A 144,179-nucleotide genomic window follows, 5' to 3' on the forward strand; every position below is an offset into this window, starting at 1 on the left:
ACGAACTTCTCTATTGCTAGTTGATTCTCCAAGCTTTAGATCCTTGTTTGGTCTTGTGTTTCATACTGACTCTTTGGTATGTTCCAAGCCTTTGATGCATTGGTTGTATATGTTGAATCAAGGTCAAAACACTATCAGAACCAACTAAGGTACACAATGAATCGATTTTCCTTCATTTCCAAGGTCGTAGAAGATTAATATTTGGAGGAATCATTACACTTGAATTTTATGGATTGGGGATAGGTTGTGGTTTTGGGTTAGTTTCCATTATCATTTCTAGAAGCTCATAAGAATCTTGGATAATTGTAATTTCAAACTTCCACAGAGTGTAGTTTATATAATCTAACTTGCCTTTGCTCAAGGTTGGTGGACAAATCCTCAAAGTTTGAAATGTGGGTGTAGCAATACCACTTCTTGATATGCTAGAACCACTTCCAAATGATGGCATTTCTCCTCTTTGTTGTTAAAGCCCTTGCCTCTTGCATACTCTTCACTCATCACTAGAGCCCACTAGGCTTTGATACCATGTTAAAATTACACAATGCAGCATACAAAATCTAAGCAGGGAATAAAGATTACAAAACAAATAATAGAAGAACAAAGACTTCTTTAATTCCAAACACATTGATACAAATATAGCTCTGTCCACTTGTGTACTTCCATTGTGAAGCTTAAATGGCAATCTAGATAGATGATGGGTGAAGAGGTTAAGGCTAGCTAGAAGAACTCTGATAGGGTGTAAGATAGATTGTTGATCACTTGGGAGAGGTCCCCCTCTTATATCTTGAGAAGGTGGTTTGGTTGGCCTGTTCGACCATATTATGAACCTTTCTTAGTTATTTAGGGAGTATTCTGTTTACCATCAGGATGAGGGTGCTACCGTTGAATCCCCATAAAAGGGGATGCTAGCCTCCTTGAGACCCCCTAGCCAAGCCGCTTCTATGGTCCTCGGACCCCAAAATAGGGGTTCTTGATAACTTTCACACATCTTGCAATTCGATGCAGTATGCCTCAAGTTGTTATCAACTTAACTACCCTATCTAACCCAAAGACTAGACCCACAAAGATCACATTTTTGCCATCTGGTCACATAAACCTCATCATCTAGATATGCAAGTCAAGATTACCAATATCCAAGCTCACACATGGCTTCTCCTCATACTAGGGTCTTTCAACTTTGAGCACCATGGATCATCATTAGTGATACCTTATGAGGGTGGGGCATTGATGAATATATCTGATAAAAACCTCTTGGACCTACAAATATCTCTTCCATGTAATCCCCTTGTAAAACAGAGTACAAGCGTCGGAAGATCCAAGAGAGCACAAGAATATTGGACGTTAAAAAGAGGATAACATCTCTCTTGTAAAACGTTGAAAAAGCACACAACACTTTCTTTGTATCCACATGAGTATCGAATACATTCTCCTTATCTCACAATCCGAAAGATTACAATGATTATGATCAACATACTCCCTTAACAAGTTATTGTCAAATCCACTAGATGCTCCCAATCCAGATCCTATGAATCATTTAATTGTGTTGTGACCTGAGCATACAAGTGCATTAGAGGTGATAGAGAGTTCGGGCTATTAGAGCACTACAAGGGATCATTAGTAGCATGCTTGTTGCATTTAACAACTTGCTGCAAATCAATGCACTATACCATTTCCTCCTCATCTTTAGAGTCAAGTTCCATGGCTACCAAATGGTTGGTCGATGAAGAACATATTAATCTCAAGCATACTCTCTCTCTCTCTCTCTCTCTCTCTCTCTCTCTCTTTGAGGGACTCTTTGTGTGTCCATCTATGATCACAATTGATACCTATATTATGATCTTAATGACAATTTAGACATTGAAAACGCACACACTCACTCACTCACTCACTCACTCACTCACTCTCTCTCTCTCTCTCTCTCTCTCTCTCTCTCTCTCTCTCTCTCTCTCTCTCTCTCTCTCTTTGAGGGACTCTTTGTGTGTCCATCTATGATCACAATTGATACCTATATTATGATCTTAATGACAATTTAGACATTGAAAACACACACACACACACACACACACACACACACACACACACACACACTCTCTCTCTCTCTCTCTCTCTCTCTCTCTCTCTCTCTCTCTCTCTCTCTCTCTCTCTCTCTCTCTCTCTCTCTCTCTCTCTCATTTTAGAATTTAGGCCAATGTTCATGAAATTTTTTTTTACTAACATATACAAAAACCTTTAAGTCAAAATTTTGGGTCATTTTTTGAATCAATTGTGAATGTAATTGCAGTTTTGATAGCTGTAAGTTTTTTTAAAGGTTAAGGTTTTAAATAAATTTTAAAAAGTTTTGAAGATTAAAAAAACAATAAAACTTAATTTTTTGTGGACCACACACGCACACACGCACACGCACGCACGCACGCGCACATGCGTACACGCGCACGCGCACGCGCGCGCACACACACACACACACACACACACACACACACACACACACACACACACACACACACACACACACACACACACACACACACACACACACACACACACACACACACACACACACACACACACATTTTAGAGTTTAGACCAATGTTCATGAAAAATATTTTTACTAGCATATACAGAAACCTTAAGTCAAAAATCTGGGTGATTTTTTGAATCAATTGTGCATGTAATTTTCATTTTGATACCTATAAATTTTTTATAAAGTTTAAGGTTTTAAATAATTTTAAGAAAGGTTTGAAGGTTTTTTAACTTTTCATATTTTTTAAAAATAATAAAACTCAATTTTTTGTGAACATTGGTCCAAACTCCATTTGCAATCAAGGTTTCCTAAGGGAGTACCAAAACTTGAAGGAAGTAAGAGGAAGATAAGGCATGTTTGCAATCACTCAAGGACACATGCAGAGAAGTTGAGCCTAAGCTACCAAGGACACGATGGAAGACATAGAAAAGTTTTGCCACCAATAGAATGATACTCTATTTTAGTATTAGCACATCTGCTTTGTTTTATTGTTGTGCTGGTATGCTAACTGCATCTTGTATGCTCTTAATGACTCTCCTCCATGCTTCTACTTCCAAGTCTTTATAGTAAGAAGATGATCAAATAGACATGTGTTCATGTATGGGTGTGACACATTTGAGAGACATGCACCAACCTAAAAGGAAAAACATGAATGTTTGTTATTGTCTAGGTAGGTATAGGTAACCATTTAAGAACTTATTCATCATCTTTGTAGTCTCAATTGTAGTAGCACACTAGACACTATTGCACCTTGAAAGTTGATATCATGCACATGAAGATTGGAAGGATCTTCCAAAAAGCTCTCACCTACAATACATTCCATTTCACCACCTTTGAAATTAGCCACTGGTACCTTTTAAGTAACTACAATATGGTTGAGTCTTCATCCACTAGCTTTGACAATACACCTTACAAATACCATATCAAATGCGTAGACCACATAATGAACATTCCAAAAAACTTATTTCCATGTGCATTTTATATAATACACGGGGCTACGACCAACATTATAGCTTATGATTAGCGATGATTTTAGATCCATTTACATTTTATGACGAGTTCTTGTGATAGCTAGGATCATATAATCTTAATTGCAATTTCTCCATCAAGAGGTGTACAAAAACAACTCAAGCATATTTGGATGATAAAGAAGCATTGGCTGTCGTGTTTCAAGCTCCATACAATGTGCATATCATTGCTCTTAGTGATTTCTTTGGTCCAAGGTGTTATAGTTTTCATGAACACTAATCTTGTATTGAAGATCATAATGTGGATTGGCATTCCGTTTTCTTTAGAAGGGTAAGTGTCTTTCCTAGGCAATCTCTTCTACATTTCTTTTCATTGAATTAGGCAATCACGTAAATTGGAAGTCTCTATTCCTTGTTATCTTAAAACTTGAAGCAAAGAACAAATAGAATTTTGCAACTTGTATTCTTCTTTCTCAAAATAGATTGCACTAAAGTCCTGATTTTGCAAATTGCATTCTTGCTCAATTGCTAGCGATGAGTTTTGCTCCACAATGCCTTTATTTTTTGAGGATTAGTAGTTTGCTAGCTATAAGCTCCACAATGTTTTTTTTCCCTACAATGCTTTTCGAGGATCAATCTTGGGTTGGTTTCCATCTTGCTATAGCTCAAGTTCTAGATCGTGATGAACAACATTTAAGCCAAGGAGATTTGTGAAAGAAGAGTAGAAAAGGAGGGTTTTTGGCTAGGGATAGTTTTTGAGAGAGAGAGAGAGAGAGAGAGAGAGAGAGAGAGAGAGAGAGAGCCCTTGACCTTAGGTTCAACATCATCCTCAATTCCTCTTGATTTAGTGAGTTTTGGCAAAGTGAGTAGCCTTGCTAGGCAACATGAGAGCTTAGCCACACATGCAAGTCGACTAAGGCATTGGGCATGTGCAAGTAAATGGACTTGTGGGTGCTACTTAGTCAAGTTAAAGTTTGTAAACATGTGCAATTGGTTTGGAGCCCAAGGTTAGTGAGGAGAGAGAAGCGAATAGGTGCGTTGAGAAGGAGAGAGAAGCCAACATTTGTGTTGGGAAGGAAGAAAGAAACCAAATGTTTTGGTTTCAACCAATATATACATGCCACATTGGAAAAACTTTAACTTGTAACGAGAGTGCCCTCATTTACCTCTCCTTTGTGTAGTACCAAAAAACTTGTTGATGGTGGGTCATTGACCTCCTGCAAGTATATGATGTTGCAAACATGCACATGTAACTTTGGCATTAAATGGTGGACCAAAGGCTTCATTCACATTCGTAAGCATAGTACTCTCATTTTTGAGGAGGGCACTATGTGAATTTGACAAAGTCCTATAGAGCACAAAGTTCAAGTTCACATATATCAAACACGTATTGAATAGTTCATCGAGCAAAGTCTACTTAGGTGTTGGCAAGTTCCACTAGACTAATGTCGGCCAATGTTCACAAAAACATTGTTGCTAGCAAATATGGACAGTTTTAACACAAAATTTAGGAGGGATTTTTGCATCAAGTTACACACACGTATTTGCCATCTTTATAACTAAAGATTTGTAAAGTCAATGCTTTAACCCTTCCCTCTAAATTTGAAGAGTTTTTAGAAAATTTTGCAATTCATTTTGGATGTGAAATGTTTTGTATTAATTGAATATTTGGGCTTACATTGATACTTGTAAACCAAGGGCAACCCAAGCCTCCCAACTCAATATGTGATCCGTTACAAACATCCATCTTAGTGACTAGTTAAGTGGAGCCATAATCACTTTTTACAACATCCAAGGTGCCTGCATAGCTGCTCTTGAGAATGAAACCCTTGACGTTGGGTTTAACACATCATCTTGCTACCGCTTGTTGACCTAGCAAATCTTGGCAAATTTTACAATTCATTTTACACTGAACTTTGGTTTTTCGTGATTAGTGTTGGTAATGCCACACTAAGCAGGAAGAGGTTCGAAGTAGGGGTTGCCATGCGTTGTGAGCCGCCAATGGCATGTTCCAATAGTTTGGTGCCACACGAAGCAGGGACTTGCGGGTGTCCACACACCACTAGCCTAATGCCACAACCAAACACCAGCAGGTTTTGAAGCACGGGGTTGCCACGTGTTGACATACCATTGGCAAAGTTCCACTAGCTCAATGCCACACCAAGCACCAAGCTGCTTTGAATTGGTGGCTGCCACGTGTCGATATACAAGTGGCAGGCTCTAGGGACCTAATGCCACATCAAGCACCAAGAGGCGTTGAAGGACGGGGTGCCACGTGTCGACATGCCACTGTGAGGGTGATGAGAAGAAGGAAAAGGCAAACTGGACTTGTGTCCGAATGAATACCTGCTGGTAACACAGGCTTGCTCGCTCTCAACCGAATTCGTGCCAGCAAGCTCTCTCTCTCTCTCTCTCTCTCTCGGGGTGGGGGTGTGTGTGTGTGTGTGTGTGGCTATGGTGATTATGCACCGATCATATTAGCTCCTGCCAAATTGGCCCTGGCCATGGCCGTCGCCTCCCTTTCTGCCTGGCCAGAGCCCGCCGTCCTCCTCAGTTTCTGCTGCACCTCCCTCCACCACCGTTCAAGCCGCCCCCCCTCGCCTCGCTATGGGCGCTTGTCTTTGAAGAGGAGCTTGATCGAATTGCTGAACCGGCCTCCAGCCTCAGGACGCTTCTCACGCAGAAAAATGATGGTGGCTAGCGGATTCAATTTTCAAGCCCAGACTCAGGTTTTGGTTGAATTAGGTCAAAGCTTGCTCAACTTGATTCAAAGTGGAGTCTCTCTGGTTTCTCAGCACGAGGCTATGAATAGTCAGAGCGAGAGCTTGCTGAGCAAGCTTTGGGGGCTGCCTTCGCTGCCCCTTGATGCTGCATTAGCTGCGATCGCAACCGGAGCGACCATATATGTGGCTAGGATATTACCTCAGAAAGAAACAAAGAGGCATTCTGGCCGGGAGGATCGGGACATGGCACGACCATATGACAAAGAGTGGCTTCTGATCATGAGCTCCAGCCCTTTCAATCGATTCGTGTTGATGAGGTGCCCCTCCATTGTCTTCAATGAGGCCGATGTGTATGAAGGCCTTGCACAGAAGCTTACAAAAGAAGGCCGCCATTTTGTGAGCTTGGAGAATGAGGATGAGGAATGGGGAGGTGCTTTGCTGAGTGTAGCTCCAGGGGCCACTGAGTTGTCCATAGAAGGTAATGGAAAGGAAGACGTTACAAGTTCTCCTGCTTATCAGCGCACATGCATTCACACTGCAGATGGGGGTGTTTTGGCCATAGATTGGCCTTCTCACTTGGACTTATCAGGAGAGCATGGATTGGACACTGTGTTTCTTCTCATTCCCGGCTCAGAAGAAGGCAGTGGTAAAAAAGAGGTGCGAAGTTTTGGTCGAAGGAGTCTCCGATGTGGCTATTTCCCTGTTGTGGTGAATCCGAGGGGCTGTGCCAGCTCCCCTTTGACGACTCCAAGGTCTCTTCTCAACTTTACACAGTAATCCTACTGTCTTATGTTGTCATCATCAACTCAGATAACTTGACCTTTGCTGCCTCTATGGCCCCCTGAGAAATTTTATGATTTTATTAGCTGCACACATCTCAATTACACATCATTTGTTCTTCTTTAACAGTGAAAGAAGAAGGGATGCAGAGAGGAACCAGATGTTGGCTGCTATAACTGTATGTGTTTGGGTCCTCAGCAATTTTTAACACCAGTTAGCTAAGCATAAAGCAGATTGTGGACTTCTGAACCAGGTTGTGATTATTGAGTGGAAAAGAGAAGGTAGAATGTCAGGAAGTGCGGAGTAATCACAATGTGCTTGATTGTTGGAAACAGATTTGCACACAATGAAACTAGAGTATGCTGACAGGTTCTATTGAAAGGATGTTTGCTAGGGTTGGCATAAATCACTTGTGTAGATTGCCTAAGAGCAGTGTCACTTTTTGATTGCAACAATGATAGTTTTGCAAGTGAAATTGCTTCACTGTAGCACCTTTTAGGCTAAATACTGACTCACTGAGGTACCTATCAGGCTAAATACATGGATTGGATTTTTTCATATCAGGTCATTTAGGGAAGCTGAGTTGATTAAGCATGCTTGAAGGTGACAATTTTCCCGTGTTTCCACTGCAGTTTTCCATCATTCCCACTGCCTGTGATGAAGCGTGGACTGAATAGAGACCTGAAAGAGAGCTTGTGAGGCAGCATAAATTTTTTGGAAATGCTTGTAGGATGCGAAGGGCTAGGTGGTAAGGAAAAGCACGGTGATGATTTACGCCACACTTGAATGTGCCTTGTAAGGGATCCTAGTGTTCTGAGGGTGTGAGTGAGATCTGCCCAAATGTGACACACTGTCCACCAAAGAGGTATGCTACTGGTCAATGGCTGCATTACATTGGGCTATCCAAAATCTCCTCCCTGTGAATCTGGCTGTAATTGGAAATAGAGATCCTGCAAGATTTGCATCTATGTATCTTGGTAACCTATGACAGTGTATGCATATGAATCTCTGTGGTGCCACTGTCTGCGAGCCATGCCAGAGCTTCCTAGGTTAGCACATGGGTCACTGTTTCTGTCAAGAAGAGAGACCATGGAAATCTGGAGCCAGACCTCCCAAGTCCGTTAGCAATTAGTACCAATGCATTTTTAAGAAAGTCCAATTCAGTGATAGCTATGGAATTTATATTTTTCTTCCAAGTGAGGTGCCAAGTGCAAAGCTATGATGTGCAACAAGACCAAAAAACATAAGAACTCGGTGGTGGTAAAAGCTATGCCAAAGAAGTTTCCAAAAGTCCTTCAAAAGATTGTAAAATAATATCTTTATGCCAGTTGTAGAGTGCCTTGGGTTATTGTGATATGAGGATACACGGGAGTCATGTCTATCTCATCTTGGGTCAGCAGACTGGTACTGCTTGATATAGGTGAATTAGAGATGTCCAGTTGTTGTGGGCAACAGAGTGGCTGCTGCGACGTCTTATAGAGAATCAAAGCTGGGGAATATATCTGCATAGGAGGACAGAGAAAAGGAAGTCAAAATCCTTTTTTTTTTCTGTGTTATTTCAGGTTTCTCTATACTTTTACACTGTACCCTTTGCTTGGAAGCTTATATATAAATAATTAAATCTGTTATTGTATTTGAGTAACTGTTGCGTGATGAGCAGTGAATTTTGAAAGTAAGAAAAGCATGAAGCCGTTAGCTATTGTCCGAAAAACTTGAAATTTTGGCCTGGCTTGTATTTCATCCATCAATAATTGTTTGATGTATTGGTCGTGACATAGTGCATTAAAAAATAGCCACCAAGTGTGAAGAACCTGGGGTGATTTCAGTCCTTTATCAATGTGGTTGTCTGAGGCAATTGAGAATACATCATGCCTTATTCCTGTCTTTGCAATTCGTTTTTGATTCTCTTAAGGTTTAGTACTATTTGCACAGAGACCAACAATAGATAGTGGGGAATTATCAGCTTCTGTCCTTCATGTTATTTTGAGTTTGGGAGAGGTCATTTTGAGATTGGGAGAGGTCTACCAGATCGTATGATCAGCTTTATAGCATCATGCCTTTCCTTTAAGGAAATACTGTTGAGAAACATGTACTCAGAGCAATGTTGTGGTTCAGACTAATTGTTGACTTACAATTGAAACTTGTGAAATTTTGCAGTGCATTCCTTTCAGAAGTTTGAGAAACAGTCATATGCATAGAATGTTTTCCATCACATGCACATGGTGTCTTCATACCGCTGTTAGCTAAGTGTTATGTTTTTATGGCTTAGGTTGTTTACTGCAGGAGATAGTGATGATATCCGCACTGCTGTTGATTTTGTGTCGAGGTCAAGGCCTTGGGCGTCTATAATGGCCATTGGATGGGGCTATGGTGCAAATATGCTTGTTAAATATCTTGGGGAAGAAGAAGCAAGCACACCTTTAACAGCAGCTGTTTGCATTGGCAATCCTTTTGATTTAGAGGAATCTACCAAATCTTCTGAGAGTATTATTAGTCCTTCATATGACGAAGGTATAAAAAATGGATTTCTGAAAATCTTGAAGTCAAATCAGGTATAATGCAAATAACCTCCTTAGATAAAGTTGCACATGTAGTTCTTAATACTTCTGGAAATCAGAAAAGTGTATTTGTCATCTTCAACTTTTCTCTATGAAACAAACATATGTTAGTTTCTAACTGCCCAAACAAATTTCCTACTTCTTGTTGCTTTCCCTTCTGCTCTATTGTAGGATTCTTTAAAGAATCAGATGTATACTTGGCCATAGGCCAGCATGTAATCATGCAGGGAATCCCATGTCAATACCACCTAGCCCTTCTAGTGTCTCTAACCACCTCTATCCATATCATTACCTTATCCTTGTCAACCACCCCTGCTGTCCCTATGCTGGAAAGCTGCCAAAAGGAGTTCTTGACTCCTTTATCCTTGTCAATCAACTCTGCTGGCCCTATGTGGAAAGGTTGCCAAAGGAGTAAGTCTCTTGAAACCTTGTGTAACAAGAAAAAGAACTAAAGTTATCACTAGAAAGACTTAAGAAGCTAGTAAAGCTGAGGAAACAAGGAATCCAGATGAAGAGGGGGTTAAAATCAAGCCTATGATCGATCAGAAACTCTATTTTGATGATGTAAATGTTGTATCACCACCCTATCTTAAAGAAGCTCTAGTCCTCAAGCTTGGGTAAGCTGCTTCCATGCTCTCAAATAACCCTTATGTCACAAAATTGTACTAACGGTGCTGCTTGTTGCTATTGATCTTCTCATCATGGATCAGGAGACTGAATCCTCGGAGAATCAACATTAAAGGCTTTTTGTGTCATCCCATGTCAAAGGCCCAACTGAGGGAAGAAGTGGAAAGGGGTGGATGCTTCCCTTCCAAAGTCGCTTGAGGCATCCTACCAAGGATCAAGAATGCTTAGTAAAAAGCCTGTCACCCTGTAGTGATGGCTGGCAGCCAAAGGGAAGACCTTTGATGCAGAGATGAGCTTGCTGTCTATTTTATCACCAGATCAGGTCTGTTATCATCCAACACAAGAGATGCCCACTTAGATTCTTGAGCATAGACGAAATAGAGCAGCAGCAGCACCATCCTATGATTGGCACAGTATACACTAGAGGGGTGGCTGTACACTAGATATGATGGATGCTCATAGATGACAAGCCCATGGTGTCAGAGTGCAGCGATGTGGAAGCGTAGGACAGAGACTGAGAGAGAGTGAACACAGAGAGAAGAGAGAGAGAGAAAAGGAGACGGTGTAAATGCAGAAAATCTGCAGTGTAGTATGCTGTATAAGAGTGCAGAGGAAATATCTGCGTGTGTCTCCGACTTGATGACCTCGATCTCCGTCAGCCCGAGCACAATCTGTCTCAGCCAACAGATCTCGAGATCAGAATCTGAATAATGAATAAGAGTGTGTGCCACCAACTGGCTATATATAGCCAAAAAATAGGAAATACCAGAACAGTCCGACTGTGCAGAACTGCTGTCCGACTGTACCAGTGCCACATGGCACCTGTCCACCCTGCTGACGTGGCATCCTGGTGTACTGCTGATGTGGCACCTGCTCTGTCCGTATGACTCTGCACACTGCTGTCCAGGAACTGACTCCTCTAACACATGGTTAGTACCTTTAGTTAGCTTCAGATCTAGATTAGACCAGATAGTTCATTTTGTTTAACTTTCTATTTGACATTTGTACTTTTCATTTGATATGCATCTCATCTTTTAAGCACATCATTATGAAATCTCATCTTTAAGTATACAAATCACTCAGGTCTCATAAGTCTTTACACCCTTTGTAGGTGCTAATATATCTTTCTTTCTTTCTTTCTTTATTTCTCTCTCCTCTCCACAAGAAAGAAAAATAGTCAGAGTATGGAATGGAAGAGTGCTTATTCAACAGTGATGGTCAACATGATGGTGGGTGGCCTGTGAGACTTTGGAAATGTCAGTATGGAACTGCAATGGATCCCTATTATTGAATGGCAGTATGGAATTGCAATGGTTCTGTACAGCTGAATGCAAGGTATTTTGAAGATACAATAAAAGGAAGGGACATTGCTATATATACAGAGGCGCATCAATATGCAGGGATATACAGAAAGGACGTTCGGGATGTAGCTGATTTGGTACATAAGTATATAGACACAAGTTACATGTGGATTAGTGTAAGCACTCATAGAGCTCATAATATATATGTTATGATTTACTATTTCTAGCTTGTATGCTCTAGATATGCCTTCCAAGGTGACTCACCACATATGCCATTGCACAAGGATCTTGAGACTCTTTGGTTTAGGAGATTTTCTACTATTGGGGGATTTTAGTGCTTGACATGTTGTAATTAGGCAACTCTATATGTTATTGATGAACTTATATGCAGGGAATTGGCTGTAAATGCAGTGAGTTTGCACACTCCTCACAACAGATGCAAGTGAGTATGGGAGTCACTTTCTTGCCTTGACCAGCACACATGGCCTATTAGTTTTCAATTCTCTATCTTGCTAGCCATCTTGAGATGCACTTGTTGGAACAATAGAGTAGGGGACAAAACAATAGACTACCTAATGGAGTCACCTACATTGATGCTGGATGTACGAGACTTCACTGTTTCAAGTAGACCTATGGTGTTAGCAATAGATATGCCTTCTTGGCTTCCACTATGGCTTGCAATTACACTAGGGGTGTTGTACTTGTTGAGTTGCTAGACCAAATACGAGGTTTTTAGTACTTCAGCTTTGGTCATTGTGGAAACCCTGATTTGTTGCTGTAAATTAGGGTTTCAGCAGCAATATCTTCAATTGCTCTTCCCCTAAAATTGAAAAAGACTGAGAACTGTTAAGGGAATGATTGGAGAGAGAGAAAGATGTTGATAGAGAAATTCAAGTTTTCTATCACCAAAAAGTGCTTGAACAAGTTGCTGCTTGATCTTTGACAATAGAAATTCTGTCACTTGCTGATCAGGGAGCCCTTAATGGGTATCTCCTACCCCAGAATGGAGTAACTTGCTGCTGGCCACACCCTGGGAGATGTTGCTTGCTATTTGGACCTCTTTGGCTGGCTGGAAATGCAGTGGCACTGCTGGTGCCTAGTGTAGCAGCACACACACACACTCTCTCTCTCTCTCTCTCAGCCTTGATAATCTTCTGAATGGCTGGAATGACACTTAGCCAGCCCCTAAATAGTCCTCCTGAAACCAGCCTTCCTTCTTAGAAAGGGTGGTAATTCCTTGATTAAGCACTTAACTACAACAATCAACAAATGACCATAACTTAAAATGCACAAATTACCTTAATAATCTCAGACGTTGGACACCTTGTATTGGTGCCCCTTTCGGTATTTCTTTAACTTGATCGCTAATGGAATGAGTATAAGTTGGGATTTACAATCTCCTTTGCTGTAGCAACAATTAGCAATCAATTCGAGCCAATTGCCCCTTGATTTTTCACCTAGGACTTGTATGAATGGAACTCCAACTGGCCAAATGCTACCCCAAATTACAATGAATGAGCTGGCATCTAAATTCCTTGACATTTACATAAATTTCAGTGCTGAATTTAGTATACTATGTCTTCACCAATTGGCATGGGTCCTGAGATGGCTGCTAAACCCTAATTTTTGTAGAAATTTAGGGTTTACAACAGAGATCTCTCAGGTGTCCATCAAATTTGACTGAGATCTGCGCAAAATGACTGAGAAATGCTTGAGATCTCCTGAGAATGGGTTGGAGAAGGTGAGAGAAAGCCAAGTTGAGAGAGAAATTTGATTTTCTTTGGGAGAAAACCCTAAATTCTGCCTGTTGCTTGCTCTAGCTTGCATTTAATACAGTCACCTACTATTGTGACTACTGCGAGACACCTCCAAATCCTGTCACCTAATCAGCAATGCTATCATCTACTATTGCGACTATTGTGAGATACCTCCAAATGCTGTCACCTAATCAACAATGCTGTTGCTAGTCCCTAGAAGGTGACTTCTTGCTGTCCTATGGTTGTTGAGGCCCCTAGATTGGTTGTCTTTTACAGCAATTGCTATTCTCTGGTTAAAAAATGGACCAACAGCTCTCTCTCTTTTTTTTTTCCGTAAAACAGCAGCTCGCTCTCTCTCTCTCTCTCTCTCTCTCTCTCTCCCCCCCCCAAGCTGTAAACTAACTGAATGACTGAGACCCAGTTTCCAAAAACGTTTTCTCAGTTTGCGGGGTATTTTTGCCAAGCGGCAGTCTTCTAAATCCATTTTTAAACATTACCCAGAAATTTAATTAATTAATTAAATAATCTTGAAAATTAATTTTAGTCCTTCTGACCTTGCCCAAAATTAAATGTGCCTATTCATAATTAAATTGGTTAGGCCATTTCCAACCAGAGTGATCCCCAACCTCTGTTGACCCTTAGACTAGCATTAATTAATTAATTAATGCTAGTCTCTAGTATCACCACCAATACTTATTGGGCAAATAACTGGCCTAGGGTTGAACCTAACACCAACTGACCCCCAAAGCCCAATCGGCATAACTTATCACAACTTTTATCTTTGACACCCATTACATCCTCGAGGTGCTTGGTTTGTTACCATGAAATAACTGCCATGTGTATCACATGTGCTAAATAACCTTACACATTTGATTAATAATTTAATCAAATGTTATCAGCAAGATCAAAGCATCTCAAAATTTCACGTCCCCATGATAGACCTTTCCCTTGAACTCGGGTCACCTGGGTGAAAGCCAAGTATCCTAACCAGACTAGACAAGAATGGAACCATGAAACCAACCTTCCTTCTTTGAAAGGGTTATAATTTCTTGATTAAGCACTTAATTACAATAATCAACAAATGAACATAACTTAAAATGCACAAATTACCTTAATAATCTCGAACATTAGACACCTTGTATTGGTACCCCTTTCGGTATTTCTTTAACTTGATTGCTAATGGAATGAGTACAAGTTGGGATTTATAATCTCCTTTGCTGTAGCAACAATTAGCAATCAATTTGGGCCAATTGCCTCTTGATTTTTCACCCTAGGACTTGTTTGAATGGAATCTTCAACCTGCCAAATGCTACCCCAAATTACAATGAATGGTCTGGCATTTGAATTCCTTGACATTTATACAAATTTCATGTATTGAATTCAATATACTATGCCTTCAGCAATTGGCACGGGTCCTTAGATGGCTACTAAACCCTAATTTCTATAGAAATTTAGGGCTTACAACAGAGATCTCTCTATTGTCCACCAAATTTGGTTGAGATTTACTCAAAATGACTGAGAAATGCTGAGATCTCCTAAGAATGGGTTGGAGAAGGTGAAAGAAAGCTAAGATGAGAGAGAAATTTGATTTTCTTCAAGAGAAAATCCTAAATTCTGTCTGTTGCCTGCTCTAGTCTGCATTTAATATAGTCATCTATTGCCAGACACCTCCAAATATTGTCACTTGATCAGCAATGCTGTTGCCAGTTCTTGGAAGGTGACTCCTTGCAGTCCTGTGCTTGTTGAGCCCCCTAAATGGCTGTCTTTTGCAACAAATTGTTGTTCTTTGATTCGAAAATGGACCAACATCTCTCTCTCTTTCTCTCTCTCCCAAGCTATAAACTAATTGAATGGCTTAGACCGAGCCCTTAAAAACGTTTTCTCAGTTTGCATAGGCATTTTTGCCACAAGTAGCAGCCTTTTAAACCCATTTTTCAATATTATCCAATCATTTAATTAATTTTTAGAATTAAATAATCTTGAAAATTAATATCAGTCCTTTTGACTCAGTCGAAAATTAATGTGCCTATCCATAATTAAATTGGCTAGGCCATTTGCAACTTGGAGTGGTCCCCAACCTCTCTTGACCCTTAGACTAGCATTAATTAATTAATGCTAGTCTCTAGTGTCACCACCAACACTTATTGGATTGGGCAAATAATTGTCCTAGGGTCGAAACTGACACTAACCAATCCCCAAAGCCCAGTTGGCATAACTTATCAAAACTTTTTGCCTTTGATACTCATTGCATCCTTGGGGTCCTTGGCATGTTACCATGAAATAACTGCCATGTGCATCACATGTGCTAAATAACCTTGCACATTTGATTAATAACTTAATCAAATATTATAAGCAAGATTAAAGCATCTCAAAATTTTACGTCCCCATGACACCTGTGTCACTTTGCATGGGTAAGTTTGACAAGTGGTAGCTGGTTTTGCCACTTGACAACCTTCTAATTGTAATTTTCAGAATTTAGTTTTTGAAAATTAATTGATGATTCCTTGTCCCTGGCTATGAACTGGCAAGTGTCCATTGACAATTAATGTGCTTCCTTGGGATATTTAATTGTCCCACATTAATTGGCCTTGGACTACACTCGCATTAATTCATTAATCAATGCCTAGTATCCTAATGTCACCATTGGATATTTTGATGGCCCAATCAATGACCTAGACCCAAACTAACACTAGGCACCCGCAAGTACATATTCAACATAAGTTTATATAACTTTTGCCAATGCCACCCATTGCTCACTTGGGTTACTTAGATCATCAATGTGACTTAACTGACTTGCACTTCACATGTGTACAACTTAATAATGCCAAACCTAAGCATTAAAAATAGATGTCCTCATGATAGGTTGCTTTCAAGAGGGGCTACAAGGACTTGGACCATGTGCTTACGCTTAGAGCCATCATAGAGGAGGATCAAGCATATGGGAAGAGGATTTATTGTTGTTGTTGAGAAACCAAGTCATTCAATACATTTCTTCCCCTTCATTCCTATTTTGGTTTCCATTTATAGCCCCCCAAAAAGGCTTTATTTGGATCATTAGTTAGTGTCTAGGTGCCACTTGAGAGAGCTAGGGCGCCACTTGAGAGACTTTAGTGGGTGCCACTCAAGAGGGTTGGGGTGCCACTCCAAACAGTTTGTGCCTAAAAATATGGCATAGACTTCACCCATTTGCTATGCTCCACATTCATTCCTTTTGGCACTCTGTCACTCTCTTCCATATCCTTCTCTCCTTTCCCCATCCTCTCCATTGCTGTTCATACCCCACAAGGAGGACATTATGGTTCATGGCTTCTACATATATCTTCACCTGGCATTTTGAGCCTACATCATTTGATGTTTAGCCTACATCATTTGGTGTTAGCCCTCCTCACCTAGTGTCATCATCAGGCTTGTGTTTGCAACATTCTTCCATTTGGCATCGGTCTCCTAGCATTTGGTGTCACCTACTTAGCTGTGTTTGGTAGTTTGGTGGCTCCTCCTTTATCTAGTGGCCTTCCTCTCCATCAGCTTGTTAGCTGTCTATTGGTTGTGTTTTGCCGTTCAGACACCTTCTCGACATCGACTCCGGTAGGTACCTGCTATCCCAGGAAGCCGCATTTTGCAGCTCCTGCTCCATTTGGGATTGGATTTCTTCATTTGGTAGGCTGTCCTGTCCTTGATCACCCTTTGGAGTACGCGTTAGTAGAGCTGGTTTCCTCAACTTTGTTAGCTTTAGAGGACTACGGTTTGCTCCCTTGATAGTTGTCCTCCATCTTCAACATTTACTTCGATATCCTATTGCTAGAGGACTATGTTTTGCTCCCTCTGCAATGCAGGTTTCCTTCAATTGTCGCCGCCTGATCAAATAGGATGGTGTAGTCATATTTAGAGCTTCGACTTTGGTGTATCAACTAGGTTCATTTAGCACGATTCAATGATTCATCATTCATCATCTTCTTCTTTTGTGTTTTCTCTGAGTTTCTTCCTCTCTCAATGTTTGCCATATACTCTATATTTCTCCCCGCAAACCCTATTGTCTATTTGATATGTTGTGAGTGTATGAGGACATGTATTTTTGAAACCTCACTTGACATGTGGATTAATTTTTAATCACATGATTAAGTAAATGTTGCATATGTGAGGTGCAACTGGGATTAAAGTAAATTTACGAGCTCGGGACTCGAAGAAATTACGAGATATTAAATGCAAAAGTTGCTTTAAGTTATGCCACACAGGTACTTGGTGGTATCTGGTGCTAGTTGTTGGCCTAGATCATCCATTTGGCCATAAGTGTCAGTTGTGGTGACACTAGAGAAGTGACGTTTAATGGTACCTAATGCCAATTTGATGGTCAAAGGTGGTGCAAAGACACTTGGGAATGGAAGTTGCCTAACCAATTTAATTATTGGCCAGTCAGATGATTTTTTAAGGTACCAAAATAATTATTAGATCAATTTTTAGTATTTAGAGACTGAAAATTAATATTTAATTATGAAAAATGTTGGAAAAACCAATTTGGAAGGTTGCCACTTGTCAAAAATGCCCATGTAAAACTGAAAAACGTCTTTAGAGGCTGGAGAGAGGCATTTTTATAAATTCAGTCTGCAAGAGAGAGGGAGGAGAGGTTGCTGATTTAATTTGCAGCCATTGGAGGATCTTCTGAGGTTGCCAAGGGCAGGAGAAGACCAATCAACAGCAGGAGACAGCATCTACAGGTTGTTGAGATAGGGCAACAACAGTAAATGACTGATTTTCTCCAGTTCTTTGCATCTACAAGCTGTTGTGGTAGGGCAACAGCTCCATTTGATAGGGCAGCAACTGTATTTGACTGATTTTCAGTCATTCTTCGCGACAAAACTCTAAATTTTCTCTCTCTACAGCTTTCCCTCTCATCTCCTAGCCATTTCACAGCTTTGCTCCGAAGATCTCAGCATTTCGACCCTTGGAGGCTGAGAAATTTTGGATTTCTCTGTTGTAAGCCCTAATTTGCAGCGCAGAAGTTAGGGTTTAGTAGCGGCCTCGGGAAGCGTGCCAAAAATTGGAAGCTCCAAGATTTGGATTCAATAGGATTGAAGCTGTTTTTAGCCTATTCAAGTGGAGGGACCAGCAAATAATTGAATTTGGGGCATTTTCCATCTCTATCAAAGCGAGTGAAGGCCAATTGATTGCCCAAATCAAGGGGCAAATCGGATTAAAGACTTGCTTGTGATTCATTATAGCAAGGGGAGTTGGAATACTGAAAGGGATTGGGAGAATCCCATTGTAAATCAACTTCTTCTTCAATAAAGCTAAAGAAATACAGAAAGGGGCGCTAATTTTGGGGCCAATCGGGTATGCATTGTCCAAGATTAGTAGGTAAATTTGTATTTTCAGATTTGCACTAATTGTTTGCTGCTGTAATTAAGTTGTAATTAGGGATGTACCACACATCCACGGAAGGAAGGCTGGTTTTAACATAGCATTCCGCCACACTATTTTGACATGGTATTAGAGCAAAGGTGCTCAGAGAGCTAAAAATCCTCTTCATTAGAGAAGGTAAGCAAAGGTTGCGAATTCATAATTAAATCTATCTTCTTTCCCCTATATTCCATTGTCTCTTTGGGAGACACTTTTATTTTCTTCTTTCTTCCACCTTCCCTTTACAGGTTTGCCACACTGGTGCTATGGCATACTATGGACAGGCCATTGGGTGCTCCTCCTCTGACATTAAAGGTCATACTACCAAAGATTGTTGACATTGACCTTTGGTTGCTATCTCACCGGAGTATATGTGTCTTTCCCCTAGTACTCCTTGTGCCACCTCACCTTTTTGGGCTATAGAGATTATTCTACATCGGCTATCATATTTTTATGCTTAAGGCAATACGATGCATTCGATGTGCACTAAGTCCTTTCGAGCCAAAGGAGTATCTAACATGTCATCAGGCCTATGATCTCTTGGAGACCACCGCGATGTGCTATGGAGGTTTCCCCTACCCATTTTCGGATGCAGTGGCTTTTCGAGCCATTGGTTTTGTAGTTTGCTCCATCGAGAGATAATGGCTATTGGGTATTGTCGGCGGTCCACTTTGTCGAGAGATAGTGGTGGTTTGACTCCTTGAACTTTGCACTCCGCTCCACTGAGAGATATTGGGTGTTGCTCACCCATGGCTCCTTAGGAGCTATTTATTACCTTATCTCCCTTGTATTGCTCCATGAACACCGCCTTTGATGCGGGCATCAAGGAGATTCTATGTGATACCCCTCCTTCCACTCCCTCCTCCACTCAAGTTCGAGAGCCCACCTTAGGGAGCTGCCTAGCTTTTGTTCCATTGGAGCCCCAGATACCTTCTTTGGCACTGCCATTGGCACTTCCTTTGTCATTAGACTCTCTCGAGGCTGTGATCCATGAATTTCTTGATTCTCTATCTCACACCAAAGGGGACTCAGAGGAGAACTCATATTTCTTCTACTTTAGAGGGGGATCCCATTCCTTTTGCTTCAGATGAGGTCCCTATTCATCTTGTGGTTCTTCACATGACAACCCTTTACCTTCTTGGGGTGGTTGACATCTCCATGCCTTCTCACCCATTGATTTTCCATCATAAGCAGGATCTATAGGTTCGTTCTACTTTAGGGTTTTGGATGTTTCGGCCATGGTTTGGTGGCTAGGCCTTCGTATACCTTCCAACATGGAGTAACGGAGCTTGTGGCTTCTCTCCCAAGGTTGAATTTCTGATACTATCAGCTCATCACATCTATTGTTCTTCACTACAGATCACCTTATGGGGCTGGAATTGAAACCAGCCTTCCTCCTCAGATAGGGTGGTAATAACCTGATTTGACAATAATTATAGCAAGCTTAAAATAAGTAACCTTTTCGTATTAAGAAGATTTTCTTGCTTATTGAGAAAAAGTCATATGTTTGATGATAGATATGTGTCGTTGCCATGTTTTTGCATGGTTGGGTTAACAGCATAAAAAGGAAATTTGATTCTTGGCCACCATAACTAAAAAGCGATTCTGATGAGTTTATGATCCTGTTCTTAGGCAATGCATGATGAGGAACAACAACTAAAAAATATTTTACAAGCATCGTACTTTTACAAACCATCATAAATATCACAAACATTGCTTGGAATAAAAGACAAAAAAGGAATAAGGGAAAGCAAGATGGAATTCACCACATTATTCCTTGGGGTGATCTAGTGGGCCTTTATAAAGTAGCCAACACTATTATATTAGCAATGCAAACTCCAATCAAAGGAAAAAAGAGATTGTCAAGGACTCTTGCCAATGGTTGAAACACCCAAGTGACTTTCAAGCCTGAGCAGAGGAATGGCTGACATGCCCAACTGACTTTCAAGAATTAAACAAAGGAATGACTTCCCTTAGAGCTGTAGAAGTGAAAGGATTGAAGTGCAATATGAAAAATAAATGAGTGTAAGCTTCACAGCCTGGCAATTAACAATGCTGATTATACTTTAGGACTTATCGTTATAGCAATGGGAGAGAGCAAGGCAACAAAGGATTGGGGGTCACCAATCAATCTTTTTGAATGTTCAAAAAGGTTAAGCTATCTATAGCTATGTGACTTGTAAGGTAGGGCATCTATGCCCACTGCGCTCCTTAGGGAGTGTGGCTTGTGTCTAGACTTCAAAATGGTGCTATTTGATAGTTGCTCACTGTGCCTTATTTTGAAATTTTCTATTGCAGATGGTGTTTGAAGGGAAGAGTAAGGGATTTGATGTTAAAAAAGGCTTATCCGCAAGATCAGTAAGGGAGTTTGATGAAGTGATATCCCGAGTAGCAAATGGTTTTGATTCATTAGAGGCATTCTACAAGAATTCTAGCAGTAAATTATGGCTTAACAAAGTCAGGATACCCTTGCTGTGTATTCAGGTAAGTAGTTAGTCTGTAGGAAATGAAATTATTTCAACACTTCTTTCTGACATTAGGATACGATCTTCTTGTTGACAACAGTTACTGACTGCATTTCTTTATGTATGTCCTTGCAACTGATAACTGGATGTTCCCTATTGGTATATCATCATATTTACATTCTCTTGATTACCTGCTAGTTAATACTTTTATTGATTCATTTTCATCTTTCCAGGATCATGACAGTACTGCAAAAAGTTTTTCTATACCACGTCATGTTTTTGAAGAAAGCCCATTCACTACATTAATTTTGTGTCTTGCTCCGGGAATACATAAACCAAACGATGATGCATCTTCTTCTTCCATAGAAGGTTACTATGAGCCATTAATTGTTGAGGTATACTAGAACTAATTTTAGGCTGCATCAAGATGCTTTGTTTTTTTTTCTCTTTTTTTTTTTTGTTTTGGATTTGCCATTTATTTATATTTCAGGCTTGCATAGTATTTGAAAAAGGTTTCACAAACAGTGGCTTGCAGGAGTAGAGCTGGCTTTCTTAAAGGGGCGCCATCCTTTGGTACAGAGTATTGACTTGACTTTCAAGCCTTCAAAAGAAAGGAGTCTTCCTAGCAAGCCAAATAGACCTCAAAATTGGGAGTCACAAGAGACAAAAGGAAATCCTTCAGTTGGAATCAGAAAGCATGACAAGTTTGGAGGACCTGAGACTGTGGACTGGGAGTTCCGGGACACTGGTCAATATAGTGGTCAGCAGATAAGGACAGGTGATAAGCATACATTCTACAAACCACTGGAAGACATCAACAGGGTTGAAAAAAGAAGTGTGCCAGCTCAAATTCAAGGGCCTGATCGGTCTGAAGTTTGTGATTCCAACATCAACAAGACAGTTTCTGACATTGAAAATAAGGAAAATTTAGATGAAAACCTTGGTGGAGATGATGAAGTAGAAAGAATTAAAGCACGCCAGGCAGCAGAAAGTGTGATGAACGTTCTAGATATTACCATGCCAGGAACTTTGCCAGATGATAAAAAAAAGGAGGTAACTCTTCTTTACATTTCTGCTGTAGCTTTTGAGGGTTAATGTAAGATTATGAAAACACGACTATAATGTTGTGACTCAATAGAGATGTGTTTGGACATATAAAACTTTTGTACACAGAATGGAATGATTATGATACTGCATTGTTTTATTGGTTTCATAATGTATCCCATGTTTTTGCTTCCTGCCTTCCACAATGCAATAATAGATTTCCCATCTTTGGCTTTCTAGTCTGGCATTTTGTTATGAATTTTGATCCTGGACTTACTGTATGCTGATGACGTTGTACTGATTCCAGAATCTCCTGAGGAACTACAGCATCATCTTGATGCAGGACCTCTCTATGAACCTAAGGAAGACCAAGGTCATGATGTTTAATACCTCTAATAGTTGGATTGTCGCTTCAGCGTCAGAGTCCATCTACTAGGGCAACATAGTGGAGTGAACATCATCCTATGGAAACCTTGTCAACCTTGGGCTCACTGTCTCAGAGTTCATCTACTAGTGCAATATAGTGGAGTGAGCATCACAGACTACAGTTCATCTACTAGGACAATGTAGTGGAGCGAGCATCATCCTATGTCAACCTTGGTGTCACCTTCTTGAGACCCCAATTCTCCAGAATGAGAGCTGCTGATGCTCAGCTTATATGAAGGCTTGTGGTCCTCTCTCCCCCTAGAGGGACAATGCACCCAAATCCAGAAGCTGATGATGAAGTTATGGCTTTTTAATATACTAGTCACCCTCTCCCTTATAAATGTAGCTGCTTTTGGGGATCTTGATCTCTACAGTGGGTGGTACAGGATGGAGAAGCCACTAATATATCATTCATCACCCAGCTTTCTGCCTCTTCATCAGCCCTCCATCAGGAACTCACGTGCAGGCAGCCCTCCTGCCCTCTCCAACTGTCATCACCATCATTCAGAGTGTCCAGCTGCCATTGCTAGCCTGTCACAGCATCATCCTTGCGCAATTTGGTGGAACTGCTGCTGTTTCGATTGCAACCTTGTCATCACCAGTAGATACAGTGCAGGTCATGCTGTCCAACATGGAACTGACCCTGCTGCTGCTGGTGACACCAGCTAGCATTGCTGGAGTGCTGCCACTGCTGCCTTTCCTGCACCACACCACCTCCCTGTCAGCAGTGACAGACTCCCTTCTGCCCCTGCCAGCCCCTACTTGGCCCTCCTCTCATCCCCCCCAGCTCCTTGAACACTCCTGCAAGCCCTCGCCTGCCTCCAGCTGCTCCACCCCTCCTTCTCCAGCTCCACCCTTCTTGCCAGTCGCTAGTTGCCCCCAACCCTCCGCCCTCCTAGTCCAGCTATGCCCAGCTGCTCCACCCCTCCTGCCCCAGCTCTGAATCCCTCCAGCCCCCACCTGTTTCCCCAGCTGCTCCGCCCTTCCTGCTCCAGCTGTGCCTTCCCCTCCAGCCCCCACCTGCCCCTCCTTTCATCCCCCTAATTGCTGGGGGAGTCATCTTTGGCATGCTGATCATGAGGCGACAAACCAGCAATTCACGCATTGAAAGACATGGCACAAGCAGCTTTCATATTCAGCCTTGTGAAGGTGACTGAAGTAACCCTGTTGGGGAAGGGGTGTTTTAGGGTCATCTTTAGCACATTAGAGAAATTTGCAACGGCACTTGCCACTAGCATGCTAGATGTTTGGAGGACACTAGACACAGGGATGTGAAATTTGAATGCTTTGCTTAGCATTTGATTAATTTAACAATCAAATGTGCAAATGTGAGATGCATGTGATGTGCAAGCAAGTTATTTCACGGTAGTGGGCCAAGGACCTCAAAATATAGGCTATGCCAAAGGCAGAAGTGTAACAAGTTATGTTTGTTAGATTCTAGGTGTTGCGACTTGGCAAAACTTGCCCATGCAAGTTTGGGAAAGCTGAATTGGGGCTGAAGGGAAAAGGAAATCTCAACTTTGTATTTTGGAGCTATTGGGAAGAGTTGTTGGATTGCTGCTACTTGCTTTTGGGGCCATTTCCTAGCCATTGGAAACCATTTTGGTGAAAATGACTGCGTATTCTTGACCAGGGGAAGTTGGCAATTATGGCTAATACGCCTTCTCCTGAAGATTATAGCCTCAGATGCTTCCTTTGCTGTCCATGGATCCATTTGGGGTTGGAAAACTGGGTCAACACCTTAATTTCACCAAATTCTTGTGAGGAATCTTTAAGCTCTCTCTCTACATCATTCTCTTTCTTTCTCTAGCTATTTCTCAGCTTTGCTCCAAGTTTTGCAGCAATCCAACCATGGGATATGGAGTTTTTGGTGAATCTATGTTGTAAACCCTAAATTACGACATAAATTCGGGTTTGACAGCCACCTTGGGACACGTGCCTGGATTTGAAGGCTTCGGACTTGAATTTGTAGAGTTGAAATCAGTGTATTTCAAGAGGATTCAAGAGTTTAACTAGCTAGTATTGGATTTGTATCTAATTTATTTCCCAAGGAGTACGGGCGAAGGCCAATACCCTAGCAATCAAGGGGCAAATTGAATTGAAGATTTGCTAGTCATTTATGACAGCAAGAGGCACTTAGATTAGTGGAGATTGAAGAATCTCAATTGTATTTCATCCATTTGCAATACAAGTTAAAGAAATAGCGCAAGGGGTGCCAATTTTTGGGGCAAATCAAATGTTATCTGTCCAAGATTAAGTAGTAAAGTATGTATTCCATTTTGTGTGAATTTGCTTCTTGTTATAATTAAGTGTTAATCAAGTCATTACCACTCTTTCGAAGAAGGAAGGTTGGTTTCAAGGTTCCATTTTTGGGATACCATCAAATCCTTTGAATTGGTGGGCTGCTCGAGGTATCTGATTAGAAGTTAAAAGCTTTGCTCAAGTGCTGAAATTGTTCTTAGCTAAGCATTTAAAGCAAGATGCTTTTATATAGTGAGATGGGATCAAGCAGTGATGATGCTTCTTAGTACTACCAGGAATCAAATCGATCCCATGATCTTCAAGCCTTTCAAGCAGTGGTGTAATGCGTTTGCTTATCGGCTATCTTGGCACGTTTTTAGCGGTTCATCGAGAGACGAATCTAAGTGATACTGCTCGGCACTTCCATGGAATGCTACGGGATTTGTTGCCTAGGGTTTTTTAAGTCCGTCTCGCAACGGAATGTTCGCGGCTGAACCCACTAGGATCGACCTGTAATTTGGGTTCCTAGTGGTCAAGGTCTCTTGATAGCATTCTAGCGTTGGGTCTTGGATATCCTACTTTACGCAAAGATACCCAAGCCGAAGTAGCTGAAGCAGATACATGCCGCATTTGGTTTAAAGAGAATGGAAAATGAGAGGGGTGCGTCGCTCAACCTCTCTACCCGTAGGGTATAGTCCCATTCCGAGCCCCTAAAACGGCATGAATTGGAGTTTTAACCTAACAATTTCTAAGGGTCGGGATGTCGGTAAAACCTTGTGAGAAGCCTCTCAGCTCTCTGGGACCACCCTGCCATAAGGCGGACTTGTCGGGGGTTCTGCCCACTCGCTTCTCTCAATAGGCATTCCTTAGTTATTTAATTAGGTCTTACCACAATTATGTGTGAATTTTAAAATCAGCTTCCTTAATTAAGCCTTTAAGGGAATAGGGTTTGTTTGCGTAATTTATAGCACAGACACGAATATAGAGCAAGCAATTTTTTTGACAAACAAGTTCAAACAGGTTTCTTAACTTATCTTCAAGTTAATCTCTGTCTCCTGTTCATACAGAAGAAATTATATATCCCTTCTGCCCAGGAGAAGTAACTGGTCCAAATCACATAGCACCACAATTTCCATCCTTTGTCTAGAATAGGATCTTCCAATGCCACAGACGTTGGGGCCACGGAGGTTCTCAACTCCATTCCAGACTTGGCAATGAATGTTCAGAGCTCCATCTGACTTGCAAGCTAGCTAGGAGTGAAACATTATTCCTGTGGTTGGCCTTTTTACTACTCGACCTTCGGCCCATAAATCGAGCAGTGCCCTTTTTTATCCATGATGCAAACTTGGAGGTGATCCACCCGTGCAAAAAACCTTTCATTAATTAATTCATTTACGAATCAAGCACGGTCAAGGTAGTCAGCCCTAGTATCATTTTCCAAGAAAACATTCCTTTATCCCCATGGCAATTTTTCATCATAGACCCTTGCTATGAATTTACCATCAATTACAAGCACTTAGAATAATTATCCAAACGACAATCTAACAATTAGTTGAATGTAAAAGCATTTAGGATGTTGTTTGATCAACCAACAAAACCAATTGTATTTTTCCAAACAATGCAAGAATAGACACGATAACGTTTTCATTCGCATATTCGCTCTCCCCCTTGGGATCTAAGAGCGATACTATGCAAAATTTTTCTTAACACTCCCTTCGGCTAAGGTATATGTTAAGGTCTCATACAACTATATACGATGTAAGTTCTATTGATCACTTATACTGAACCCAACCCTCTTCCCAACAAGTTTAAAAGTATTGGTCTTTCCTTTGACTTAGGGTTTCCTATTCCTTGAGCTCTCGATTTGCCTTTGAGGTGTGGAGTTGCTGTTTGTATCTAGCCTAACTCCGAATTGGATGGATGAAAGTAGTAGTTATCAGACGGCGGATCTCAAGGTGTAACTAGTCTTCCTTCCGTGGATGGGTGGTAAATGTCAGAGTGCAGCGATGCGGAAGCGTAGGACAAAGACTGAGAGAGTGTGAACACAGAGAGATGAGAGAGAGAAAAGGAGACAGTGTAAACACATAAAATCTGCGATGTAGTATGCTGTATAAGAGTGCAAAAATACACAAGGGGGCAAAGGAAATATTTGCGTATGTATCCGACTTAATGCCTCGATCTCTGTCAACCCTAGCACACTCTATCTCAGCCAACAGATCTCAAGATCAGAATCTGAAATAATGAATGCTGGAGTGTGCCACAAAACCGGCTATAAATAGTCGAAAAATAGAAAATAACTGCACTGTAGTAAAAAATTGTCCAACTGCAGGTACTGATGTGGCACCTGCTGACGTGGCAGTGACGTCCTCATTGTCCAGGAAATGACTGGCTAACACCCCCTCTTAGATTCTGACGGGTCAAAAGACTGAGGGATTTGGAATGCTGCCGAAGAAGAGCTTGGGGAAGCGCCTTCGTAAACAAAATCTATAGGATTATCCTCCGTCTTGCAATACTCCACATCAATGGTCCCATCCAAAAGCTTCTCCCGAATGAAGTGATACTGAATCTCAATGTGCTTCGTCCGAGCATGGAATACAGGATTTCGTACCAAGGCAATGCAACTCTCATTGTCGCATCGCAGAAGAGTAGGACGAGTCTGGGGGCAGCCAAGCTCCTCCGACAATCTCCGAAGCCACACAACCTTACATGTGGTGGAAGACGTAGCCCGATACTCCGCCTCAGTAGAAGAAAGGGCGACCGTGGACTGTTTCTTGCTACTCCAAGAGATAACACCTGTACCCAAGATAAAACAGTAGCCTGTAGTAGACCGTCGGTGGTTCACATCGCCAGCCCAATCTGAGTCGCTCCAACGTGCAAAAACCAAATCTGAAGCATCTGTACCTACGGGATAAGAAATCCCTAAATTAGAGGTCCCCCTCAAATACTGAAGAATCCGCAGGGCAGCTTGCCAATGCACCTGTTTGGGTTCCGTCATGAACCGTGCCAAAAGACCCACAGCAAACAAAGATCAACACGAGTGTTGAGAAGCCAAATCAAGGATCCAATCAACTGACGGTAGTGTGAAGTATCCATCACGGGAGAATCGGAGTGTGAAGTGGCCTTCCAATTCGGATCCATAGGAGTAGTAATGGGCCGACAAGTCTCCATCTCAAAAGTCACCAAGAGCTCCTGAATGTATCTCTACTGAGAGATGAAAATCCCCTTGTGAGACTGATAAATCTCTTGACCCAAGAAGAAATGAAGAAGCCCCAAATCCTGTCAGATGGGAGAGGATCGAGGTGCAGCTGAAGTGCAGTAGACAGTGTGAGAGTAAGAGACAGAGTTAAGCACGACACCCAATGCAATAGTACTGAATAGAGTGTTAGATGAAAGTACAAATGATAACCCTTATACCTTAGGGTTATAAGGGGCTGTTCACACCCGAACACAGTAAGTGCCCGTAAGTGTGCACCACAAGCACATACAAAATAGTACACATAATCTGGGGGAAAAAACCTCTCCTACCGAGAGTAAAAAGTGCCCCAGTGTCCTAGTGATCACCCGCACACTCCCATATGAGCGTAGGCGTAAGTAAGGCGTGTGAGATACCCAACAAACCCCCCTGGAGTGAAGAGTGATCAAGTGTACAAGGATCATCCGCCACCAAAGGGCGTCAAATTCAAAGCATCGCGAAATGCTTCAAATTTGTCTCGTGGAAGAGCTTTGGTGAAGATGTCTGCCACATTGCTGGTGGTAGGACAGTAGACAAGGCTGATATCACCTGCATGTAGCCTCTCTCTGACAAAGTGGTAGTGAATCTCTATGTGTTTCGTGCGAGCATGAAACACAGGGTTCCGTGCCACTGCAATGGCACTCTGACTGTCAGTATATAAAGGAGTAGGCTCCGTAACAGATACATCCAAATCAGCAAGTAAGCGTCTAAGCCATACGCACTCAACTGCAGTAGTGAAGGCTGCCTTGTACTCAGCTTCACATGACGACGTGGCAACAGTGGATTGTTTCTTGCTAAGCCAAGAAATGCATGACGAGCCAAGAAAGAAACAATTGCCACTAGTGGAGTGACGAGTATCAAAATCACCAGCCCAATCAGAGTCACTGTAAGCATGTAACTGCAGTGGTTTCCCCTTGGCATAAAGCAATCCAAGAGCTCTAGTACCCTGCAAGTAACGAAACACACGCTTCACAGCTTGCCAATGCGACATACGAGGCTGATGCATGTACCTGCTCAAAACTGAAACGGCAAACTGTATGTCTGGCCGAGTGTGGCATAGATAGATGAGACATCCCACTGCTGGAGCATAAGTATGGATATCAAACAAATCACTGTCATCATGTAATGACAGTTTGAGCCCAGGTTCCATGGGTGTACAAACTGGCTTGCAATCCTGTAAGCCAAACTTCTCAAGAAGTTGCCCAATGTACCTTGACTGACATAATCCAATGCCTCTAGCATCATGTACAAACTGGATGCCCAAGTAATAGTGCAAAATACCCAAGTTAGACATGTCAAAAGTTTGCTGTAAATTATTTTTGAATGCTGAAATCTGATCAGCACGTGTTCCAGTGAGCAAAAGGTCATCTACATATAGACACAAAATCAGCATGGATCCCCCTTCTTTATGTACATAAAGGGTAGACTCAGATGGGCTGTTTACAAACCCCTGACTAAGCAAGAAAGCATCTATCTTTGCGTACCAAGCTCGTGGAGCTTGTTTCAAACCATATAGAGCTTTTTTCAGCTTGCATACTAAATTTTCTGAGCCTTCAACTGCAAAACCAATGGGCTGCTGTACATACACTTCTTCCTGAAGTTCCCCATGTAAGAATGCAGTCTTTATATCCAGCTGATGCACTTTCCAACCAAAATGTGCAGCCAAGGCAATCATAGACCGAATGGTCGTCATACGGGAGGTAGGAGCAAAGGTCTCCTCATAGTCAATGCCCTTTTTCTGTGCGTAGCCTTTAGCTACCAGCCGTGCCTTGTACTTATCTATGGATCCATCTGCATTCCTTTTCAATTTGTAGACCCATTTCGTACCAATGGCACGCTTGCCAACTGGCAAAGACACCAAATCCCAAGTATGATTCTTATGAATAGAATCCAATTCAGCTTGCATGGCTGCCATCCAATGCACACTATGTCGTGCATCCTCAAAACATTCAGGCTCCTCATTATCATGAGTACATGTTGCCATAACAAACTCCATGGAATGTGCTGAATCATGCAGTCGAGTTTGCCTTCGAGTACGACCAGCCAAGGGTGTTTCCAAATGACTATCTCTCATAGTCTGCGTGTACCATCTAGGCACCTGTCTTGCTTCCTGACTGTGTACAAGTTCCTGCTGAATTTCAGTTTCAGCAATGTGCTGATTTACTGCATGTTCCATAGGAGCAGCTGGCTGAACATTAGGTTCATTTGCTGAAGTACCAGCTGAATCACCAAATGTGATGGGCAGCAGCCCTTCAAAGACATCACGGGCAGCCTGATATGTATCAAAACCAGCCAAGGATAATTCTGATTTTTCATCAAATACAACATCCCTGCTGACAAAAACCTTCTTGGTCACGGGATCATAGAGTCTGTAGCCTTTGCTTTCGCTGCTATATCCCATAAAGATGCATTTTACAGCCTTGTTGTCCAACTTCTTTCGAAGTACCTGTGGAATATGGGCATATGCAAGACACCCAAAAGTACGGAAGTGGCCAACAGAAGGTTTGCGGCTGTGCCAAGCCTCAAAAGGTGTGATGGTTTTCAAGGCCTTGGTAGGGCATCTGTTCAAAATGTGGCAAGCGCTCATGACGGCTTCCATCCAAAAACTATGAGGCAAACTCTTTGCCTTCAGCATACATCTGGCCATCTCCATGAGTGACCGATTTTTCCTCTCTGCTACCCCATTCTGCTGTGGAGTATATGCGGTAGTGTACTGATGGATAATGCCCTTCTGCTGCAAATAAGAATTCAGCATAGAGGACATGTATTCCCCCCCTCGGTCCGAACGGAGAGTCTTAATCTTGCAACCAGACTGAGTTTCCACAAGTGCACTGAAAGCCAAAAATGCATCATACACTTCTGACTTCTTTTTCAAGCAATAGACCCAGCACAAACGTATAAAGTCATCAATAAATGTTACAAAATAGTAACAACCACCCAATGACTGTGTCTGCATGGGCCCACAAACATCCGAATGCACAAGCTGCAATCTGGCTGTTGCTCTAAAAGCAACATCACGGGGAAAAGAGAAACGATGCATTTTCCCCAAAATGCAATCCTCGCATAAATGCTCAGGAGGTCTCTCCAAGAGAGGTAATCCATCCAACATCTGAGTACGCTGTAATAGCATCAAGCTGCCATAGTTTACATGCCCCAAACGAGCATGCCATAACTCTGCTTCTAACATAGCAGGAGTAAGAGTGGATGTCAAATATGCAGACTGATCTACCGAAAGAGCATCCAACTCATATAACCCATGACACAGAGAACCTGTCAAGACCAATGTCATGTGTTCCTTGTCACGGACCATGCAACGGTCATCATCAAAGGTTACCTGCAAACCACAACGTGCCATAGAAGAAATGGAAAGCAGATTCTTCTTAATGCCAGGCACATACAAAGCATCCTGTAGGCGGAGAATAGAGCCATCAATGGCTGTAAGCTGAATCTCCCCAATACCACGAACAGGGTATGATGCATTATTAGCACACTGAACAGACTTCCCAACGGGAGGTGCACCAAGAGAAGCAAACAAATCTCTACGAGATGTGATATGCCGTGAAGCACCACTGTCAAAGAACCAAGTGTCAGCATCCTCTGTAGAGCTAAATGCTCTATCAGCCCAAGAGACATCATAACTGCAAGTGTAAAAACAATAGTCCCTGTCTGCAACAAAGGACGCGGACTCACTAGCAGTGGAAGGAGCTGCAGAAACAGACATCCCTGACTCCTTCTTCTTCTCTTTGGCGATGCGCTTCCTGCACTCAGTGATGTAGTGGCCAGGCTTCTTGCAGTAATGGCATTTTCCTTTCTTGGCTTGCGTGCCCCCCTGTTTCTGACTTGTCTGTGAAGTGTTACTACTACCAGAACTCTGCAAAGCATTTTTCCCTTGGCTGTTTTTACCCTTCTGCCTTGACATAAAAGCCTGCTCAGAGGCTATACCATCCACACCACTGTTCCGTCTAGTTTGTTCCTCCTCTAGAAGCAAACTGACAAGCTGAATGAAAGTGATGGGCTCTTTCGAAATCCTCATAGTGAGGTTCAAGGCAGTATGAAAAGCCAAGTAAGAGGGAGGCAGTGAATTCAATGTCGTAGAAATCAGCTGCGCATCTGAGTAGTACTCATCCACATTCATGAGTTGCTCCCGCAAGTCCTGAATTTTGTTGAGATGATCCTGCATAGAATCACCCTCATTCATCTTTAGAGTCTCTAGCTCTTTCTTCAAGAAAGAGATGCGAGTCTCATTCTTTCCTGCAAACATCTGCTCCAATATCAACCAAGCTTCTTGTGAAGAAGCTGCTGAACGAATATGAGGAATGATAGAACGCTGAACTGCCAATGCAATCAGCGACATAGCCTGTGCATCCCGTGTATCCCAAGTTTTCTGAGCTGCAGTTCTTGGGGGAAGTGGCTGAGCGGGCTGAGGTGGAGGGGGCTGAGGTTGCCCTCTTGCACGTCCTCCTGGAGGAGGAGTAGCGGGAGCCACAACTCCCGGTCGTGCTTCCTCTCCACTGACATAATCCCACAAATTTTTTGCCACTAATACATTCTTCATCATGAAAGACCAAAGGGAATAATTGTTCCCATCCAATCGGTCTTCCTTGGACACATAGGTGAATACATCTCCTCCCTGATTTGCCATTATTTCCCAAAAGGCAATTGAGCAATGTCAATGCAGTACGGGCTGGAAATCTGCAAATTTCCAGAAATTGCAGCAAACACAAGTCTGCAATTAATGTGCAAAGGGTACTCTGTCACAAAAACTGTCACTGATGCACGCTTTCCAAGGTGCAATTAGTGCTCAGCAGCACTAAAACATCAAAAGCCCCAAAATTTTCTGCCCAAAATTTCTGTCACAAATGTCTGTTACAAAAGCCCCAAAATGTGCATTCAATGTGTCACAGACAGACACAGCACGTTTCCCAATGCTGAAAACTGAACCTGCTGTTCAGCACGTTTCCCAATGCTGAACCTGAACCTGTTGCACGAACTCCTGTGTAACAGAAAAGTGCAGAATGTTACCTCTGCGTGTTGACGACGGGCACGATTCCCGAGGTAATGACTGCTGGGTACAGTCGGACTGACGCACAGGTACAGGCGTGCAGGATGGCGCGTCAGGACACAGGCGGCACGTCAGGGCACTGGTGGCGTGTCAGGAGACAGGTGGCGGGACAGGGTACCAGTGGCGGGACAGGGCGTCAGATGGCGGGCAGACGGGAGCAGCTCGTCAGACGGGCGGGATGAGCAGTCACGAGCTGCTGACGCGAGCAGGCGGCCAGGCGAGCTATGCGTGGTCAAAAACGGCGTCTGCAGACAGGTGGCACGCTGGGACAGGTGGCGCTGGGGGCGTCTGCAATCAGCGCGCTGGGCAGAGAAGGCTGCGCCTGGACTGAAGACGTCTGCAGATGGCGCGCTGCAACTGGCGGGTGGAGCTGTGCGCTGGCGGCTGAAGCTGACGCTGGCGGGTGGAGCTGCGCTGGCGGCTGGAGCTAACCTGGCAGGTGGAGCTGCAAGTGACGTGGCTGCTGACGAAGGTACAGGCTACACGTGCTGTACCAGACAGGTACTGACGAGCTGTCAGTGCTGACGCAAGTCCTCGGGAACCGAACAGAGCTGCTGACCAGCTCTGATACCAAATGTCAGATGGGAGAGGATCGAGGTGCAGCTGAAGTGCAGTAGACAGTGTGAGAGTAAGAGACAGAGTTAAGCACGACACCCAATGCAATAGTACTGAATAGAGTGTTAGATGAAAGTACAAATGATAACCCTTATACCTTAGGGTTATAAGGGGCTGTTCACACCCGAACACAGTAAGTGCCCGTAAGTGTGCACCACAAGCACATACAAAATAGTACACATAATCTGGGGGAAAAAACCTCTCCTACCGAGAGTAAAAAGTGCCCCAGTGTCCTAGTGATCACCCGCACACTCCCATATGAGCGTAGGCGTAAGTAAGGCGTGTGAGATACCCAACAAATCCGTCATCTCGAATGCCTGATATAAAGCTGTCTTGGTCTCTTGGACCTGTTGTGCATGATCCCCTGTCAAAATCAAATCATCAACATACAACACAAACAACACACGACCAACCTCGGAAGTGTGCACATAAAGGTGCGGATCGGCCGTAGAGCACCGATATCCCAACTTCAATTGAAGAAATGAGTCAATCTTCTTGTTCCATGCACACGGAGCCTGCTTGAGGCCGTACAAGGCCTTCTTCAACCTGTAAACTTTCCCATCTGAGGATCCAAAGCCAGGAGGCTGCTCAACATAGATCTCCTCTTGCATGTCACCATTAAGAAAGGCGAACTTCACATCCAACTGATAAACAGGCCAATCTCCTATGGCCAGCCAAGGCAATAATAGCTCGAATAGTTACCATACGAGCAGTGGGGGCAAAAGTATCATGGAAATCAATGCCTGGGCTGCAACAAGGCGAGCCTTATGCTTGTCCAAAGAACCATCGCTAAGGTACTTGGTCTTGAAGATCTGCTTGACACCAATCACCTTCATGTGAGAGGGACGAGGCACAAGAGACCAAGTGCCATTCCTCTCAATAGCCTCCAACTCGGCTTCCACGGACTTCCGCCAATGATCAGACTGCAAAGCCTCCTTCACTGAAGTGGACTCTCGATCCGGCATAATACGGATCAGCAAACAATAGTTGGAGCAAACAAGCTCCGAAGAATGTGCCTGGCTCCTCTGTGGCCTTCACGGTCCATCCTGCGGTGCCCACTTCTTAGGAACCCCCTCGATCCCTGAATCTCGGAGCGTGTCACATGCCCAACGAGGAGGAGGACGAACCTCTCCCCGTCTCTCTCCATCTGCTGAAGACTCAGGAATATCCACTGGCAGAAGCTCCTCAGGGGTTGCCGGTGGAAGAGAAGACTCTGAATCAGAAGAAGAATCTCCATCAAGAGGCTCTGGCTCCAAAGAAACTGTCTCGGGAACCCAACTCTCCCCTGGATCTCCAAGGACGGGGTGTTCCTCACCCCCCTCTGTGGCCGGAACTTCCACGAACCGCACATCTCGGCTCGTGTAGACATCCCGCTTGACGGGATCAAACAAACGATAACCTTGGGACTGGGAGCTATAGCCAACAAAAACCTGTCGTCGGAAAGCCGCCTCGAACTTATCATGTTGCGTCTTCGGAATGTGCACATTAGCGTCACACCCAAAGATCCTGAAATAAGAGACATCAGGCTTAGTCCCGAAGTAAGCCTTAAAAGGTGTCATCCTATCAACGGCCGAAGTGGGAGATCGATTGAGGATGTGAACTACTGTAGCCACTGCCTCGGCCCACAGAAACGAAGGTGTCTATCGGTGCTCCATCATGGTGCGCGCCATCTCGATTACACTTCGGTTCTTCTGCTCCAAAATGCCATTCTCTTGGGGAGTGTTTGTGTTAGCAAACTCCTGGTGAATACCCCTATCTGCACAAAAACGAGCAAACTCATTAGACATAAATTCACCTCCCCTGTCTGAACGCAAGGTCTTTAGTCGTTGGCCAGAACGGTTCTCTTCAAAGAGAAGCCAATCCTTGAAGTGAGAGAAAGCCTTCGACTTCAAAGTGAAGAAATAGGCCCAAGTTATCCTGCTGTAGTCATCTACGATCAACTTGAAATACAAGCTCCCCTTCAGGGATTCGGTTCTCATCGGGCCACAAAGATCCGTAGATACAAGCTCCATGGGCGAAGTAGACCGCCTAGAAGCTTTGTTGGGAATTGCATCCTGATGTAGTTTCCCACGAATGCAGGAGACACATGGCTGTTGGCTCACCACTATGTCCGGCAAGCCTTGGACAAACGATCCTCAAGACGCCTTTTGAAGATACTCGTAGTTCAGGTGGCCAAATTGAGCATGCCATAGCTTAGACTGTGTCTGAGAAGTAAGAAGAAGAGAAGTAAGAGCTGAAGAAGACTTTAATTTGTAGACACCATTCTCCTCATACCCTGCAGAGAAAACCTTCCTCGATCCACGATCAAGGACTCGAACAATATCACTGTCAAACTCCACAAAGAGGCCAAGAGCACAAATCTTATGGACCGAAAGTAAATGATACCCCAAACCTGGCACATATAATACCTCAGAGGTGTGGGTACCGCCACGTCCATCTGGAATAAGCTACATCTTACCCCGCGCAGCAATAGACACAGAAGAGCTGTCTCCAATGAGAATCTGCCCACGCAAAGGTCACAAATGGGCAACACCAACGGAAGGAGTCATGTGTCGTAAGGCACCATTGTCCACAATCCACTCTCGATCTTGGGGAGTTGTCATCGCAGCATCAGAAGTCTTCGGTGTAGAGTCCTCAATGACTGCTAAGTGTAGAAAAGCAGCTGATGAGGGTGCAGCCACTGCTCCAGAATCCTTCGTGTCCTTCTTCATGGTATCCTTCTTGTCTTTGTCGGGGCAATCCTTCTTCCAATGACCGGTCTTTCCACAAATATGGCAAGTCGATTCCTTCTCCTTGTCCTTCTTGGTTTTATTGTCCTCCTTTTTCTTTTGGTCCTTCCCCTTCTTCTGAGAGGCTTGACCAACCAATGCCTCCGATTTGGAAGCATTCTGTCCCTTTAATTGTTCCTCCTGGTCCAAGACCATAGGAACCAACTCTTCCCACCGAAGAGTCGACTCCCACACTGATGCAAAAAGAGCGGAATAAAAAGTACCGAATCATGGCGGCAACTGGGATAGTAAAGTGATCGCCATGTCTTCGGAGAAAATAGGCTTCCTCGCATTTTGAATGTGCATCTGAAGCTGCCGAAGCTTGTTGATGTGTTCCCGAAGCGAAGAAGACTTATTCATGGACAAGGTCCGTATCTGCACCTCCAAAGAAACCCTCTTCGTCAGGGTCATCCGGTTGTACATTTGATCGAGCTCTAGCCATATCTCTCAAGCCACCGTCAAGTGCTTGATGTGAGCTATCATGGCTGTGGTGCAAGATAGAAATAGAAAAGATTGAATCCTAGCATTCAGTTTGTCCCAATAAGACTGGGCCTTGGTCAACTCCGCACGAGCATTGGAAGAGAGTTTGGACTCATCCCTCACCGAGGGCCTGTTAATCTCCTCCATCACCAGTTCCGCCAAATCATAAGACTCCAAAATGGCCAACATCATCACCCGCCAGATGCGGTAATTGTCACCATCAAGCTTTTGATCCGATGGAAGAGCTGGTAGGACAGGCACCTTCCTGTCCATGATCGCTTGGAACTCCAAATCAGTCTGTGTAGACATGTTTACGTGTAATACCTGCACAAACACAAAATCAGCCCTTTGACTGTGAAAACACAGCCTTCTAGGATTGGTTCCTCCGTTGCCTAAACCTTCTTCACCCGCTGGAGGCGATGAAAAGGTAAAATCTGCAATGGAAGGCCTCAAACGCAGCCTTCCTCCCCTTCAAACAGCAATAACCTGCAGCAAATTTACCAATTAGACTCCTTTCCTGCATGCCCATGCTTGCTTCAGCCTTGATTCGATGCGCAGCCCTCCCGCTTGCCCTAGAATCCTGGAAACGCAGCCTTGTGTCGCGCTGAAATCTCCTCTTCAGATAGGTTCAGCCCTCAGTCAATCCATCTTCACCGCTCTGATACCATGTCAGAGTGCAACAATGCGGAAGGGTAGGACAAAGATTGAGAGAGTGAACACAGAGAGAAGAGAGAGAGAGAAAAGGAGACAGTGCAAACGCAGAAAATCTGCGGTATAGTATGCTGTATAAGAGTGCAGAAATACACAAGGGGGCAAAGGAAATATCTGCGTATGTATCCGACTCGATGACTTCGATCTCCGTCAGCCCAAGCACAGTCTATCTCAGCCAACAGATCTCAAGATCAGAATCTGAAATAATGAATGCTGGAGTGTGCCACACAAAGCTGGCTATAAATAGCTGAAAAATAGAAAATAGCTGCAACAGGTGCAGCCGACTGTAGTAAAAAACTGTTCGACTGTAGGTGCTGACGTGGCACTTGTTGCTGATGTGGCATTGACGTCCTCACTGTCCAGGAAATGACTGGCTAACAGTAAATCCCTGATTACAACTTAATTACAGCAACAAATAATTAATGCAAATCTGAAAATACAAATTTACCTACTGATCTTGGACAATGCACACTCTATTGGCTCCAAAATTGTCGCCCCTTTCGGTATTTCTTTAGCTTTATCAAAGAAAAAGTTGATTTACAATGGGATTATCCCGATTCCCTTCGCAATCCAAACTCCCCTTGCTGTCCAAAGTGACCAACAAGTCTTCAATTTGAATTGCCCCTTGATTCGCGCACTTAATTGGCATTCACCCACTTCATAGACTATGGAAATGCCCCAAATTCAATGGCTGGCTAGTACTCTGCTTGAATTTAGGTGAAATTCACCTTCAGCCCTGAAAAATCCAAGTCTTGGAGCTTCCAATTTTTGGCATGCTTCCCGAGGTTGCTGCGAAACTGTAATTTCTACTGTAAATTAGGGTTTACAGGAGAGAAATTTGCAATTTCTTAATCTCCAAGGGTCCAAATGCTGAGGTCTTCGGAGCAAGGCTGTGAAATGGTTGGGAGATGAGAGAGAAAGCTGTAGAGAGAGAAAATTCAAAGTATTGTCACGAAGAATGATTGAAAATCAGTCAAATGCAGCTGTTGCCCTACCACAACAGCTTGTAGATGCAAAGAACTGAAGAAAATCAGCCATTTACTGCTGTTGCCCTGTCTTAACAACCTGTTGATATTGTCTCGTGCTGTTGATTGGTCTTTTCGTGCCCTCGGCAGCCTCAGAAGATCCTTTAATGGCTGCAAATCAGACCAATAGCCTCTCCTCCCTCTCTCTTGTAAGCTGAATTTATAAAAATGCCTCTCTCTAGCCTCTAAAGACGTTTTTCAGTCTTGTATGGGCATTTTTGACAAGTGGCAGCCTTTTCAAATGGGTTTTCCAGCATTATCCATAATTAAATATTAATTTTCAGTCTTTAGATACTGAAAATTAATCTAATAATTATTTCGGTGCCTTGAAAAATAATTTGACTGACCAATAATTAAATTGGCTGGGCAACTTCCATTCTCAAGTGTCTCTGCGCCATCTTTGACCATCAGATTGGCGTTAGGTACTATTAAACGCCACTTCTTTAGTGTCATTAACTGACACTTATGGCCAAATGGATGACCTAGGCCAACAAATGACACTAGATACCACCAAGTACTTGTGCAACATAACTTATAGTAACTTTTTCCTTCGACATCCCATGATTTCTTTGGGTCCGGAGCTCGTATATTTACTTTAATCCCAGTTGCACCTCACATACACAACATTTACTTAATCATGTGATTAAAATTAATCTCCATGTTAAGTGAGGTTTTAAAAATATATGTCCTTATGACAACCCTCCCCCTTGAAATCTTTGCAATTGTTCTCGATTGCACTACCAAATGCATCAAAAGCAAAGTACTACATTGGAATTTTCATAGGGCAGCATAGTCAATACAACATTGTGCACTGCCGTCAACCATTCCTAGGCCCAACATATGCTGAAAATTACCAGTCAACATAACATAACATAAGATTCACAAAGAATCTCAAAAACATTGCGAGATTATCATGTGACATGTCTATTTCTCATGAGCGAACTCATTTGGAAAAACCAAACCATAGCATAGCATAACCAAGCATAAACCATGGCTAAAACATCAATGGCATCATAACATGTGCTATTGTTCATGGAACTAGATGTAAACCATTGAAAACTGAGCATAATCTGATCATAAACTGATCACTTGCTGATCTGAGAACTGATCACAAATTGCTGTAAATGTGACCCCAAATTGATCACAAACTCATTGCAAAAACTAACTAGCAATTAGTGCAAAAATTGATGCACAAATGATTCAAAAAGAGACCATAAATGGTTCTCAAGCTGATAAAAAACTGAGCTGAAATTGATTAGAATTTTTATCTCAAAATGGAGGCAAAATTCATGCTAAATTGATCATAAGCTGATGCAAAAGTATAGTTCCAGTGCCCGGGTGAAACTCACACTCATCTGCATACATCTCAGAGTAACTAGTACATTAAGTAGTGACCTCATGGCAAACATACTGTCAGCGCAGTACCTGGGATGCATGCTGAATTCATCCGAGATCCACTACATATGAGAGCTATCCATAACTGGAGGAGGGGAAGTGCTACCTCCCCCTTGAGCATTGGGCAATACTTGGGACCCTTGCTCTGCTGAACCTGACGGAGCTCGAACTAAAGTCGACTCTAATTGAAAGGCATCTAGGTAAAGCTGCAACAACTGAGGATGGTCTGTCAAGTCATCCTCTTCCATCCATTTGGCATCCTTGGGATAATAATTTTGAAATTTCACCAAGTATCTTCTGGAAACTTTACCTTTGACCTTTCTTTCCTTATGTGCCAAAATCTGCTCAGATACCAAAATCTCATCTAGCTCCTCAACCTTAGGTTGAATTTCAGCAGACGTATCCTCTGATACATCACCATGAAAAGGCCTCCACAAACTAACATGAAAGGCATTGTGTATTCGCCAATGTGGAGGTAATTTCAGCCGATATGCCACATCGTTGATCTTCTCCAACACTTGAAATGGCCCATAGTATATCATAGATAACTTTGGATACAATCGCTCTTTGCTCTTCATCTTTTTCAGCTGTGCCTTTTCAAATTGCAGGAATACGTAATCGCCCTCTACAAAGTGCAAAGCACGCCTATGATGATCAACTGCTCTCTTTTGCTTATCTTGTGATCTTTGAAGCACATACTTAACCTTATGATAAGCTGCATCCATGCTTTCCACATAGCGATCAAACTCAAAGATCTTATCTTTTGTGTGCAAAATAGAGGGTACTTTCTTACCACCCTCTACCACCTCAAATGGAGCTTTACCCGTCGAACTATGCACTGTGTTATTGTAAGCAAACTCAACCAAGGGAAAACACTACTCCCATGTGTCTTGTGGTCTAAAACATAGCACCTCAAAAGATCTAACACTGTGGAATTTGCTTCCTCAGACTGACCATCTGTCTGCGGATGGAAGGATGATGAGAATTTTAGCGTGGTATCCATATCCTCAAACAAGCCCTTCCAAAATAAACTGGTTATCCAAAGGTCTCAATCACTAATGATCAACTCTGGCATACCACGATACTTAAAGACGTGCTGCAAAAACAATCGTGCCATATGATCAGCCTTTATTTTCTTCCTCACCAGAATGAAATGGGCTTATTTGCTAAACCAACAAATGATAGTCCATATCCCATCATTCCCTGTAGGTGTCTTAGGAAGCAAAAAAATAAAGTCCATTGCAATCCTTTGCCAAGGCCTATTTGGAATAGACAAGGGCTGCAATAGACCCGACATCTTTTGCTTATCAGACTTTACCTTCTGGCATATGATGCATGTCTCAACAAACTGTTCTACATCATGCCTCAAAGCTGGCCAATAAAAGAAATGATCCACTGCCTTGACCGTGGCATCAATACCTCTGTGTCCTGCATACGGAGGAACATGATTTTCAGTGATAACTCTAGGCCTTAACTGCTTTGTGACACATAATCGTCCATGCGTCATTAGAAATCCATCTCTTAGCACAAAGCGTTTTTGCCTTTGGCCATTGCAAAGTTGATCATAAACATTAGCAAAGTCCGAATCAACAGCATATTACTCTTTCATGGCATCCAACTCAGTGTGATAAACCATGCTGACAATTGAAATTTGTGGCTTACGTGACAGTGCATCAGCCACAACATTCTTTTTACCATCAATATGTACAATATGAAAATGAAACATAGAGAGAAAGTTTGCCCTTCTCATATGCTTCTCTGACAACTTTGTCTGCGTCAGAGAGTACCTCAAAGTTTGATGGTTTGTTTGCGCTATAAAATCAGCCCCTAACAAATAATGTTTCCGCGTAGACAGTGCATGAATTACAGCCAAGAGCTCTTTCTCATAGACCTGCAAATTCTTTTCTGCACCATGGAGAATTCGGCTCTCATAAGCCACAACTCGGCCGTCTTGCATAAGAACTACTCCAATGTTGTTACTACATGCATCACATTGAACTATGAATGACTTCCTTAGATTGGGCAACACAAGTACATGATTTGAAGTCATCATTTCCTTCAACTTGTCAAATGCTGAAATTTCCATTGCTGTCCATCTAAATGGCACATTCTTCTTTTGCAAGGCATGAAATGGAGATGCAATTTCAGTAAACCCGCATACATACTTCCTGTAGTAAGAACATAAACACAAGAAGCTGTGGATCTCATGCACATTCCTCAAAGGTGGCCATGATCGTATTGCTTCAGCCTTTGCAGGGTCCATGCGAATACCATCAGCCGATACAATATGCCCCAAAAAGTGGATATCATGTAAGAAGAATTCACTTTTCTTGTCATTGATAACCAGCCTATGGTCACACAGTTCATTGAACACAATATCCAAGTGTCTTCTATGCTCTGCCTCGTTCTTTGAATAGTCAATCATGTCATCAAAGAAAGTGCCTATAAATCCTCTATGTGGCGTGAAGATACGATCCATCATCCGATTAAAAGTGACAGGAGCATTCGTAAGTCCAAAAGGCATAACAAGAAACTCATACAATCCAAAAGATGTCCTAAAAGCTGTCTTAGGCACATCTTCTGGTCTAATGCGTATCTGATGATACCCACTTTTCGAATCTATACGGCTAAATACGGTTGTCCCTTGCAATCTATCCATAACATCATCGATCCGAGGAATCGGAAAGCAATTGATTATCATGCTCTTGTAACCAGTCTTCCTTTCGTGGATAGCTTGATTACAACTTAATTACAACAACAAACAATTAATGCAAATCTAGAAATACAAATTTACCTACTGATCTTGGACAATATGCACACCCGATTGGCCCCAAAATTGACGCCCCTTTCCGTATTTCTTTAGCTTTATTGAAGAAGAAGGTGATTTACAATGGCATTATCCCGATCCCCTTCGCAATCCAAACTCCCCTTGCTATCCAAAGTGACCAATAAGTCTTCAATTTGAATTGCTCCTTGATTTGGGTACTTAATTGGCCTTCACCCACTTCATAGACGATGGAAATGCCCCAAATTCAATGGCTAGCTAGTCCTCCACCTGAATTTAGGTGAAATTTACCTTCAATCCTCAAAAATTCAAGTCTTGGAGCTTCCAATTTCTGGCATGCTTCCCGAGGCTGCTGCTAAACCCTAATTTCTGCTGTAATTAGGGTTTACAGTAGAGAAATTTGCAATTTCTCAATCTCCAAGGGTCCAAATGTTGAGATCTTTGTAGCAAGGTTGTGAAATGATTGGGAGATGAGAGAGAAAGTTGTAGAGAAAGAAAATTCAGAGTTTTGTCGCGAAGAATGACTGAAAATCAGTCAAATGCAGTGCTGCCCTACCACCACAACAGCTTGTAGATGCAAAGAACTGAAGAAAGTCAGTCATTTACTGTTGCTGCCTTGTCTCAACAGTCTATAGATGCTGTCTTCTACTATTGATTGGCCTTCTCCTGCCCTTGGCAGCCTCAAAAGGTCCTCCAATGGCTGCAAATTAGACCAGCAGCCTCTTCTCCCTCTCTCTTGTAGGCTAAATTTATAAAAATGTCTCTCTCCAGTCTCTAAAGACGTTTTTTAGTATTGCATGGGCATTTTTGACAAGTGGCAACCTTCCCAAATGGTTTTTCCAGCATTATACATAATTAAATATTAATTTTCAGTCTTTAAATACTGAAAAATATTCTAATAATTATTTCGGACCTGAAAAATAATATGACTGGCCAATAATTAAATTGGCTAGGCAACTTTCATTCTCGAGTGTCTCTGCGCCATCTTTGACCATCAGATCGGCGTTAAGTACCATTAAACGCCACTTCTCTAGTGTCACCAACTGACACCTATGGCCAAATGGATAACCTAGGCCAACAACTAGCACCAGATACCACCAAATACCTATGCGGCATAACTTAAAGCAGCTTTTGCCTTTGACATCCTGTGATTTCTTCGGGTCCCGGGCTCATAAATTTACTTTTACCCTAGTTGCACCTCACATGTGCAACATTTACTTAATCATGTAATTAAAAATTAATCCATATATTAAGTGAGGTTTCAAAAATATATGTCCTCATGACACAAGGCATCTTAGTTTTAATCCTTATGATCATTGTTTCTAGTAACTACGCATATCACCAAGATGCCAAACTATCAAACTTGAGCTCTCAATTCACGATATCAGCAAGAGCTTAGGCAAAGATCTAGAGTTTCAAAAATGAATTTCTTTTAGACTTAGATTGCTTACCGTGCAATCCATTAGGTATGCAAGCTACAATATATACATTCGATGCGGTGAAAACATACCTATTATTTGCAAGAAAGGGGAGTTGACAATACCGGGACCTTATATGCTATTTACGCTATGTATGAATTTATTGCATAGCATCTAGGTACAACTAACTTCTCTTGATTTATGCATTCTGAAAACTCAATTTTTCGAATATATGAAAGTCATCCTTTTCAATGAAATATTCTCATATGGTATAGTACGGGCCTAATGTATCTTATGCTAAAATCAAAGCAAGCATCTGACAATTAGGAAATGCATTTTTTATATTTGGTATCATAGTTGTATTAGCGGTGATATCCTTGCACGAAGCTTCGTTGCTAGTTGTGGGATTGCCATCCGCACGTGATATTCTTCTCTTGGGGGGCCATTCTCGATCTTCCTCTCTTTAAGTGCAAACCTGCCGCAGGGACTTCAGCATTCTCTTGCTCAATAGAGGGGCAAATGGGGGAAAAGGTTCGTGGGATAGAAGGAAAGGGGAGGTGCGTGTGAACTCCCTCTAAGGAGGGAAAAAAAACCTTCTAGAACCTTCCCCCCCTCTCTCTCTCTCTCTCTCTCTCTCTCTCTCTGTAGCGTGCCAGACGTCTCCTTCCCTTGCCATGGGAGGGGGGGGGGGGGATTTTATAATGGGGGAGGTGAGGGGAAGTGGTATGGGAGGGTGGTGGTGGTGTCTCACCCCACCCACTACCTGGCAGCACGGTGCATGGCGGCGGGGCTTCTCATCCCCCCAAGTGGCCAGCAGTTTTGTTGAGATGGGCCAAAGGGGGGGGGTAGGCCACATGGCCTCCCCCCGCATATTCGTTATCATCGCCTTCTTCACTCCTCTTTCCCTCTCGCCACTTATTCGGCGTCGACAGGGAGGGAAAGGAGATAAAAAAATTTGCAATAATTTAGTAGAAAATTGGGAGGGAGGGGTTGCTATGGAACACACATGGGGGAGGGGTTAATTACATCCTCTCCCCTTTAGAGAACTCGAGATGTCCTCATCTCGAAAGAAACATGGGATTTCATTCTGGAACCTGTGGGGTAGGACCCATTGCGCATTTGTTGCGACACTTTGACCACTCATAAGCATGCGGTCTTTTAAAACAACTTATTGTATCTGATATATCCAAGTTTGGATTACAAGAGAAAAGTTATTGTAGTTACATCTCATGAATATCCTCTAGGTTTTTTCCTAAGTATTTGATAATTTCCTGGTAGGTTCTGGATCAGTGAAGCTCGTACAACTATTCCTTGTAAGTTCAAGTTATCTTGAGTTGTGTTGGGACGATTGATGTGGATATGTCCAATGCTGTGGCACTAGGAGCATCGGTGTTTAGGGTGCTTTGGACATTCCCTTTTGAAATGACCTAGCTCCTTGCAATAGAAACATCGCGGAGCTTTACCACTTGGGGTCACAAGTTTCTTGGTTGTCTTTGGCAGGATTTTCTTCTTTAGACCAAATTGCCCTAGGATCCTTTCAGTAGACTGAAGTGGTCCTTTATCTTGGAAACTCTGTTTCCAAATTGTCCTCTTTTTAGATTTGGACTAAGATCCATGGACAATCGGCTTTGCTTGTAATACTAAAGAATACTCCCAAGCTTCGACATTCTGGTAAAACCCAATCTATATTAGTTGAGAAGAAACAACTTAAAAGAAATTCGTTGCAAGTTATAACTACCATTCCTTGCTAAAGTATCTCTGATCACTTGTAAGTTCTAGGCTCAAAGATGATGCAACTCATATTACTCGGGTTAACTGTAGTTACAAGAGTAAGGTTTATTCCAATATAAGTTCTATTATATGTCATTCAAATTTCTAGGGTTTCCAATAATCCTGAAGAGGTGTAGTGGGTTCTAGGTCTTCATCTTCATGTGATTCCTCTATATATCCAAAGACTGTACTTGTGTAGCTTCGTTTTCTTGGAGGCTCAATATCTTCTGAACTTAAGTTGGGGTAGTCTGCTTGGATGTGCCCTAGCTCATTGCAGTGGAAGCATCAACGGTAGGGACATCTCTCACAGATGTGCCCTATCTCTCCATACGTGTGGCATCTCTTGTCCTGATCTTGGGAATCATCTTTGTCACAATTGCCCGATTTAAGTTCTTGGATGATTGGCTTTGCTCGAAGTAATGCATCTTCCAAGTCTGTTGAATACATTGCTTCAAGATGGTGGTTCAGAGGAGTGTTTAGGCCATGGCTAAACTTGGATACTTGCTGCGTAATATCCATAGGTGGTGTGTATTTTAGTAGGATACAAACTTTGAGTAGTAGGTTGCCAAGGTTAATTCCAGCTACTTTATCTTGAAGGATGCATTCATCCTCAAAGTGTGGTAGGTTGGCGGAAGGTATCGTCTGCGTACAACATCTTTCAGCTGAACCCAACTGACAGCGGTTTTAGAAATATCTTGATCTTTGCACCATTGCTTCCGCCATATCCGAGCCTGGCCAACTAACTTAAGTCTGACTATCATTGCTTGATTGGTAGAAGCAGTTTTTGCAGCAGAGAAATAGTCATTCATCGACTCAATCCATATCTCCGTCTCCACTACTACAATGTTTATTCCTTTTCCACCAAACTCGGGTGCCTTAATTTACTTGAGAATGAATTTCTTCTCTTGCATGTCAATATTCGTGGGTGCAGAAGGTGCCTACCAATAAAGCCATACCACTTAGGTTATTATGTTTAGGTTATGTTTACGAACTACACATTAAGCAATCACATATCATTTCGAAGTTTCGCTCTGATACCAACTATAATGTGTCTACCTATCGGCTATCTAGGCACGTTTTTAGTGGTCCATTGAGAGACGAATCTAAGTGATGTTGCCTAGCACTCTCATGGAATGTTACTAGGTTTGTCGCCTAGGGTTTCTCGAGTCTGCCTTGCAACGGAACGTTCGCGGTTGAACCCACTGGGATCGACTTGCAATTTGAGTTCTTAGTGGTCAAGATCTCTTGACAGCATTCTAGCGTCGGGTCTTGGATATCCTACTTTACGCAAAGATACCCAAGCCGAAGTAGATCCATGCTGCACTTGGTTCAAAGAGAATGGGAAATGAGAGGGGTGCGTTGTTCAACCTCTCTACCCGTAGGGCATAGTCCCATTCTGAGCCCCTAAAACGGCATGAATTGGGATTTTAATCTAACAATTTCTAAGGGTCAGGACGTCGGTAAAACCTTATGAGAAGCCTCTCAGCTCTTTGGGACGACCCTGCCATAAGGCAACTCGTCGGGGGTTTTGCCCACCCGCTTCTCTCAATAGGAATTCCTTAGTTATTTAATTAGGTCCTACCACAATTATGTGTGACATTTAAAATCAGCTTTCTTAATCAAGCCTTTAAGGGAACAAGGTTCGTTTGCGTAATTTATAGCACAGACATGAATACAGAGCAAGCATTCTTTTTGACAAACAAGTTTAAACAAGTTTCTTAACTTATCTTCAAGTTAATCTTTGTCTCCTACCTATATAGAAGAAATTATATATCCCTTCTGCCCAGCAAAAGTGACTGGTCCAAATCACATGGCACCACAATTTCCATCCTTTGTCTAGAATAGGATCTTCCAATGCCACAGACGTTGGGGCCATGGAGGTCTTTAACTCCATTTTGGACTTAACAAGGGGTGTCCAGAGCTCCACCTGACCCACAAGTTGCCTAGGAGTTAAACATTATTCCCGAATCGAGCAGTACCCTTTTCGGGTTGATCCGCGGTGCGATCTTGGAGGTGATCCACCCGTGCAAAGAACCTTTCCTTAATTAATTCATTTAAGAATCAAGCACAATCAAGGCAGTTAGCTCTAATATCATTTTCCAAGAAAACATTCTTTTATCCCCATGGCAATTTGTCATCACAGACCCTTGCCATGAATTTACCATCAATCACAAGTACTCGGAATAATAATCCAAATGATAATTCAACAATCAGTTGAATGTAAAAGCATTTAGGATGTTGTTTAATCAACCAACAAAACCAATTGTATTTTTCCAAACAATGCAAGAATAGACGCGATAACGTTTTCATCTGTATATTCGCTCTCCCCCTTGGGATCTAAGAGTGATACTATGCAAAATTTTTCTTAACACTCCCTTCCTTTGGCTAATGCATATGTTAAGGTCTCATACAACTATACAAGATGTAAGTTCTATTGATCACTTACATTGATCGACAACCCAATCCTCTTCCCAACAAGTTTAAAAGTATCGGTCTTTTCTTTGACTTAAGGTTTCCTATTCCTTGAGCTCTCTACTTGCCTTCGAGGCCTGGAGTTACTGTTTGTATCTAGCCTAACTTTGAATTGGATGGATGAAAGTAGTAGTTATGAGACGGATCTCAAGGCATCTTAGTTTTAATCCTTATGATCTTTGTTTGTATGAAGTACACACATCACCAAGATCCCAAACTATCAAGCTTGAGCTCTCAGTTCATGATATCAGCAAGAGCTTAGACAAAGATCTAGAGTTTTAAAAATGAATTTCTTTTAGACTAGATTGCTTAGCATGCAATCCATCAGGTATGCAAGCTACAACATATAACTTCGATGTGGTGAAAACATACCTACTATTTGCAAGAAAGGGAAGTCGACAATACTTTGGAACCTTATATGCTGTTTACGCTATGTATGAATTTATTGCATAGCATCTAGGTACAACTAACTTCTCTTGATACATGCATTCTGAAAACTCAATTTTTCGAACATTTGAGATGAAATTCATCCTTTTCAATGAACTATTCTCATGTGGTATAGTACGGGTCTAATGTATCTTATGTGGAAATCAAAGCAAGCATCTGATAATTAGGAATTGCATTTCTTATATCTGGTACTGTAGTTGTATTAGCGGTGATACCCTTGGTTGAAGCTTCGTTGCTAGTTGTGGGATTGCTATTCACATGTGACATTCTTTGCTTGGGGGCCATTCTCGATCTTTCTCTCTTTAAGTGCAAACCCCCTGCAGGGACTTTAGCAGCCTCTTGCTCAATAGAGGGGCAAATGGGGGAAAAGGTTCTTGGGATACAAGGGAAGGGGAGATTGCGTGTGAACTCCCTTTAAGGAGGGAAAAAAAACCTTCTAGAACCTTCCCCCCTCTCTCTCTCTCTCTGTGTATGTCTCTCTGCAACGTGGCGGGTATCTCCTTCTTCTTCCCTTTCCATGGGGGGGGGGGGGGGGATTTTATAGTGGGGGAGGTGAGGGGAAGTGGTATGGGGTGGTGGTGGTGGTGTCTTACCCCACCCACCACCTGTCGGCGTGGTGCATGGCGGCGGGGCTTCTCAGCCCCCTAGGTGGCCAGCGGTTCTGTTGAGATGGGCCAGGAGGGGGGGGGGGGGAGGAGCACGTGGCCTCCCCCCTCATCGTCTTATTATTGTAGGTGGCAACCATTTTCAACTGCATTGATTTAAAAAGTGGATATCACTTGATATGGTTCTCGGATATCTTTTAGGTTGAATGAATTCCTTGTCATGCATCTTATAGTTACGAATGCTCTTGACCACTTTTAATTGGATGATGGATTGCATCTTCTGTTGGGATAAAGACCTTTGTTAACATGCACATTATTTATTTGTACACTTGAATGCACTCTTATGTGCCCTAAGGATAAATATATTTTATTCTTTGTGTACCAACACATTGTTGGTACTCAAATCTAATCATACTTTCACTCTGCTCTCTCTCTCTCTCTATCTCTCTCTAGCTGTGACACTCTCACGCTCACTCCTTGAACTTCTGCACAGTACAGCTGAGCTCCAACAATTGGTATCAGAGCCAAAGATTTTGCACTTTTCCCAAGACCAAGGTGACGGTTGCTAGGCATTGGACGTTCAACGGGTAGAGTCAGCGGGCAGAGTTGGACGTTCGACGGGGGCAGCAGCAGGCATGTGGCAATAGGGATGTAGCAGCTGGCAGCAGGCTTTTTTGTTTCTTTAGGGGTAGAGTTGCCATCCTTCTCATTCTTTTTGCCTTTTGCATTAGCCTAATTCTTGCGTTCTTGGTCCCTTTTATAGCACCTGCAATCGGGCTTTTTATGCCCTTTTTGTCCACATTGATAGCAAGTGACATCTTGCTGTTTTTCCTTGCTTTTGCAGCATTTGACCTCTTTTTAGTTCATCCTCTTACATTGTAGGCTGATCCACTATTTTCCCCACTTGCCTTTGCGTCTAATCTCCTTATTGAGAATAGAACCACACACCATCAAATATCAAGTTGGGGTTGTTGCTCAATGACACAACCAATGCTTTCCATGAATTTGGCAAAGTCATGAGTAAGAAAATAGCCCTTAGCTTAGGATCAAAAGCTAGTAAGCCTGCATCCTGTAAACTCAAAATACCAGTGAGAGCATTTAAATGCATTGAGGTGGGCTTAGACTCATCAAGCTTCAAGTTGACTAACTTTTGCATGAGATGGACCTAATTGATAGGAGTTGTATTTTCATACGTAGCCTTGAGTTTCTCCCAAACTGCATAAGCAGTGGTAAGTCCCTTGATATCAACCAAGATATCATTTGTGACAACCATTTTAATGTAAGTAATGGCTTTCTTATTCATTTTATCCCAATCCTCATTTGCAAAGCAACATGCTTATGTTCTGCCAAAGCATCATCACAATCCTTCAAAAAAAGTATACCTTGTATACAATCTTTCCAAAGATCAAAGCCATTGCCATCAAATTTATGAATCTCAAAAAGATTCTCTGTGTCAGATGTAGATGCATTGCCAACCATCTTTAGCAATAAAAGACTGCAATAAAATGTGGAAGACTTTCAGCCAATGGTAAGGTTGCTGAATATAACAGCAAGTACATTCACTTGTACTTCAAAAGGTGTCCAAGAAGCAGATATTTTGTTGCAATTTCCCAAGAGCTGACTACATCATATACATGAATCAATTCTGATATATGTGCATAAATGACAGCTCCCACTTCAATAATGCATCACCGTAATGCCCAAATGCAACAACCCGACAGCTATATGTACCATTGTTTCATTGCATAATGAGCATTTAGCAATACATGTACCAAGAGAAGCTGCCCTTTTACAACATTTAATACATCCCAAGTCCGAATTTCTCCCACTCAGCAGTGAATTTGCTGTAATTTCACTGTCAAAGCACAAATCGGCTCAAAATGCATCACTGATGGGAAAAGCCCCAAAATTTTTGCAGTAAATCTACCCCAATTGCATTAATACATCATCCTGAGTGTCAGATACATGCAAATGTTGCAGAAATTTCACAAATTCTGCAAAACCCCCAAATTTTGGGGTCCAAATGTGCACAAATCATAGTGAAATTGGGTTAGCCGAGCAAAATTTCACTTGTATAAGAAAAGCCCCAAAATTTTGAAGCAAATGCATACAATGTCTGCAATTTCTGGGTCAAATGTCACTATTCTACATGACCAGCATCAAATTTGGAAAAAGCCCTAAATTTTCACGCATAAATCTGCACAGATCTGGGCATTGTGCTAATCCCCGTTAATGAATAGGGGGATCTTCTTGCAGAAAATAATAAAAAATTGTCAAAAAATGCCTAAAATTGTCGAACGGCTCAGTCATTGACCTGTCAACTGCCTGTGTGTCGTTGCTGCTGTCTGCCGATGACTGTTGGGGCTGCACCGCTGCTGTTTGTGCGTGCGACTGGCCATGCTAGCCTGTCTCCTGCCACACATGCCTATCATGATTGCGTTTGGCTTTCAATATTGTCGCCTGGTTAGAAGACATGTCTTGTGTCTCACGCTAGTTGTGCCAGCCGCCGTGTGGTTAGACTATTGACTGGTCTCGACTGCTTGTCGGCTCACGCTCACACATAGTCTACGCAGAGACTCACCCGCACGGTTCTCGGGAAATGTGTACACTCTTGCTAAAGCTATGATTCCAATTTGAAGGATGCAAGAGGATCAACTCAGGTAGTGTGTGCATCAATCGAGGTATATTCAGCAGTGCAGTGCAGAGAGAGTGGAGAGTCGAGAGATGGGTGTGTACTAGTCTGGTACACAAAGAATAAAAGAATGTATTTATACTTGGGTATGGTACACTTACACCCGCAAGGGTGTGTTCACATGTGTAAATAAATATATACATGGGAGTACCGTAAGGGCCTTTACACCCAACATTTTAGAGCTGTTGGGAAGAGGTGTTGAATTGTTGCTGCTTGCTTTTGCGGTCATTTCCTAGCCATTGGAAACCATTTTGGTAAAGATGACTGCATATTCTTGACTAGGGGAAGTTGGCAATTGTGGCTAATATACCTTCTTCTGAAGATTATAGCCTCAAATGCTCCCTTTGCTGTTTGTGGATCCATTTGGGGTTGGAAAACTGGGTAAACACCTCAATTTCACCAAATTCTTGTGAGAAATCTTTAAATTTTCTCTCTCTACAACATTCTCTTTCTTTCTCTAGCCATTTCTCACCTTTGCTCCAAGTTCTACAGAAATCCAGCCATGGGATATGGAGATTTTGGCGAATCTATGTTGTAAACCCTAAATTACGACATAAATTCCGGTTTGACAGCCACCTTGGGATACGTGCCCAAATTTGAAGGCTTCAGACGTGAATTTGTAGAGTTGAAATCAGTGTATTTCAAGAGGATTCACGAGTTCAACCAGGTAGTATTGGATTTGGGTCTAGCTGTCTTGACAAACTGCAAGCAAATAGGGTTGAAAATAAGGAAGATGCAAAAGGTAAGAGACCCAAAACTTTAGTAGGTTTGGTGCTTGATGTGGTCAACGATCAGCCCAATGATGATGCTACGGATCTTTGTAGAGCATGGGGAAAATTAGGGACTAGCATACATTAATCTTCTTTGATAATGCTAGAGCCAATTTTATCTCCATAGACTTGGCAGCTCATCTAGGCATCAATGATGAAGAGATGGGGCCCATGGGAGAAAATAGAATGGCATGTAAAGGCCATGCGTAGCATGTGACTCTGCTCATTGTGAAGCTTTGGGTGCATATTCAGAGTTATGTGGACAACGAAGACTTCTCCAGTGAACCACTTGAGGATTGTGATGTTTTACTTGGTATACCAGGGTGCCATAGACCACATGCAATCATTGATTCTCATGACAAAGAGATTACTCTACAGCATAGGGGCAAGATCCATACCCTTGTGTAAAACTTAAAGGGAAATTAGTCCCTATTGTATTTTCTTTTGCTATTTCAAAAGTAATGAAAAATCATCTTTCTACATACTTGGTCATTGTTAAAGATAAAGATGATTGTGTTGATGATGGGAATGTGACTAAGTTGGATAAATATTGCATTTCATTCCTGAAAATGTATGCTGATTGCTTTTCTTAGTCACTTCCGGGCAGCCACTGCTTGAAAGACCTGAAGATCGTGGGATAGATTTGATTCCTGGTAGTAGCCCTCCTAATAAGCTACCTTATAGAGTCAATGCAGGCCAATAAGTCTTCAAAAGGGTGGTAATGACCCAATTAACACTTAATTATAGTAAGAAAAAAATTCACATAAAATGAAATACACACTTTTACCATTTAATCTTGGACAACTGACACCCAATTGGCCCAAAAACTTGGTGCCCCTTGTGGTACCTTTCTAACCTATATCGCAAATTGATGGAGTGCAAGTGAGATTCTTCAACCTCCTCCACTAATCCAAGTGCCTCTTGCTGTGATAAATGACCAGCAAGCCTTCAAATCAATTTACCTCTTGATTTACTAGGGGTTTGGCCTTTACCCATGTTCCTTGGGGAATAAATTAGGCCCAAATTCAATGCTAGTTGGCTAGCCTCTTGAATCCTCCTGAAATACATAGATTTTAACTCTGAAACTCAAGTCCGAAGCCTTCAAATCTAGGCACATTTCCACCCATGTTCCTTGGGAAATAAATTAGGCCCAAATTCAATGGTGGCTGGCTGGCCTCTTGAATCCTTATGAAATACATTGATTTTAACTTTGAAAACTCAAGTTTGAAGCCTTCAAATCTAGGAACACTTCCTAAGGTGACTATCGAACCCTAATTTCTATTGTAAATTAGGATTTACAAACAGAGATTCACCAAAATTTCCACCTCCAATGGCTAGATTATTGTAAAACTTGGAGCAAAACTGGGAAATGGTTAGAGAAAGAGAAAGAATGTTGTAGAGAGAGAAAATTCAAAGATTGGTTTCAATAGTTGCCTTCTTTGATAGATGGATTGAGTGAAAGGATTATGCCATGCTTGGGGATTGTACAACTATCACAGTTCTTTTCTCGGCCTTGACAAGTACTTCTTGTCTCATATAGCCCAAATTGGTAGATCTTTAGGATTTCATTCGGTAAATCATGACCTTTGCAGATGCGGTGGTGGAGAGGCGACCTCAACACTCTCTCATCTAGGTTTATAGTCTTCATTTTTTTCATTGGGATCTCTTTCTTTGGCGGTTATGATGTCCTTGGTGCAAGAGGTTTCATACTCCAGATGGTTTACTATACTCGCCTTTCATGATTGTGTTTTGCTTGTAGGATGGTGGGTCACCTTGTAATAGACTATCCTAGGACATAGTAGAGGAGATAGGTTGCTAGCCTCTAGGTCTTGTTTGTTCTTTTTTAGGATGAGGAAGACCCAAGCCTCACAAGAGCAAGAGAGAGCAGTAGAGGAGATGAGCCACTAAATGGAGGAGATAGAGATAGAGATAGAGATAGAGATATGGAGTGAGATAGGGATAGGAGAGCAGCTTGAGATGATGGAGGGTTGTCAGAGACCCCAAGTTTGATGCTTACATAGACACAGTAGTAGCTATGCCATCGACGTTTGTGGTGGTAGAGATGATAGCTTATTAAATTACTTTTTCCTTAGACACCCGTTGTATCTTTAGGATCCTTGACTTGCTACTATGAAATAACTGCCATGTGCGTCACATGTGCTAAACGACCTTGTACATTTGATTAATATCTTAATTAAATGTTATCGGCAAGATTAAAGCATATTAAAATTTCACGTCCATGTGACAAGGATAGTGAAGGATTTAACTACTTTCATCGGCTCAATGGAGTCTAGTACACAATCTATTGTATTGGAGACGATGGGTTGGAAGCAAGTCAGTGCTCCGGATCCAAACCATTTCTTCATACCATTGTGAATGATGAGATGGTGTCGCAATCCTAGCTCTAGTAAGTATTGGCCATCGCGAGTACTATCCCCTTCAATATCAGCGGATATCTTGTATGTGCCTGCCTCCTCTATATCCATCACCTGTAGCTTCCTTGGATCCTCAAAATCATACATGTCACACTATCTGCTTTGTATCCTAGCATTAAAATCTTATGCTGGGAGAGTTTCTCCCCGTCTCGAATAGTGTATAATCTCATCTGATAAGTCTGTGAAAGGAGACTCTCCTCCTTTGGGCTCTATCTCCCTCTCCCTGCTATTGCTAGGGATCCTCGGTGGCATATCTTGACCCGTGTGGGGGGAAGTAGGAGAGGGCAATATATAGCATCTGGCTATGAGAGATCTCTACCCGATCCACATGTATTGTGCATTCGGATCTTGTGCCATGATGTGGATTCTATCTTGTAGATCTTGCCCGATCAGTACCGCCACTCCTACTGATAATTGAGTGGTGCCCTGATGTCTTGTACAACTCCTGTATATGAACTCCCATGCATACCCCTGTACTTTGGGAAATCCCCTCTCGGGACTCTAGTGTGTCTCTATGACCAAAGTCAGCTTTTGGTTCTCCATCACCTCCTCCATTCTCCATGGGTGTGTCCATAATGAGCCGTTACAGTTGCATATCGTCATCCGTATCTCTGAAGTGTCTGTCTCATAGGCCACGTGTCCCTAGTCAACTGCCTTGCCATCAATGGTGACTTGGCCATCTCTATGCACTGCCTTCTTGCCCTCCTTCCTAGCTTGGATTATTTTGGGCATGTTTGCACGCCTATGTTCCACCTGCATCTTGGTAAGGTCATCGTTAAGGCAGATAGGATCCCCTAGAAGTCCACGCAGTACGAATTTCTTCCTCATGAAGGTAATCCTCTCCATTTCATCTCGAAAATTCAAGACGAGTGCACTTTTGTGGGTCCTTCTCAACTCTTCAGGCTTTTGTAAAGGGGAGTGCTTCGTCTTTGTAACCGAGGCATATGCACAAAGTCTTACCATCCTCCTCAAGCGATGAGCCCTCTTTGTTGGTATATGCCATCTACCCGTATGTTTAGTTGCCTTGCTTGTCACATCCTCTCTTCTTCCAATGTGGTGTTCACAATGTGTACCTCCTCCTTTTGATTGTCTTTCTCCACCTCTTTTTTTATGTTCTTCTTCACTACCTCTACCCACCCTCGTTGCGTTGCCTCGAGCTTTATGTCCACCACTTTGGAGAGTTCCTCCTTTATGGTAGTGATCATGTCCTCTTGGATCTCTCCTTCCTCTGGTTCAGTGCTCTTAGGTGTTATGATCTCCTCTTTGAGTTGCTGGGTTTCGGTTAGCATTGCTGTCTTCTTATTCCTCCATTCTTCAGCTTCACTTTCAAGTTTTGCAATTTTGTCTAGTAGGCCTTACACATGATTAATGTTGTTGTCTTGGGTTTTTTCTGTATTGCTAATGAGTGCTTTTCAATGTTGTGAGAGAGAGAGAGAGAGAGAGAGAGAGAGAGAGAGAGAGAGGAGAGATTCTTATGCTTCTGGGGTTGTTGGCATATATGGATCATGAGGAATGCATTCATCTTTGATGCTTCATCAGGTGTGCAGAGTCATATAGCTTGCTTAAAAGGACTTCTTCATTGGTAGCTTGACTTGATTGAGCTAACAGATATTATCCTTAGATAGGATTTGCTTACTTGGCATGATGCAGATTCTTCTCTACCCCTCTACCCACTTTGCTTCCTTTGTACCTGCTTGTGATGTCTCAAATTTTATACATGATGGCCTAGAGCCATCTTGTATCTTGTAACCATGTAATCTTGTACTCTTTTTTTGGTAATTATTACAATTACCTTTTGGGGGGGAGAGAGAGAGAGAGAGAGAGAGAGAGAGAGAGAGAGAGAGAGAGAGAGAGAGAGAGAGAGAGAGAGAGAGAGAGAGAGAGAGAGAGAGAGAGAGAGAGAGAGAGAGAGAGAGAGAGAGAGAGAGAGAGAGAGAGAGAGAGAGAGAGAGAGAGAGAGAGAGAGAGAGAGAGAGAGAGAGAGAGAGAGAGAGAGAGAGAGAGAGAGAGAGAGAGAGAGATTCGTTACACTGATATTGACTAACCATCAGAGGGAGAGATGAAACGAGGATGAGTTGGATACAAATTTAGAGGATTTCTTTGACTTCGTTGACTCTCTCTCTGTCTCTCTTCACAAGGCCCTAGAGATTGCAAAAATGAGACATAATAGAGTTTATACTAGGCGATAGGATAGATAGTCATGGATCATTGAGCTACATTGGTATGAGAGTATTGAATGTTCCCCATGAGGATCTTCTCATTAAACACTTGAGATTTTGGTGGATGACTTTTCCACCAAGGATAGAGCCTTATGAGACTAGGTTTTCATGGAGCACTAGTTGGAGGATTAGTAGATTCCTTATGTTATAGGAGCACCACTTCTTGGAAGAGAGGATTTCCTAGTGGAGCAGGTAGTTATTGCCATAGTAGAGTTTCATACATTGGGCTCCTACTATGGAAAGGCATTTGTATTTATGCCGGTAAGAATTGGTTCTATGTAGTTTAGGATTGGGCATCCTAGTGTGAGGGAGGGCCCTTTTGGTGTCCACGAGAGTAGATGGAGCACTCATGAGACTAATGGCTATATGTGCCGCTACTAGCTTGTAGGGGAGAAGACAATTTTAGAACCTCACCCAGTCATTGGATTTTACTATTGTAGATGCTTTGGAGGTAGAAGGGGCAGATGCAACAACATTATTAGAGGAGAGTAGGCATCTTGGGTGAATTTTGTCTTCTATATCAAGGGACAAGACTCATGGTTGATGTTAGAGTTTGGCAAATCAGCTGGTTCTCTTTAGTTTTCTAGAAGTGACATGGCTATTGGAGCCGGTTTTCTCCTCGATGGACAAGTTTTGTGTGTAAGATTGGGCATGTGCATTGTGATGATAGAGGGGATTTAGTTGGAAATTTTTTAGGGATCACTTTATTGGACCGTGCACTAATGCAATTAGTTCTTATGGAGGGAGGGAGGAAAACCACTATCAACGTCAAAGTTTGTACTCACCTGTACTATGGCGAGGATTTAAGGGAGGAAATTATTGGGACTTGGGGAGCAAGACCGTTTTCACCTAGCAAGTTAGTAAGGGACTTGGACGAGTCCTTGTAGGAGATTAGCCCTTTTTCTAGAGAGGAGACTAGTAGCAAGAGAGGGGCCCTCTTTTGTTTTTTTGGGGGGGGGGGGGGGACTGCTAGAGCTTCATCGGCAGCTCTTCAAAGAGAGGAGGAAAGGCTACTAGGATGCAAGTGGATGGCTAAGAGGATGCATGCTGCAATAGAGATAGATGCTATGCAGGCCAAATCAGAGTGTAAATTATCATATGAGGGCTTCTTTCTGAACACATGCAAGGGGCGTGTGATATGAAACCACCCTTTAGGAACCCAAAGGCTAGTAAAGCATAGGTTGGAAACAAACACTTCAATCACCATATCAGTAAATTCAGCAATAAAAATCCACACACAACTAGAGTTAGAGTGGTCTTGCACCACATGATACTTGTTGGGCCCAAAACTTGGTGCCCTTTTTGGTATTTCTTTAGATTACTAATGTATGCTAAAAATTAGTTACATATGGCCGTATTTTCAGCAATTTCTCGTTGCATATGTGATCCATGGGTGCAAAATGACCTTGTCACCTTAAACATGTGCCTCCAACCAACTATAGAATGTTCAAAAGTGCATATGAACACTTCAGCCTGCCAAACCCTAAAAATAACAGCCAGTAGTCGAATCCAATTTCGTGGACCATTTGCCTTGATGATCGTCCTACATAGTTTCCATGCAATCTCACACTGTTCCTCTCACTAAAAGAGGGATCCCTTGTGATGAAACTATGAAAACATCACTTTTTGTGACTAAGTTATCTAGAGAGTACACAAGGCTTGAGATCTTAGAGCCAAAGAGAGGATTGCAGCTTGTTGTGTTGTAAGAACCTGTTTTGATGAAATTTAGACAAAAAACAGCAGCATACATTGCAGTAAATAGAGTTATAGAGTTGCCAAATGGATTCCCCATGCCGAGGAGAAGATTGGCTGGCTTCCTCACTCGGCACATGTTGTCAGCTCATGTTCCATTGCTGAAACTTGCCATTTCTATAGCAAACAAGAGAAGAAAGTCTGTCTTTAAACTTGGCCTACTGAAATGAGAAAGAAAGAGACACCAAATAGCCAAATCAGAAATCTAAATGAGTCACCAACAGTTCCTTATTTAGAATTCAAATTTGATTAGTGGATAATTAATGCTTTGGTTATTAATCATAATTCTCTAGAAATAGTGTCTCCTTTCCACACCCAGAAAGCAACTGAGCTATGGAAAGAGAAGTTTGTCCTTTTGTCCTTTTGTCCTCTATGCTTTCTAGGGCTTGTGCCACCTCTGCAAACATGATTTTAGATGCTGAGATGTTTGTAGCCTGCAGAGGTTTGTTTAGGCAATTTGTTTATAGTTGCCATAAGCTAGACAAGCCTGATGAGCAGCATTAAAATTTAGGTGTGTGGTGTAATTGTGTATTGCATATTGGAGATCCTTTGATTTGAAAAATCATCCATGTAAAGCAAAAGCAATGGTTTTTGAAAAATCCTCCATGTAAAGAAACACCAATAGTTTTATCAGTTCGGTGTGAAGTTGAAAGGAAGAGGGTGCACATTTTCTTAGAAAAAAAGGTGGTTGTCTTATATCTTGTGTTGCTGACAAAACACAGATGTTTACCACTGCAGGTCTTGAATGCTGTAGAGAGAGGAGAAACAATAGTCTCAGCTTTACAAGAAGCCTGCCCGGAAGAAGTGCGGGAGAAGATGATAACAGCTGTTTCTGCGGCTGTCCAGGCTAGGGGTATCAGTTTGAAGCTTGCTGGGTTTGGCAAAAGTGTACCTGCTCCAAAGATTCCAGAGGGAATGATTGAGAAAATTCAAGATAAATTGCAAGTACTTGTGCCAAGAAATCCATCTACTTCTGTTAGTGCTGTGGAGCATGAACCACGGGTTTCTGATAAAACTTTAGAATCTAACAGTTCTCCAAATTTTCAAACTGAGGCCACTGTTCAGAAGAGTCCTGCAAAGGATCAAACACAGGGCTCTGTAAACATAAAGAAGTCTGAATCAACTGAGTCTATTGACACAAATGTAGGTAGTCAAAATGGTGCCCCTCCTTCAACAGACTCAGTGAAGTCTTTAGAAGCAGCAGACCTACCTAATCAACCACAGAGTCAGACTCAGAGTACACAGAATGTAAACAGCCTTGAACAGAAAAATGGAAGTGGATTTGCAAAGCCAGCAGATGACTCATCATCTGTTACAATTAACCAAGAAGACAAGTCTTTAGGCCTAGAAAATCAGAATAATACTTCTACAAATCAGGAGCCAAAACCTAATGTTCAGATCCAAAAGCAGGACAATTCAGAAGATGAAGGTCAAGCAAAGGAAGCCAGCACTGATGTGACAAACTCTGAAAAGAAAGCAGAGGTGGCGTCCCCAGCTGTTACTGGCCAAGAAGATCAAAATAGAGGAGCTACTGTCACAGAAGTTTCTCCTGCATTACAGACATCTTCTCCCTCTTTTGATATGCATCGAGCCTTTGAGGCATTGACTGGTGTTGATGACTCTACTCAGATAGCAGTAACGAATGTTTTTGGAGTTATAGAAAATGTTTTAGAACAGTTAGAAAAAGAACAGAATCAACATGACCAGCAGTCAGTAAAAAGTTCAGTTGATGAGAGCAACGTTAAAGGAGAGTCAGAACAGGATCCACAAAAAGAGATCCCTTCACATGGAGAGAAACATGAAACTCAAAATGAGAGCCAGAGGATTGACACAGGGAGTCAGGAATTAGGGCAGTGTTCAAATTCAGAAAATATTATGTCAATTAATGATGGGGAAGGGAAAGCTGAAACCTTATGTGAGTGCATGGGGAATATGCAATCAGGTAAGGCCATCAGTTCAAAAGATCAAGGTACAGAGTTTGGCATAGATGATAAACAGTTGGAAGAAAATCCTGAGGCTATAGGTGGGGTCAAAGACTTCAACTATACTCAGGACCTGCCTCAGTCTGAATCAGAAAGAAACACGAGTTCAGAAAGCGAAGGGGATGGTGATGATATCGATGTTTCCTTGGAGTACTTTGAGGATGAACAAATTTGGAAATTCACCAAGAATGCAATGCCTTCAAGGACTCACAGTGATTTATATGAGTGTAGAAAGAAAAGCAGAAAAGAAAATGTTGAAGGAGAAAATGAGGCATCATCGGGAGAGAGAGAAATGTTTGGTCTGGCGGAACTGATGGAAAGTGAAGTAACTCAAGTGGTTGAACCAGCATACATTATACTAGATGAGGATTTGAGAAATCCTGGTATTCAGAACCTTCTGGCAAGTACAGCTAAAAAACAGAGTCGTAATTCTGGCTTTAAGAGGGAGATGGTTACAGAAGATGATAGAAAAACCAAAGCTCTTCTCAAAGGAAGATTGTTTGAATGCATTTCTGAAGCTCTTGAACTTGAATTGATGAGAAGGCTAGGAGAGACTGGTACACAGGCCTTGGGATCTGAGTGGAGTGACGAAGTAGAAAGTATTGCTTTAGCAGTAGCAACAGTAGCAACTTCAGGGAGCAGTAGAGAAACAGGGTGTGATGAGAAAGCAAGTCAAGAATTCTCAGAAGACCTTGGGACTTGTGAGAGAGGACTCCTACCAGAGACCATTGTTGATGTTATAAACTGTGCTTACAGTGACACCTCCATTTTGAGCAGGCTTATTCCAGCTGGTGTTGTTGTTGGGATCGTTTTGGCAGCCATAAGTCCTCTGAGCTTGGTTAACGTGGATGCAAAAAGTCAAAAGATCAACCAGGTGGACAATAAAGAATCTTATGACAGAGATTACCTTCTTTACGATTATAATGCTGACAAGCTTTTCAATCCAAGAGGAGTTCCTCTACCAATTCAAGACATGAAAGACTCTGATCTATGTTATCACGACCAGAAAACAAGTCGGAAAATTCCTTCCAGACAAGTAAATCTTCTACCTACCTCTGCGGATAACCCTGACAAAACCAGTACTTTGAGTGAATCCGAAAATGTAGGACACCCATCAAGCAATCAAATGGTGGATGTCATGGCAGCTGCCATGGGTGCTACATCTGTATTGGCGAGTCAGACACTGGATGATATGGAATCGACTAGTGCTGAACACGATAATGGCTTACTGAGTCATGAATCAAACAGCGAAAGAACCAATCTTTCAGTTGAAATGGATGAAAAAACTGGAGAAAATGACAGCAAAACTAGCATTATGAGCTCCTTGACTGAGAAGGCCATGTCTGTGGCTGCTCCTGTAGTTCCTACAAAGAAAGATGGTGGTGTTGATCATGAGAGGTAAACAGCTGCACAGAATAGAAAGTCTCTTGTGGTTTAGTCTTGAACTGATCTTTTTTGTTGTTTCAGACTGGTCGCAATTCTGGCAGGTTTGGGCCAGAAAGGAGGCATTTTAAGATATATTGGTAAAGTGGCACTTTTATGGGGTGGTTTGCGAGGGGCTATGAGCTTGACAGACAGGCTTCTTGTTTTTCTTCACATCTCAGACCGACCTCTCCATCAAAGGTGAGGACCAACTCCTTATTGGTGAGGTTTTTCCTATCTTTCAGCTTTTTGTGATCTTGATCAATTTGTTGAGGTTTGCAAACCAAAAAGGCTTTGGGTTGACTATGATACAGTTCTGTTTAATTAAGGGAGTGCATATCTCTGCTGGTTGTAATTATGTTGACCGATGAGGGTTGTTTTCTCTAACTCGTTTCCACCTCATTTGTTTAGATCTGAGTTTTACTACTTCAAAGGAGTGAAATAACAATTTAATTAGTCTGAAAAACCAGTTTTTGAGGAAGTATGGAGATCATGTGTGCTCTGCACATCTCACAAACTTGTATGCTTCTCATGTTAATGCACACTCTGGTTTTTTTCCAAGAGAAAAGAATAAATCTATTATTATACCAAAATAGTCCTGTAAGAGACTTCCAAAATAGAAAATATACAAAGGGGAAGTCTATTACAAGGCCCAAGTGAATAAGCAATCAGAAGGTTTATAGTCACATCTCACAAACTTGTATGCTTCTCATGTTAATGCACACTCTGGTTTTTTTTCCAAGAGAGAAGAATAAATCTATTATTATACCAAAATAGTCCTGTAAGAGACTTCCAAAATAGAAAATATACAAAGGGGAAGTCTATTACAAGGCCCAAGCGAATAAGCAATCAGAAGGTTTATAGTGCCAAACCATGAGTGGTTGACAATTAAAGAAAGTGCCAGTATAAAACATAAGATGTGATGCTTGATGTGTGACCTGACGGATGCCTAGCTGACGACCTGACAACCTGCCCCCTTCAACCAACCTCCCCCATCTAGCTTGATCTTGAAACCCTAGCTTGATCCTGCCGCCTTGGCCTGCACAGCACCTCCCTGACTTGCACAGTGCTGCTGTGGTTTGATCCTGCCCTCGCCTGATCCACTGCCTTGGTCTACACAGTGCCCTGTCCTGCCCTGATCCGGCTGGCCTGGTTGACAGAATGCCACCCTGCTTGCTCCCTCCTACTCTGCTGTGATGCTGCCTGCTTGCCCCGCCACACTGTCCTCACGGCTGTCTTGCTAGCCCCTGCCATTCTGTTGTGCTGCCTACACCAGTTGCCCTGCTTGCCACCATGCCACTATGTCAACAGTGGTGCCACTTCAACCTTCTCAGCATGTCTCCACTCCAGCCAGCTCTGTCAGAATGTGCGATGAAGCAGAGAGACAGAAGGGTTTACCGGGAGAGACACAGAGTGTGTCTGGCTAACATTGAGAGAGAAGAGAAACTCAGAAAACACAGAAGAACAAGTTGATGAACCGCTGAATCATGCTATGAGAAGAAAAGCTGATATAGTGGAGCCGAAGCTTTGAAGATGACTGCACTGTCCTGTCTAAATCAGGTGGCAGCACATGTGGAGAATCTGCACAATGAAGGGTGTGAAACACAATCCTTTGGAAAGTGGGCTATCGAAGTAATCACTGGAAGGTGAAGGACAACTGTTGAGGGAGCCAAGCGCAGTCCTCAGATTCTAGAAAGTGGGCCAGGCTGCTAAACGCAAATGCCTAGATATGTGTGAGCTGCGAAACACAAGGAGAGCAGCCCAGATGCTGATGCTAGGGGGTAGATGATGGCGCCAGATGGTAAGAATGTCCACAGGCTGCAAACATAAATGCTTGGGATTGAAGAGGATGACGTTAGGTGGGTGGGAGTTGACGCCAAGATAGAGGAAGTCGATGCTAAGATGGAAAGATGACGCTAGACCAGTGAGGAACCTGGAAACCGGATTTGCTAAAAAATTAATAGCTTTGCATGTATCCTTTCAGATTCATGCGGAAGTGGAGGGAGGTGGTGGAGAGGAAAGGATGATTGCATCTAGTGAATTGGCTATTGTTCGTATCTTCTAGGAGAGCTAGACAAAAAGAAGGGAGGAGGCTAGCCCTCATCATCAGACGTGCCATGGCACAACTGTCGATGGCGTTAGGGTCAAAGAAGAGGGGAGGCAGGCCACGTTGTTGTGGGGTTGGGTCTTGCTTAAGTAATAACTTAAGTAACCTAAGATAATTACATGTAGTTACAAAGGCTGGATTGGGGCATGAAGAGAAATCCGCGAGGAAATGCGTCATGGAATCATCCAGGCTTCCCGAGTCGAAGAGGAGGGCATGTTCGAAGGAGGCAGCATTAGAGTTGCAGATGATAGGAAAATCATAACGCCCATGGAGGGTGACAACAAAATCCACACCTACCCTACGAGGGTATGCCATGAACGTGGGGTTGTTCCTCTCGTAGGGTAGGGTGTTGCAAAAAGCCATCAAGGCGAGCATGTTGATGTCGGACATCCGCCTTCTCTAGAGGGGTTGGCAGTTATATCCCTGTATAGTATGAGGTATTTCAAACACCTTGTTTTGCCAAAACTCAGCTTCTTCATTTCCCCAAAGAGTGGGGGTCCTCTTCCTTTCCTCCAGCCACTTCTGTCCCAATGGACTGCCAGTCGCGATCACCTCCTCCATCACCTTGAGCGGTAGGACCCTTTGCAGGCTGTTGGGCATGAGGAAGCTGAAGGTGAATGGGTATTTTTCTCTTTCCTGTCACTCCCAAATTACCAGCTTTGCGTGGAATCGAGCGGGGATGTCATCAGGGCACGGTGGGAGGGGTGCGGACAGCTGCATGACTGGTTTGGCTCTTAGTTGCTTCCTGGTTTCTTCGACTAACTTTCTCCGTCTTTTCTTGAGTACGGCTTGTCTCTCCACAGATGGACCAACCTGTTGTTGCTCTTGGGAATGCGGCGAGGGGGGTTGTGGGATCACCTCTTCTCTGAATCTTCCCATATCGAATTCAAGCTCAGCCTCCTCCCCCTGCCGGTCTTCTTATTGTGCTCATTCTTCAAAGCTCATTGCGTCAATTTCTTGGGGAGTTAGGTGGGCCAGTAGCAGGTATTTTCGTTGGTCTTCTAGGCTCAGCCTAACCTCCGCAGGTTGGGGTGGCATCTGCAGCCCTGCGTGCGATGCTGAGTTTTTTTTGTACCACCTCCAATGACTCCTTTTCCTCTGGGCGGGTGGTGTCCATTAGTGTGTTAATGAAGGCCTTGTGTTGGGCACTGAAGGCTGTCTGGGCGGCTTCTGCTTTACTCTCTGCGAGGATTTTTTCTTTCTCCACCAAAGCGAGGCACCGTGCTAGTGTCTTCACCCTTTTTTTGTTCTGCACTGCCCATTCCTCTGCTTTCTTGTTCATTTCTTTCATGCTCTCTCCTTGCTTCTGTACTAGGGTTACGAGCTTCTGCTCTTGGTCTTTCAGTTCCCTGGTCATGTTCTCTTGCTCTTTCTTTCCAGAGTGTAGCTGATCAGTCATAGACTCGATCTCCTTTTGCTGCTGCTCCCTCTCCTGCTTTCTCTCCTCTTCTTTGGCATTCAATTCCTCCATCATTTGCTCGATGTTGGCAGTTTTCGCCTCCAATTCCCCATGTTGCATCAGGAGGAGCTTATTCTCTCTCTGCATCTGCACCAATTCCTGATTTTCATCCTCCAGCCACTGCTTGTAGCTCTCCTCCATGTCCTCCTTGGCCTTTAATTCCTGTTTGAGATCAAAGATCTCTCGTTGTTGCATGGCTATTTTGCGGGTCTTTTCGAGCTGGAATGCAGCTACCGACTCCTTTTCCACCATCAACTCAGCCACCGCCATTTTCTTTTCCTCCTTAGCCTTCTCCAGCTGGGAGAGCAGCTCGGCGATATACTCATTGTAATTGGTTGGTGGCGTCACTGTTGTGTGGATTGGAGTGGTCGAGGTCTCCATTTTCTGACGTTTTTGGTCCTATCTCGACTCAGCATCTGCGGCTGGTTTCTTTTTCCTCGTGGCCGTAGTCTCCGTACTCTTTCCTTGGGCCATTTCTTTATTAATAGAATACTGCATCCATGCCACGAAGTTGGAGACCTCTGCGCTAGTGGGGATGCTAAGGGTGAGGGTGGTTGGTTCGGTGGGAGGCACCATGAGGGTAGGGATAGGATGAATAAGGGCCTTGCCTTTGCCTTCAAGGACAACGGGCGGCGTGATTTCTGGTACCTGCGTGCTGGAACTAGGCCCTTCTTCCCTTAGCAGGCTCCAAGCTCCCAGATCATCGGTCTTGCTCTGCTGCTTGATTGACCGGCGTGTAGCTTCGGCCAAGTCCTCCTCCTTCTTCCTTCTCAGTTCCTCTTCTTCCTCGGCAGCTCTTCTTTGCCTTTCTTCTTCAGTTTTCTTGTACTCTTCCTCCAATTTCTCTTTTTCTTCCTGTTATTTCCTTTTCCTCTTCTCGGTCTCTTGTTTCGACACCTTTTTAGCCTTGTTGACTTCTTCCTTTGCTTTTTCTTCTTCCTGTTTCTTCTTCTTCTCCCTCTCCTCGGCCTCCTTGAGGGATTCTCTTTTTGTCTTCTCCAAATCCTCTTTCTCCTTCTTGCGGCCTTCATCTTGCTTCTTTTTCTCTTGTGCCGTCTTCTTCTTGGGTTTCTTGGCTTGCTTTTTGCCCGATTGTTCTTCTTATTCCTGCCCTTCCTTATCACTCTCGTTCCTGTCATTGGATCTCTCTTGGTCTTGGTGAGGGGGTGACTTGTCAGGCGTTTCTCCTTCTCCTTCTGCACCTTGTGTCTCATTCACTGCCTCTTGGATGAGCGCAGTTAAAATGCTTCCATAGGCAATGAATGTGGCCTTGGACAAGGCCTTCTTTCTTTCCATGGCCTTGGAAGCTAGGAACTCCCCACCTGCTGGTATACTTCCTAAAACTAGTGCTTTAGCCCCCTTGTCAATGGTTTTGCGTACATATCCGTTCCAGTCGACTTCATGTAAGGTGTGAGCTGCTACATTCTCCAGTACAGGTACACTGATTTGATACATTAAGGCGTTGTAGCGCTGGCTAGAGAAGAGCGCGTGCACTAGCTTTGCTTGTAGTCTGGCTTCCACATCAGGAATGTCCTGGATGATGCTGATGTCGTCATTAGTTAGCACATCCTTCTTTTTCATTTTCAGCATGGCATACACATCCCTCTTCTGCTTTTTCTCTATCTTTGGCTCTAGTTCCAACACCTTCTCCACCAAGGCTGGGTTTAAGTGAACTTGCACCTGTTTAGCATTTTCTCCCCTTCCCACCGTAACGGTGCCACACTCATTGTTAGGGTCGTATGTCCTGAGAAACTCCACACACTTCGTGTGGTTAGGCTCTTGGGCAAATTTCTTGAGGTACTTGGTGAGGTTGCATTGCTCGATGACTCTCTTGGCCGCTTCCTCCTTGTCACTATACCCTCTACGTTATGAATGGTTCGGAACTTGAGCTAGTTGTAGGTGCGGCTTTCAAGGGTGATGCAGTATTGCGTTCTTTCCTCCTCCGTGAACGGAAGTCGGTGGGCGCGGTCTTGCTGCGATATCTTTTGTTCCTGTCATGATCCCAAGTTTCCATTAGTGCTTCCAAATTAATAATTCACTGGAAAAGTCATAATTAAAAAGAAAGACTATATGTTTATTGAATGAAAGCATTAAAATTCCAGCTTTGCGGTCTAGATCAAAAGGTCGAGTGCCCACGTGTGTGATGTAAGTGAGAACATCTGTTAGAAAGTCACCAGAAGCGACGCGGCTAGCAATATATAGCTCTTCCTCAGTCAATAGGCGATTGAGGTAAGGGTGTCCTTTGATGTGCTCTTCCAGGGGTCGGCTACAAAGAATGGTTAACACTCTGTACGAGGTTGGCGCTACGTGAGTGGGGTCGTACTCCGCCGTTTTGATTGCGCGGCGCTGCTTAGCGTTTGTCATGACTTGGCATCCTTTAACTTCCCATTGCAACCTAAGAGTGTACCAGTGCCTCAAGAATGGGGATTCAATATCAACAAGTTTTGATAATTCTGCAATTTCTTGGTCGGTGATGGCAGAAGTGTTTTGCTGATCATATGACGTGATGAGACGCTGTTTGAGGGCTTGCTCTTCAGAGATCTCGCTGTTGAGCAATTCAGCAAAACGGAGTTAGCTGCTTTTGGAAAGGCAAGTTCAAACGTCTTCCAAGAACAAGGCATCGTATGAATTTTGGTTGTAAAAGGTTCGGGCAATAAGCCTAAGTCCAAGCGGTTGTAGCTCAGAGCTAGCTCTCTAAAAGTGGCATCTAGTCGTCTAATGCAATCAAGACGTCATCCCCCGTATCTTCGGCTAGATCTGAGGCCAGTGTCAAAATTGATTTTTGCTTATAGGAGGGTTTAAGACGTGCTGGTGGTTGGGGTTTGATAGCACTAGAGCCTTTGACAATGAATAGTTGCAGTTGCGGGTGTTCTTGAGATTGCGGTTGGACCTCTTGGATTAGGATTGGGGAAGTAGCAGCTACATCCGATTGACTGTTGCCTTCAGAATGGATCATTGTAGTCGGATTGGCTCTAGCGGGTGATGGCTCATGTGACGATGTCTGTCGTTTGGGCCGATAGGCTTGTTTGACTCTCTTGGGCATGTGTGTGGATGAGCTTGATGGATGTGGGTCTGGAAAGCGCTGTGGCTTATAGTTTTGAGGTTTCATGGGACTTGGGGTGATCAAGCTTGAGGGCGGCGTACGAGTGGTGCCTTTGACCGTATGGGCTTTAGGGATCCATAACCAGGCATTCCTCTCATAGTAGCCTTGCGGGTGCAAGAGGACTTTAGGGACCCACCTTTGCTTGATCATGCTCCGATTTCTGTGATTGCGCCTTGGTTTCCTAGATTTAGAGCTTCGGGTCTTATGAGGATGTGTGTGTCGACTCCTAGGCGGCGGTTGCGGCTATTTAGGCTTCCATTGAAACCTAGGCTGTTGGGCCTTAGCTTTTACTGCCATGAGCAGCGGTTCTTGAGAGTTGGTGGGCGGTGGCTGAGCACTACCCTCCTCCTTAGATTTGGCTGCTAATACTTCTACCGGTGGCCTTGCAGACTGTGGTGAGATCGCGCAGCCCTTGCTGAAAGCTGTAACAATGCAAATGTTGCCTATGGCGAGGTGGATGCGCTGCAATTCATAATCAGCGTTGCAACGAGTTTGCTTTTTGAAGATTCCCCCCTAGCAGCAACTCCGTGCCTGCGTCTTTGGCGTCTGTCAACATGTAGAAGATCATTGGTATAGTGTCAAACTCCATAGAAACAGTGGCCCTGCACTTGCCGAGAAGTGCGTATGAGCGGCTCCCATATGGGCTTAATTTGGCATTAGTGGGTTGTAATGGTGGTTTGCCAAGTTGGGTCCAATGATCGTGAGTCAAGATATTGAAGTCAGCTCCCTCGTCGATCAAGGCATTGAAGGCGCATGTTCACTTGGCAGTGACCGTGATGTGCAGGTATGCGGGCTCTAGGGCTTCCTTAACCTCCTCATTGACTTCAGTGATTGTGGCTACCCGCACTTTGACAGGAGGTTCCAACATTGGTGGCTCATGCAAAGGATGCGTAGGAGGATAGTACTTCTTGATATGACTGCCATTGAAGAAGCCTATTCCCTCACCATCTAGAGTTTCGAGCTTGACGTTGCCCATTTGGCTGATTGCACGAACTTTGAAAGGTCCAAGACCCCTAAACTTCATTTTTTGCTTATGCCCCTTAACTGGGTATAGCAACACTAAGTCGCCCTGTTCGAAGTCGCGTTTCTTGACATGCTTGTTAAACCAGCTCTTGCGTCGTGCCTTCTCACATATGAGCGCATGAGTGGCTAGAAGGCGAGTCTTCGAGAGGCGTTCGAGTTCAACTAGGCGTTGCGTCCATGCCTCCTTTCCTTTCCATCGCTCCTGAAGTGCGATTCTTAGGCTAGTCACGAAGAATTCTATAGGGAGAATTGCTTCGGTTCCGTAGGTCAACCTAAAGGGGGTCTGACTGACAGCCGTTTTATAAGCTGTGCGGTAAGCCCACAAGGTTGCCATCAACTTATTATCTCAGTCGCTGCGCGACGCAGAGACTACCTTGGTTAGGACGTTGATAAGAATCTTATTTGTAGATTCTGCCTGGCCGTTTGCTTGAGGGTAGTATGGAGAGGATTTCCGATGGATAATTAGGAAGGTGGATAGAAGATGCGCTATCATTTCATTGATGAAATGTGTGCCCTAGTCACTGACTAGTTCGATGGGGTAGTCGAATCGTGAGATCACCTGCTCCCACAAGAACTTGGCAGTCGTTCGAGCATCATTCTTTCGTGTTGCTGTCGCCTCTGCCCATTTCGTGAGGTAGTCTGTGGCCACAATGATGTATTTGGCATGCGATATTGTGCAGCGGGGCTGATGGGTCCTATGAAGTCGATTTTCCATTTTTCGAAGGGTTGTCGTGCAATGATTGGGGTCAAATCCATTTGATCCTGGCGAATTGGGACCTTTGTCCGTTGACACTCGTCGCAATGCTTAACAAATCGTGCTGCATCACGAAACAGTATTGGCTACCATAGTTGAGACTGCAGCACCTTGCGGGCCATCGTGTCTCTGCTAAAGTGTCCACCAGTAATTCTGCTGTGTGCCTCTGAGAGCACGCCGTGCATCTCATACTCGCACACGCATTTGTGGAGCAGTCCATCTTGCCCTAGGCGATACAGCTAGCCTGCTATCAACTGGTAGGGTTGGATCTTGAGAATGAGTCGCCTCAGTCTTGCCTTCTCTATCGGTTGTTCAGGTTGTCCATGCTCAAGCACTTGGACTATGTCATTTGCCCAATATAGTGTTAGATCGGCCTTGAATAAATCTCTCTTGTTGGAAAGGTTGAAGAGATGGGCGTCTGGCAATTCATCGGCAATGCCTTCTCCAGCGGCTTCTTCTGTGGGGATGCGTGACATATGATCAACCATGTAGTGCTGCTTTTCCTTCCGTACAACCACGGAGAAGTCAAACTTCAAAAGCAGGAGCCACCGAGCTATGCATCCTGTAGCGCAAGGTTTATTCATTAGATATAGCAAGGCTTGATGGTCCACAAAAAAGGTAAATGGTGTAGCCAATAGATAATGCCGGAACTTCTTCATAGCAAACACCATGGCCAAGCCCTCTCTTTCTGTCGTCAAGTAGTTCATTTCCATCTCAGTGAGTTGTCTGTTAGCAAAGCTCACTGGATAGTCTAGGTTGTGCTCGCCAGGTTAGCACAACACTGCCCCCACAACAAATTTAGAAGCATCGATATGCACGTGGAAGGTAATGGTCCAATCTGGGGCTCGTAGAATTGGTGCTGTGATTAGAGCCTTCTTCAACTCTTCATGTGCTCATTGGGATGCTTTAGTCCATTCAAAGACAATCAGGAGCTTGTATAAAGGTCTGGCTATTAATGCGTAATTTAGCACAAATCACCGATAGTATCCCGTATGGCCTAAGAAGCATTGGACTCCCTTGTAGTTGATTGGGAGTGGAAGGTCAACAATAACCCTGACTTTCGAGAAGTCAGTGGCAATGTCGTTTTTTGACACCACGTGGCCTAGGATGCATCCATGCTTCACCTAAAATTGGCATTTCAAGGGGTTCAAGGAGAGACGATATAGGTGATACCGCTCAAAGATTGCTTGGAGTTTATCTAAGTGTTCCATCCAGGTCGAGTGAACGCAGAGGTCATTGACAAAGACTTCCAACTCTTTGCGAAGCATGTCTTTAAATATGGTGCACATGAGGCGTTGGAAGGTGGCAGGGGCATTAGTCAACCCGAAAGGCATGACTATGTATGCAAAGACACCTCACTCGGTGGCGAAGGTAGTCTTATGCCTGTCGACAGGATGCACTTGCACCTGATTGTATCTTGAGAAGCCATCCAGAAAACTGTAGGCCTCCTTGTCTGCTACTCTTTTAAGCATGTGCTCGGTGTATGGCAATGGGTAATTGTCCCTTCTAGTAGCAGCATTCACCTTCTTGTAATTGACGTACACTCTAATTTTTCCATTTTTCTTCATCACGATGACTATGGGTGATACCCAGTCTGTGTGCTCAATTTCGTAAATGAATCCCGCTCTCATCAGCTTATCAATCTCTTCCTTAACAACATGAGCGTGTTTTAGATTCATTGGGTACGGTCGCTGCTTCATCGGCGTTGCGTCTGGTGTCATGGCTATATTATGAGTCACTACACTCGGATCTACCCCTTTAAGCTCTTCCAAGGACCAAGCGAATACGTCTACGTACTCTCGCAAGAGAGCGACAAGACTCGTTTCTTCTTCCTTGGTCAAGTCATCAGCAATGAAGGCTGGTCGGGGTGTCTCCCCTTTCTGGGCTAGGTTCACCTCCTTGACCTTGGCTGGTCTCTAGATTGGTTCGCTCGTCTGCCCGTGCCATTTGGCACCCAACATGATCACTACTCTATCTCCTTTCTTGAATTTCATAAATCTTTTAAGGAGGTCCCGCGGTTTTCGTTGTTCGTCTGTTCGTGTGTCCCTAGATTGTTTCGCCCTTTCCTACTTCAATTATTTGTGCCTCAGGTGAACGGGTAGGTCTGCCTTGGTGCGTCGGGTCTTGGGAGGCCTAGGTATTTCTGGGTCGCTATCCGAACTGACCTCCGACTAAGAGTCGAACTCCCCGTCTTTGCTAAAAGAGGTAGCCTCTCCTGGTGGTCGCAGCTCAGATGGTGATTCTGTCCTAAGCCCTGGTGTTGTTCTCGGTTGGGATAGGCCTGCTTGCTCCAAGTCTATGGCTCCTACGTGTTCTAACCAGGCGCGATCACAATCCATGCGCATGACTTCCCGCTCTATCCTGAAGACACTCTTTTTCTGTGGCTTGGAGTCTGTCCGTATTTGTTCTATTTCATGTCCCTCAGTGTCGTATTCTACGGTATCTATCTCACCCTCACTTTTGTCACTGAAGGATTGGCAGTCTTCGTACTCGTCATCAGAGTCCTCTGCGTCAGACTACTTGTCATCTCTTAGGGCTTGGTATATCTCTTGTTGATTCGGGACTAGGGCCCAGTTGTACATAAGGTTTAAGTCATGCACCTTGGTTCATTGTCACTTGGATTCGTCTAAGAGATCCTGGAGTGGTTTGAATTTTGCTGCTGGATTGTCAGCTAGCTTGTTCGTTAAGTGTTGCAAAACCTCCTGGAGTTCTCTTTTGTTGTTTGGTACTTGGAAGGTGACGGGCTTAGGTCTCCCACGAAGGGTTCTTGCCATCATGTAAACTGGTACTGAGGGCGTGCCGCCAGACTTGCCCCTCATCTTGATGGCTTGCTCATATGCCTCATGCTTCGAGAACGGTAGGTCGACTGTAACAAGGACATGCATCCAATCTCGCTCATCCTTTGGGCATGGGACATACTTGGTTAAGGGCCCATAAGACTTATTGACTTGAGCGTTACCTTTGAGCATCGCGGAGATGGCATCCAAGTCGTCTGGTGAAGTCTTCCAAGTGTCCATCTCTACCCTCACAGCTTCTGTTCTGTTGTCTAGGAAGATTAAGCCGTTACCCCAATCTTCGATAACTCTGGCATTGCGCATCTAGGGTCGGCCTAATAGGATATCGTAGTCCACCCCCTTCATGACTATAAAGTCGACAGAGAACGGGATACCTGCGATTTTCACTGGCCAGTTTTTAAGTACCCCGAATGGTTTCACTCTCATGCCGTTTGCTAATGTGACATTAAACCGAGTGGTCTCAACAGGTGGGTTTCCCCAAGTTTGAAGTACTGCATGGCTCATCACACTAACCCTAGCTTCCGTGTCTACGATCCCTTTTCTCGTTGTGTCGCCTAAGGCTAGGACCAGTAATACTGCATGCATCTCGGTGCCTTCCCGGAAAGCATTAACGTGCAAGGATTTTGGCACAGAGTGCAGCGTTAGACTTGATATTTGTGTTTCTGCATTATGGTCGTGCGGATCAGCAGCTTATTCTCATGACCCCTCAATCCACTGCTTGAGGTCTTGCCATAGGGTGGGATCCTGCTTAAGCAGGTCTCCTAGGCTTAATGTCATAGGGGTGGTCACTAGCATGGTAAGAGGGATGTTGGCTTCTCGTCTCTCTCCTAAACCGGATTGTCCTGGCCAATGGCCGTGATTGATTTGCGGGCCTACAGCATCAAGGCTTGGCCTAAGCGGTGCTGCTTGTGGTGCGGTTACATCTCCTGACTTTGGTCGAGGGGGTAAGACTGGCGTGCTTATACTGGGGAGATCATCGATCTCGTCCTCTAGGATGGGCTTAGCGTCCCTTAAGTGTTCTTGGGCCTCGTTCACCCAATCCTTCACTTTCTCTATGGCCTCGAGTTGGTGCTTTGGATGTGGGTATTCCCCTACCTTGTCACTTCCCTTTTTGGTCATCTTGGGGATTGAAGTTTCTGCCTCTGCGTCTGTGACCTTCTTTCCAACAGGCAAAGTTGTAGCACTCTCAGTTTTTAGTGCAATCTTAGCTTCCGACCTCTTCTTTCTCCACCTGCGGCTCTTCTTCCCTATCGGGGTTGCATCGAGGTTGCTAGGTCCTGATAGTGATATGCCGGCCTGCCTCGTCTGGGCCCGGGTCATGACCCGTAGTGGGATAGGTGGGGCCTCCCCATTGAGGTTCTCGACACCAAACAGCCCCAATGGGACAGATGGTATGTTGGCTGAACTTGAAGAAGGTTTCCATTTTGGGCAATCGACGAAGAGATGAGTGATTCCACACTCAACGCACCTTAGGTCAGCTTTGTTTCTATTCTGCTGCTCCCTCTCAGGGCAACGTGATGAGACATGCCCTGGGTGACCACAAGTCCAACAGATGATTGGATCCTGTGTCTATCCTCCTAGGCCTCTACCTCATCCTCTCCCTAACGCCATCACCAGTACTGGTCGATAGTCCATAAGGACTCAGTTGCTCTCGTTGTTGTGAGAGACATAAGGATATAAGTAAGTCTCTTCCTCATTTGACCTTCTACGTAGTGGACTGGAGAGTCACTCGGTGGATGGGTCACATAGGGACCAGGCGGTCTAGGTATGCGTGTAGGGTTTATGTCAATCCTAGGAACAGCTGGCTTAATGTCGTTAGGCGCAGGAAGGGCCAATGGGGCTCCCCTTCCGAAGAGTGACTGCGGCTTGTTCGCTAGGTAAGGCTGGCCGTATGGTTGCAAGTACGGAAGTCTTCTCGGCAATCTGCAATGCGCGACGTCGTGACCGAACCTACCGCAGTTAGTGCAAGGTCTTGACCTAGGGTCTTGACACTCGGTTGACAAGTGGTTTTCGCCACAGTACACGCATTGGACATGTGGACGCATTGGTTGTCTCAACATGTCTTGCAGCTTGGCTATCTTCATCTTGACATCAGCCAAGTCTTGGTTTATCTCGGTGGCTTTCCCCTTATCTTGTCGTTCACTAGAGGCTGACGCTCTCTCTGAACTTTGCGAGTTGGTTTCTTCTGAGTTGGAGCTCTTGGAGCTCTACTCTTTCAGCTGATCATAAACTCTGATGGCTTCCTTAAAAACCCTAGCTAGCGCGTCTCGCTGTAAGCTCGAGTTACGTGCCAAAGCCTTATACAGTTCCTCGTTTTGAATTCCGTTAATGAATACAGTCGAAACTGCTCTTTTAGTTGGTCGTTCACCTGTAGGGATTCTCTTGAAGAGACTCATCATGTGGGTTACGTAATCGCGAATGTCCTCCTTCTCTTTTTGCTTGACATTCATTAGTCGTATTAGCAGATTGTCGGAGTATCCAGGCTCGGCAAATCTCTTGATGAAGAGATTCTTGAGGCCATTGAAATTGGCTCGCTCTGTGGCATCTAAGCTTGTATACCAAGTCCTACCCTTGTCACCTAAGCAGAGCCCAAACACTTGAGAGCGCTGAGTCAGGTCGTTGAGGCCGTTGGCTTCGCAAACTTGCTCGAAGTGCTCTACAAAGCTGTATGGATCGTCGTGGGGTTGGTACTTGTCGAGCTACTTTGCGACTATTGGAATTTAAGATTGGCTCTTAGAGCCTTGGGTTGCTCCTAATCCTGCCCGCAGTGATGTCGCCAATGCTGCTGCACTTTGCTTTGCTGCGGTGTTGTCTAGCAGTCGCTTCATGAGAAGCTCACTCAGCGTTAATTCCCCTTCTAGGGCCCTCTCGTAATCCGTTCCGGTTTCTACCGGCTAAGTTCAGCACTCGCTGCACCTCACGCAACTCCGTGCTTTGCCTTTGGCTCCTAGCCTGTTGGTCTCTATTGTATTCGACTATGCTTTGCCATGCCTTGTGGGCTAGCTTTCTCTTTTCATCTAAGTCTACGATGATAGCATCTGCTATTCTGCCACGGTGCTCATACCGGGCGTGCGCATCGGAGCTATTGACCAGCTGCTGAATGGCCTCTGGGAAGACGCCGAAGTCGAGTTCGTCGTTAGACTTGTGGTCTGAGCTTTCTTCTGCCTTAGTCGAGTTCTCGTGCTCCACCAAGCTATCGATCAGGTTGAGTAGGTTTGTCAAATCCACTTTATTGGAGCCGCTTGCTTGATCCTACTTCGCGTGTTCATGGTTTGTCTACGTCTTTGGGTCCTCTCCTATTGGTGGGTTCCTTGAGTGGTTTATCTGAGTGAGTTCCTTGACTTGTTAAATACAACCTTCAATTTATCTCTACTCAGTGTGTGTGTTCTTTCCATTGCACTTGTGCTTAATCAGGCTTTCAGTTTTCCTTAAGTGTACTTCAAGTGTGGAAATTCAAGGTGAGTGCGGCGACCAATCTCTAAGCGCCTTATAGGCTTTGTCGATCAATTCTCTAGCCGTCTTGACGGGGTTTAGGGTTTTTCTGTTACGTTGCCTTGCTCGTTTTTTTTGTCCAATTAGGGTTTTATGGCTCAGTGGGTTGCTTCTAGGTCTCTAGGTCTCTAGGTCTCTCGACAGCCCACTCAAGCTGCTAAGCGGTTGCGCCTTACTATTTTGTCTATTCAGTGCACCAGAATCAAGTTCTGAGCGGGCGTCAGGAGGACCTGCGACAGTTTGTGCTACTGAGCCCTAGCCGGGTCAGGTTAAACTTTTGAAAGTTTGAGACAAATTCACACTCGGCCCAATTGGTCCGAATTGCAGGGGCCGAGTGGGTGACTCGGACAGGCCGAATCACACTGGTTCGAAGACCGAACTTTCCGCGGGCCGAGGGCCGAGTGCCGTTACTCGGATGGGCCGAGTTAGGTCTTGGGCCGAGTCAGATCTTGGGCCGAGGGCCGAGTCAGATCTTGGGCCGAGGGCCGAGTCTGGGACTCGAACTTCCTGATTCTAACTAAGGTGCCAAGGGAAGTGATTGGTATACTTGAGGTGAGCGGTAGGCTCTCCGACGACGAGATCAAATCGAATCTTTGCGGGGGCTCTCTCTCTCTCTCTCTCTCTCTCTCTCTCACTGCAATGGTTGCAAATGAGCTCTCCCTTGGCCTCTTGGCTCTTAAACCCCCTCCCGGGTAAGGTTTTGATGCTTCCAATCATTCACTTGCCGACATTAAGCATTTCAAGCAAGCTTTTTGCCATTTTTTGCATGATTTATGTCCTGTTTTGCCTTGTTTTGCAATGGTAAACCCTACCCTTTCCCGATTCGATTTCCTAATCCTATCCTACGCTAAATGCAACAAGAATCGAAAGTAACAAACTAAAATGATCTCTCTATGTTTTGCAATCATCAAACAAACAAACTAACCCAAAATACTTGTTTCGAAGATTAAAACACCCAAATTTCCTACCTATCTCAAGCTCCGTTTCGGGGATGAATCCCTTACTTCGATGCTCGATATGAGGCGCGCAAGCGCTCAAGCTTGAATCTGTGTGTCCCGGCAACGGAACCAAAATGTGGGAGCTTTCGCTCAACCGCCAAGACCCACGGACCGCTTATTGTTTCAAGCGTTCCAAGCGAGCTCTAATGGCTCTCTCTCACCTAGCCGATGCGCCGTCAATCCTACGAGTGTAGTGAGCTTACCTTGATGCCGATATGAGTTGCCTTCCCTCTCGCACATACCAATAGCTCCACGATCCTAGATGCTAGCTCAAGCATCCTCAAGCCTCCTCTATCTCCAAGCTCCATCTACCATAGCCGCGCGTGCAAGAGAAGAGAAGAGAAGAGAAGAAGAGAAGAGGAGATGGTGAAGAGCTTCACACTCTTGATCCCTCACTCCTACACACTCACTCTCTCACACTCTCACACTCCCTCTCTCAAGAGCACACACAAGTAAGGAGAAGAGAAGAAGAAGAAGAGAGCTCTCGTTAGCCACACACCAAAGAATGAGCTTCCATTCACTTTTTGAACTTTATATACAAGCCCTAAAATCCCATGGGCATCCATCCCCTTTTTTTTATGACTGACAATTGTGGCAAGGTCCTTTCTCTATTTCCCTTTTCTAGCCTTATGCCTCTAGCCTACACCCGTCTAATACTTTACAATTGACACAGGAGGGAGCCTGGCGCTCTTTTACACGAGCTTTTGGAGTTTTTTGAGGTGCCTTTTATTTAAAATTACGCTTTTGGCCCCAGCTTAGCTTTAGAGGTCGCCTGCGTGTCTTTGCTCTTTTTTCATCCTCTTTCCGCTTTTTCATTCACTTTTCCGCCTTCTTGACTTGGGGTTAATAGAAACCCAACCTCACCATGGTGCCCTCTAGGAAATCCCAGTCCACCTTGTCATAAGCTTTCTCGAAATCTAGGAGTAGTACAGCCAGTCTCTGACCACTGTGTTGGGCCCACTTTGTCGCCTCAAAGAAGGTGAATACATTGTCGAGGAATGCTCCTATCCTGGACAAAGCCTTTTTGTGTGTCAGGTATAATGTCTGGAAGCATAGGGCGTAGTCGCCTACCAATCATCTTTGCCAGTGCCTTATAGGCCACTGACAATAAGGTGATCGATCTCCACTGGGAAAGCTCCAACCTATCTCCCCCTTTGGGGAGAAGACTGATAAGGCCTGCCAAGAGACCGAGAGAGGGGGAATTGTCAGGGTAGGGGGAAAGACGGGCAAGCGGGACAGGCTGTCGCAAGCTGTCGGGGCAGGGGGGACTCAGCGTGGGGGGAGGGCGAGCTGACAAAGCAGGCGTTGACAATGGCGCGATCGATTTGGGGCGGGTGCGATCAGACGGAGTGGGGGGCAGCTTGCGACGTGACGGGTGTGAGTGACATTTTGGTTGGAGCAGTTGATATACTAGCAACATTGGATGGACTTCAGACCTCTCACACAGGAGGCTGGACAATGACTCAGATAGAGGAGATGAAGAGCCAGGCGGCAGATCATATCTCCCAGTGGATGGGAGGACTGATACTTTTTTCCCAGCAGTGGCCAGGTTGCATGATGGATATCAACTGGTGGGCTGGGCCCAAGGTCCCACATTTGAGCATGATCTTTCAATCCCCCCCGCAGTGGAGAGCTTTGATGGATGTGATCGAGTGTCCCCTGGCATAGGCGGCCCATTTCTACCAGTGCATAGAGTCCCGCCTCTCAGTCTTTGGTTGATAGATGCCTTGGTGGTATCACTAGGGGCATCCATCACCCCCATGTTTCACCCGAGGGCTACCATGGAGGAATGGAGTGCATTGTCCAAGCCGGCAGTGAAGCATATCCGCATACCTCATAGCTCCTCTTCTTCGTCAGCATCTTCCATACCAAACAGATGCTTGTTTGGTCAATCACGGGTTTCCCTATGAGCTTACATCTTGCATCTTGGAATGTCAACAGCCTCCACTATAGTGGAGCACGGGGTTCCACAAAGTTGATTGTTTAGCAAGAGCTGCAGCCTGCTTTTGCTGGACGGATCGACATCTTACTGTTACAGGAGTACAAGCTCACTCCCGTCCAAGCCCACTGGGTAGGAAAGGTACTCCTGGGCAATTCACACTTACTGGGAGCACTCCATTGGTGCCCACGGCAGGAGTTGAGGTGTATGCATCTTCGAAGCCTCACTACCTGTGTATGGGACCATGGGACGATTGTGGCAAGGAGGGTTCTATGGATCAGATTGGATATTGGGAACTCGTGCCTTGGAGTCCTCAATGTCTATGCCCCTACTGAGGTTAGGGCACGCAACAGGTTCAGGGTGGAGATTGCAGTAGCAGGACTCCTAGAGGTGGACTCGTGGATTGTTGGAGGAGACTTCAACAACCTGGAGGCCTTAGAGGATTAGCAAGACAGAGGCAGAAACTACCATGGCATGGTTGGGGAGGACTAGGAGGCATGGGAGGTGTTCCTATTGGCAGTAGGAGCACGCGATACTTGGAGAGACCCAGCTTTCCATAGGAGGGAAAGGTTGTTGGACTTCTCGTGGGGATACAGGCGGCTAGGCAGAGTCTTTTGGAGCGGTTGGACAGGTTCTATGTGGGAGAGTGGGGATGCTCTCGCAGAGGCCGGATAGGGCAGTTGGCTGGCACCACTCTATCCGATCACTATCCGCGGTCCTCGTGACACTTGATCCCCTAGCATCTTTCCTAGGCACACGATCCTGTTGGATCCTTGACTTTATCTACATGAGGGAGGAGATGAAGAGATAGATTGAGCAGATTTGGATAGGGAGTGGGGCAGGAGGGACTGGATCGCAGAGGAGGTTGCAGAGGTCTTGGCCAAGTCGAGCAGTATCTACGTGGGAGCCCTACAGGCCAGGCAGCAGAGCTAGGAGGAGGAGAGAGCCCTCTGGCGGGACCTAGCAACCACGCAAAGATTACACAGTACCACCTATAGTGCTCCAAGCTGCGGATTACGACACCAATGTAACTGAACTCCTAGCCCAGCTAGAGAAGGCTAAGGAAGAGAAGAAGATTCCACGGTTGCAAAACTAGAGACCGAAAGAGAAGTTTCAGCAGCGCTAAGGCTAGAGATAACACGACAAGCCGCGGAACATCAAAAATAAATTCGCAACTTGAAAGAAAAGGATGTGCAAGAGAACGAAGATCACTTAAGGCAAAGGCTAGAGGATGAAGCCCAAGACCTAGTGGTGGAGCAGCAAGGCCACAAGTTGCTCATCCAACAATATGTTGAGCTCCAGCAATGAATGGCATGGGTGGAAGAGATAAATGCGGAACTACGGGAGAGCCAGCGGGAAGGGGACCAAACATCAGAAGAACAATGCCAAGAACAGGAGGATGCCCTAGTATTCAGGCTATGGTTAGCAATGGAGGAGCAAGGAAGGCTAGAGAGAGAGATAGAAGTCATGGCGAAAGATAAGGAAGAGGCCATAGACGGAGCTACCAAAAGCATGTAAGACAACTTGAAAAATGCTCAGCAGGAGGTGGAGGCACTAATGGCCATGGCCATGAACGAAAGAAAACTACACCTGGCGGAGCTAGAAAGCTACGCGCAAATTACTGAAGATCTATCAAAAAGGCTTGCAAAGGCCCACTAGTAGTTCTTCGTGGCTGAGCAAGGTAGGGGGATAGCAGAAGAGCAGCTGAACTGCCGGGATAAAGAGAAGACCCAAATGCTGGAAGTGTGGAATGAGCAGCAACAGGTGGTAATGATGTTGTCTCAGGAGATGGAAAGGGGTAAGGAAGATCTGGAAGAGAAGACACAACAATGGGAGAGGCGCAAATTTGAAAGAGTGTGAGGATTGATAGAGCGCTTGGCATTGGCGGAGTGTGAGAGGGTGCTCGCAGAATCAAGAGCTGAGGTTGGTAAAGCGTACTCCAACATGTAGAGGCAAGCCTTTTTGAGCATAGTGCTTCGTGTCACACAAGTTGAAGGCGAGGATTTAGTGAGGACAATGAAAAGGAAGCTGGAGTTCACGACCAAAGCCTCAAGGTATGGCCTACAAGAACGCACACTCTCGACCGGGATAGGCATAACCCAGGAGCAACAACGTAACTACTTGCGAGACAAGCTGACCTCTCCACTGATGAGCTCCGGGAACTTGGATTCCAAGAATAAGAGCAGCCCCATCCACCCCCAATCCAACTCATGATGGAACAAGACACCAAGGAAGGGCCAGACTTCGAGCAGAAATTCGAAGAACCGCAAACCAGAGAGCCCAGACCGCCAGAGGGTGCCCAAGTTCCCAAGCGCATTATTACGGCAAGAAGATGAAGATGGGAACTTGTGGAGCAAGCCCAGCAAAGAGCACGAGCACGGCCACAACAACTTCGTGACAAGCCCATGCCACTAGGCAAGGATCATCATCCCATCAACTGGCCGTAGGAGCTGACTAGCTAGCAACAGCAGGAGCTCCAATCCCGACCCTTAGAGTTCTCCTTCCTCTACCCATGAGCCTTGGACCGAGTCTTACCATTGGAGGTAGTGGAAAGGATCATTCGTTTGGGCAATACTTTGGTGAACTGATGGGTCGAGGAGCGGAGCCTCGTAATCACACAATGGAGGCAGGAACCCGTAGACTACTAGTAGGATAAGGTCTATCAGGTTTCCAAAACCGTTCGAGGCTACGAGGCACAGCCAAAGTGGTAGAGGAGGGTTTGGGATACCAATTTTGATGCATGGATGACCTTCTACGGCACGCTACCGAAGGAACAGAATGATCCTATCTACATGTCCTACCCGCGCAGACACGGAATCGATTATGACAGGGAGGTGCATGAAAGATACGACTTCCCAAGGATTTACAACGTCAACGCAAAGACTCCTGAGGAATGCATGGCTAGGCTCATGATGAGGGCAACCGTGCTTCCCTCTTTTTGTATGAAGATCCTTGAGGACATGAGCGATAGCCATTTTACAAGGTGCACTCATCCTTTCTTTCCAACCATACCTCTTAATGTAGAGGCTAGTATTAAGGAATACTTGCAGAGCCGCACCTTTTTGACAAAGTCCCTAAGACCTCCTCGCGAATTGTCCGAGGAAGATCGGGGTGGAGCCTAAGAGCACCCCTTTTATCAAAATGCCGGCTATAACCATCTACTTAAAAAAAATCCACATTGAGTGCCACAGTCATTGCACCTAGGGTTTCCATACCTGGCCCCATCTCCCACTGCACATGCTTAGGACACATCAAGGGTAGGACATTCTCCCAGACTTGTCTCCCTAAGTGACGCACCGCATATATGACGCAAAAATTGGGTCCTCAAGTGTGGGACGCCACCGAGGGCTTGCCCAAGGTTAGATCCATCTTCCAGTTCCACAAGCACGTGCACCACGCACCACAAGACAGAGCAGACACCTCCAGGTAGTGCACCTTCTTTTCTTTCCAGGTACAAACAAAGGCCCCAACCACCGGATTCGGAGGCCCCATCATCCATGCAATACGTCCCTGGTCCACCCAGCATCAACCCCCACACAGGCTTGCATATAAACTCAAAAAGCCACCCGGCTACCCCATCACCACTTTCCAACTCACCACCCAGCAATGCCATGGGACTAGCACTCGGCTAAGAGGGGGATAATGTTTATTGCAGAGCAGAGGAAGCGGAAAAAGAGGCATCAAGAGGAAAAACGCGAAGTGGAAAAAAGGAAAAGGCACCTCACAAGAGAGTGGGCCCATTAAAAATCTAAGAGTATGGGAACAACCACTAGGAGTCCAAGACGTAACCATGGAAGCTGTAAAAAAGCCAAAAGCAAGAAGGCGCACCTTTAAATGTAAAGGTGTAGAGCCAAAATCTTTGTAAAAGAGTGTCAAGCTCCCTCCTGTGCAATTTGTAACCATGAATAAGAGATAGGACTAAGCTAGGAAGTTAGGGCAAAGGGAAAAAGGGCCTAAGCCATGGCTGGCCATGTCAAAAGGGGATCACCACCCAAGGGAAAGAGGGCATGTATATAAGCCAAAAAGTTAATGGAAACTCTCATTCTTGGTGTGTAAAAAAAAGCTTCTTCTTCTTCTCTTCTTCTTGCCTTCTTGTGTGTGCTTGAGTGAGGGAGTGAGAGAGAGAGAGGAAGTGAGTGTGTGAGAGTGAGGGATCGAGGAGAAGAAGCTCCCCATCTCCTCTCTTCATCTTCTTTTCTTCTCTTCTCTTCACTTCTCTTGTCTCGCGCGGCTATGGAGGATGAAGCTTGACGGAGAGGGATTGAGGTTGCTCAATCTTGCATCGAGAATTGTGGAGCTACAAGTGTGCACGGTAGAGGAGGGTACTCGATCAGGCATCAATGTAAGCTCACTAAACCCCATAGGTAGGGAGAGTGCGTCGGCTATGTGAGAGGTAGCCATGGCTGCTTGGCTTGAAACGCTTGACCAATAAGCGGTCTGTAGGTCTCGGGGGTTGAGCAAGAGGGCTCTCTTTAATTGATGTAGGCATATAAGTTCAAGTCATAAGGGATAGAATGGTATCTATGATTTGTAAGGAACTCATTCATCATCTAGAACCAAGACTGCGGTACTTGCTTTAGCCCATAAAGATCTTTCCGTTGGTGCAATATCTTATCTTTCTAATATTAAAAGAAAAGGTGGGTGGCTGCTCCACATAAACTTTCTTATCCAAATAACTATTTAGAAAGGCACTTTTGACATCCATCTAATAGATTGGTCAACCGTAGTGAGTGGCGAGTGCAACCAATAGACAAAATGATGCCAACCCCACAGTAGAAGCAAAGGTCTCTTCATAATCAATGCCTTGCTTTTGTTGAAACCCTTGTATCACAAGGCGAGCCTTGTATTTATCTAAAATCCCATCGGCCTTTAGTTTAGTCCTAAAATTGAGTTTGTCCTAATGACTTTCTTGTGGCTCAAATGATTCACCAAGGTCTAAGTCTCATACCAGTCAAGACTCTCTAGCTTCTTTGCCATGGCCTCTCACCATTGGGGGTACTAAAGAGCCTCCTTGCTGTCAACTCTCTGGTTCAGAATGTGCTATGTAATCAATTGTAAACATCGACGAAAAAGATGCTTGAGGTGCAAGCCAGGCAGATCTTCTAGGATCCTCGAAAGTAGAATCCAGTGGAAGGATCCCTGAATCCTACATGGTCTACTAGTATCAGTGAGGTAATAGGTCTCGCGGAGGGGGCTTCGGAGCTGAAGAATCTGCTAGTGGGTTAGGAGTGGGTAGTAGACCTGGCTCAGAAGTCACCATCTCCAAGGGAGTAATGTGAAGAAACGGCTCGAAGTCGGGTGCAAAAAACTGCATAATGTCCCTCTCATCAAACATTATATATCTCCTAATGAAGTGTGGTGCAAAAAAATGCATAATGTCCCTCTCATCAAACACTACATATCTCCTAATGATCACCTTGTTTGTTTGTGGATTGAACAAACAATAAGTTTTCGCTTCCAAGGAGTATCCTACAAAAATTATAAGATTAGCTCAAGGAGTGAGCTTGCCTATCTTATCATTAGTAGTGTGCATATAGACACAAGTCCCAAAGACTCTAAAGTAGGAAACTGCAGGTCTAGAGTCAAAAATGCCTCATATGGAGTTCTCTGAGGGATAGTGGCAGTTGGACACCGTTTGAGGATGTATACCGGAGTGTTAACATCCTCGACTCAAAGGCTCTCAGAAAGCTTTGTTGTAAACAACATAGAGCATGCTATGTTTATGATGGTTTGGTTTCCATACTCTATGACTCCATTCTAGCAAGGGGAGTTGATAGAGGTAAGTTGGCATGAAATACCATGCTTCTATAGAAACTTGAAAAACTCATGGGAGGTGAACTCACCCCCACTATCACTCCTCATGTATCCTTTACACGAGGACTAGTCTGGTTATGCACCAGCAGTATCCAAGCAGAGAAATATGTGAAGGTATCGGACTTATGCTTGAGAAAGTAAATCCACACGTATCTAGAACGATCATCCACAATTTTAAAAAAAGTACATTGTGCTATTGAAGGCGGCGATAGATACTGACCCACAAAGATCAGCATCAATCAATCTAATGAGCAATGGGGTATGGCATTGCTTTCTGAATTGACAAGCTTTGCAAATATCCATCGATAGCTTTAGGCATGGAAGGCCATCAACCATCTGTCAACGCGACAACTCATAAAGGGAGTTGTATCTGAGATGTCCTAAGTGAAAATGCCAAAGACACTTAGTGCTCATAGACTTGTGTGCAGTGGCTAAAGCTTGGAAGCGGTGGAACTCAGAGCCCTTGGTTGTTGGCTTAGAAAGAAACATCATCATGTAATATAGTCCACTAGGTTGTGTCTCACCGCAAGCAATCACTAAACTTATTTGAGAGTCAAGGACCTCAACGTTTGTTGTTGTGAAGAAGACTGCTCGACCTAACCGGCAAAGTTGCTAAATGGAAAACAAGTTCACCCAAAGCCGAGAAACATAGTATACATCATCTAGCGCTACGCGATTCGAGCCCTGGTCAATGGCAAAACTTGTGCAACCATGCGCCTAAATCTTTATCTAGCTGTTCCCAGAATCATAGAATAAGTAGCTCCATTTTCCATAATCCAAGGAGTAGCTGAAGTACTCGGGTGTGATGAGTGCGTCTTTGCAATCACCTCATCAAGAGGCAATTCGCAAATGTGGAGGATGAGACTCACATCCTCAAATGTCTCTACGGAGACGATGTGGGTCTCTATAGACCAATCAGACAAGCCCTCTAGCATTGATAAGGTTGTCGATTGTGATAGCTAACCAGTGGTGGCGTGGGTCTAGCCTCGCCACTGTCCTTGTTGTTGAGGGTTGCCACCACCGTGCCTCCCTTGTTGGGGATTGTTGGACTTAGGGACCGGGGTCTAAGTCTTTGTTTTTGGTGTTGCGCCCTTGCCTTTGATCGACACTTCTCATCAAAGTGGCTGGCCCTCTAGTGTTGAGAACGTTGTCAACTATGATAGCTAATTGATGGCAGCGTGGGTTTAGCCTTGGCACTGCCCCTGCTGCAGATTACCACCACCGTGTCTCCCTTGCTAGGGATTGCTTGACTGAGGGGTGGGGGGTTTGAGTCTTAGTTTTTGGTGTTGTGTCTCTTGCCATTGATCGACTCTTGTCATCAAAGTAGTTAGCCTTTTGACAATGTTAACAATACCAATTTTTCTTCGGTACATTCTACCACCGGAGTTTGAGAGATGACTGGGAGTTTCCTTGGGCCTCACTAGATTTATTTTGATTCTAATTTTGAGTTTGTTTTTTATTTTAATGGAAATTTTGATTTTGTTTACCCTTTCCTTGTTGCCCTTTTGAGAAGCAACAAGAGCCCCCTTTGTAGAGGTCAAACAATAAAATTGATCGAATAACCAAGTTTAGTGCAGTAGCTAACACTCAAATTCATAAAATGTGGGCATATTGGATTGTGAGATTACTTGCTATACAAAATGAAATTATTTTCTTGGTAGATTGTTAAGAAACAATGTGACCTTTGGATCATCTGAGGACTTAGGAGCCCCCGTGGTAGAGAACCCGATGAGGAGGCACCGATACTCAGCCAACTTGACTTTGAAGTCATTCCGGTCCGTGATTTTAAAGTTTTGGAGCTCATGATCAAAATTGATACAACGGGTCCTATCCTGAGCCGCATAGCAGTTAGTCAAGTGTGCCCAACACTTGGATACTAAGTCAAAATTCTGAAGCTGTGAATGAATTTCAGGTTAGCCTTCCATGAGTGGAAAACCTCGTATGCAACAAATGCGGGATCAGGTTGGGGTTCCAATCCTTGCACAAGATCCTATAGGTTTTGTGAGTTAAGGGCATTTCTCATTAAGTTTGACCAAGTAATAAAGCTCAATTCATTAAAACAAGTATTGTCATTAAAGGCATGTTTGGCTAATGAGGAGAGAAAACCATGAGGTGTCGAATAAGTGGAATAAGATGGATAAGGAGGTGGTGGAGGGGGGTAAATAAGAGGTGGAGGAGGTGGGTAGGTAGAAATAGGTTGAAAATATCCAATGGATGCTAATTGATGCAGAGGCATTGAAACATGAATGTTTCCATAAAGTGCTGGTGAAGGTGGAGGCATTGGGACATGTAAGCCTTGTCCAATAGTTGGTTGGGACACAACAAAGTGACTAGAAGGCCCACTATATAATGCAGGGAGATTGTGTTATCAATTATTCCACACTTGGTAATGGTCAGCGGGTGGCATTTCCAAGTGGTGAAAAACCCAAAAGTGTGTGGATGGGAGGATGAACCTCCATCATTGAGACACCACTTGGTTGAGGAAAAGACAAGGTCCTAAAGGGCATACCTAAGGGTGAAGGACACCCCGGTGTGATGTGTGAAGACATGAAAGGTGCACTTAATGGAGACTGAAAGAAAGGTGTAGTGGAACTAGTTTGTGGGATGGGTAGGAGATTAAATGGATTTATCATTTGTATGGTAGTGGGAGATGATTTAGGTTCCTTTTGTCCATTAAATGCAAATGAAAAATAAGACGATCCACCAAAATCAATTTGACCATGCGATGTAAAAGCTGAAGGAAAAAATGAAGGAGCACTTACTAGTGAATCTTGCAAGTGTTGCCTACCTTTTCTTGAGTTCAAATGGAAAAATCTATCCTCTTCAGGGCTTATGAACCAAAACTTGGTATGAATAATTCCTTCATCATGAGCATCACCAAAATCTTGAGGAAAAGAGAAAGTAAATTTAAAATATTGAGAAGTGGTGATATGTGTAGTTAACATAGGAGTGAATGAAGATGAAGTGTATGGAAAAGATGAAAGAGGTAGAGATGGAGATGATTGTGGTAGGAAGAAAACTGGTTTATACTCATGCTAGTTTCCACATTAAGGTGATCAATCCTTTGTGGAGCTTTAGTCCTTCCTGCAAAATCATTAGACCGGTGCACTGAGTCTAAGGAGAAAAACTTAAATTTACCTTCAATTTGCTATTGAGCTCGATACATGAGGATAAGATTGTATTTGGCTTGTGACATTTCATATGGTCTATGGACTCCATGGTAGTTCGAAGACTCTTTGACCATGTTGGAAGTAGGAGGAGCAAGTTGTGAGGTTGGAACCAGCCTTCCTTCTTGGAGAGGGTGATAATTCCTGGATCAAGCACTTAATTATAGCAATCAGCAAATAAACATAAACTGAAATGCACACTTTACCTTCAAAATTCTTGGACAATGGGCACACTGTTGGCCCCAAAACCGGTGCCCCTTTTGGTATTGCTTTACCTTGAATTGCTAATGGATTGATTACAAGCCGAGATTTCACAATCTCCTTGGCTAATCCAAAAGCCCCTTGTTGCTCCAATAATTAGCAAACAAATTGGGCAAATTTTCCCTTGATTTTTACCCAAGATTTCCTCTAATTGGACCCCAACTGGAACCGTGCCATATGATCAGCCTTTATTTTCTTCCTCACCAAAATGAAATGGGCCTACTTGCTAAACCTACAAATGATAATCCATATCCCATCATTCCCTATAGGTATTCTAGAAAGTTCAAAAATAAAATCCATTGCAATGCTTTGCCAAGGCCTATTCAGAATAGGCAAAGGCTGCAACAAGCCCGACATATTTTGCCTATCACGCTTTACCTTTTGACATATGATGCATATCTTGAAAATTTTCTCTACATCATGCCTCAAAGCTGGCCAATAAAAGAAATGCTCCACTATCTTGATTGTGGCATTAATACATATGTCTTGCATAGAGAGGAGCATGAATTTCAATGATAACTCTAGGTTTCAACTGCTTTGTGGCACACAGTCGTTCATGCATCATCATAATTCCATCTCTAAGCACAAAGTGCGCATGTCTCTGGCCATTACAAAGCTAATCATAAACATTAACGAAATTCAAATCAGCAACATATTGCTCTTTCATGGCATCCAACTCAATGTGATAAACCATGTTGATGGTTGAAATTTGTGGCTTACGTGAAAGTGCATCAGCCACAACATTCTTTTTACCATCAATATGTGCAATTTGAAAATAAAACATAGAGAGAAAATTTTCCCATCCCATATGCTTCTCTGACAACTTTGTCTTTGTCAAAAAGTACCTCAAAGTCCTTTCGTCTGTCTACACTATAAAATCAGCCCTTAACAAATAGTGTTTCCACATAGACAGTGCATTAATTACAGCTAGGAGATTTGCACCATTGAGGATTTGGCTCTCATAAGCCACAACTCAATCATCGTGCATAAGAATAGCCCCAATACTATTACCACATACGTCACGCTGAACTACAAATGACTTTCTAAGATTTGGCAACACAAGCACAAGATCTGAAGCCATCTTTTCTTTTAACTTTTCAATTGCTGAAATTTCCACTGTTGTCCATGTAAATGACACATTTTTCTTTCGCAAAGCATACAATGGAAACGCAATTTCAGCAAACCCACATACATACTTTCTCTAGTAAGAACACAAACCCAAGAAGTTGTGGATCTCATGAACATTCTTCAAAGGTGGGCATGAGCATATTGTGTCAACCTTTATATGGTCCATACGAATACCATCAGTCGATACAATGTGCCCCAAAAAGTGGATCTCGTGCAAAAAGAATTCACTTTTCTTGTCATTCATAACCAACCTATCTTACGCAGCTCATTGAACACAATGCCCAAATGCTTTCTATACTCTACCTCATTCTTTAAGTAGACAATTATGTCACCAAAGAAAGTACCCACAAATGCCCTATGTGTCTTAAAGATGTGATGCATCATCTGATTAAAAGTGGTAGGAGCATTTGTAAGTCCAAAAGGCATGACAAGAAACTTATACAACCCAAAAGATGACTTGAAAGCTATCTTAGGCACATTCTCTTGTCTGATGCATATCTGATGATACCCACTTTTCAAATCCATACTGCTGAAAATGGTCGTCCCTTGCAATCTATCCATAACGTCATCAATATGAGGGATCACAAACTGGTTCTTTATTGTGATCTTATTCAAAGCATAATAGTTAATGCACATATGCTTCAAACCATCCTTTTTTTGTACCAAAATCACTAGAGAACAAAAAGGAGACGAGTTAGGCTAAATCAACCCTTTTTCTAACAGCTCATTTACCTAACTCATTATCTCGTCCTTCTGGGCTGCATGGACTCTATAGAGTAGCTTATTAGGTGGGCTACTTCTAGGAATAAGATCTATGCTATAATCTTCAGGTCTTTCAAGCGGTAGTTGCCCTAGAAGTAACTGAGAGAAGCAATCAAGATATATTTTTGTAAATGACATGTGATCCTTCTCTAACTTAGACATATTTCCAACATTCTCACTATCATTCTTCTCCTTAGTAAAAACCAAGTACGCTAAAATATGATTTTTCATTTTTTTAGAAATAGTAGCTACATATACAATAGGGATAGATTCCCCTTTTATCTTTACTTCAAGTGTGAGTGTCTTTCCCTTATGTTGAATAGTGACTTCTTTTGCACATAAAGCAATCACTTCATGTATACGGTGATACCATGGCATAGTAAACAACACATCACAACCCTCAAGTGAAGTAATGAAGAACTCTTCGCTGTCCACATATCCCTGTACATGCAACCAAAGCTTTCTAATGAGCGATGCGACAGACTCTGCATGACTCTTACATGCCATTCCAACTTTTCCCATGGATCCTATCTCATCCTCTTTGATGTCTAGATGGGCTACCATGCCTATAGAGATAAAGTTGGCTCATGCACCATTGTCAAAGAATATCGATGCATCTTGATCCATGATTTCACCCCATGCTCTACACAACTCAGTAGTATCATCATTGGTTGATCACTAACAACATTGGGCACCAATCGCACTGATGTTTTAGGCGTCTTTTTTCCTTAGTATCTCCTTGATCACTAACAATATCGGGCACCAATCACACTGATTTTTAGGCTTCTTTCCCTTAGGATATCCTTGATTTTCTAATTTTCCACCTTGCTGGCTATTGGAACAGTCCCTTGCAATGTGACCCTCCTATTCACAAATAAAGCATTTATTTGGAACCATCAATTCCCTATGATGTGCCAATGTTTTCGAGCCCTTTCTTTGTTGTTTTGGCCTCTTTTCAAGTTGATTTTCAGATCTCCCCTTTCCTCAGCGGCCGGCCTTAAATAACTTTTTATTTGGCTTCTCTCCACTCTCGAGAAAGCCCAAATCCTTCCCATGCAGCAAAGCATTTGTTGTAGTAACAGTCTCTGCGAGTTGAGACATGCTAGAGACGGTGGATTTAATGCAAAAATCCTTGATTCCTTTAGGTAGCCACAAACATTTTCACTTTCTCATGAAGAGGTACGATGCGATAAGAAGTGACACAAGCAGTAATACATCCCAAATCTTCTTATTATATTACTCCAAATTCTTGCATTCCTTAGTACGCAAGTTGTTCCAAGCTATCATGATGTCCACCTCAAAGGTACTTGTCAACCATTCAATGCAAACATTGGCTTGAACTGTATCCATGTTAATTTAACATGGATACAGTTCAAGCCAATGTTTGCGTAGACGACCACTGCAATGCATTCCCCTTCAAGAAAGTGGTTAATGAAAGTCAAAGCTTTCAGTCTGTCTTGTGTACCACTGAAGGACTCAAACTTCATTGCTTTTCCACTCTCATCATAGTCCTTTGCTACCCCTTTGGGTGTCAAGTTGTCATACACAGGCTGCTGCAAAAGAGTGCATTTGTTGAATTTACATCAAAACCAACACCAAACAGAGCATTTGCATGATCAATACTCATTCCTTGAGCCCCATAAGTATTCAAGGGTGCAAATGCATTACCAAACATGCTACTTTGTGTCCCAGACATCAAGCCAATGCTACCATATATAGGGTTTTGCACATTTCCAGCTATACTTGAATACATTGGGTCTTGCACGCCATGCATTGGTATTGCATATCATAGGGATTTGCACCATACATTCTTGTATGCGGTCCTTGTCTAACCATTGTATGAAAAATTGTGCTACTACCAAAGTATCCTAGTTGCCCCATGATAGCATGCATGCTCAGTTTTTCAAAATCCATTCGATTGGCATTTCCATGATGGCCTTTCATTTGCTTTACTTGCCCCGTAGGTACCATCTATTTTTCTTCATTGGCCTTTTTGGGAGCTTCAAGTGAAGGCTTTGGCATTACCTTCAGTGCACCTTGTTGTCCTCATGAAGGTGTAGAAGATGACTTCTTCTTCTTCTTGCCCTTATTGTCTTTTTTTGAAGCATTCAAAAATCAGGTGAACTAAGGATCCTTTGCTAATTTAGCAAAGAGATTTGATGTTGTTCTCATCGATTCTTACACTAGTCATCAAATTCCTCTTCACTTTGCTGGTCATTAGTGTCATTATGCATTGAAGGCCATGCATCTTGCCCAATAGCAACATTTTCAACTTGATGTCCATGGTTTGAGCCTTGTCCAAGATCAAGCATTGTATTTTCTTTTTCCCCATGTAAATGTCCATACTAAGAGGCATTATCACCGCTTGATTCCATCTCACTATACGAAGACATCTTGCTTTAATTTCTCAATTGACCACAAAAATTAGTGCTAGCATAAAGCCTTGGCTTGCAAAATCAGATACCTCGGGTCCACCAAATCAAAGGTTTGAGTGGTATCCCAGCAATGGAACCATGAAACCAACCTTCGTTCTCAGAGAGGGTAGTAATTTCTTGATCAAGAACTTAATTACAGCAATCAACAAATAAACATAAATTGAAATACACACTTTACCTTCAAAATTCTTGGACAATGCACACCCTATTGGCCAACCCCTTGCTGCTCCAATAATTAGGAAACAAATTGGGCAATTTGCCCCTTGATTTTAACCCAAGATTTACTCTAAATGGATCTCAACCGGCCAAATGCTACCTCAAATTTACAATGGATGGCTTGGCATCTGAAATCCTTGACAATCTCACAAATTTCAATTGCTAATTTTAGTGTACAATGCCTTCTCCTGTTGGCACGGGTCCCGAGGTGGTTGCTAAACTCTAATTATTGTTGTAATTAGGGTTTACAATAGAATTTCTTCTATCGTCCACCAAATCTAGCTAAGATCTACTCCAAATGGCTAAGATAAGTTGAGATCTCTTGAGAATGAACTGGAATAGGTGAGAGATTGCCACACAAAGAGAGAGAGAGAGAATTTAGAGTTTTCGTGTGAGAGAACCCCTAAATCTGCCTATAGTCTGCACCAATCAACATTTAATGCAGTGCCCTCCAATCTACTGTCTCTTATATTAAATGTTGTCACTAACTGCTTTTGGTGCCATAATTGGTGTTGTTTGCTACTTCTGGCCTCTTGGCTATTGTCTACTATCTTCAATGGCTGAGAATAGATCTGAAATCTGACAAGTAGTATCTTCTCTCTCTCTCTCTCTCTCTCTCTCTCTCTCTCTCTCTCTCTCTCTCTCTTTTCGTAAAAGGTAATTGTATTAATTACGAAAAAAAGTATAAGTTTACATGATTACAAGATACACGGTGACTCTACGCCATTGTGTGCAAGAACTCTCTCTCTCTCGCTACAAGAAGTAAACAACCCAAGAGTTACAAAAAGTCATGGCAAAGACGTAGCGGAAATTGCCATATGCCAGGGAAGTAAGTCCTCCCGAGGGAGCAAGTCAGAGAGCCGAATAAGATCTATCTGCCAGAGTAAGAGACCTTTAAGCCTGGCCATGTGCCCCTGAGCATTAGAGGTGGAATCAAAAATAAACCCCAATATCTAAGAAAGTGAAACAAGATCTTCATATGTGGCTGTGTCGGTGTGGGATATTTGGGCTGCACAAAAACCCAATCAAACGGGCGTAGCGAGAAACCGACCACCGCGCGCCAAACTGCCGACAAGAAGGACCAGATTTTCTTAGCGAGAGGGCAAGAAATAAATCGATGACGAACCGATTCCACACTGGTGGTGCAAAAGAAACAATTGCCATTGGAGATGTGACGCTTGGAAAGGGCTGAAGCCAGCGGAAGACCACCAATCATTACCCTCCAAAGAAAGACCTTATATTTGAAAGGTGTCTTGTTGAACCAGGCTTCCATCACCGTTACCCTCCACCACGACCGAGATTTACGCAATCCCCATAGAGTATTAGCTTTAGTAACCAGCCATTGATGATCTTTAATCAGAAGATGATACACTTGGTTAGCTGAAGCCTTTTCCAAATTCAGCCGGCCTTCAAGGTCCCAGTCCTGCCAGGGACGATCTGAAGTAAGGGACGGAAAGGGTTGTCTGTTCTGGAGCATCATCAAAAGCTGTCCCCATAAATCCCTGTATCCACGATGGATCCTAAAAAGTCTCATGGCTGTACGAAACGCTATCAACATATTGTGACTGGCAAGGGTGGCATCTGCGACCGAAGTCAAGCCCAAACGTACCATGCGGTTAAATTTTGGTCTAAGCTCATGTTTCCCTTCCCAAGAAAGTAACTGCGAGACTGCCAACAATTCCAATTGGAAGGAGTTAGTAGCTAAGCGGTCCTCCGCTGGATGCCACTGAGTCTTCTGGAGGACCAGTCTCCAGGAACATACCAAATGGGCAAGCAGAGATGATGAAGGACTAGAAAACGGAGCGTCTGCATTAAGAACATGCCACCAAGAACCCCAAATTTGGGTATTACCATGCAGAAGCCCATGATCCTCAAGAAAATAACGGGCTATAACAACTCACGAGTGATGATCCAAGCACATGGCGCGAAATAGAGACCAACGGAGTGCCAGCATATGAGTTTTGGCATCTAAGATAGCCCCACCACCCGTGCGTTTCGGGGTACATGCATGTGACCAAGAAATCCATGAAATGCCTGCATGCAAGGAATCCTTCTTCCATAACATGAAATGAATATACTTCATAAGAGCATTCAATGTAGTAGTAGTCCAAGGCAGCATTGGCAAAAAATATGTGAGCATTGGCAACATAATTGTCTGAGCCACCTTGAGGCGAACATGGAAGGGCCAAGCCTGTGACTTCCAATACAGAAATTTCGCTGCCAGTTTCTGTGAAATCCACTCTAGTAGCTGCTTTGGCAGAACATCAACACCCAAAGGGTACCCAAGATGCCTGATAATGGAACCACGAGGAACAACCATTCCCTGCCAGTCCAATGACTGCAAATCTGACTCCTTGTAGCTGAGAATAGCTGATTTCAAAGCATTGATGCGAAGACCAGAGGCCTGACCAAAGAGACCCCAAACATCTAATGCTTTACGAAGATTATGCTTGTCCGTACGCAGAATCATAAGGTTGTCATCAGCCAAGGACTGACCAATGAAGTGCTGTCTAGAAGGAAGAGACAATCCAGCCAACTGTGAAGAAGCTGCCAGATGAGATAACATCGAAAGAACTGGATGAGTCGCAAGGGCAAAAAAGAGAGGACTCAAAGGGCAACCCTATCTCATAGAGCGGGCAAGGACAAAAGGCTCAGTAACACCTCCATTCAGCATGACTCACGAAGAAGCCGCAGCACTAATGGTGTAGATCAGACGAGACATCCGAGCACCAAAGCCCATAGTAGACATAAGTTCCACAATGAAAGACCAATCCAAATAATCAAAAGTCCTTTCCAGGTCCAATTGAATCAGTACCACCTCCTGATTAGAATGCCTTGCATAGTCAATAGCCAGTTGCGCATTTAATACATTGTGCAGAATGTTGCGGCCCTTAATGAAACCATATGGGAGAGGATGCATCAGGGCAGGAAGATGCTTATGGAGCTGATTCGCCTTTAGTTTGGAAAAGATTTTATACATAGAACCCATCAGGACTTTTATCCTTGGGCAAGTGTAACAAAACATCCATAACCTCTGCCTCACAAATGTCTGTCTCCAAAGTAGCTTGCATGTCCTGTGGAACCTGATTGCGGACCAAATCATAGAAAACTGAGCGGGCATGGGTAATATGGTCTGAAGGTGAAGAAGTGGAACCAAGAAGATCGAGGAAATAATTCCTACACATATTCACAATAGTCTGCGGATCAAGGACCATTTGACCTTCTGCATCTTGGAGTCTAGTCATATTCTCTCGAGCAGGAGAGGCATGGAGAGCTCGAAAGAACTTATGCGTCTGACAACCACTGTCTTGCAAATTCTTCGTCAGATTTTGCAATTTGGCCTGCTGATAAGATTTCAACTGAAACTCTCTAATAAGAGTAGCCAAACGCATCTCTAGTGACAGCAGAAAAACATCATCTGGAGTGTCCACCTGCAGAGAACGAACCAAAGCCAATAAGTCCTCCGCTACCTGTCGACGCCGCCGACAAAGAGAGGCATGATGGATCCCATACTACCGGGCAACTCGTTGCACATTAGAGAGCAATCGTTGAAACGAAGCATTGCCCTCAGAAGAGAAGTTCAATAAGAATCTATCAATCAATTGCTGCATATAGCCCTGAAAGATTGAATGCTTTAAATAAGACGAGTTGAAACACAAAGGGAGTCTATCCAGAAATTGCTTAAAAGGTGCCAGAAATTGCTTAAAAGGTGCAATGGGTTGTGCAAGCATCTCAAGCCGTAGAGGGAAATGGTCCGACAAGGCATATTGCTGCAACACTTTCATTTCGAGCATCTCAGGAAGAAAATCATTTGTCTGTATGATGTACATGCGGTCCAACCGCGACCATGTAGTCACATACTGGGCAGAGTGGAAAGTAAACCCTGTAGAAGGAGGGTGTAGCCAAGACCAAAGGTCTTGCTTAAGAACGTCACGAGCCAACACATTCCACACACGACTTTCCGGAGCATCCATTACCGAATGCTCCGATGTGGACTGTGAAGAATCAACACACATATTAAAATCCCCCATCAAAAAACCCCTTCTGCCGAGTGACAAGGAGGTCCGCAAAGTATTTCAAAGATCCCGGCGGGATAAAGGATCATTCGGAGCATAGAGGCCAAGTAACCATAAGATCTCTCCTTCAAATACAATTTCAATCACCACAAAACGGCCATGCACATCATTTTTAATAAGAACCGGCTGATATTTTTCATGCACAATTATAAGCACCCCAGAATAATGCATGGCATGTGTCCCTGCATAAAACAAACGAAACGCATGGCAATCCACAACTTTTCCTGCTTCACTGTGACTCTTGTGCTCAATAGCACAGAGGACATCCCACTGATTCTCATGCAATACAGTCCACATGGCATGTTGCTTATGGCGAGAACAAATGCCCTGCACATTCCACATGGCTATCTTCATGTGTGTTCAAAAGGAAAATCAGGTACGAGGCACAGCTTGCCGCGATTTAACCTTTTCTGCTAGAATACCAAGGATTCCCTCATCCAAAAAATCAGCTAACACAGCAAAAGAGTTCTGACGGCTAGATTTGGAGGTGGACGGTATATCTGCTGTCTTGGGGATGGAACGGGGATAACGACAATCCCATGGGGTAATCACATTACCTCTAGTATCAAAAGCCAATTTAGTAGGTGAACCCTTTGGACCGTCCATATATACTTTTTTGGTAGGCTGATAACGGGGAGTAGAGGAAGCCATAGTAGGAGCAGTGTGCTCTAAAGACAACATTTCTTTCCTGCACATATAAGTGCGCATGGAATCTTGTGAGGCAGTAGGCACAGTATCCGCCATGCCAGTATCAAACCTTTTACCTTTTTTTGCATGTACATCAACCCATTCATTGCCACGGGAATCCAAACCCGAAACCTGTTGTTTACCTTTATCCAAAACTCTAGGTAGTTGGGTTGCATCCTGCATCGGAGCATCAAGCGCCATATCATCCATGGGCAGCACAACATGCTCAGTATCTGAAGTCAGTGGCTTCTCTGGGCATTCAGCCATAAAATGCCCCAATTTTCCACACGAAAACCAGTGCCCTGCAAAGTTACCCCATTTCAACCGAAAGTGCAAAGGATGCATGCCTGAGCAATTAAGATGTAACCAAGCAGACCTTTTCCTAGTAGTGTCCCATAACATACATAAACGGTTACGTTTCATGGCCCTAAGGCTCGGGGGGACCAGAACAGTGCCCACCATGGCCATGGCATCCTTTAATAGGGGCCAATAGATAGCCGGACAATTTCCCACTTCAACCCACACCAGGCATTCACGTTGAAGCAGGCGCTGAAAATCTGCCATTGGGCGCCATGGCACAACATGGACCAAACGGCGATCAAAGAACAATGGCAGTTTGAACAGGAGATCAGCACGATGCTTCTCAGATTTCAATAGCACCTCATAAACACCTCTGGGCCCAACAAAAATCTCTTCAACACACTCCCCTTGTAGTAGACTGTGCAGCCACTAACGAATACAGGAAAGCACTGGGATCCTGCCAGTGAAGAAGAGTATAACAGCACGTTCATAAAACACTGAAAATGAGCGCAAGACATTTTTGGGGTCCACAGTGGCTTCGAGAACATCTTCAGTTCCAGAGTCAGAAAACGCTTCCTGATTATGTTGCACATAATCGCCAAGCAGAGTGTTGGCAAACTCCAAGAGATGCTCCCAGTCAACATCCTGAGAGTCCACAGAATCCGAGGCAACCTGCGCATAAGAACAATCCTGATGATCCATTGTCTCATCCGAAGTATGCTTGGTGCGTTTGCCCGCAGGCTGGAAGTCAGGACCAAGGGGCATTTCCTCTGTGCAAGGAACCATATCTTCGGGTTCCTCTATATCAGAATCCGGACCAAGAGCTGCCACCGTTTGGTCTATAAAAGCCATATCTAGACCAGCCATGTTGTATCACTACGTGTGCCGGTCAACGGTCGCGAACCAGGAGCTCACGCGAAGCAGAAACGGCGCAGGCCTCTCTCTCTCTCTCTCTCGGCTCTTTCTCTCTCTCTCTCTTTGTATAGATCAGTGGGCACTATGGCTGAGACGCTGCCTCTTTGACAACTGTCGGGCTTAGGGTTTACAGCAGCTGGGCGCCTCGGCAGAAAAGGACAAACACAAGCAGGCGGAGCCGCGAACAGCAAAACAGTCGAAGGAAAAGGGGCGTCTGCAGATGTGGCAACGCGACTGGGCAGTAGAAAGGGCGGGACAGAAGGCGAGACGAAGCAAAGCGGGGCTCAGGACCTGGACGTAAGAAACTAGGGCCCACGGGACTGAAGGGCGACGGCAGGGACCCCCGCTCCAAGAACGAGCGACAGCTTATGCCATCTGCACGCCGGTGGGAGCAGCCGACGGATGGCGAAACAGAGCAGGCGGCAGGTCGCGACCGAGCGCCCGGTGTCTCTCTCTCTCTCTCTCTCTCCCAAAGGCTGCAAAACTAATCTGAATGGTTGAAACCGGGCCCAATAACGTTCTCTCAGTTTGCATGGATATTTGTGCTGAGTGGCAAGCTTCTAAATCCACTCAGCATTATCCAGCCATTAAATTAATTCTCAGAATTAAATAATTCTAAAAATTAATTTCAACCCTTGTGACCTTGTCAAAAATTAAATGTGCCCATCCATAATTAAATGGGCTAGGCCATTTGCAACCTGGAGTGATCCCCAACCCTTTGACCCTTAGACTGGCAATAAGTAATTAATTAATGCTAGTCCCTATTGTCACCACTGACACTTATTGGCTAAAAAAGTGTCTTGGAGTCAAAACTGACCAATTGACCACCATAGCCCAGTTGGCATAACTTATCACAACTTTCGCCTCGACACCCATTGCATCCTCGGGGTCCTTGGCTTGTTGCCATGAAATAACAGTCATGTCCATCATACATGCTAAACAACCTTGCACATTTGATTAGTAACTTAATCAAATGTTATCAACAAGATTAAAGCATCTCAAAATTTCATGTCCCTGTGACACACTCTATCTCTTTGTTAACCTGCTCTATTTCAGTGTCAATCTGTCATCTCCTGGTTGTGAGCTCCTGTCAAAGTCTGGCAAGAGACAAAGGAGCTGTGTCAGTTTAGGTGTAGCTGTTTTTTGTGGCAGTCAGCCTTTAGAGGCTGCTTGTTGGTGTAGTCGGCCAGTTTTTGGCCAGTCGGCCAGTTTTATGGCTGGGGGGCTATATATAGCAGCCCCCCCCATCAGCCATACACATTGTTTTTTGCAGGTTCAGCACAGTCTCTCTCCTCTCCCACTCCAGCATTGGTTCTGCCCTTGTTTCCAGCCTGATCTGGTGCCCTCACCGACGCTTCGGGCTGCGTGCAGGGACTGATTAGTCCATTTCAGAGTATTCAGCATTCATTTCAGTCAGTGCAGATTTTCTTCCTTCATTCTCTGCTTTCTCTCTCTCTTCTCTGTGTTCGTGTTTCTTCTTCCGTTGCGCACTCTCACATGGTATCATCGCCTAACTGAGAGTACGGAGGATCTTCCCCGACGGAGAGACACCATCCCCTTCTTCTGCTGCTGTCGATTCCTTTCCAACAGCCAAGGCGGCTCATACTGGCGGCTCCAACTCTTGCGTTTGCTGCAGGCGGCTGTTTTTGAGGCTGCCACGTCATCAACACTCCTCTCCTGGGTGCATTTCTACCAGGTGGCCATCCCTACAGCTAGGCGACACTACTCCAGGCTGCGTTTTGCTGTTCTAGAGGTTGTTCCACCTTTTGTGGGCCCTTTTTTGCAGGCGCCAATCTCCCAGGCTGCGTTTTGTGTTCGGCGGTTTCTTTCTAGGTGTTCTTCATCAGACATCATTGCGTTTTGCAGCTCCAGGTGTTTGTAGGCCTCCACAGCTTGCGTTTTGGTGGTTGGTGACCCTTCTGCTGGTCATTCTTCGGCATCGGCAAAGATTTCTTTGGTGTATTTGGTGTTTGCAGATTTGGAAGATGTCTTATCAGTTTTCAGGCTTTGACGACTCAGAGGATGAGCTTCTTTCACATCATTCCTATGAGCGGAGATGGGATTATCAAGAGTTTCGTGATCGACGAACGGGAGGAGTCTCCTCGTACCCGTCCTTCTTCATTCCATGCATCTCAGAGGGTTCCATCTACAGTGAAGGTTCCATCAATGAAGACTTCTTCAGATGTCCGGATGCCTTCCTTGATTCCCTCGATATAAGTGCCTATACTCCCTTCCTTTCCGAAGGAAGACAAGTTGGACGGTTCCAACTATTCCCTCTAGTCGTGCAAGGTGGAGTGCATCCTCGATACATTTGACCTATGGGAGCTTGTTTCTTCACCCATCGATCGTCCCCCCGTGGATTCGTCCCGATGGAGGTTCTATGGACCGTGCAGCCTTGTGGGATAGGCTCAACTCTAGAGCCCATTCCTTTCTCTTTATGAGTCTTCACGACTCGGTTCTTGTTCATGTTCATAGGTTAAAGACGGCGGCGGAAGTGTGAAAAAAGCTTGCGTCTTTGTACCAGCATAAGACGTTCGCCCACAAGATTTCTTTGGAGAAGAAGTTGCGGATGCTCAGTCTTGATGATTCTTCTTCCATGAAGGAGCACATCACGAAGATGGAGGACATGCGACGCAAGCTAGCCTCTCTTGGTCGGGTGATTTCATCCGAGGATATGGCGATGATTCTCTTGACTCAGCTGCCATCTCCCCAGTATGATGCCTTCTACACCAACCTCATCACCTCGAGGATCCGCGAGAAACTTCTATGGGAGGAACTTTCCCTGCTTGTCTTGGAGCATGAGGAGCGTCTCAGAGAGGTGGGTGCGAGTGGCTCCACCAAGGCTTTTACTGCAGGTACCAGTGGCGGCAAGAAGAAGAAGCAACAAAAGGCGAAGGCCAAGGACAAGGAGGAGGAGGACAAGAAGGATACAAAGGAGAAGAAGCCCAAGTGCCCACACTGTGGGAAGGGCACTCATCCCTAGGAGAAGTGTTGGCAAAAGTACCCCCATCTGAAGCCCAAGGAGAAGGACTCCATGGCGGCCCTAGCCACGATAGAGTCTGCTTTTGTGCATGTCTTTGTTGAGGAGGATACAGCCCTAGCTTCTACCACTTAGGAGAAGGCCTTGGCTCGTGGACAGCGGAGCATCTTCTCATATGACCTTTAGACAGGATTGGCTTCAGGATCTTCGTTTGAGAGGGGGCATTGTCACCATTGGTGACAACTCTATAGTTCCTGTTCGAGGCGTGGGGACTTTACCTATGTTTTCTGACAGGCGGTCTTCTTCTGCCAAAGTTCTTTATGTACCTGATTTGGGTTTTAACCTATTGTCTGTGCATGGTCTTACTCAGCTAGGTACCAGAGTCATTTTTACGCAGGATGCAGTCACAGTGGAGGATGCTTCTACAGGTGATGCTCTTTGGACAGGTACACAGGAGGGTGGACTCTACCAGCTCACAGCCTTGGCTACAAGGGCTTCCCACGAGCTTGGGCTGCTTTGGCATGCTCGTTATGGGCATCTGAACCTTGATTCTATTCGACGGGCTTCTTGGAGGAAGATGGTGGAGGGATTTCCCGATTTCCCTCCTCTCCACACTTTATGCCCCAGCTGCTTGAGGGACAAGCAACATAGGCAGCCTCACCCACAGGTTGCTTCCAGGAGGGCTTCTTCTCCGCTTGAGTTGGTTCACACTGACCTTTGCGGACCTATGGGCACAGCCTCCCTTGGGAAGGCCAAGTATTTGATGCTGATTGTGGATGATTTCAGTCGTTATGTGTGGCCTTATTTCTTGGAGTACAAGAGTGAGGCGTACTTCCGTTTCTGCGAGTGGAAGGTGTTTGTGGAGACACAAACCACTTCCAAAGTTCGTGGTGTACGAGCTGATCACAGTGGCGAGTTCACTTCTCACCTTTTCTCTCAGTTTTGCAGGGATCACAGCATTTGGGTGGAGTATTCCCATCCGAATACACCATCAAAGAATGGTGTTGTAGAGCGTGCGAATTGGACCATGAGCATCGGAGTCTTCCTCATTTCCTTTAGGGTGAGGTGGTGGCTACAGCGGTGCATATTCGCAACCACTCTCCGACTTCGGCATTGCAAGACATGACTCCTTATGAGGCTTTCTTTGGGAGGAAGCCTTCCATGTCCCACTTTCGCATCTTTGGCTATGTTGCTTTTGTCCATATGGACAAGAAGAAGAGGAAGTTGAGTCTTCTCGGGATCCACAGCCATTCAATGGGGAGCCTTCTTCAGACGAGGAGGATCTACCTTACCCTAGTGCGGGGGAGTCCCTTTCTGAGACAGGTGCTTTACAGGTTCCGGAGGCTACTCGGTCTCCCTCGCAGCAGGAGGAGTCTCTTAGGATTCCTTTGTGGTATCGTCGGCTTATGCAAGATTCAAGTGTTACTCACTTTCCTGCTTCTTCTACAGGTCCACGCAGATCATCCCGCTTACAAGCCCAGCGGGATAGTTCACTCTATGTGAACTATGCTCTTATGTCACAGATTCTTCAGGATTCTGAGCCTTCCACAGTGGAGGAGGCTCTTGCACAGGATATTTGGCGACAGGATATGCAGGCAGAGCTCAATTCCATCGAGTGGAACCATACTTGGGAGCTTGTACCGTGTCCCAAGAAACGGAAGGTGATAGGTGTGAAATGGGTCTTTAAGACCAAGTATCTTGTAGATGGCTCCTTGGAAAAGCATAAAGCTAGGCTTGTTGCCAAGGGTTTTGCACAAAGAGCAGGTTTGGATTACTTTGAGACTTTTGCTCCTACAGCTCGGATGTCTACCATTCGAGTTATTTTGCCTCTTGCCGCTCACCACCGTTGGTGTGTTTATCAGATGGACGTCAAGTCAGCCTTTTTGAATGGCGTCCTTGAAGAGGAGATCTATGTTTCACAGCCTCGCGGTTTTCTTGTGCAGGGGAAGGAGGATCATGTCTACAAGCTGCAGAAGGCCCTTTATGGCCTGCAGCAAGCTCCTCATGCTTGGTACCATCGGATTGACGGCTGCTTTCTTCAGAGTGGTTTTCAGTGCTCCGATCATGACCCCGATCATGACCCCAACCTCTACTTTACGGTTGCGGGTTCTCTTTGTGTTTTGCTTATCTTGTATGTAGATGATCTTATTATTACCGAGAGCGACACTCCGCCGGTGGAGCATACTCGGTCTATTCTACGACAGGAGTTTGACATGACAGATCTAGGAATCCTTCACTTCTTTCTAGGCCTGGAGATCTATCAGATGGCACAGGGCATCTTTATCTCGCAGCACCGGTACATCTCCGAGCTTCTTTCGGAGTTTGGTATGGCTGAGAGTCGGCCTATTTCATGCCCCATGGACCCTGAGTTAAAACTTTTGGCAGATGGCGTTCCCCTTTATGATGCTACCCGTTACAAGTGCCTTGTTGGTTCACTTATATGGCTTCTTCACACTCGCCCCAATATCTCTTTTGTGGTGGCTTTGTTGTCTTCTTTTATGAAGACTCCTACACAGGACCACTGGAGGGTTGCTTTGCGTGTTCTTCGGTATTTACAGGGGACTCGATCCTACGGGATCATGTATGGAGATGGGATCACTCTTTTTGGATGGAGTGATTCTGACCGGGCAGGTGATGTGGATTCGCGACAATCCACTACAGGTTATGCTTTCACCCTTGGCTCTGGTGCTGTCTCTTGGAGCAGCAAGAAGCAGCCTACTGTGGCACTTTCTTCTACAGAGCTTGAGTATCGGGCCTTACGTTCGACCGCTATGGAGGTCGTTTGGCTCCGTCGCTTGATGGCGGAGATTGGCTTTTCCCCAACAGGACCTAAGGAGCTGCGCGTGGACAACCAAAGTGCCCTTGCTTTGGCAAAGAACCCAGTGTTTCATGCTCGCACGAAGCACATTGAGGTTCAGTACCACTATGTTCGAGAGCGGATCGTGGATTCGGAGCTGGCGGTGGCCTATTGTCCCACCGCGGACAATGCGGCTGATCTCTTCACGAAGCCTTTGCCTCAAGCTTCTTTGCTTCATCACATGCGGTTGTTAGGTCTTTAGACCCTCCCAGGATCTGAGAGGGGGTGTTAGCCTGCTCTATTTCAGTGTCAGTCTATCATCTCCTGGTTGTGAGCTCCTGTCAGAGTCTGGCAGGAGACAAAGGAGCTCTGTCAGTTTAGGTGTAGCTGTTTTTTGTGGCAGTCAGCCTTTAGAGGCTGCTTGTTGGTGCAGTCGGCCAGTTTGGCCAAGTCGGCCAGTTTTTGGCCAGTCGGCCAGTTTTATGGCTGGGGGGCTATATATAGCAGCCCCCCCCATCAGCCATACACATTGTTTTTCGCAGGTTCAGCACAATCTCTCTCCTCTCCCAGTCTAGCATTGGTTGTGCCCTTGTTTCCAGCCTGATCTGGTGCCCTCACTGATGCTTCGGGCTGCGTGCAGGGACTGATCAGTCCATTTCAGAGTATTCAGCATTCATTTCAGTCAGTGCATATTTTCTTCCTTCATTCTCTGCTTTCTCTCTCTCTCCTTTGTGTTCATGTTTCTTCTTCCGTTGTGCACTCTCACACTCTTGTCTCGATGTGCTAGTCTCGCGAGCATCATAATGATGTGGTGAAAATTTGTTTAAAGTCATCTTGCCCTCCTATTGTTCCTGCTTCTTGTGAAGGGCTTTCAAATCAAAGGCCGAGTTTTTATGGAACGGAACCTTGCTCTGACACCATGTGAAGAAATACTCTAACGTAGAAACATAAATGAAAGTGTACGACAAAGCATAAACTCAACAGAGATACAATTAGGGTTATGGTAACTTAGATACGATGAACACAGTGGAAATCTGAATGAATGGTCAGTTACTTAATATACAATGCTCATCTAGCAAACAAACCGTGTGATCTTCTATCACATAGTTTAGTGTACTTATTTAGCCACCAAAGATACATCAAATCTGCACTTTCTAATACTTCAAAGATTTCATTATCTTCCTTAGGCTTTGTATGCCCAAAATGGCCATACACAGTAGTCTTCTAGTGGCTTCTTTTATCTTCCATCTTCAAGTCAAGGTTAATAGCAATCGTCCTCGGTCGGATATCAAAATTCTTCTTAATGATCTCCAAAATCTCAACATCAAGAATCCTTCCAGTCTTGTATATATCCACAAATATAGATAGTGTCTCCTCAGACACACCAATGGCATACGAGACCTACATGATGCACTAGCTATGAAGGGGTGCATATAGTGAAGCTAGAAGGCTTGAAACTTGCAAAAATGAGATTGAATTGAATGGAGGGAAGCCTACCTATTTATAGAAAGTTTTGGAATCTTGTATCGTACACCATTTTAAACTCTCACGAACCACGTACCACTTCAGGGTTTTCATTAATTAAGCATTTTTGGGACTATTTAAGAGGCTAATTCAACATGTAATGCTTATTTTAGCTCAACAGGAAACTCCTAGTCATCCTTAAAACCTGAGTGGCAAAATGTACCAAAGAAAAACAAGTATTGCCAACACTGTCAAAAGGTTGGCCATTTTGACGATGGTTGTCGATCAAAGACAAGAGGCACCCAATCTAAACAAAAGACTTAGACGCTGGGTAATCCCCAGTAGGGGAGGCAGGTCAATGGGCAACCAAAATCAGGGAGAATAGCGAGGTTAGACCACATTATCATTGGTTAGCCATCATAGCCAATATCATCCTCAACTCTTGAGGATGAATGGTTTGTAGTATATGAGGCCCACCTTATCTCTGTGGAGATATCAGAGGCTGTAAGCTTCATCCACATTCATAAGTTACCTCTAGACAAGGTGACTGCAAAGGTCCACTCTACTAGATTTGAGTATATCTTCTCCTACTTGGATCATGGATAGTGGAGCCACCCATCATATGATCCTTATCTAGGACATTTTTGTCTCTCGAGCCCTTACAGGCCCTTCAATGAGCATACTTATAGGTCAGCTGTAGGGAAATTGCTTTGGTTGATAGACCATGCATGCTTGATTTCTTTAGTCGGTCATTATTTTAATGCACATGAAATGTCACATTGGATTGATTGCACGCATGTGTTGAGATATGTTCAATGTACCTGAAATGTCACATTGGATTGACTGCATGCATGTGTTGAGATATGTTCTGTGTACTTATTCTTATTACCTAACTTATGGTCATGATTTACTTTTGTAGGGATTCATCGACTCAAACTAGGATAAAGATCTTGGCACATGGCATTTCCATGGTGGCTATAAATTCTCTTTGGGCATTGCTCCCATTTCTTAGTCAAGCCGTAAGTAGGAGACAGTGGCTACTTCTATAGTCGAGGTAGAATATCGCGCCCTCTTCGACGATACTACAGAGGCTATCTACTCGAGGGGCTTACTAGCAGTGCCTTGTTTTCAATGTGCTTCACTAAATGTCCTCTACTACGACAACTAGAGTGTTATTGTGCTAGCTGGTAAACCCATCATCAATCAATGGAGGCAACATGTTGGTGTCTACTATCACTTCATCAAAGAGTAGGTTGAGCTAGGCACTATCCCTCTACAATTTTTACATTCATTGGACAATTTTGCAAATATTTTGACCTCTCGCTATGCTCAGGCTTGGAAGTAATTCTGTTTTAGATGCAAAGCAAATGGGTGGGATCCTTTTATCTTTGATCCATCTGATTCTTCAATACTTTCTGCCCAAGATTGGCAGGGGTACACCCTTCCCTACTACTTCAAAAAGGCGAGGAGAGGGTGATTCTCTCCAGTTTTCCCTTTCACTTTGAGAGGGGGCCGCTTTCTTCTCTTGAGGGTGATAGGATTTCTATTATTTCAAAGATGGTTACTTTTTATACATTGTATCATTATCTGCATCCTCTAGATGACTATGATTGTAAAAGGGTTCTTGGAGAAGTGAAGAATTCCTGTGTGAGAACCCTGTCCAAGTGGCACGGTGCATAGGATTTTTTATGAGCATGATTATTTGCATTGTCTCTTGTATTATCCTATGCATTGGCATTTTGTTCTTTTAAACATGCATCCATGCATATTTATCCTTTTTCAGTCAAAGAGCAATCGACTCTAGATCCAACATATTCACAGCAGGTCACATGGCAATCTCCCAGGGCTGTCTCCCTTTACTACTACCTATCTTTTTTGCTTCTCCACATAACCCCATAGCTTTTGGGGATAGCTTGTCCATTTTATGGTCTTGGGTTTGACAATTCTCTTTATTCTCCCCAAGGGGTATAGATTCCTTGATAGAATGAACATTAATTGAAAACTTACACTAAAAAATAAATCAAATCAAAGGTTAAAAGCCCTTAAAATTTTTTAAAAAGACAAAATGTTCATTGTGGTTCTATCCGCCTTTGTAGGTCCATGTAGGCCACTAGGTAGCTGATGAGCACCCTTTGTCTGATACCATGGCCTCTTGGGGGTGATCACTTGGGCTCCCTTCGTAAGATAACCATCTCCTATGTAGTCTTATCAAGTCACTAGGCAGCCAACAAGCACCTTTTGCCCAATTCCTTGGCTGCTTTGGGGTGGGATGCCCTGGGGTGAAATAAAATCTATGGGCTTGGGCTAGTACAGTCCCTTTCTAGTTCCACTTTTGGGCTTGAGAGGGGATGTTGAGCTTTAAATGCATTACATTTTGATTAGCCATATTAAACAGCCCCAAAACGTACTTCATCAATTAAATTACCAAACTTTCATTCAAAGAAATGTGTTCTCAGAGAATGTTTGTGTCCCTAATTTGGGAGGGCCCATCTATAAATAGATAGGCCCCACTACCACATTTTGTGACAAAAGTCCTATCTTATAATGACCTGTCAAATATCATAGTATCAAATACTTTCATAATCTGTCTTCTATATACAAACCCATAATATGCTTCATGCATGCCATAATGCAAAATTCCTTATAACCTAGGGTACCACCATCTTTGTAATGGTTTAGTTTAACTGTGTAAGCCTCCAACCCTGGATGTGTCACAAAGCTGTTTCTTGCCAGTGAGGGTACGATTTCTTGTTTCCAAGAAGCAGGTAGGAGCTTAATTTCTTAAGAGCGATTAATCAAAACAGGCTAAAAATGTTCCACTTAATCTTTATAAGATTCAAATACTTTCACTGTGAGACTCTCCCAACTCTGCTGTGAATGGTTCTTCCAAGCTTTGAGCTTCACATTATCCATTATCAAGCTGGAAGCAGATGAATAACATCACATACCCTGTCTATGTGTATATAGTTCAAGCTGCAAACAAGGATATTTTCTTTCCTTTTCTGTTGCAATGGTAGAACTGATGTAACTAGAGAGTAGGGAAGACAATCTAGGAATGGTCTTCTTTAAGGAAATCCATATCAATGCCCCTGGAGATGTACTTTGCTGATCAACTGAAAATGCCAGAGACTACACAAGACTATAAATTCCTCGAGACATGGCACAATTTTATTCTACAAGAGGGAATTGATATTAATGGAAGTTTGAGTACTTGACTTAAGTTTTCCATGATCCCCATTTGGTGATTGAATTCAGAGAAACTTAGAAATAAGTCAAATTTTGAATAGGTCAAGTTTTTGAATGACAGCTGGTTTGCCTTTGAAATCGATCCAGTTTACCGACACAGTGTTAGAGACAAATGTATATGATCATGCTTAAGTTTGATTTAGCGCATTTGGGCTTGTGCAATAACTAAGGATTTGTGTGGTGTGGCCAAGTTGCTAAATAAAGCAGGTAGCTTGTGTCAGTTGATAACTACCTTTTCCCTAAAGGTTTACTACTCTGACGTGCTACTGCACAGTTCATGGCATCTTTTCTCATTATTTGCAAGTCGTGAATGTGATGTCATGATATCTTGATATGATTTGGAAGGGCTTGCTTGACAAGCTTCCCATCATATGCTCTTTGTTATTTCTATCTTAATTCTGTAGCCATGTGTAGCTTGATTTGCCTTGTATATATAGGGGCTGTTTATTAAATCAAATGGATATTCTACTTCAATCTTACAATGCACATGATTTTCAGGCTGCTGGCATTTTCTGTCATGGCTTTATTGCTGTGGTCCCCTGTCCTTGTACCTTTACTTCCATCTCTTCTACAACAATGGGCATCTCAATCACATGCTGGGGTTGCAAGTACAGCTGCGACAGTAGGCTTTTATGGTGCTGTTGTGATTCTTGTTACTTTATGGGGAAAAAAGATACGTGGTTATGAATCACCTCTTTCCCAATATGGCTTAATTATTCAGCCAAATTTGGGCTCAGCACAGGTTTGTATCTTGTCAACGTACTGGATTCATTACATTCGTCCAGATATTGAGTGTTTCAGAGGTAGGCAATGCTTGACTAGAAGTCGCTAGTTTTTTTTGACCTTTCTGCATGTAATTAACAGTCAAGTGCAGAATAAATGAATTTGGATCGAGAAGTTTTTAGAGAGAGATTCATGTTATAAACTTAAAGACACAACTCATCATAGAGGATCTGCATTATTCTTGCAAAAAAACTAGTCACCATATAGAATGTGCACTCTTATCACCCAAATGTCTAGAGGGCAAGCAGTCCAAATAGTAGTAATAAAGAGACATCAAATTGATTTTCTTTGTTGAAATTTTCTAGTAAGTACCACTTTTAGTCTTAACTTTTTGCTCATGAGAGTGTGGGAGGGTGTAGCTAAACTTACCGTTGAGAATTTAGCCTGTCCAGCATCAATACTTGCGATGGGATCTGATTCTGTTCACTTTATTGGATTTTCTTCCAACTTTAATCAAATCGGAGATTGTGCTCTGACTTAGTTCTGGCTGCCTTTGTCCTTTTGGCAGATATTATTATTATCTACAGGCCTGACTATGGGACTTTCACTAGTGGCTGTCTTTTACACTATTGGCATTTCATTTGGATTAGTGCACTTCACTTGGGCCACAAGTTTGTGCTTTCATGCCTCTAAAACAGCCTTATCAAACATGATGTCCTGCTGGAAGATTGCAAAGTTGTCTTTGCAATGCATTGGAACCAGTTTAGCCATTTCCACTATTGAGGAGCTGCTTTTTCGCTCCTGGCTCCATGAGGAAATTGCTGCAGATCTTGGATTTCATAGAGCAGCTATACTGTCAGGACTGGTGTTTTCCATTGCACATTGGTGAGATAGTTGTGAATGCCAAGCTTGCTATCAGACTTAAGTTTGGGAATTTGGATTCTAATCTTTTCTTTTCAGAGGACCCCATCTAAAAGAATATGTTTTGGCAGGTCTTTTTCATCTATACCAGGACTTTGGCTATTATCACTGGTGTTAACAGGAGCCAAGTTCAGGTGTGGTGGCGATTTGATGCTAGCCATAGGTCTCCATGCTGGTTTTATTGCAGGCAATCAGATCATAAATTATCTTTCACAACTCAGCTATGCTCCAGATGCTCCCATTTGGTTTCTTGGAACTCAGGCTGGTAATCCATTTTCTGGGTTTCTTGGAATATCTGTTGTTGGATTAATGGCAATGCTTTTGTATCCATGGGACAAAACTTGGAGACCCAGTCTAAGTCAAGAAGATGTCAGAATGTGAAACCAAATGGATGCCTAGTACACGAGCAACTATCAAAGATGTCAGCTAAGCCTCTGTATATGATGTATCTGTAAACCCATTATTCAAGTCCTGGAGAAACTACTTCACCTCTTCCACTAGGCTCTTGTAGGATATCATTCCCCCTAGAGGCAATTAAAATTTTCATTGGATGTATAATCTGTATGTACAACTATTGTAACTTTCTGACCCCTAGTGGGTGATTTGATCACATCAATATGTAAAGCAGGGAATCTTCTTTTACTGTTCTCCTGAAAAGTGGGTTTACCTTACATAACCAAGGTTGAGCTCCTGCACCAGTCTGGGCGGTCACTAGTTGCCATAATACTGGCACAGCTACTCTAGCTCAAAATTTTGAGCTCTTACCCTGCTGCTTGAGGACACACAATCATCGCACACTCAACATCTTTCTAGAACCTCTGGTTCTATCCTTGAAATCTCCGGTACCTTCAGTAAAAACAGTGACCAGCATTAGGGAGGGGAGCCAACCCCCTCCTTGTGGGTGACATAATTTACATAACAAGTCACAAAATAGAAGGAAATATGGTGTACCAGTCCTAATTTCTTCAAGTTACTGGCAACTTCTCACAGGAACTCATTGAAGCTTCTCACAGAAGACAATACCTTTACCACCAGTAATAAGTGTAATTCTTTAGGCCTCGAATTCTCGAAAACATGCTTTATATGAGACTCACAAAAAATTTAAGTACGGAAGTTTTGAGCGCGATCACAAGTTTTTGCAGCTACTTTAACGAATTACAGTTACTGATACATGTTATTCTTTGCCTCAAATCTTTGACATTCATGTGATCCAATTATCTCCGGTTTAAGTGTGTCCCTAGTGAATTTATCGTAATCAACCAAATTGAAATACTACCCATGGCATTCGTAATTAGGCTAAATCTTGCAAACAATAACATTTTGGATGATGTGATGATGGCAATAAGTGTGCACCCTTCTCTTGACTTTGTGTCCCCTTCCAATGTTTGATATCTTGCTCTCTTAACATTTCAGGAAATTCCATCATTCTTACTAGCATTCCTTGCATGTGAATTGCAAGGAGCGCTATGCTACTTCACATTAAGTGGCATTGCAAGGGAAGCAATATTCACTTTTTTCGCTTCTAACGATGTGCAACCACTTATAAGCTATGTGTTTCCCATTGCAAAAGGTGGGTTACATCATGCAAGTCGTTACACATATGGTATATTACCACTTGCAAGTTGTTTCGTCTAGGACTTGCAATTGAAATACTACCCCTCAAAAGTGAGCCACTATCATTCATGTGTAGTCTACCACCTTGTACAAGTGGTCTAGACTAGACCACTCAAAAGTGTTGCTAAAACTTTCAAGTAGTGTGCTATCACTAACTAAAGGTCCAACATTACTAGCAAGCATTATATCACTTGTAAATATTTCATTGGAAACCATATGAAAGTGGCCCATTACCACTTACAACTGCTCTACTAAAATTTACAAGTAATTTCCACCATTAGAAAGTGGTCTTCGACCACTTGCAAATGGTCCCTTGCCGCTTACAAGTGGCATGTTATTGCTCCCAAGTGTTTTCATAGAACTTGTCACTAGACTACTACCACTTTTAAGTGGTAAGCTACCATTCCCAAGTGGTGTAGTTTGCCTTACAAGTGGTACCTTAACACTAAAAAGTAGTGTATACTACTTTCAAGTCGTCTGCCAAACAACCACCACTTTTTATAAAAAGGTCTAGCATCACTTTTAAGCCCTCTGCTCCTACTTACAAAAGATTTATGTCTATCGTGTAAGTTTCTTTACTACTCACGTGTAGTGCGCTACCATTTGAAAGTGATTACATACCACTTACAATTAGAGCCCTAACACTAACAAGTGGTATACCACCATTCCCAAGTGGTTTTCCTCCTTTCAAGTGGTCATCTACCACTTCAAAGTGATCTAAGAGGTTTGTTACCACTAACAAAATATTTGTTGCCTCCTTCCAAGCAGTCTTCTACCACTTCAAAGTGATCTACGAAGTTTGTTACCATTGACAAAATATGTGTTGCCACTAGATAAGTCACTTGTAAATATTTGTTGGTTAAACTCATCTGGTTGGCAAATCACATGTTCATGTTCATGACTTGTTTGTAGAGGAGGTGATTAAATAAGACAAGGGTGTTGATGTTTGAGGTAAAAGATTGGGTGGAAGCTCATATGTAAAACATTTAATCTACCTTTTGGAGGAGCCTCAAGTAGTGATTTACTTTATACATACCACCGTTTATTGGTACTACAACCTAGTTTGGGTGTTTTGCACCACTTTGCTAAGTTGTGTTGCAGTACTAATAAGTTTTGAAACATTTACTATACTAGTCCTCCACAAAATTCCAAATGTAATTTTTGAAGTAGTATGTCTTTGCTTTTGAAGTAATGATGTTGGTGAATGGTAAAAGTAGGGGAGTGAAGCTCTGACATGAGCATAGCACAAGCTACGAGGTTTGTGTGGGAATCTAGAAAAGAAACTTATATACATCCAAATATCACTTAACAGTGTGACAAGCAAAGGTAATGGTTTGTTACTTACATTTGACAATTTAATATACTAGTCTATAACAACTTACAATGTTATTTTGCTTCAGTATTTCTAAATATTTCTAAAGAAATCCTTGTGTTTGTTTACCACTCTTTTTTATCTTTGAACCAGTTTTTCATTTAAGTGGAGCTAGCTACAAGTAGTGTGCTCTTTTTTGTCTCTAAACCTATATTTTATTTTGTACTCTATCCTTTTCTATCTTTGAACCAATTTTTCATTTTATTAGATCTAGGTATAAGTGGTACACTATAACTTACAAGTGACTGTCATTGCTACACTACCACTAACAAGAGGTGTGTGACTAGTTACAAGCGATACTTGGCCACTTACAAATGATACACTACAAATAACAGATTTTGTGCCTCTTTTATAGTTACTTACAAGCACTTCGCTATAGTACACTATCAATTACAAGTATACACTTACCACTGTAAAAGGTTCGTGTGCTACACTATACAAGTGGTTGTTTTATCACTTACATATGGTGCATTATTGCTTGTAAGTTGTCCCCTCTATGACTTGCAACCGAGATGCTACCCCTTAAAATTTGGGCATTACCATTCATAAGTGGTGTGCCACCCTGCACAAGCGACTAGTACCACTTGAAAGTGTTGCATAAAACTTTCACTTGGTTCACTGTTATTTACTAAAGGTCCAATACCACAACCAAAGCTATATACCACTTGTAAATATTTCCTTGGAAACCATTTGAAAGTGGTCCCTTAGTGTAATGAAGCATTCAACCAGGAAAAGAAATCTAACTAAAACTAAAATAGACATGAAATAACAAAGAACTATTGCACCAAGACATCTTGCCATGTATTAATGATGAGAGTTCCAAAATACATGACAGCCATGGTTGATGCTTCATCTAGCAAGAAGGAAGCCAACATCAAGAAAGTGAACAGTAAAACTTAGTGAATGAGCCAAAAGATCTCTTCTCTTAGCCTCTTGCCTTCTTTATCCTAACTCCTCATCTCCAAAGTTAAGGGTGCATTTACATAGGCAAGGGCTGAATTTACAAGGGCTGGAATTTACAAGGTATGGAATTAGCATGATTCCAAAGCACAAAAATATCAAGGTAGTTTCTTTCATGATAAACCATCCCGTTCTAAGATGGTTTTGTCCTCAAAACCAAGGATAAATGGATTAGATCCAAGCCAAGGATGATAGTAATCATGTCCATGTAGCTCCAATATGATAAGAAAGCACTTTCCATATAAGAGAGACCTTTATGTATACCAAACTATGAGTAAACTGGCTATTGTCCAAAGAGGGCTGATTTACAAAAACTATCATAACTTTTGATAGAGTGGTCCAAATGACACATATGAAGTATAGAAATGAAGTATACAATCCCTAGTATCATTGCATAACATCAAAATCAATTTTTGATAAAGTCAGGACAGTTCTATTGCCGACAATAATATCTCACAGCAAGTTGTCCCTGCACAGTCTGTCATGTATCATCCTGCAATAATCAAGGAAAATCATTCACATAAGTGGATGGTTGCCAAGAAGATTTCTCTATAGGTAGGCTCTTCCACTTAATGAGGTACTCAGTAAGAGTATGATTTCTGAGCATTTTTTCTCTCTTTCCAATAATACTTTCAGGTTCATATATGACAAGTAGGCTTCATCCATTGGTGGCAACTCTTCCAATACCTGCAAATCAGATCCAACATACTTGTTAAGCTGTAAAACATGAAATACATCATGTATTCTAGTGGAAGAAGGTAGTTGGAGCTTATAAGCAAGCTCTCCAACTTTGTCCACTACCAAATATGGTCCATAAAATCTGTGAGCAAGCTTATTGTTCCCACCCTTCAACGAAGCATAGTGTGTCTTGGGCACTTTAAGAAACACCCAATCTCCAACTTTGAAGTCCAAATGTTTTTTCTTCTCATTGGCATAGGCTTTCATTACTTCTTATGCTTTCCTTATGTTGTCCTTGCATTGTCTCATGAGCGTCTCCATCCTTTTCAACTCTTCCTTTGCTTGGGGGTTGATATCTTCATGAAACAAAACTGATGGGATTTGGACTTTGTACCCATAAAGTGCTTCAAATGGAGACATACCTATGCTCATGTGATATGTGTTGTTATAGCAAAATTCAGCAAGGTGGATCCAACGATCCCATAAAACTTGTGTGTCATGACAATAATACCTAAGGTACACTTCCACCCAGTGATTGACTCTCTCCGTTTGCCCATCGGTTTGAGGGTGATAGGTTGTACTAGGAGTGAGAAAAGTACCCATAGAAGAGAATAGACTTCTCCAAAAGTTGCCCATGAATTTTGTATCTCTATCCGATACTATTCTCATTGGCATACCATGCAACTTGAACACACCTTCCATAAATTGCTCAACCACTTACCTTGCTGAATATTGTATTTTGGTTGGAATAAAGTGGGCTGATTTAGTCAATCTATCAACAACCACATAGATACTATTCCATCCATAACTAGTAGTAGGTAATCCCGTTATAAATTCCATGGAAATGTCGGTCCATTTGCTCATAGGAATAGGTAAAGGCTGAAGGAGTCCGGCTGGTAATAAAGTGGAGTCCTTATTTTGTTGGCACTCTAAACACTTGGATACATTCTCTTTGATGTCCTTGCATAAACCCTTTCAATAAAAACTTTTATGGACCTTGTCAAAGGTCTTGAAAAGACCCAAATGACCAGCCATTGGTGATGAGTATATCTCATGGAGCACTTTCAGCTTGAATTTACTGTTAGGAACCAAGTACACTTTACCCTTAAACCATAAGAGTCCATTATGCACTTTGAAATTTGGAAATTCTTCATCATGTCCTTACTGTAATTTCTGTAAAATCTGGACAGCATGCTCATCCATCACATATTCTTCTTGGATTTCGTTGATCCAATCCTTATAAATTGTAGACACTGCAGATAAACTGCATGCCTGCATTCTAGATAACGCATCAGCCACAACGTTATCCTTTCCATCCATGTATGCTATTTCAAAATCATATGACTGCAAGGTAGCCAGCCATCTCTTTTGCTTGGGAGAAAGGTTGGGCTATGAGAAAAAATACCTCAACACCCTATGATCGCTTTTGACTTTAAAATGTGTTCCATAGAGATAATGATTCCATTTCTTGATCGCATGTAGAATAGCAAGCATCTCTTGCTTGTACATATGCATCTCCCTCTCTTTATCATCGAATTTTCTGCTCTCAAATGCAATGACACCATGCTCTTGAACCAAAACAGCCCCTAAACCTCTACCACTAGCATCCGCGTAGATGGTAAATGTCTTGGAAAAATCAGGGCAAACTAGTATTGGTGCTGAAACAAGCAATTGTTTCAGCTCATTAAAGCTCTTGTCGGCGATTTCATCCCAAAAGGCGGCCTCTTTTTTTAGCTGATCGGTAAGAGGAGCTACAACATGAGCATAATTCTTCATAAACCTACGGTAAAAAGATGATAACCCAAGAAAACCTCTTAAAGAAGTAGCATTAGTTGGGGTAGGCCATTCTTTGACGCATTGCACCTTCTTAGGATCCACTTTGATTTCATCTTCTCCCAACATATGACCCAAGTATTCAACTTCCTTTGTCATGAATAAACCAGAGAGGCAAAAGGCGATTGGCTTGCCTTGATGAGACCCATTTCTAATAGCTCTTTCACTTGGCACTCTACCTCTTTCCTTTCCACTTTGGAGAGGCGATATGGTGGTTTGTTAATAGGCTTGGTGTTGGGCAGCAAGTCTACAGGATGATCCACTTTTCTTTTGGGAGGAAGAGAAGTAGGTGGCTGGAAATATCATCATAATCCTTCAGCAACTTGCAAAAACATGGGTCTATGTCATTGGTAGGAGGAGAGGACTGATTCTTATCAATCTTCGAAAGAAGAATAGTGAACATGCATGTCTTTGCATTTATCTCATTTTTTATCTTCTTGGGGCTGATCACCTCCATTTTCTTCTTTTCAACACCATGTAGAATTACTTACTGTCCACCATTGAAATTCCGTTTTCAGCTTGTTAAGATCCATAGTAAATCTGCCCAAAGTTTTTAGCCAATTGCAGCCAAGTATAATGTCAATGGGACCCATTTCTAATGCGATTAAACTCACTGATATAGTGCACAATGGAGATAGAGTAATATGAACATTTGGGCAGCATTGATTACTATTTTCAAAGTCTCCATTTGTCACTTGGATTTTTAGGGAAGAAGGCATATCCTGTGCACTCAATTTCAACCCATTGAGTGATTTGGAATTAATAAAGCTATGTGTGCTACCCGTATCAATGAGTATGTAAGCGGTCCTTCCATTAATTTGTCCTTTGAGGCGTAAGGTATTGTCCCCTCTTGAACCACTCCATGTGTCATTTGATATGGAACATAGCGAAGGATGTAAATCAGTCCAAGAATCATCCATGTAATGACCACCGGGATCAAAAGGAAAGCCATCCATTGGGTCATAAAGCTCATCATGGATACTCTCTTCATTTTCATGCATTTCTTCTAGAGTAGTAGAGCCTTCAAGTTGTGCAAGACTCCCCTCAATAGGTTCAGCATCAAAATCATCTTCATAAATCATGCTAACCTTCAAATTCTTAGCCTTGCACTTGGACTTATGGTTGGGTGACCATTTCTCCCTGCACTTGAAGCATAGTCCTTTGGCATACATTTATTTGAGCTTGTCTTTAGGCACATGCTTGCCTTGGATAGGGGCTGAAATTTTGGCACTAATATCAATCCTTTTTCCATCAAACTTATTTTCAGCATTAGATTTGAAATTGATGCCCTGCTTTGGTCCACAAACAGTGGGGAAAGTTGGTATCTTACTGTAGGTATTGCTGTGAACATTTATTGGCTTTCCACCATGCTAAAAATCAGTCCTTACATGCCCATAATGGCCTAATGTCTTTGGGAACTGTGTAGGTTGAAACAAATGCCCTGTTTTTGGTTGGAAACTCTTGTATTTCTGCCCATAATGCTCAGCCAATTGAATGGCAGCTTGCAAGGATGTAGGCTTCATGGCTCCAACTTCGGATGATAAGGTAGACTCCAAACCAAATATATACTTGTTCAATTTAGCACTGTCTGAGACTCCATGAACATACATTGAAAGGTTTAAAAACTGATTTGAATGCTCTCTAACAGAGAGACCACATTGCTCAAGGGCGTACCATTTCTTTTCCAAGCTCTCTTTTTCAATGGGAGAGACGAAGACTTCAATCATAGCATTCTTTAGTGCTTCCCAAGATAAGAAGTCATGCCCAATTCTTGTCATATATCTCCACCAAGTATGTGCATAGCCTTCTAAATGAAGGGTTGTAAACTTCACTTTGGCATTTTCGGGCCTTGGATAAAGGGAAAAGTACATCTCCAATTTGTCAAACCACTCCTCCAACTCCGTGGGTGAAGGATTCTCTCCTTTAAAATTTGAGGTGACAATTTTCTCTTTATACTCTCTCTCTCATATTGAGGTGGCTACCCATTGTGGTGCTGCTGTCCATCATGGTGTTGCTATTCAAAAGAGTTACCAAATGAGCCTTGCCTAGGGAATTCATTATTCGAAGTTCCTTGTGCATATGGGGTTTGCCATCCATACTGCATACCATAACCTTGTGGCTAGAAATAATGTCCATGAGTGTTGCCCATATTAGAAGGTTGTCCATGGTACCCTTGATGTTGTCCATGCATAGGACTATTAAATGGTGGTTGCTACCCACTGTTTTGTTGAGGCCAACCATGATTGGATAAGTTGCTTGGCCTATTAGGTTGAACTCGAGTATGAGGATTGTGTTGTTGTTGTCCATAGGAGTTTGGGACTGAATTCACATGGCCTTGTTCATGCCCACCAATATTTAGTTGAGGATAGAATTGTTTATAAAATGGATTGCAACCGTGGATGTCCTCTTCATGCCTAGAGCTTGCTTGAACCCTATTGTGTGGATCTTGCCCATGTGGATGAGAATAGGCCTTTGATTGATGGGGCTGAGGCTGAATAAATTTTTTAGCCTTTGACGATTCCCCAATCTCAAATTGTCCTACCACCTTTGGAGTAGAGGGTTTGGGTTGCTCTTCAGCAGACAGCCAAAGGAGGGTTTGGAACATTGGGACTAGCTGTAGGCAACATCTTTTCACTAAAGATAGTCATTAACTTGTCAATACCCATCCTCATACCATCAAAGTCTGATTTCATCTCTTTAATATCATTTGAGAGTTGTTGTAGGCTGTTAGAGTTCATGGAAGCATGGGACATCTCAACTCCATTCGTTGGTTGATTGACAGGAGAATGAAATGGAGCTTATATCAACCTCTTCATTCTCATAATGCATACGGTGTATAGCTTCTTGAGGGGTTTCATGTTCATGTTCATGTTGGTATTCTCTCAGCTCTTCATTGATGGTCTCCAAAATAGGATCCCTTTTCTTATTTCTTACCATGAGTAACTTCATGTCTTGTATATATAGCAGAAGAAAAAACTCAAATATCTTGAGTTCTAGTCCTCCGAATAACAAACTCTTTGGCTCTATTTGAAGCTTGAGAAGTCCCTTTCTAACGAGCTATCAAGTGTTGAAAGTAGTTGAATACAAAAAATTCTGTAAACAGTTTACTATAGCTATCTGGAAATTCTTGTAACTTCTGCCAATACTGAAAATAACCTCCAATTAACAAATGCCAACAATAGCATTCATAATGCCCAGCATAACTCTGTCCACATTTTCCACTTGCATTGCATTATGTTGCCATACATTTGCTTTTGCATCATGTAATCCCATGTCGAATATACCATGCTGAAGGTTGAATTCTTGTTTCCTTGAGTAGTACATGCACTTGAACTTAAATGCGTGGGATCCGAGACTTGAGGGGTGTGCAAATTTCCCTCTCAAGCTGGTTTGTGATCCCCTTCGAGGTCCTTTTCAGTAGGGGAGGGTCACCTCTCTTTTGTCCTACCAACTCGCCCGGCATCCACTTTTCCTCGTGGGTATATACATGGCAGTTCAATGCTAGGCTCTAAAAATCAACATGAATGCATGGAATGAAAAGAATTTAATTGCCCCTTTTATGATATGCAAGAACTTGAATGGAATTGGCTGAAATTGAAATGGGGATAGGTAAGGGATAACCCCAGCAGTGACTCACTGCTTAACAATTCTTATTCCACTTACCATTGGGTAAAATTTTACTCATATCAATGAAACAAAAAGAGCAAACAATTCAATATCAGGGTTAGGTAAATGAACTGAGAATTTGAGGCACTTGGAAATGATTATTTCAGTGAATTGAGAGTGATTATGCAATGATCAATCACTAAGATAGCTCTATGGATTTCCCATGAAATGCATTTGATAGAATGGATGGGATTCTTTATCATTTTAATCCCTCTTTCATCAATTGTACTTAGCTCAGCAATAGGATTTAAAGAGAGATTAAAAATGATTAGAGTACCTCTTAAGCTTGTAGGAGAAGGGTGCTGTTGTTGATGAAGGAATCTCCCACAAATAGAACTTGGCTTCAACAAATAGAGCTTGACTTCAACTTCTATTAATCCAAGAAATCCCCCATTTTAGCATTCCAATGCTAATATCCAGCTTCTTGATCAAGAATCTTCATGAAGAGTGCTCCCATGAACCATTGGACCCAAATTTTGATGAAGAAGGCTTCAATAGAGATGCCACTTGAGTTGAAGATGCTGATTACTCTTCATTGTATGAAGTAGGCTTTAAAGAAACTTCAAAATTTAAAAGAGAATCCAATAATTCCCTTCCTTCAAATGACATTGGCTGCCCCTTCCATGAATCTTTCAAGACTCCACTTCATTCTTCCACAATGGTGGAAAATCCATGCAATGTTGGTACTATCCTTTGTGTAGAGGCTTCAGGAAGTGAAATTGACCAAAAGCCCCATGATCTTGATAAGAAATTTGTGAAAATAAGCTTGTTGTCCAAAACTATCCCTATTAGGGTTTCATGAGAGAGGGAAAAACTCAAGCTGGAAGAAACCTCATCAAAGCTTGGAAGAGACCAACTTCCAAAGGAAGAGCAACTTGGTATGGCCCAGCTAGAGCTTAATAGCTCCAATTTTCAACCCGTGAGGCAGGAGTATGCTCAGGCGCAGATCACGCAGCCTGCATACTCTTATACCACGACCAAAAAAATGAGTAACGCACTCAAATATGGTACTCCATAGAGAGCTCAAGTGACAGGGAAGATGCTTGTGAAGTCCAATGGCAAGATAGAGTTCATGGCTTGAAGGTAAGATCAGATATTTCCATGGTTTCCATGAGAGAAGCTTGTAGGAAAAGAGAAGAAACCCCTGTTCTTCCAAAGTAATCACAGTTTAAGCTCCACTAAGTCATGTAACCCTCATCCTTTTCATACTTGCCCCAACTTTTGGTCCAAATCTCGGTCACGACCTGCCAAATTGGTTGGAGCCCACCATTTCCCAGAGGGTAGTACCAAGAACCTCCATCTTTATTTTTGTTTGTAGCAAATCTTCAAATATAACTCTGGTTATGAAGAAACCAAGTCTTGCCACTCAAATCTAACTGTGGTTTGCACTCCCTAGTCTATGTAACTGGATCAAGTACATGAAAAAGACTGCTGACAAAGGATCTAACTAGTGCTCTGATACCAATGTAATGAAGCATTCAACCAGGAAAAGAAATCTAACTAAAACTGAAATAGACATGAAATAACAAAGAACTATTGCACCAAGACATCTTGCCATGTGTTAATGATGAGAGTTCCAAAAATACATGACAGCCATGGCTGATGCTTCATCTAACAAGAAGGAAGCTAACATCAAGAAAGTGAACAGTAAAACTTAGTGAATGAGCCAAAAGATCTCTTCTCTTAGCCTCTTGCCTTCTTCATTCTAACTCCTCATCTCCAAAGTTAAGGGTACATTTACATAGGCAAGGGCTGAATTTACAAGGGTTGGAAATTACAAGGTATGGAACTAGCATGATTCCAAAGTACAAAAATATCAAGGTATTTTCTTTCATGACACTTAGCACTTACAATTGCTTTCCTAAAATTTACAAGTGGTGCCCACCATCAATTTGAAAGTTGTTCCCTACCACTTGTAGCTAGTCTCCTACCACTTACAAGAAGTGCACCATCACTTCCAAGTGTTCATGTAGAACTTCTAACTAGAGTGTTATCACTTCTATGTAATCCGCTACGATTCCCAAGTAGTCCACTTCACCATAGAAGTGGTTCCCTATCAATAAAAGTAGTGCATATCTTAGCCCCCTTTGAAGCCCTTAACATTATCTGCTCTACAATATTTGTATAGCCTATCGCCTCAATGTATTTTCTTTTTTGACAGTTTCAATTATAATAGATCGATGACTTCCTATTTTTTCCAATATTTATTATTTATTTATATCTATTTACTATTGTGCTAGTACTTTAGTATTTTTTCTCTCTAGTTTCTAAAGACAAAGAGGAAGGCATGCTTAAGTGGATTCTCATTGACATTGAAATGCATAAAATAAATGAAATGGATAGCAATAGTCTAAAGCATATAAGTTTAAAAGTTACATTTATGTCTTGAAAGTAATTCAACTCAAAAAAAAAAGTTTATATCCAATGGTTAGATTTATGATAAAGTATTTCTCAAGACTTTCTGCAAACACATATTTATGCATGACACTTTTGCAAGGCAAGCATAACAATTATGGAATTGCATGCATGCAACAAACCTATCTTGTTGACTAATCCCTTTGTAGTGTCATTTCCCTTCAGAGGTGGTGTACCCTTCCTTGAGTTTGAGGAAGACCCTTTCCTAGAATGGTTATTCATATTGAAAATAGTCAAAAAATTCCATATCTACATGATAAATACCAACTAGCATAAGAGAATTAGTGAATTCCAACTAGCAAAGAATGAGAGAGAGAGAGAGAGAGAGAGAGATAGAGTTGTTAGAGAACATTTGCACTTATTACAATGCAACTAACTAAAGTTTTTATTAACCTTTCTTTTTGCCAGCATATAAAGTCTAAGCCTCTTTTTTTAATAAACTTGTATAATGTATCCACTTTTTAAATCCCAACAACCATTTAAGTTCTTGCACCAAAACTAGACCAAATGATAAATGGGATGTTGTTCTTTCTTTTTAATATATCGTTTCTAGAAAATGAAAGGTTTGTTAGCGATCTTAAAAAGGTATGGAATGCACTTTGATTGTATACATGCTTGATACTATTGATCATATGTAAATATACTCTCTTTTTAGACCTGAGTTTTGATTTTAAGCTCTTTTACATCCACATTTGCAGAGGTTGCATGGTCCAGTGATTCATGAGTTTGTATGTTTATGCTATTTGCATGCTCTTGGATGTATTACACTTAGTATTTGATACTTGGAGTTGTATGCTTTTCACTAGTCATTGTTAGTTGCATTGTAATTCCAGTTCTAATCTGGACTTTCTTGGTAGTGGGAGCATTTAATTTTAGACATTTGCTTGTAGTTGAGTTCTCATTTATTGCAGTTTTATGGACAACACTACTATATTTTATCTTTGAGCTATTTTATTAAGGACAGAGTTGACACTTTTTTGGGCACTTTAGTACTTCTATTTTATGGACTTCATTACGTTGCTCTGTACTCCTTCTCTTACATACGTTTTTGGCTTAGTTTTGAGACTGTTTTATTGAAATTATAACAATTCATACTCTCTTTATTTCGTAGTCATTATGGTAGGTGCTTCTAGTGTTTTTGACAGTGCTATCTTCAACATTGATAACTTGGATGGGAATGACTTCAACTATTGGAAGATGTAGATTTGCCAAGACTTGGTCCAAAAAAAGCACGTTAAGCCATTGAAATGCCAATGTATAAAGCCATAAGACTTTGCTATTGATGACTTGGAGGAACTTGATGAGCTATATAAGTCCATGATTATTTTGTCTTTGTGGTCATGGAGATTATTGATGGTGCATGATAGTTATGGGAAAAGATATGTGATCTTTATGATAAGTAGAGTGTGCCTTCGTAGTTGTATTGGATCAAGAAGCTTGTGGACTTTCATATGAAGCAATGAATTTCTGTGTCTACTCATTTAAATGAGTTCCATTCTATTTGCGTTGAGTTTATATCATAAAAGATTGTTTGATGGAAATATTAAGTCTGTGTTCTTGTTTATCACTCTCCCAGAGTTAGGGGACACATTTTGTACTACCATAAGTACTAATGCTCCTAAGGATGGCTTTAAATGCTAAGATGTAGAGGGAGCTTTACTCACTGAAGAGGTTATCAGGAAAAATATTGATGCAGTGCATGTCTTACATATTTTTACTTTTTAAGGTTGGAATGATGTTAGAGATAGTAATGACCATTGTGGTAGAGATCCACATCAAAGTAGGTGTAAGACTAGATCTTGTAGGCAAGCTCGTGATGAATCCCATGGTTCTAAGTCTTTTTTTACGTACCATAATTGTGGGTAGTAGGGACATATATGACTGCAATGCTATAAGATGTGCTAGGATAGATGTGATACATGTAAAGAGAAAAAATGCAAGATAATGGTAAATTATCGGATGATCAATAAGAACATCATTAAATCCATTGTCAAGATAATCACAAAATATTTTTTGATGACAATATTAAGTCTATGTTCTTGTTTATCACTCTCCCAGAGTCAGGGGAAACATTTTGTACTACCATAAGTACTAATGCTCCTGAGGATGCCTTTAAATGCTCAGATGTAGAGGGAGCTTTACTCATCACTGAAGAGGTTATCAGGAAAAATATCGATACAGCGCATGTCTTACATGTTTTTACTGTTTCAGATTGGAATGATGTTAGAGATAGTAATGACCATCGTGGTAGAGATCCACATCAGAGTAGGTGTAAGACTAGATATTGTGGGTAGGCTCGTGATGAATCCCATGGTTCTAAGTCTTTTTTTATGTACCATTATTGTGGGTAGTAGGGACATATATGACTGCAATGCTATAAGATGTGCTAGGATAGATGTGATACAGGCAAAGAGAAAGTGCAAGATAATGGTAAATCATTGGATGATCAGTGAGTGCATCATTAAATCCATTGTCAAGATTGAAGGGATTAATACATTGAAGTATGAGTCAAATGATTATATATTGTGGTCAGTCCTCCTCATTCTCTCAGTGTTGGTTACTTGATTGGAGGGATTCCTTTCATGTAATTCCACATTGTAGTTGGTTTTACACCTACCATACCATTCAAAGTTTTTTACAACAGGGAGATGATCATGTATGTGACATCATTGGCGTCGGAGGTATTCACTTGTAATTTTCTATAGGTACTTCTTTTGTTTTGCATAATGTACATCATGTCCAAACTTTGATGAAAAGCCTTATTTTTGCTAGATAGTTGGATGATGCTTGTTATTATGCCTTTTTTGGTGATTCTTCTTGAAAGATTACTCATGGCAACCTCATATTTACCAGAGGTACTAAAGGTGGTATTCTTTATCCCTTACCTATTTTCGGATCTAGGGATCATATATTAGTTGTCACTGATCTTCTTTATAATATCTCTGTTGGCATCCTTGCCTTGGCCACATGTCATTTAAAGAAATTAAAGTTTTGACTCGTTTACAATATTTCTCGCCCTTGGACTATTTTTATTTTGATTTTTATGGTCATAACAACGTATATGACATGCATACTCATAATGCATATAAGAAATCTTGTTCTACGTACATGGATGAGCCATTGGCTCTTGTTCATTCTAATGCTTGTGGTCTCATGCTATGGATTGTGTGTTGGTTGTCACTAATCTTCCTCATGTATCTCTGTGGCATTGTCACCTTCGGCACATGTTACTTATTAAAGGAATGAATGTTTTGACTTGTTTACAATGTCTTCCGTCCTTGGGCTTATTATTGTTTTAATTCTTCTGATCATTCCTTATATGGCAGGCAGACTCGTAACTCTTATAAAAAATCTTGCTCTACGCATATGGATGAGATGTTGACTCTTGTTCATTCTAACGTTTGTGATCTCATGCCTTGTCAATCTTTGGGTGGTGCTAAAGTATTTTATTACATTCATTGATGATTTTTTATGTAAAGTTTGGGTCTATCCCGTTGAGTAAAAATTAGGTGCTTTAGCTACTTTTCAACGCTTTGTTGCTTTGGTTGAGAATCAATTTGGGTAGAGGTTGAAATATCCAAGATTAGGTGATTGAGATGAGTATGTATACCGCGCTTTTGAGTAGTTTTGTGATGATTGGGGCATTAAGTGTCAATTGATTGCTCTGTATATCCCATCCCAAAAGGGTGTTGCCAAGCAATTGAATAGAATCATTTAGGAGAGGATCCGTAGTATGCTTAATCATGAAGGTTTATCCTATACACTTTGGGCTAAGATGGTTACTACTATAGCTCATTAGATTAACAGATCTCTATGCACTGCTCTTGGTGGTAGAGTTGCAAAGGAGATATAGTATGGTAAACCTCTTTCATATGCACATTTGAAAGTCTTTGGATGTGAGGTATTTTGTCATATTCTAAAAGACAAGTGTAATAAGTTGGATTCAAAGTCTTCTAATGTATCTTTCTTGGATATGCTAATGCATGTGAGATGGACTATCGTCTTTGGGATTTGTGGGCTAGAAAAATTATATGCAGTCATAATGTTGTATTCCATGCAGATAAAATGCATAAGAAACTTGAGCAAGTGATTGAGGTACGCAGGATGAACTTTTAGGAGGAACCTCTTGTTACTATATAGCCAAACCCCGCTAGACAGCATGTAGTTGCTATTGATGCTCTAGTGGCCCAAGATTCATCTATTGTGCAAGATTATCTTGATGTTGGACAAAGAGGATATGATTTACAAGCTCGACAACTAGTTTTGTATCTCTCTACTAGAGTCTCGTACCCTCCTAATCATTATGAGCTCTCTATGAATTATGCCATGGTGACAAGTTCTATTGAGTCACTTACTTTTGAGGAGGCTATGTACAGAGATGAGAGTTCTTGCTAGGAGAGAGCTATGCAATTTGTGTTTGACTCATAGGAGAAAAATCAGATGTGGAATTTAGTTTACTTATCTAGTGGAAAACATGCATTGCCATTCAAGTGGATATGTAAGCTGAAGAGCATCTTTGGTCGTCGTAAGTCAACATATAAGGCATGTTTGGTTGCAAAGGGTTTTAAGCATCCAAATGAGTTGACTTTGTTGAGATCTTCTCTCCTGTAGTTAAAAGGACTACCCTTTCGTTTAGCTTTGGTCTTGGTTGCATAGTTAGATCTGGACTTATAGCATATGAATATTCAGATGACCTTTTTATATGGGGACCTGTATGAGGACATTTCTGTATAGCAATCCAAAGGCTTTATGTAAAATGATAGAAAACATCTAGTGTGTAAGTTAAGGAAGAGTCTCAATAGACTTAAGCAAGTACGTAGGGAGTGATATTATAAGTTTGATGTCTTTATGCATTCACGGTCTTATTCTCGTAGTGCTATGGATTTGTATGATTACACAAAGAAGGATTGTGTGATATTGTTAATATGTTGATTGCTGGGAGTGCTCATGATGAGCTGGATGCCTTAAAGACTTAGCTCAAGAGGAGCTTTGAGATGGACATGTGATATACTTTTTATATACTTAATATACGTATTATGTGCAAGTGCTCTAAGGGACTTCTTTACTTGTCACAAAAAGAGTACATTTGCAGGATTCTTGAGTGGTCCCGTATGTAGGGTCGTAAATCCATTGGCACCCTTTTACCTTCTTATGTGAAGGCCAATTAGGTAGATTGTTCCTAGTCAGATGATGAGAAGGCTAAGATGGCTGAGATTCTGTATATATCTATATTGGGCAGCCTTATGTGCACTATGATAGCCATCAGACTTGACATAGCATTTGCAGTGAGTGTTGTAGCTTGTTAAGTTGTCTTGTTGTAGACCTTCGTATTACTTCTAGGCCTCTTACATTGCATGTGGATTCTAAGAGTGCCATCCAATTTGCATGCAATCTAGTCTTTCATGCGAAGATCTAGCATATATACTCATATGTACATATTGCACTTTTCTCCTCACTTTAGGCGCATTCGCCTTTAAGTGGGAGGCTATTAAGGGTTAAAGGTTACATGTGCCTAGTTGCCTGTATTTACCTTGTACTCAACATCCACACACTTGCACATTGTAGGTGGCTATCGCCCATCATTGTCATCTTTATTCCCTATTCTTTACTATGATAAAATAATAAAGAGAAGACAAGTCATGGATTGTAACTATTGGAAGTTCTCACACACTGGTCTTGCTCTCTCTTGTTCAAACCTGCATAGCTCTTGCTTTCGCTTGTGCTATTCTCTCTCACTCCTGCTCACCCCTTCTAGGTCTTTCCCTTCATGTCTCTCTCCATTTGGGAGGTGTATGGCCACTAAAATTTATATTTTTCCTTTGTTCCATAAAAATAAGTAACACCACTAAAACCTTCACTCATTCTCTCTCTCTCTCTCTCTCTCTCTCTCTCTCTCTCTTTGTGGGCTTGGGAGAGAGAAGAACAAATTTCAAAATCAAAATGAAGAATAAAATAGATTCTGTGAAGCCAAAAATTAGTATAATGACATCTTGCTTAAAACACCCATATATGCACACATACTAAATAAAATATACTTGCATATGCCTCTAACCCCAAACCACATATGACACATGCTTAAACATCAATTTTTATACATGTACGTATGCATACACATGCACTCGCATGCATGCATGCGCACACACACACACACACACACACACTCTCTCTCTCTCTCTCTCTCTCTCTCTCTCTCTCTCTCTCTCTCTCTCTCTCTCTCTCTCTCTCTCTCTCTCTCTCTCTCATGCCTAGACTATGCATTAGCCTACTCTATGCCTTTGCTACATCACTATTGCAAGGATACAAATGAATGTCCTAGGTCATAGGGAGTGTGTGCATTTATATATTTAGACATGTCCCAGTTTGACCCAAGAAATCTAACCCTTTTCCAAACACCTTGCCCAAAAACCCTAACCCTAGGTCTTATAGTACACAAAATGTATATATGATTATTTATATGTTTCGATGAAAAATCTCTATAAATAGATTAGTCACATTCTAAGTGTAACCTTCCCAACATAAGGAACATCGACATCAACAAAGTTCAAGTTGGCTTCATTAGTGGTCCATGGAAGACACATATTGTCTTGTGTGGGACTGGCCAAGTCGGACTTACTACAAACCCTTTGAGTATTAATTATGTTTATCTTGAAGTACCATTTTTAGGTCATATCACACACTCATTTGAAGTATTGACATGTGGCAAGATGCCCCTGTGATTTTGAGGGTGGGTGGGGATTTCGTGCCCTATGTGTAACCGACCTAACTTATGCTTTGTGAAGATGTAAGATCTTCTCTCCCATGGTTAAAATGACTACCCTTTCGTTTAGTTTTGGTCTTGGTTGCATAGTTAGATCTGGACTTATAGCAGATGGATATTAAGATGACTTTTTTATATGGGGACCTGCATGAGGACATTTATATGTAGCAATCCAAAGGCTTTATGTAAAATGATAGAAAACATCTAGTGTGTAAGTTAAGGAAGAGTCTCGATGGACTTAAGCAAGTACGTAGGGAGTGGTATTATAAGTTTGATGCCTCTATGCATTCACGGTCTTATTCTCGTAGTGCTATGGATTTGTATCTTTACACAAAGAAGGATTGTGTGATATTGTTAATATGTTGATTGCTGGGAGTGCTCATGATGAGTTGGATGCTCTAAGTGCTCAAAGTGCTTTGAGATGGACATGGGATATATTTTTTATATACTTAATATATGTATTATGTGCAAGTGCTCTAAGGGACTTCTTTACTTGTCATAAAAGAGTACATTTGCAGGATTCTTGAGTGGTCCCATATGCAGGGTGGTAAATCCATTGGCACCCTTTTACCTTCTTATGTGAAGGTCAGTCAAGTAGATTGTTCCTAGTCAGTTCCTAGTTAGATGATGAGAAGGCTAAGATGGCTAAGATTCCGTATATATCTATATTGGGCAGCTTAATGTGCGTTATGATAGCCACTAGACTTGACATAGCATTTGCAGTGAGTGTTGTGGCTTGTTAAGTTGTTTGTTGTCTAGTTGCAAACCTTTGTATTACTTCTATGCCTCCTACCTTGTGGATTCTAAGAGTGCCATCCAGTTTGCATGCAATCTAGTCTTTCATGCGAAGATCTAGCATATTGCGGTGTATTATTACCTTATCAAATAGGTGATTTAGGTCTATAGATGATAATCTTGCTTATCTGCTTGTTAAAAGTCTCCCAGTGGAATAGTATACCTTCTTTAGGAAGTTGATGGACGTAGGATGATATGATATCTTTCCTCGTCTAATTGTACTCATATGTACATATTGCACTTTTCTCCTCACTTTAGGCACATTCGCCTTTAAGTGGGAGGCTATTAAGGGTTAAAGGTTACATGTGCCTAGTTGCCTGTATTTACCTTGTACTCAATGTCCACACACTTGCACATTGTAGGTGGCTATTGCCCATCACTGTCATCTTTATTCCCTATTCTTTACTATGATAAAATAATAAAGAGAAGACAAGTCATGCATTGTAACTGCTGAGTTCTCACACATTGGTCTTGCTCTCTCCTGTTCAAACCTCCATATCTCTTGCTTTCGCTTGTGCTATTCTCTCTCACTCCTGCTCACCCCTTCTAGGTCTTTCCCTTCAGGTCTCTCTCCATTTGGGAGGTGTATGGCCATGACCTAACCAAAACGGTGGAGTATTGAAGGAAGGCCAGTATGATTCTTCATGAATTCAATATTGGATTGATTAGACTTATTCCCAAGTTTGTGTAAGGGAGGAAACTAGGGCATTGGTGCCCACTTACTATGCTTAATCTTACATATAAGATTCTAGCCAAGTTGGTGGAAAATTTTTGCTTCCACAAGTTCTACATCCTAGATAGTATGACATTTTTCATCTAAGGAAAATCCAAGATGTTGTTCTTAATCTTGCCTTCTGAAATTATTGATTATGCATTATCTTCTGGCTCTGACATTGTTCTTTTGACCATAGATCTAGACAAAGCCTATGATTGCATAAGCTGGTCATTCATTCTTTCTACATTGGATGCATTGGGATTTGGCTCTATCTTCAAGAAGATGGTTTCTGCACTCTTAACTAATGCAGGTGCATGTGTGTCCATTAATGGTCAAAAGTCTCCACCTCCTTTGAGGTGAGGAGGTCCATAAGGCAGGGTTGTTCTCTAGCTCCCCTCCTCTTCTGCCATAATCACAGGCCTTCTCCTAAGGAGGGTCAACAAGAAGATGTAGGATGGAGTGATAAGGGGCCTACCCTTGCTGGGTAATCACACCGTTGCAGCCCAGTTTTTGGCAGATAATAACACCAGTATTGTGCATGCTGATCAACAATCAGTAGAAGCTCTAATTGCAGTATATCAAGAGTTTACTGACCTACCAGCTGCTGTAATCCGTAAGAACCAAGACCGAGCTTCTCTCCTTGGGAATGGAATGATGCTTTCGATATTTGGGATACCCAAAAAGCGTAGGAGTCTCGATGAAACAGAGTTTTATGTGGTTTTGTGACAAAATCAAGATGAAGGTGGAAGAAAACCTTGGCTATCCTCATAGGAAGACTGCTGGTACTCGAGCATACCTGGCTGCCTCCACCATCTGTATTGAGGCTCCTTTGATGAGGAGACTATCAAGATAATCCATGTGTTCAGAGCTTTGGTGCTTAAGCTTACTTGGCAGCACAGGGACCCCCTAGCCTTTCACAAGGAAGAGGTTTTGTGAGCCTATACATGCTCTTCCTAGGCTTCACAATGACGCTTTTGTAATATAATATAATTTCTTTTAAGCTTAGCTGAAACCAGGGAGGACACGTGTCCTACATTGGTAATCTCCATGTGGCTTAGTTAGAGCTCAAGTTTTTAAATATTAAGGCTTATATCAGTACTTGTAATCAAGGGTTGCCTAAACCCCCCTTGACTACCAACCCAATATGTGGTCCCATTACAAAGTCCATCTTGGTGACCAGGCAAGTGGAGCCATAATCACTTTTCACAATGTACGAGGCGCCTTCACCATTGCCCATCAAAATGGAACCCTTGACCTTGGATTTATCACAGCATTTCACTACAGCTTGAGCTTACAAGTCTTGGCTTGTCCTTTCCCATTGAAACCACTCATGTCAAGCAATGTTCATGGCAAGCATTTTTAGTAATTAGTCAAATCTGATGTATGTAAATGTGTAACTAAAACATCTGTAGATTGTGGGATTTTAAATCTTTTGTTTAGATTTCAAGGTTTTTCTTTTGTAAACAGGCAATTCAATTCACATTAAACCTAGGTTTCTCATGGACATTTGTGTCACCCTGTGTTGTGTAAACAAGGCTTATGATACTATATAGGGGGATTGGTGTAATTTCTACCCAAAGCTTAGTCCAGATTTTAGTATGTGGAAAGGTGACAGGAAGTTTAGATTACCCTAAACAATCCATCAAAATTTCAAATTAGATTAAACTAAAGAGTCTATTACTTAGAACAGATCTATTTTGGCATTTCAATGCATTAGCTTGCATGTGCCATTTTTCTTCTAGATATTAAATATAAGAAGCTTATGTAGTGTTCACAGAAAACAAACATTTTCCACAGCCAATGCGAAGACCTTCAACCTTGATGATTTGCAGGATGTCCTATGAAATTTGAAAACTCTCTCTCCAAAAATTTCGAGAGGGTTTTCCAAATTTGACAATTCGCTTGACCAAACCTCAGTTTTTCATGAACACTGAGTCCATAATGACAAATTGGTGGCTTAATTAGCAAGCTGTATTAATATCAAGGACTGAAGATTATATTGATGCTTGACCACAAAGCCACAGGGCAGCAGGGCCTGGATCAAAGTAAGCTAGCTAGAGTCAACATCTTACAAGTCTCTCTGAGGTGGGATTGCCTGCCCATGACATATTTCAAGTGACCAGAAGCTGCACAAATCCAGAATTTCTGTTACTGTGACTTTAGCACCTTGTGGTCTTTTCAAGTACCCTTAATGTTTCAAGAGCTTAAAGTAGCAAATATAGGCTAATATGTTGCTAGAATTGGCTATATTTGGCATATTAGAATGTAGTGTTTTACCAAAAATAAGGAACATGTAGCTGCTGTAGGAATGATGTGCCTTTGGGTAGAATTAAGAATCCTGTGGGCATTCTACTTCAGTTTAGTTCCAACCTGCTGGCATAGGCTCGGGCTTTTCTTGCCCTCAAAGGCTTAGGGTGAAGTCTCTTAGGCCTGTCAGAAAATTGCTCTAAAGCCTGATTGCTTCCCTGTGCAGATGATGTAAATACTTACATGTCTTCCTTGCATTAAAATTAGAACAATGTAGCTGCCATTGGCTGCTTTTGGCCTTATTGACTAGTATTCACCAAAGGTCAGTAAGAAAATCAATACAGCCTCAAACCTCCAGAGAGTCATAAAAGTATTCCATGCACAAAAGTCGAAACACATTTTTATGGGCTAACCTGCAATTGAAAGAATGTTTTCAGATTAGGTTACTGTAAATGGTATGTAATGTGAACGATATGGATACATATTCTGTATTCTCATAACAGTAACTATATATTTTGTATTTTCATAACTGTTATGAGAGAAAGAGTGATCTGTATAGTGGTTGTATGGATGTTCAAAGTCAAGTGGGGGGAATGAATGAAAGCTTTGTAATGCCCAGCTGAGGCTGTTGTTTGAACAGGTCAAAATGCAACAAGAGGGCTGCCATGGTTATAGGGATGACAATGCCAGCAATGCCGTGCAGGAGAAATCCACGACAAAACACCGACGACTTTTTCTTGGTCACTGAAGTTCCCACAGTATCAAAAGTTTCTTCACAAAGCTCCGCCTCAACATAGTAGTTGTCGTCGTCGTCACCATCATCATCATCAGCCTCTGCATGTGTGATCTTTTCATCCACTATATGCGGTCCATCAAGACAAATCGCTGAAGCTGATTGCCATTGATCTGTTGTTGCTGAGCTCATTAGTCCAGCCTCTTCTGGTGCCATGTCTGTTGTCGATCCTGTAGCATCAAGTGCTGGCTGAGCTTCAGCTTCTCTGCCAGAGATTGATACAACCTCTCCTTCCTGTACCTGACAACCTTTTGGCTGTGCAATTTCCACCTCATTGCAGCTTCTGCAAAGTTCATTTCCTGAAGCTTTACTTCCATCTTCAAGGACCCCACTGCTTCTGTGCTCGTCTTTGATATTGTCCATATCAATCTCCACCTTTGTTACCCTGGATGTTAAGTTGTCTGCCAACGCTTCTTCACCACTATGATTGGCATCCGATCCCTGGCTATCCTCTGTCCCCTGCAAGTTATCAGTATTGTTGTTCTTGTTAAATAAACTGGTTGACATATTTCCTGTATGCTCTTCATTAGCTATGGGATTGTCTCGCACACTCCAATCTCCATTGCAGCTGGCCCCAGCCCCTGTATCCTGGTTGACATCTTGTGACTCTCGCAGCTCAGCACTTGTACTTTCTTCATGCATGTGCATACCATTACATGAACCACCTTCATCCAGCTCCCTCTCTTGAACCTCATTTAATGAATTTGGGCAGGCAATCAAATCATCACATTGACCAAGCATTTCATCTCGAATCTGCGAATTAGAAGCATGGACTGTCTGATTATTTGTTTGTGCTCTTTCAGAGGAATAAATGAACTATGAACACTCGAGACACTAACCTCAAGCAAGTTGTCTTTTGCAGGCAGAAAAATGGATCCATCTGCAGAGCTTGTTTGGTCGATGGGAAAGATTGCGGATGCATTTTTTGCATTTCCATCATTCTCTTGCTGTCCTTGCCCTTGAATGATTTCACCCTCTGATATATCTTGTGAGCTGGTGGAACTAAATCCTTGTAGTGCTTCTCTCAGAAACTTATTCTCTGCTTCCTCTCGCAGTTGCAGCAACTGGCCACAAATGGCCTGGAAATCCTGCATAGCAGCCTGGTGCTTCTCTGCAGGTGTTTGACCATCTGAACTCCTTACATTTTCATTAACTTGAGCAGGCTCTGCATTATTGACAGATGTAAGTTGTCGTGAAGCTTCAATGTTTATAAGGCTTCTGTTGCTTGTGATCAGCAATTGATCAGTACAATCATGGATGGTCACATCTTTAGCACTTGACGGTGAAAACTTATGTTTCTGTTGCTTTTCTTGCAAATCTGACAGTGGAAGTGGAGGCACAGGGATTTGATGGCGGGCAGATGCAAGATCAGATCTTGCTGGAGATGCTTTGGGAGTGGTAGGGGTATCATGTATGTGGTGTACAATTCTCCGACATGACACTGCCTTCTCTTTAGAATCACAGAAGTAAGCACAGAAGTAATCAGATTCATCTGCTGGTTCTCGACCAGGAGAGAGATCACAAGAAGGTGTTTGGAGCTTTGAAGGGCTGGAATCTCGACGAAAATCTGCAAGGGAGCGAGGGGAAAGGAACAGGGTTTGGGAAAGATGGTTCCGAGGAGAGGAAAGGGGGGATTTGATGACCTGCAAGCGTTTGGTAAGGCTCAGAGGCCAGTCATCATCGTGGACAATGGATTCATGGCTTCTGCTGCGTTGGTGGTGGCCAGCTATGGCAGACAGTTCCTTTGTCTTGCTTGATGTTTGCTGCCTCTGCTGGATTTCTTCTTGGGAGGCAAGTGCTTGTGCTGTGCGCAGAGCCTGGGTGGCAGCCTTGCGGATGTGAGGCATCTTGTCGTGGCGGCACTTGTTTAAGGCATCAATGGACGAGGGGAGCTGCAAGGTGAGGGTGGTGTAATCTGCAACCTGTAGGACAGACTCGAGGAGCTGGACTGCAGCGAGCCGGAGCTGCCAGCAAGGTGAAGGGAGAAGCTCGTGGACAAGGAGGCGTATCAGGTGCGCTCCATAGATGGCGAGGGCGGATGCGTTGATGGAGGCGAGGGATCGGAGGAGGCTAATGTGCGCCACCGTCTGTGTGCACCTAGCGGCAAGGGCGCAGAAGGCCTTGCGGCAGACAGCAGCGACCAGGGAGGCAGGAGCAAGCCGCCATTGCTCGGATTCGACAAGGGCACGGAGGCAGGCAGCAGCACCGGAGGAGAGGGCCTCAACCTTGTGGCATAGGAGCTCTACCAAGGGGAGGGCAAGGGGTGGGAGGACGCGCTCTGGGGGGTGGGTGAGGCAGGCATTCGTAGCGATGGCAGACAGAGAAGATGCGCAGGCAAGCTGGAGGCAGGGGCTGTCAGAGCTTTGCAAGAGGGTGTGGCCCACGATATGGAGGAGGAGGCTGATGTGGGGAAGTAGGCGGGCGCCATGCACCTTAGCAAGGTCGGTAAGGAGTGGTGCAGCATGGTGGCGGCCTTCGGCAGAGTCGGCCAGCTGCTGCAAGAAACTCTGCAAGCCAGGGCCCTCCAGGTGCTCCTCCACCACCGCCCGCAGCGCATTCAGTGCGGCGCGCCGGCTCTCGGCATCCTTGCCCAGCCGTGCCAGCTCCTGCTTCACCAGGGGGCTTGGGTATCGCCGCCCATTGTTTGGTGGCGAGGGTGGTGGTGCTGCAGGCAGGATTGCAGCTGTCATTATCAAGGGATTTGTACAGTACTGTGGGGGCGGGGGGCGGGGACCTTCCTTCTTATCCTGTTTCATGAACATATGCAAAGCATCTCCTGCTTCCGTGGTTCTTCTGGTGGCTCTCTTGTGTAAAGGGCAGACATCTCCGCTTCAACTCTATGAATTTCTGTGGTTCTACCATGTGAATGTCTGTGCTTCTACCTAGCGAGATCATTCTATCTGGTGCGTGCCATGAAAATATATCCGTTTCCCGCAAATTCATGAGAATGTATGCAAAGTATCCTCTGCCGTGCAAATGCCCCTGTTTCCTGTGAATTCCATTCCATCTCATGAGTGTACGAGATCATTCTTCCTGTTTCATGCCATGCTAATATCTCTGTTTCCTGCGAATTTCATGAGATGTACGCAAAGTATTCACTGCCATGCAAATACCCCTGTTTCCTGTGAATTCCATTTCATGAGCACATATGCAGAGTGTTCTGTGTATATGGCAGGCATGTCGGTGCTTCTAACTGCCAAGATCACTCCTGCTGCTGCATTTCATGCAAAATATATCTGCAAAGTCCTCTCCCTTCCAGAGCACCAAGTCATGTACACCTGTCATGCCAAGAAAGACCCCTGCTTCCACCCTGCGAAGCCTGATTTAGTTGCTATGACGCAGAAAGCCGTGCGAATACTCCATCATCAAGCGTTGCCTCCCCTGTGTCTCAAAGAACCTTCTCAGATTCTGGGGGTTGCGACAATGTCTTGATCCTTCAACCCCCATGCTTAATTCTCGCAATTCATCCCATCATTTCCTTTCTAATCCTCCTCACAATTCATATTATCATTTTCTTTCTTTGGTACTCCCCGGACCGTTGTGTCCAACGACTTGCATGATGCCATCGTTCATCCTGTCATCGTCATCATGTCCATCCTTCATCATCATGTACCCCATTCATGTACATCATCATCATGTCACCATTATTATGTCCATCCTTCATCATCATGTACCCCATTCATGTTCATCTTCATCATCATGTCATCATTATTATGTCCAACTCCATCATTATGTCCCTCTTTGCGCCTCATTACGCGTGGGGTGATGGTGTGACCACCAAATTTTACGTTGCAACCGACCTGGGCTAGGTTTGACACCAAGTAGCATATTGGATCCAGGCTCAAAGGCTTAGTCTGAACAACTATAACTTAATTTCTCTCTCTTCTCACTTCTCATCATCACACATTGTTGCACATTAAAGCTATAACTTCCAATCCATCAAAACATTAACATGTCCACATATGTGGTGGTAGTGTTTTCACCCACCATGGCCACTAGGGTTCAACAACATATGTGGCCATGGTGGGTGAAAACACTACCACCACATATGTGGCCAAAGGTATAACTTCCAATCCATCGAAACATTGACATGTCCACCAATGGACTCACCCTCATGGGCTTAACCTATCTTGACTTCAACAACCATCAACAACTATGGTCCCCTAGCTCTCAGAGTGTCTCTCTCTTATCTTCTCTATTCTTATTGCTATAATGACAAATCAAATTCTCCTTGCATTAACAGTACAACAAAAATCTTATTAAGTTTAAGGAAATGAGAGATATTTACATGACGCTTTTTGCTCCTAGGAGTATAACAAGTGGACTTGATACACTAAATTCTATGTCAAGCCAAATTGCATTAAAAATATCGAACCTTCCAATAAATTGTTTGACTATCTATGGTGTAGTTTTGGTGTTCTTGGCTAAATCTATGTCCATTTGTAATAAAAGATTCATTTCCAACCTAGAGTCCAAAGCTTCCAAGGGTACTATGATCAACCAATTCCAAATTGCAAGAGGATACTATATAATTGCTGATTAAGATCACTTTCCAATTCGACTTGGTGGGATGATAATGAAGGATGCATTTGTACATAAGACTAGGGGTACTCTTAAAAGCTTGTAGTTGATGAAGAGGTAAGGGATGGGTCTCAATTTAAGCTTGCATCTAGATTAGCATGCCAGTGCCTAGTCCTAAATTTTAGGCTTTCATTAGTGCAATGTCAATAAAATGAGAAATGAGCTTATTGATAAAGTTTAGGCTCTTTAAATAGTCCATTGTCACTAGAATGAGAAATAAACTTATTGATAAATTTCACCCAAGAATTTTCAATTAAAATGAACTTATATATTTATGATAACCTAGCTCTTAGCATGGTGACCATTGCTTTGATAGTGAATGATTTCACATCACGCATGTGGTGGACAAGCCTACATGCTATAGTGGCAAGGCAATATGTCAATATGAACAAGGTGAAATATGAAAATTTCATTAAATTGAAAGTTTGAATCTTACAATTAAGCTAATGAAAAGTTTCACGCACTAAGCAGCTTTTAAATGCCAAGTGTTCCTCTTGTGATTGAATGAGTTCTAGATATTAAAAAATCATTTATAAAGCGATGTATTGCCATTTGTAGTTCTCTCTCTTCTTGGTAGCCATGCTCAATTTCTTGGCATTCTTGATTGGTTTGCTATTGTCTTTTTCTTCTCTAGATATGGAGAATGCAAGTATAGCACATGTAGGAGTTGACTAGTAACCTTTTTTTCTCTTAGTATGGGGAGTCAATAGGGCAACTCTATTACTTCATAATGAGCAAGTATTGCTTATTTGTTTTAAGCTAACTTGCATAAAAACAGGTTATTAGAGCACTATGAGCTTACATTCTCTCTTATTCTTTTCTATGATTTTTGAGCCCTTCTGAAAATAGGTTACTAGAGCACTGTGGATTGGGATTCTCTCTTCTTCTCTTCTATAATATTGAGTCTTGTGTATATTTTGGACAATTGTCTTGTATAAAGTGATCTTCTCATTGTTTTGTCATGAGGAATTACTTGGGATTTTATGGAAACTAAGCATGGCAATTGCCAGAAACAAATATCCCATGAATTTTGGCTCAAATGCTCATTATTATTTCTAGGGTTTGGGTAGTCCAAAGTCTTCGTATGGACTTTTGAGTAGTCCAAAGTTCATTTGAGTTCAACGACAAAGGTGACAAAGTCATTGAGCTTTAAGCATCTATGGATTAGTTATGTCATGAGAAATCACTTTAAACCTAGCCATTTTTATCTAATTTGGAGCAAAGGGATGCCAAGCTTTGGGCCCAACAAGTGTCATGTGCAGTGTAGGAGCACTCTACTCCAGCTATGCATGGATCTAATTTGTTGAATTTATTGTTATGCTAAATTAGCTATTTTCTTAAATGCACTTTATTATCTTTTCAGTTCCTAAAGGCTTGTTTGTTGGGACATCAACCTCTTTCTAAAAGAGGAGCTTATGGTTGTCTTGAGAAGCAAACTCGTGAATTTTTGCTTGCCATAATTTAATCAAAATAGGATTTTTTTACTTGTTGAGATTGGTATACAACAATGGAGAAATGGTAAAAGATATCACACATGTGGCAATGAGAGAGAAACATGAATGCAAGGCATTCAATGCATTGTTTTGAGTCACCAAATGTTAAAAATGCTTTAGAATAGAACAACAAATATGTTTGGCAAGCATGCAACTCGGTCACATGCAACCCCACAAGTATAAGGTATTCGGGAAGAAGCAAATGTAGTGTTCAAGGCACATTTGGAAAGTACTACTACGAATCTATATGTGTTGCTTCAGCAACCTGAATTCACTAAATTATGCAATCAAATCTTAATATTAAATGACAAAGTTGCTTGGCATTCTAAACAACCAAGTAAGACTCATGGGCAATTCTTTTTTATCAAAAACATTTCATACATCAGCACCGGTACCTTTGAATGTAGAGGAAAATCTAGTTTAATAGATCGTTCATCCATTAAGAAATAATGTGTTGCAAATTTCTTATGGAGAATTAAAAAATCCTCCATCTTTGCATCTAGGTCCTTTTAGAGGTGAATCGAATTCCTCCACCATCTTTTCATCTTGGTTCTTTTGGAGGTGAATCTTGTTTCAAGCTTTGGATACCACAATATCCACCAATGTTGGTATACAAAATGTAGTTGCCTTTTAGCCACCTATGCAACGTGTTCAAGGGAATTTTGATGGGGCATTGCAACATGAAATACACATTGGTATGTATGGCAACATTGGCATGCAGCCAATAATGCATATCAAAATGCTTGGTTAGGTGGGACGCTCGATTGGGGGGTATATGTTAAATGCAAACACAACAATGGCATAACTTGGGCCACAATGTTTACACCCATGATTGTATGATAACATGACACCTTTGGGAAAAGTTAAAAACAACAAAGAATGTGAGGCAACAATAAAATTTGAAACCTTCAAGGGTGTATAGGGATAGGTTAAATTACATTGGTGTGGTTCTAATGCAGTAAGGCTATGCTATGGCATATGAGAGTAAAATTTTACAAGGTGCAATAAAATATTTATAGATTTATGAGAACGATTTGCTTTATGTAATTCATGCTCTTTCATTTGGAAAGACTACCTATTTCGAGTTGATTTTGTTGAATAGACAAAACATCAAACTCTAGGATATTTTCTTATTCAAACCAAGCTATCTAAGAAGCATATGTGATGGACAAACTTCTTATCCATGTTTCAATCTCAGATGGTGCATATGAAAGTTAAAAACAATGTAGTGGTTGATGCATGGTTTAGGAAATAGCATGCTTCAATAATATCTATAGTATATCGTAATGAGCTAAATGAGATGAGATACAATGTGTAGAGGATGAGGACCTTTCAAATGGTCGGCACCATGAGGATTATACTCTCAAAGAAGATTTTCTCATGATGCTTAATTATGTGTCATAAAGTTGTTAAGGTCCAAGGTTACGGATGAAAATCATGCATCTCCATATGTAGGGTGTCACAGTATTAATGCTACATTGAATGCTTTTGAGATTTTCTTTTATTGGCCAACTTTGAGGCATGATGTGGATCACTTTGTGTGTACATTTATTATAGTGGAGCCTATATGTCCTGTGGAGCATCAGGAGCCTGTGCCACTGGGGCATTAGCTACTACTATAGACTGTCTGACTGGCTGTACAATAGCATGAGACTCCTCTTGAAATATCACCTTGCGTACCTCAATGACATGCTCAAGCTGCTTATACATTTTCTCCTCAACGGGTAACTTTCGAGCTTGTAGATCCCATAGGTGATAGCCCATCTAACTTGCATCTCCATAACCAAGAAAGATGTATTTCTTAGACTTGGGATCTAGCTTGTTACACTTGTCCTT

At 42.9% G+C, this 144,179-nt stretch overlaps 2 protein-coding genes and 1 pseudogene across 5 annotated transcripts; 1 reads left to right on the forward strand and 2 right to left on the reverse strand.

The window, feature by feature from the left end:
* The first annotated feature begins 5,842 nt into the window (after window positions 1–5,842).
* On the forward strand, window positions 5,843–113,545 carry LOC148019699 (alpha/beta-Hydrolases superfamily protein). 4 transcript variants are annotated; one of them, XM_087699837.1, is made up of 10 exons: window positions 5,843–6,964; window positions 9,262–9,544; window positions 20,928–21,113; window positions 21,328–21,489; window positions 21,620–22,147; window positions 60,197–62,838; window positions 62,908–63,063; window positions 111,279–111,522; window positions 112,072–112,388; window positions 112,496–113,545. In XM_087699837.1, the coding sequence occupies exons 1-10, from the start codon at window positions 5,994–5,996 to the stop codon at window positions 112,803–112,805; spliced, it is 5,799 nt and encodes a 1,932-aa protein (XP_087555963.1). In that variant the 5' UTR covers window positions 5,843–5,993; the 3' UTR covers window positions 112,806–113,545. The 4 variants fall into 4 exon arrangements, with proteins under 4 accessions (XP_087555963.1, XP_087555964.1, XP_087555965.1 ...); XM_087699839.1 differs by having other exon boundaries at window positions 6,836–6,964; window positions 9,276–9,544; XM_087699838.1 differs by lacking the exon at window positions 20,928–21,113.
* Window positions 56,130–56,776, reverse strand: LOC148019700 (uncharacterized; annotated as a pseudogene).
* A 22,485-nt stretch (window positions 113,546–136,030) lies between the features above and the next one.
* LOC148019701 (uncharacterized) lies at window positions 136,031–139,776 on the reverse strand. The gene is made up of 2 exons (XM_087699841.1): window positions 137,109–139,776; window positions 136,031–137,022 (listed from the first exon to the last, which is right to left on the reverse strand). Exons 1-2 carry the CDS (start codon window positions 139,029–139,031, stop codon window positions 136,057–136,059), a joined length of 2,889 nt encoding a protein of 962 aa, XP_087555967.1. The 5' UTR covers window positions 139,032–139,776; the 3' UTR covers window positions 136,031–136,056.
* Window positions 139,777–144,179: the final 4,403 nt, after the last annotated feature.

The sequence above is a fragment of the Lygodium microphyllum genome, chromosome 19 (assembly GCF_053477565.2).
Source record: "Lygodium microphyllum isolate KBCC chromosome 19, Lygodium_microphyllum_v1.1.10, whole genome shotgun sequence".
In the NCBI taxonomy this organism is placed as follows: Eukaryota; Viridiplantae; Streptophyta; class Polypodiopsida; order Schizaeales; family Lygodiaceae; genus Lygodium; species Lygodium microphyllum.

Bases quoted from the DNA above. Each gene is read 5' to 3' on its own strand.
- LOC148019701 (XM_087699841.1), bottom strand. From the start codon at position 139,031: ATGTTCATGAAACAGGATAAGAAGGAAGGTCCCCGCCCCCCGCCCCCA. The intron at 137,023-137,108 runs GTTAGTGTCTCG...TCTAATTCGCAG, and splicing joins CAAAAGACAACTTGCTTGAG to ATTCGAGATGAAATGCTTGG.
- LOC148019699 (XM_087699837.1), top strand. From the start codon at position 5,994: ATGGCCGTCGCCTCCCTTTCTGCCTGGCCAGAGCCCGCCGTCCTCCTC. The intron at 9,545-20,927 runs GTATAATGCAAA...TTTCTATTGCAG, and splicing joins AAATCTTGAAGTCAAATCAG to ATGGTGTTTGAAGGGAAGAG. The intron at 63,064-111,278 runs GTGAGGACCAAC...CATGATTTTCAG, and splicing joins GACCGACCTCTCCATCAAAG to GCTGCTGGCATTTTCTGTCA.